This window comes from Pyrus communis, chromosome 9, assembly GCF_041283825.1.
Source record: "Pyrus communis isolate YQ-2024b chromosome 9, ASM4128382v1, whole genome shotgun sequence".
Classification (NCBI taxonomy): Eukaryota; Viridiplantae; Streptophyta; class Magnoliopsida; order Rosales; family Rosaceae; genus Pyrus; species Pyrus communis.
Window position 1 is genome coordinate 12,395,580 of NC_142573.1, and position 126,452 is coordinate 12,522,031.

At 37.6% G+C, this 126,452-nt stretch overlaps 8 protein-coding genes, 1 long non-coding RNA gene and 3 pseudogenes across 9 annotated transcripts; 8 read left to right on the plus strand and 4 right to left on the minus strand.

Moving 5' to 3' along the window:
* Positions 1-18,626: 18,626 nt before the first annotated feature.
* Positions 18,627-22,405, minus strand: LOC148694271 (uncharacterized; annotated as a pseudogene).
* A 393-nt stretch (positions 22,406-22,798) lies between these two features.
* LOC137741012 (putative 2-oxoglutarate-dependent dioxygenase AOP1) lies at positions 22,799-24,384 on the plus strand. Its single transcript, XM_068480820.2, has 3 exons — positions 22,799-23,307; positions 23,417-23,741; positions 23,846-24,384. The coding sequence occupies exons 1-3, from the start codon at positions 22,937-22,939 to the stop codon at positions 24,080-24,082; spliced, it is 933 nt and encodes a 310-aa protein (XP_068336921.1). The 5' UTR covers positions 22,799-22,936; the 3' UTR covers positions 24,083-24,384.
* A 3,743-nt stretch (positions 24,385-28,127) lies between these two features.
* Positions 28,128-29,199, plus strand: LOC137740014 (mitochondrial import inner membrane translocase subunit TIM23-1). The gene has a single exon (XM_068479799.2). It carries the CDS (start codon positions 28,331-28,333, stop codon positions 28,898-28,900), a length of 570 nt encoding a protein of 189 aa, XP_068335900.1. The 5' UTR covers positions 28,128-28,330; the 3' UTR covers positions 28,901-29,199.
* Positions 29,200-45,308: 16,109 nt separating this feature from the next.
* On the plus strand, positions 45,309-47,043 carry LOC137738805 (putative 2-oxoglutarate-dependent dioxygenase AOP1). Its single transcript, XM_068478280.2, has 3 exons — positions 45,309-45,986; positions 46,094-46,418; positions 46,526-47,043. Exons 1-3 carry the CDS (start codon positions 45,616-45,618, stop codon positions 46,760-46,762), a joined length of 933 nt encoding a protein of 310 aa, XP_068334381.2. The 5' UTR covers positions 45,309-45,615; the 3' UTR covers positions 46,763-47,043.
* A 4,600-nt stretch (positions 47,044-51,643) lies between these two features.
* On the minus strand, positions 51,644-57,677 carry LOC137739143 (dihydrolipoyllysine-residue acetyltransferase component 3 of pyruvate dehydrogenase complex, mitochondrial). Its single transcript, XM_068478650.2, has 19 exons — positions 57,185-57,677; positions 56,404-56,485; positions 55,962-56,038; positions 55,668-55,762; positions 55,533-55,573; positions 54,891-54,946; positions 54,731-54,805; positions 54,505-54,597; positions 54,076-54,330; positions 53,914-53,986; positions 53,631-53,719; positions 53,333-53,418; positions 53,174-53,249; positions 52,794-52,861; positions 52,646-52,712; positions 52,471-52,566; positions 52,281-52,383; positions 52,113-52,208; positions 51,644-52,001 (listed from the first exon to the last, which is right to left on the minus strand). The coding sequence occupies exons 1-19, from the start codon at positions 57,221-57,223 to the stop codon at positions 51,931-51,933; spliced, it is 1,638 nt and encodes a 545-aa protein (XP_068334751.2). The 5' UTR covers positions 57,224-57,677; the 3' UTR covers positions 51,644-51,930.
* Positions 57,678-61,638: 3,961 nt separating this feature from the next.
* LOC137714093 (uncharacterized) lies at positions 61,639-62,709 on the minus strand. Its single transcript, XR_015967058.1, has 4 exons — positions 62,612-62,709; positions 62,445-62,531; positions 62,288-62,362; positions 61,639-62,107 (listed from the first exon to the last, which is right to left on the minus strand). It is a non-coding gene; the product is annotated as an uncharacterized LOC137714093 (long non-coding RNA).
* An 879-nt stretch (positions 62,710-63,588) lies between these two features.
* Positions 63,589-66,930, plus strand: LOC137740020 (telomere repeat-binding factor 4). The gene is made up of 6 exons (XM_068479805.2): positions 63,589-63,762; positions 64,265-64,470; positions 65,234-65,318; positions 65,928-66,017; positions 66,343-66,628; positions 66,725-66,930. Exons 1-6 carry the CDS (start codon positions 63,613-63,615, stop codon positions 66,754-66,756), a joined length of 849 nt encoding a protein of 282 aa, XP_068335906.2. The 5' UTR covers positions 63,589-63,612; the 3' UTR covers positions 66,757-66,930.
* Positions 66,931-68,618: 1,688 nt separating this feature from the next.
* On the minus strand, positions 68,619-70,231 carry LOC137738676 (putative 2-oxoglutarate-dependent dioxygenase AOP1). The gene is made up of 3 exons (XM_068478149.2): positions 69,675-70,231; positions 69,242-69,566; positions 68,619-69,134 (listed from the first exon to the last, which is right to left on the minus strand). The coding sequence occupies exons 1-3, from the start codon at positions 70,043-70,045 to the stop codon at positions 68,898-68,900; spliced, it is 933 nt and encodes a 310-aa protein (XP_068334250.2). The 5' UTR covers positions 70,046-70,231; the 3' UTR covers positions 68,619-68,897.
* Positions 70,232-81,983: 11,752 nt separating this feature from the next.
* LOC137738671 (eukaryotic initiation factor 4A-8) lies at positions 81,984-85,366 on the plus strand. Its single transcript, XM_068478145.2, has 5 exons — positions 81,984-82,254; positions 83,509-83,578; positions 83,693-83,799; positions 84,007-84,437; positions 84,536-85,366. The coding sequence occupies exons 2-5, from the start codon at positions 83,511-83,513 to the stop codon at positions 85,169-85,171; spliced, it is 1,242 nt and encodes a 413-aa protein (XP_068334246.1). The 5' UTR covers positions 81,984-82,254; positions 83,509-83,510; the 3' UTR covers positions 85,172-85,366.
* A 563-nt stretch (positions 85,367-85,929) lies between these two features.
* On the plus strand, positions 85,930-88,134 carry LOC137740570 (eukaryotic initiation factor 4A-14-like; annotated as a pseudogene).
* Positions 88,135-99,287: 11,153 nt separating this feature from the next.
* On the plus strand, positions 99,288-100,899 carry LOC137740573 (eukaryotic initiation factor 4A-13-like; annotated as a pseudogene).
* Positions 100,900-107,271: 6,372 nt separating this feature from the next.
* Positions 107,272-107,907, plus strand: LOC137740574 (uncharacterized). Its single transcript, XM_068480413.2, has one exon. It carries the CDS (start codon positions 107,358-107,360, stop codon positions 107,733-107,735), a length of 378 nt encoding a protein of 125 aa, XP_068336514.2. The 5' UTR covers positions 107,272-107,357; the 3' UTR covers positions 107,736-107,907.
* The last annotated feature ends 18,545 nt before the right edge of the window (positions 107,908-126,452 follow it).

Below are 126,452 nucleotides of genomic sequence, written 5' to 3' on the forward strand. Positions count from 1 at the left end.
TAAAGAGGAAGAGAAGAGGGCCTAAACGTTCATACAATTCAAGTTTGAGTTGTTGGAATGTTTAGGTGTTTCTTTGATTTCAATGTTTAATTTTAATTCTCTTTGTTTTGTATGAGGAACTAAATCCCCCCTTAGCTAGGGGGTGATTCGAAATATATGTTTATGCTTGCATTTTGATTTGATTACTTCTAATTGCATTTCATAAGTTGTTGATTCAATTTGTTTAACCGTTTGATTGATAACTTATTTATGTATGTTTATTAAGAATGCGCGCTTAATTTTCATGCATGAATATGACGCTAGAATATAAGTGATTTTCACCTAATCGTTATGAACTTATATTCACAAGTAGTGGAGGTTGCTTATAAACAATCGCGTTAAATGAATTCTTGGCACGAGTTTCATGCTCATCATAGTAACGAATGCCTCGTCAACACTTATAGTTTTCATAATGTTTAATGATCTTTGATTGTATCTTTATTGTGCTGTTCACGTAAAGGACTTTTGGAGAATGTTGTGAATTGCGTTGCGCTAACCCATCCAATTCATTAACTTAAGGAAAACTTGACGGTTAATTTAAGCGGACCTAATTAACCCGGGGTGATGAGTTTCATAATTTATTGAAATGTAATTGGAAATCTTTTTATTATGTAAGTGTAACATGTGTGGAGAAGAACCCCTTAGCTATTCTATCATCCATTCATTCCATTTCATCAATTTCGTTTTTATAATCTGTTTTAATTAGAATCTGTCCATTTAGTTTATTTTCGTCCAAACCTCAATCCCCATTTATTTTAAAGTGTTAGATTAGTTAGAAATACTTTTAGTTTGTGTTTATAAGTGTTTTGATTCAATTTGTTAAACAAATTCGTCCAAATTTGTGTTTGTGCTCAAATCTGCCCAGAAAGTGGTTTTTAGGCAGATTTAAGTGTGTTTGTGTTGTTTTGAGTCTTTTGGTTTGTTTGAGTGTTTTAAAGTTTAGTTTTGCATTCTTTGAGTCTAGTATAGTGTTTCATATTGTTATTTTAAGTTTTTGAGTCAAATCCAAGTGATTAACAATCCCTCCTAATCCCCGGTCTAGAACGATCCCTACTTATACATATACTACAATTTGACGAAAAGAGGGTTTAATTTGTGCGCGTATAAAACTCGCATCAGTCTACAAGGAAGGATTGGAGTTTGCGCTTAAACGATGCATTGTGGGCGTATCGCACTGCCTACAAAACCCCCATTGGGATGTCACCTTTTCGGCTCATCTATGGGAAGCCATGCCATTTTCCCGTCGAACTAGAGCATCGTGCACATTGGGCCGTCAAAACGTTCAATATGGACCTTGATGCTGCAGGTTTACATAGGAAGCTTCAATTGTGTGAGCTTGATGAAATCCGAAATGAAGTATATGAGAATGCCCGGATTTACAAGGAGAAAACGAAGGCATTCCATGACAAGATGATTCGTGCCAAGACGTTCTCTATTGGGCAGAAAGTGTTGTTGTTCAATTCTCGCCTTCGGTTGTTTCCGGGTAAGTTGCATTCCAAATGGGTTGGTCCTTTTATTGTCACTAATGTTTTCCCTCATGGTGCAGTGCAAATCAAAAGTTCAAGGACGCATGTCGTGGATTGGTCCTTTTATTCAAAGTGAATGGGCATCGATTGAAGCCCTATTACGAGACATTTGAGGAGCATGTCATGGAGGAGGTACCCCTCCTTGCCGTGGAACCTAGTCAAGCTTAAACGGAGGTACCGTCCGGCTGGAAGACGTTAAAGCAAGCGCTTCTTGGGAGGCAACCCATGTGTTGAAACATGAGAAGAAGGAACTTTCACTCCAAACCCAGATTTGCGTCCCTAACCTTTCTCTTTATTGCTATTACTTTGCCATTTGTGTTATGTTTGCTAGTTGTGTTAGTTGATTGTTTTTGTGTTAATCTAAGTTTGAAACATTGAGGACAATGTTTGGTTTAAGTGTGGGGGGGGGGGGGGGTAAACAAGCTGTTTTTGCATGAAATTCGTGGGATTTTATCACCTATCACTTCACATGTTGTTTCTCACCGTTTTAAAGTGTTTTTAGTGTGTTTTGATGTGTTTTAGTGTCATATAACAGAAAACCTTAGAAAAATTCGAAAAAGTTTGAAAAATACCAAAAAAGAGTCGTTTTTGAGTCATTTTTGTGTTTTAGGGTACCTTCCAACACAATGATGAGGATTTGGTTTTAAATTACATGACTATTATAGAATGTTGTAAACATGGCTAGAAGTTGATTTATGCTTTGGTTTATGCTTGGTTATGGTTATAGCTTATGAATTCACATGTAATTACAAAGAGAAAATCTGTTTTTGTAACATGCTTGAACGAAGGAACTTAAACTAAAGCTACATCCTTGTGAGACTTGAGCCTATAACGTTCTTTGGAGAGTATAAATCTGTGATTTCTTGTTTTCTAAAGTCGTTGCATGATCTCATCATTCTTTGCTTGGTTGCTACTTGGAATGCATTTCATTATAGTTCCAAATACTAGAACTCATGCCCAATTCATTCAAAGCATGATATTGATTGCATAACATACAATAAGATGAAGTTGTTAGTCAAGCCAAAGCCAAAAAGCCTATCCCTTTTCACATGTATTGTAAGATTACCCCTTTTGAGCCTTTTCAAGCTTATTTTCTTTGTTAACCACATTATCCTCACCTAGCTTAGATTAGGACTTTCCATACCCTTGTTCTTAAAGGATAGTGAAGCATGACTTAGAATGAACTCCTTTTCATCAATATATTGCAGAAAATAAGTGTGGGGGAAGATAATAGGGCACGGCCAAAGAATGAAATGAAGAAAAAAGAAAAAATTCGTGGAAAAATAAAAAGAAATTAGAAAAGTGTTGAGAAGAAAGAAAAAGAGTTGAAAAATAAGTGAGAATGATCTCACAAGTATTGGTTATTGAAGGAAGGGTCCAAAAGAGTGAATTTGACCCTAATTGTGCATGAATCTTCCCTTGTGTTTAAAAGTTGATTTATGCCATTAAAAGTGAGTTTAGGTGTCAATTTCATTACTTTGCTTCCTATTGCTTTAAGAACCTTTGTTTGTCCTTTGCTTTTCCTTGTTAGCCATTACCCTTAGCCCCGTTACAACCCCCAACTTCTATCTTGATGTTATGTATTCAATATGTGGAGTTTGAATTTGGTATGAGCATATGGAATCACTGGTTCTCATTCTAAGTAGTAGCATTCCATTCATGAGATCATATTCATGTCATTGTCGTAAATCCAGAAAATGCTTTCTTTGATATAACATATGTGAGTGTTAGAATTCATATTTACATCAATCTTCTCACATATACCTAGTGTAGGGTGTGAAGTTAGAAAATCTGTGAGAAAATAGAGTGCATTCTAGTGAGGAATTGAGGAAATTCTCTAAGGCATGTTACTACATTCCAAATGTGTTTTAATTGATTAAATCCGAACTAGTGAATGGTAACTATGATTAAGTGTTTGTTGAAGTGTAAAGAAAGCTAAATGTTGTGGGAATGATGTTCTATATTGTGTCATGTTCGTTTGAAATCCCTGAGATACATGTTGGAAGGTTTAGATTGTGTTTTGTTTTGTTATTGGTTTCTTTTGTTTTGTTTTGCTCGAGGACTAGCAAAGGCTAAGTGTGGGGGAATTTGATAGGAGCATATTTATGCGCCTTAGTTTGCTTGTTTTCTTGCATTTATGTTGCTAGTACTTAGTAATTTTAGTACTTTAAGCTATTTTCGTATGTTTGTAGGTCCAAAGGGCTAAAGGAGCAATAAAGTGCATTTTGGAGTAGTTTGGGGCATTAATTGGATTGCATATGCTTAAAGCCAAGTAGATGGACGAAATTGAAGACCAAAGGAGGCTAGGAATAAATAAAGGGATGAAGAAATGAAAATGAAGAACAAAGAGTTCACACCCATCACCTAACACTCCCCTTTGCCGTGCACATGCACCACTAATTCAGCCACATTCCACATGCATAACCAACCTAGTGTCACTCACATTCTTTCCCAACAAATAATTCAATCACATGCACCCATCATCATGCACTCCCCAAGCCGTGACACTCATCATCATCCAACCTAAATCAAATGCATTCCCACATGCATTTCCCATTTCATAATCATTAACACCTTGCAGCCACATGCATTTCCAACCTAATCACTCACCCACACAATCTGCCATCATTCACACAAACACCATCATTGTCGTGCATCCCATTCCATCTCCCATTTGAGATTGCATTCTATTCATTCCAGCCAAGCCACAGAAAGTGTTTTTAAGGCAGTTTTGAGTGTTTTGGGTGATGTTTGAGTCTTTTGGTTTGTTTTAGTGTTTTAAGCGTTTAGTTTCGCATTCTTTGAGTCTAGCTTAGTGTTTTAAACTTTATTTTACGTTTTTGAGTCAATTTCACATTGATTAGCATCCCTAGTTAATCCCCGGTCTAGAACGATCCCTATTTGCTCATATACTACAATTGTCATCCATAGGGTTTAATTTGTGTGTCAAGTTAATTTTCACATCATTTATCCTAATCTCTTTTCCTGTTTGTGAGAGCGTGCTCTGTTTTCAGCCTTGAATTTTCTCCAAAATCCTTCTTTAACAAAAGCCATACCTTGTTTCTTTGAGCGGCCCCAGAAAGATGGAAGACCAAGATACTTGCCTAGATCCTCCACAGTAGATATATGCATCTCATGACAAAGCTCGGCAGAGAGACAACTAGGGACATTCGCTACAAAGAAAATACAGGATTTCTGAACATTGACCTGCTGACTAGACGCCAAGCAATAAGTATCAATAAGCTTATTTAGAGTACAACAACTTTGTTTATTTGCCTTGAGAAAAAGCAGGGTATCATCCGCAAAAAACAAATGGGATATGACCGGGCACTCGGGATTCAGAGATACGCCAATGAGTTGCTGCATGTCAACCGCCATTTGAATGAGTTTTGAAAAACGTCACTAATGAGGATGAAAAGGTACAGAGATAAAGGATCTCCTTGACGGATACCCCTAGATGGGAAAAACTTCCTCCCCGGATGTCCGTTAAGGATCACAGCAAAGTCAACAGTCTTCACACACCCCAACACTAAATTCCTCCATTGATGACAAAAGCCCATCATCTCCATGATCGTCTCCAGAAAATCTCATTCAATCCGATCATAAGCTTTATGCATATCAAGCTTAACTCTCATCTCATACTTACTCTTCGCCTTCTTGATTTTCAAAAAACGGAACATCTCATGTGCAATGCCAATGTTGTCCTGAATTAGTCTCCCAGACATGAAGGCATTTTGCATGGGAGAAATCAGCTTCGGAAGGAAAGGTTTGAGATGATTAGCAAAATTTTTGAAACTATCTTGTAGGAGTAATTACATAAACTGATAGGTCTAAACTGCCCCACAGAAACAAGGTTCTTGACTTTCAGAACTAGCATAATATGAGTAGAATTGAGGTGTTGTAGTGAGCTGACCCTATTCATACAATCATGTACAACGTAGTTAACATCATCAATAAGAATAGTCCAAAATGTGTGGTAGAAAACACCCTGGAAATCGTCAGGTCCTGGGGCCTTCATGCCTCCTATTTGGAAGGCAGTATCTTTAATTTCCTCCACTTTAATCGGCCTCGTCAGAGCCTCATTCATCTACTCGGTCACTATATTTTGGATGCAGTTCAAAGACTGTCCTTAATCTCTTTGACCTGAGGAGGTGAAGAGATTTACATAATGGCCTTCAATGGTATTTCGAATAACATCCTGGTTCTCCACCTAACCATGTCTGTTATTCTTGATTTTAACCACATAGTTTCTTTTCCTGCATTGCAGTGTGGATTAATGAAAGAAAATAGTATTCGCATCACTTTCCCGGAGCCACTTCACCCTGGACCGTTGCTGCCAAAAGTTTTCCTTAATCGCCCCTAAAATTTCAATGCGTAAGGATAACTCTTTTATTTTCTCAAGGTTTAAACTCCAATCATACTGTAGTTCCCCCAATTGATGTAGGAGACATTCAAGCTCGATACCTCTCGACTTGAAAGCATTTTTACTCCAACAATACAGTTGGGACATGCAGTGATTCAGTTTCCTCTGCCATCTCGTAATACTGCCCCTTTTACATTGGCGTCTCCAACACCTTTCCACAATTTCCTTACATCTCTCCTCTTTAGCCTAAAACGCTTTAAAACGAAAGACTTTTTTCGGTCTTATACCTCGAGGCTGACACTGAATGATAAGGGGGCAATGGTCCGACCCAATAACAGCCTCATGAATGACCAAGGAATTAGGCCAACACTCATGCCACAGTTTGTTGGATAGACCCCGATCAAGCCTCTCTTCTACTAGCTGCCCATTTCTCATCCCTCGCCAAGTAAAATTAGGCCCATTAAAATCCAAATACATTAGCTCTGAAGAGTTCAGGAACTCCTCCAAAAATCTCGGCCTATTATAGTTCAAATCCTTTCCCCCCGACTTCTCATAGTCCCATAGAATTTCATTGAAGTCACCACCACAAAGCCAAGGAATATTGGATGGCATAAACCAATTTTTCATCCACCCCGAGAAAGCATCCCTCTCATCTCGATAAGATGTGCTATACACACACGTTACCCGCGCCCACCTATTTGACCCCACGACCTTAATCCGAGCATCAATAATATGCTTAGAAGAGAACCCAACCTGCACCTCTAAAGTATCATCCCGCCACATACTTAAGCCCCAAGCTTTCCCAATTGGCGAGATATTAAACCCCCTCGAATATCCTAATCTTCGACGAACACCATCAACTCTATGTTCCTTCATTTTGGTTTCAGAAAGAAAGATCATAGCAGGTTTGTATTTTCGGATTAGCCCATAAAGGGCCTAACTACCGTGTCCGACCCTAGACCACGGTAGTTCCAGATTAGATGTATCATGGTTCCCTTGCGGTTGTTAAGGGCCAGCCGCCACCACCCAGAGAACCCTTTCCCTTCCATCATGCGAGCATCGCAATTTCCTCCTGCTCCGAGATGTCTTCTAGATATTCCTGGTGATTTAAAGGAACTTCTTGTGACTCATTTTCTACAGAACTTGCTCTTCCCAACTCCAAGCATTTTTCCCTCACAGTCCAAATATCTCCTGACTTAGTCTTTTTATAAGAATAAGGGTCAGTTTCCATGAACACCCTATTTGACCCTCTTTTGTTACTGTTCTCTTCATTCACTTTGGTATAAACCAAATTAGAATTATAAATTGCAAGCTGGAATCCCGTCCTGGGCCTGAAAGGCTAGGCCCATTATTCCTATGAATCTCTTGAATCCTCGCAGCCTGGGTAAACATCTTTGAGCTTGGGATATGGAATAAATAGGTTGGCTGAGGGCCCAATGATAGGAGCATATTTATGTGACTTAGTTTGCTTGTTTTCGTGCATTTATGTTATTAATTCTTAGTTATTTTAATTCTTCAAGCTTCTTTTGTGTGTTTTCAGGATTATAGGACGTATTTGACGAAAGGATGCATTGTGGAGCCTTTTGGGGCCTTTTGGAGCACTTTTGGGCTAAGGATGGATAGCTTATGCTTGAAGCCAAAGTGTTGGACGAAATTGAAGGCCTTGTATGCACTTTAGGACATAAAACAAAGGGCCTAGCCCATTCTCTTCCCAAAAACCATATTAACCCATGCATAACCTACAAATTTCAGCCACATGCACACAAAACACACCCATTGTCGTGGCATTCCATCCCATTTCCAGCCATCCCACTTCATCATTACAGCCACCATTCACCCTAGTTGTCACTCACATGCTTTCCCATTCTATAATTCACCCACATGCACTCTTAATCATTCATCCATTTTCTCCCATCACAAGAACTCCCCTTTGCCGTGCAAAACACCTTCATTTCCAGCATCTTCCCCTTAGAATTCCATAGGATTCATTAGCCATTCATACCATCAAATCCCTTTGTGTCGTGCCCTATTAATTCCCATTCACCACAAAACAATCACACAACAAACCATCACAAAACATCTCCTTGCCGTGCCTCCACTCCAGTTTTCCAGCATTTTCTTCTCCATTGCCGTGCCCTCCAACCACTTCCCATCCCTCCAAAACACAACTCCAACCACTCCCCATTCCATTCCACATACAAACACCACCCCAAAACCTATCCTTAGACCTTGTGCCGCAACAAAGAGGAAGAGAAGAGGGCCTAAACGTTCATACAATTCAAGTTTGAGTTGTTGGAATGTTTAGGTGTTTTTTTTATTTCAATGTTTAATTTCAATTCTCTTTGTCTTGTACGTATGAGGAACTAAACCCCTTTAGCTAGGGGGTGATTCGAAACCATGTTTATGCTTGCAATATGAATTGATTACCTTTGGTTGGAATTTCATAAGTTGTGGATTCAATTTGTTTAACTGTTTGATTAATAACTTATTTATGTATGTTTATTGAGAGTGCACGCTTAATTTTCATGCATGAATATGACGCTAGAATATAAGTGAGTTTCACCTAATAGTTATGAACTTATATTCACAAGTAGTGGAGGTTGCTTATAAACAATCGCGTTAAATGAATTCTTGACACTAGTTTCATGCTCATCATAGTAACGAAGGCCTTGTCAACACTTATAGTTTTCATGATGCTTAATGATCTTTGATTGTATCTTTATTGTGCTTTTCACGTAAAGGACTTTTAGAGAATGTGGTGAATTGCGTTGCGCTAACCCATCCAATTCATTAACTTAAGGAGAACTTGACGGTTAATTTAAGCGGATCTAATTAACCCGGGGTGTTGAGTTTCATAATTTATCGAAAGACCAACTGAAAATCATCTTGTATGCAAGTGTAACATGTGTGGAGAAGAACCCCTTGGCTATTCCATCATCCATTGATTCATCACAATTTGTTTTACAATCTGTTTTAATTATCATCTGTCCATTTAATTTAATCTCATCCAAACACAATCCCCCCATATTTTGTTGAGTCTTAGTCATTCAAATCTGTTTATTTAGTGTCTTTAAGCATTTGGAGTCATAAACACTTTCAAATTCGTCTAAATCAAGTTCTAGTTTCTGTTTGAGTCAATTTGATTGTTTTAGGCAGTTTGAGTGTTTCAAAGCTGTTCTGAATCATAGTAGTCTTGTTAAGAGTCTTTACGTTTAGTTTTTATGTTTTTGAGTCAATTCAAATTAGATTAGCACCCCTAGTTAATCCCCTGTTAGAACGATCCCTACTTACATCATTACTACAATTGTCACAAATAGGGTTTAATTTGTGTGTCACATAAGTTTCGCATCAAATTTTGGCGCCGTTGCCGGGGATTAGTAAAGTTGCTAATCCCTTGTCTTGAGTCTTGTTTAAATTGTTTAGTTTTTGTTTTGTTTTAATTTTTGCACCGTGTGTGGCAACTTGTTTTCTTACTTGTGCCGAGTCTATTAAGTTGGTTACTTATCTTGTTTACTCTTGTGTGTAGATACTAGTTTATGACCCGTAGCTCACAACCTGTTTGTGAGCATATCTCCGACTTTGACGGTGATTTCGAGAGGACTTTGAGAAGGAACAAGAAATTGCAAGAGTCTAATCCTCCTAGTCCCGAACCTGAAGTTGAAGAGGAAGCCACGGATTGGGTTAAAGAGGAAGTACCAACTATGGCAGTGGACAATCGAACCATCAAAGAGCTTTCTGCCTCGGGTTTGGCCAATGCAGCCCCTCTTTGCATCCAATACCCCAATGCAGCGCCTGAGAAGACCGATGAGTTTGAGTTGAAGTCCAGTTTGCTACATCATATACCCAAGTTCCATGGGTTATCAATGGATGACCCCAATAAGCATTTAAAGGAGTTCGAAGTTGTATGCTCAAGTATGACACCGGTGAACGTGGACAGCAACATATTAAAGATGAAGGCGTTTCCTTTTTCTTTGTTGGAGAAGGCCAAGGATTGGTTGTATGAGTTGGCTCCCGGAACTGTCACATCTTGGGAGAGTACGAAGCGAGCCTTCTTGGAGAAGTTCTTTCCGACATCACGAGTCATTCTTCTTAGCAAAAAGATTAGTGGAATTCAGCAAAGCCAAGGTGAATCTTTTCCAACTTATTATGAACGTTTTAAAACTCTTGTTGCTTCATGTCCACAGCACCAAATGAAGGAGGAGCTACTTCTTCAATATTTTTACGAAGGTCTTCTACCACTTGAACGGCAAATGTTGGATGCATCCGCGGGAGAAGCTCTAGTGGACAAGACACCTAGGGATGCCAAAACTCTCATTGCTAATCGAGCACTCAATGCACAACAATATGAAGGTGTTGGGCAGAGAGACACCCCACGGCCACATCATGTAAATGAGGTAAGTTCTATTTCTGAGTTACAATCCCAAATGGCTAACCTTACATCTATGTTGTCGCAGTTTGTGGAGGGCCCCAAAGCGCAAGGAGCTACAATTTGTGGTGTATGCTCCATTCAAGGACACCAATCTGATCAATGCCCTCAATTAATTGAGAACGGAGGGTGGGAATCTGCCAATGCCATAAGCTATGGAAATCAAAACCAACCGAGGAACGATCCATATTCTAACACATATAATCCAGGTTGGAGAGACCACCCAAATTTCAGATGGAGAGATGCACAACAACCTGCCCAACAAAGTGGATTCCGACAACCCCCGGGTTTCTTTCCAAGGCCAATGGCACCACAACCACCTCCTCAGGCACAATCATCCTAAACCAACTTAGGTACGTCTATGAATGACGATAAAACATATCAGTTACTAACCACAATGGCGCAGGGAATGCAGAACCAAGCAAAGGAGGTTAATGAGCTAAAGAAACAAATGGGACAAATGGCCGAATTTTTGGGACAATTTCGTGAAAATGGTAAGTTACCAAGCACTACGGTGGTCAATCCAAAGGGTGGTTTCGAATCTGCAAAAGCTATCACCCTAAGAAGTGGAAAAGAAGTGGGAAGCAAAGCACATGAATCTGCCCAAAACAAGGAAGATGAGCAATCCTACCCCACGACAAGTGTAGCACCACCCAAGCCGCAACCATCTAAGCCTTTCCATCCGTCCATCTCAGGTAATGTTGTCCCAAATGTTGTGATTTCGAACACTAATCTGCCCAATGTTCTTTTCCCTCGCAGATTTGCACAATCGAAGAAGGAAGAAAGCGAAAGGGACATTTTGGATACCTTTCGAAAAGTCTAAGTAAACATTCCTTTACTTGATGCCATTAAGCAAGTGCCCAGGTATGCAAAGTTTTTAAAAGAGTTATGCACAACTAGGAAAAGAATTTCAAACAAAGAAGTTGTGAAAGTAAGTGAAAATGTATCCGCAGTTTTGCAACGAAAGTTACCTCCAAAGTGTAAGGATCCAGGGAACTTTACTATTCCATGCACAATTGGAAACACTAGATTTGAACAATGCATGTTAGATTTAGGTGCTTCTATTAATGTCATGCCATATTCCATTTATGCATCTATGAACCTTGGTGAGTTAAAACAAGATGGCGTTATAATTCAATTGGCCGATCGTTCTAACGCTTATCCCAAGGGAGTCCTTGAGGATGTTTTAGTACAAGTCAATCATCTTATCTTTCCAGCAGATTTTTATGTTTTAGAAATGGAGGATTCGAGCCATGCTCCATCATTGCCGATCTTGCTAGGCCGTCCATTCATGAAAACAGCGAGAACAAAGATAGATGTGTATACGGGAACATTAACCATGGAATTTGATGGGGACATTATTCGTTTTAATCTTTCTGAAACCATTAAATATCCAATTGAGGACCATTCTTGTTTTGCTATTGACATTGTTGATTCTTTGGCACAGATGCATTTGGATTGAATGAACGAAGATGCACTTGAGGTAACCTTAGTGCACAGCGTAGGAGCAACAAATGAAGGTGGGGGAATCCTTGCAAGCCACGGCATGGAATCTGACCATATTGCCGTGCCCCCTTGTAGTGAAGTGCTTGAAATGATCGCGGCCCTTGAGTCATTGCCCTCACACTCTGGTAAGTCTCCACTCTCAATTTTAGATTCGGTTTTGACTAACAAGTTACTTCCATCAATTGTGCAGCCACCAACACTTGAGTTAAAGCCATTACCTAGTCACTTGAAGTATGTTTTCTTGGGAGAAGATCATACACTACCTGTCATCATTACTAGCTCACTCACGGCCCAAGAAGAAGACAAGTTGATAAAGGTGTTAAAGGAGCACAAATCTGCCATTGGATGGACCTTGGCGGATATCAAAGGCATTAGTCCCACCACATGCATGCATCGCATTCTTTTGGAGGAGGGAACCAAGCCATCTCGTGAAGCTCAACGTCGCCTTAATCCACCCATGTTGGAAGTAGTAAAAAAGGAAATTATAAAATTGCTTGATTGTGGTGTTATATATCCTATTTCTGATAGTCGTTGGGTGTCACCCGTGCAGGTTGTTCCAAAGAAGTCCGGAGTCACGGTGGTGAAGAATGAAGAACAAGAGCTTGTACCCACTCGTGTTGTGACAGGTTGGCGTGTTTGTATTGATTACAGGAAGTTAAATGCCATGACAAGGAAGGATCACTTTCCATTGCCATTCCTGGACCAAATGCTAGAAAGGTTAGCCGGTTATAAATTTTATTGCTTTCTTGATGGATATTCCGGATATAACCAAATTGTGATAGCTCCAGAGGACCAGGAAAAGACAACTTTCACGTGCTCCCTTGGCACCTTTACATACAGGCGTATGCCATTTGGGTTGTGCAATGCCCCTGCGGCATTTCAACGATGCATGGTGAGTATATTTTCTGATTATGTGGAGAAGATTATTGAGATATTCATGGATGATTTTAGCGTGTTTGGTAATTCATTCGATCATTGCTTGAATAATCTGACCTTAATTTTGAAACGTTGTGTTGAAACGAATCTTGTGCTTAATTGGGAAAAATGTCACTTCATGGTTAAGAAAGGTATTGTTCTAGGACATATTATTTCTGAAAAAGGCATTGAAGTGGATAAATCTAAGGTGGACGTTGTTCGTCACTTACCCTCTCCAACTTCGGTTAGAGAGGTTCGTTCGTTTCTTGGTCACGCAGGTTTTTATAGGCGTTTCATAAAGGATTTCTCCAAGATTGCGCAACCACTATGCCGATTGCTTCAATAAGAGGTGGTTTTCGAGTTTGATGATGCATGCTCCACGGCATTCAAGCACTTAAAAGAGGCTCTCACTTCGGCTCCCATTATCACACTTCCAGATTGGAGCCTTCCATTTGAGTTGATGTGCGATGCTTCGGACTATGCGATTGGTGCTGTTTTGGGGCAGCGAAAGAACAAACATCCTCATGTTATTTATTATGCATCTAGGACACTAAATGATGCTCAATTGAATTACTCAACCACTGAAAAAGAATTACTTGCTGTGGTATTTGCATTAGATAAGTTCCGATCCTACTTACTTGGTACTAAAGTTATTATTTTTACGGATCATGCAGCTCTCAAGTATTTGCTCACGAAAAAGGAGGCCAAGCCTAGACTAATTCGTTTGATATTGCTTCTACAAGAGTTTGACATTGAGATTCGGGATAAGAAGGGTGTGGAGAACGTGGTGGCTGACCACCTAAGTCGAATGGTGCATGAGGAAGCATTGCCAATTTCTGAAACCTTCCCCGATGAGCAATTAATGTCTATCCAGGTAAGTGAGCCTTGGTATGCAGATTTGGTGAACTTTTTGGTGTCTAAAGATATCCCTAGCACACTTAATAGGAATCAACGTGATAAGTTTAAAAAAGATGCTAGGTTTTATGTTTGGGATGACCCATACCTCTGGAAATTTTATCCCGATCAGATTGTACGACGTTGTGTGAATGAATCTGAGTTTCAATCTATTTTAACATTCTGTCATTCATATGCATGTGGGGGACATTTTGGCACCCAACGCACTGCCCTGAAAGTCTTAGAATGTGGGTTTTATTGGCCAACCATTTTTAGGGATGCTAGGACATTTTGCCTTACATGTGATCGTTGTCAACGAATGGGTAATATAAGTGTTAAGGATCAAATGCCACAAAACCCTATACTTTCTGTTGAAATATTTGATGTGTGGGGCATTGATTTTATGGGTCATTTTCCTTCCTCACATGGTTTTCTCTATATCTTGTTGGCGGTGGATTATGTTTCCAAATGGGTGGAAGCAAAAGCCACCCGTACTAACGATTCAAAAGTGGTTGCAGATTTTGTGAAGTCTAACATTTTTGCTAGGTTTGGAATGCCTCGAGTCTTTATAAGTGATGGAGGTTCACATTTTTGTAATCGCACAATCGAGGCACTGCTCAAGAAGTACAAAGTTACGCATAGGGTTTCGACACCCTATCATCCTCAAACAAGCGGGCAAGCTGAGATGTCGAATTGTGAGATAAAACAGATTCTTGAGAAGACGGTTGACCCATCAAGAAAAGATTGGAGCTTGAGGTTAGAAGATGCATTGTGGGCTTATAGGACCGCCTACAAAACACCCATACGAATGTCCCCCTTTCGGCTTGTTTATGGCAAATCATGTCACTTACCTGTGGAGTTGGAGCACAAGGCTCATTGGGTCGTGAGGAAGTTCAACATGGATGTAGATGAGGCAGGAATTCATCGTAAGCTTCAATTGAATGAACTTGAGGAGATACGGAATGAAGCTTACGAGAATGCCCGAATTTACAAGGAAAAGACAAAGGCCTTTCATGACAAGATGATTCGCACCAAGTCCTTCTCTGTTGGACAGAAAGTGTTGTTATTTAATTCTCGTCTTCGTCTATTTCCGGGTAAGTTACGTTCACGTTGGATTGGACCCTTTGTTATTACTAATGTTTTTCCTCATGGTGCAGTCCAAGTTCGTAGTTTCAAAACAGGTCAAGAGTTCAAGGTGAATGGGCATCGATTGAAGCCTTACTACGAGAGCTTTGTAGAACATGATGTGGAGGAGACTACCCACTATGCCGTGGGTTCCCATAAAGGTTGATCAATGTGGCATCGTCCGGCTGCAAGACGTAAAAGAAAGCGCTACTTGGGAGGCAACCCATGCAATCAACAAAGGAAGAACTTGGGAATCGCTCCACACTCAGATTTGCGTCCCTAAACCCTTTCCTTTGTTGCTTACTTTATGTTATGTGTAATGTGTTCAATTGTGTCTAAAACATTGAGGACAATGTTTAGTTTAAGTGTGGGGGGGTAACATTCTGTTTTGAGATATTTTTGCATGAAATTCGTAGGGTATTACCACCTAACATGTCTAAACTTGTTTCCCACTGTTTTTAAAGTGTATTTAAGCTATTTTAGAGTGTTTTAGTGTGTGTTGACTTAAAACTCCGAAAATCACATAAAAATTTGAAAAACATGTTTTGAAAAGCCTAAAAAGAGTGTTTTGAGTCGTTTTTGTGTGTTTGTGTCTTAGGGTACCTTCCAACACTATGATGAGGATTTGGTTTGTAATTGCATGACTGTTAAAAAGAGTTATAAACATGGACAAAAGTTTGATTTACTCTTGGTATATGCTTGGTTATGGTTATAATGTATGACTTCACATGCAATCATAAAAGAAAAATTCGTTTTTGTAACATGCTTGAAGGAAGGAACTCAAACAAACGCTACAACCTTGTGAGACTTGAGCCTAAACGTTATTTGGAGAGTTCTGTGCATTATTGTTTTCTAAAGTCGTTGCATGGTCTCATTATTCTTTGCTTGGTTACTACTTAGAAGGCGTTTCATCATATAGTTCCAAATGCTAGAACTCATGCCCATTTCATTCAAAGCATGTTAATTGATTTACATAACACATATTCAAGAAGAAGTTGTGTAGTGACCACCACCTAAGCCAAATTGACCTACTTCATTATATGTTTAAGTTAACCCCGTTGAGCCTTGTTTAGCCTTTATTCTTTGTTAACCCACATCATCCTCACCTAGCCTAGATTAGGACCATCCGTGCCCTTGTTCTTGAAGCATAGTAAGCATGACGGAAAATGAATTCCTTTTGATTAATATGTTGCAGAAAATAAGTGTGGGGGAAGGATTATTGATGAGAGTTGTTGTGCCATAGGCACGGCTAGAAAAGAAGGAAAAAAAAAAAGTCATGAAAAAGAAAAGAAAAATAAGAGTTGAAAAGTATTGTTTGTTGAAGTAAGGGCCCAAAACAATGAATTAGGCCCTAAGAGTTGTTTGAATCTCCCCTATTTGTCTAAAAGTTGTTTTCTGCGTTCTAAAGGAAATTCTAAGTGCCTAATTCATTACTTTGCTCACTATTGCTTTAAGAATGTTTGTTTCCTTTACCTTTCGTTGTTAGCCAATAACCCAAGCCCCGTTACAACCCTTGACTTCTATCTTGAGTGTTGTGTATTTCAATTGTGGAGTTTGAATTTGGTATGAGCATATGGTGTCACTGGTTCTCGCATCTAAGTAATAGCATTCCATTCATGAGATCATATCTAAACACGTTTAATTACTCCAGAAATTGCGTTCCTTGTTATAACATATGTGAGTACTAGTCTTTCATGTTTACATCAATCTTCTCACATATAACTAGTTTAGGGTGTGTAGTCAGAAAATCTGAGTGAAAATTGAGTGCATAACTAGTGAGGAATTGAGGGAATTCTCTAAGGCATGTTACTACATTCAAAACATGGTTTTAAATGCTTAATTGTGAACTAATATGTGGTGACTATGATTAAGTATGTACTTAAGTGTAAGGATGATTAAAATCTATGTGAGTAATGTTCTTGAACATGTCATGTGCATTAAGAACCCCTGAGACCATTGTTGGAAGGTTTAGGTTTTGTTTTGTTTTTCTGTTTTGCTCGAGGACTAGCAAAAGCTAAGTGTGGGGGAATTTGATAGGAGCATATTTATGCGACTTAGTTTGCTTGTTTTCGTGCATTTATGTTATTAATTCTTAGTTATTTTAATTCTTCAAGCTTCTTTTGTGTGTTTTCAGGATCATAAGACGTATTTGACGAAAGGATGCATTGTGGAGCCTTTTGGGGCCTTTTGGAGCACTTTTGGGCTAAGGATGGATAGCTTATGCTTGGAGCCAAAGTGTTGGATGAAATTGAAGGCCTTGTATGCACTTTAGGACATAAAACAAAGGGCCTAGCCCATTCTCTTCCCAAAAACCATATTAACCCATGCATAACCTACCAATTTCAGCCACATGCACACAAAACACACCCATTGCCGTGGCATTCCATCCCATTTCCAGCCATCCCACTTCATCATTGCAGCCACCATTCACCCTAGTTGTCACTCACATGCTTTCCCATTCTATAATTCACCCACATGCACTCTTAATCATTCATCCATTTTCTCCCATCACAAGAACTCCCCTTTGCCGTGCAAAACACCTTCATTTCCAGCATCTTCCCCTTAGAATTCCTTAGGATTCATTAGCCATTCATACCATCAAATCCCTTTGTGCCGTGCCCTATTAATTCCCATTCACCACAAAATAATCACATAACACACCATCACAAAACATCTCCTTGCCGTGCCTTCACTCCAATTTTCCAGCATTTTCTTCTCCATTGCCGTGCCCTCCAACCACTTCCCATCCCTCCAAAACACAACTCCAACCACTCCCCATTCCATTCCACATACAAACACCACCCCAAAACCTATCCTTAGACCTTGTGCCGCAACAAAGAGGAAGAGAAGAGGGCCTAAACGTTCATACAATTCAAGTTTGAGTTGTTGGAATGTTTAGGTGTTTCTTTGATTTCAATGTTTAATTTCAATTCTCTTTGTCTTGTACGTATGAGGAACTAAACCCCCTTTAGCTAGGGGGTGATTCGAAACCATGTTTATGCTTGCAATATGAATTGATTACCTTTGGTTGGAATTTCATAAGTTGTGGATTCAATTTGTTTAACTGTTTGATTAATAACTTATTTATGTATGTTTATTGAGAGTGCACGCTTAATTTTCATGCATGAATATGACGCTAGAATATAAGTGAGTTTCACCTAATAGTTATGAACTTATATTCACAAGTAGTGGAGGTTGCTTATAAACAATCGCGTTAAATGAATTCTTGGCACTAGTTTCATGCTCATCATAGTAACGAAGGCCTCGTCAACACTTATAGTTTTCATGATGCTTAATGATCTTTGATTGTATCTTTATTGTGCTTTTCACGTAAAGGACTTTTGGAGAATGTGGTGAATTGCGTTGCGCTAACCCATCCAACTCATTAACTTAAGGAGAACTTGACGGTTAATTTAAGCAGACCTAATTAACCCGATGTGTTGAGTTTCATAATTTATCGAAAGACCAACTGAAAATCATCTTGTATGCAAGTGTAACATGTGTGGAGAAGAACCCCTTGGCTATTCCATCATCCATTGATTCATCACAATTTGTTTTGCAATCTGTTTTAATTATAATCTGTCCATTTAATTTAATCTCATCCAAACACAATCCCCCCATATTTTGTTGAGTCTTAGTCATTCAAATCTGTTTATTTTGTGTCTTTAAGCATTTGGAGTCATAAACACTTTCAAATTCGTCTAAATCAAGTTCTAGTTTCTGTTTGAGTCAATTTGATTGTTTTAGGCAGTTTGAGTGTTTCAAAGCTGTTCTAAGTCATAGTAGTCTTGTTAAGAGTCTTTACGTTTAGTTTTTATGTTTTTGAGTCAATTCAAATTAGATTAGCACCCCTAGTTAATCCCCGGTTAGAACGATCCCTACTTACATCATTACTACAATTATCACAAATAGGATTTAATTTGTGTGTCACATAAGTTTCGCATCACCCAATTGTCTTAAACCCATGATAACATAGTGGGTCACGTGGGGGGTATGTCCTTCCACGAGCCATAGCTGAAAATCCCTGTCCTGCTCCTCTATCCTATTTCTCACCCTATGCCACATTTTCAGCCCTTTCCTTGGAATGTGTGCCTCCTCATGGTGTGCAGGCCCCATCGAAGATCCAGTTGCCTCCGCATTACTAGTAATCTTCGTGTTCCCGACGCGCCACCCTCCTCGAAGTGCTCCAGCCAGTCTCCTCTCTCCTATATTGACGGCCAAGGGTCTTGTGTTTTAACCTTGTCTCAAATTGGACCAATTTTTGTCCAGTCGCCATAACCAGCAACATCACCCCTCCCAATCTCACACGAACATTCATTATCACATGCCCTATCCTCCCATATCTATAGCAGAAATCCTGGAGCTTCTCGTACCAAAATTCGATCCATGAATCCTTATTCTTTTAAAGTGGAATCCAACATCATCTAGCTAGATGATTCCTAGTATTGACTACCACCCTCACTCGGAGAAAACCCTTAGCTTTTGGTGAATCTTCCAGTTTCACCAACTCCCCTATCTCTTTAGCTAGGCATCTCACATTTGGTTCGGTGCTGAGATACAGTGGTACCCCTCTTATTTGGACCCAGAAAGAAACCAGTTCCATTTGGATTTCCTCAATCGCTAGATTTGGTGGCCACCTTTTAACAGAGAAGTTCTGTTTCATGATAGCCCCACGGCACCTGCTTCAAAATCCTGACAGCCATGCTTTCATCTTGCGATGTGATGATAAAAGTGTTACCAAAGACCCATTTGACTTCTACCTCACCCATATCGTTCCATGACGACCTTAGGATATTCCTGACCCCTTATTTATTCAGAGTTTTGTTTGTGAGAGCAGTCTCTACAAGCTTTACTCCACATTCCATTGTTAATAAATCCATTGATTTTTCAAGATGGACCACCAACTCCTCCACCTCCAAATTCGCCATGTGTCTTCTTTTGCCACGTGCTCCTTGTTCATTTCGAACAGATTTAGTGATGGTGTACCTAGTAGATTCGATTCCCAGAAAACATTGGCTACTGTAATCGGTCCACTTGCTTTCTGCGGTGTTCTAAACTGGTGAAAGAGGAAACCAACTACAAAAAGGAAGTTTAGTTTTGAGTACATGTTCTCCCCAGAAGGATAATTGCTTTTTGTACTGACATCAGATCTAAGAGTAGGTGGTCTTCCTTTAATTTCATTAACTATTTGAGGTTGTTGTCTGTAATAAATTTCCCCACCTCTAACCATAATGGAAGGTAAGGGAAATAAAATCTCCAAAAACCCCCCTCCAAGGACAGTATCCCCAACGCAACTAAAAGAAATAAATGATGGCCCCACAACAAGAGATCGAGTGAAACCTGAGCTTCAAAGCTAAGTAAAAGGAAGAAAATTTAAAACTACCACAAGGGAAGAAGGAAACACTCACGATTGAGGTATCTCACATAGGAGAGAAAATATTCTGGTTTTGAGTCATGACTGAGATTTTTCTGTACACTACGTCAATGGTGTATTTTACATATAACAAATTGGTATATTTAAGAATGAGTACATTATAAGATTAAAAATTTGAAAAAGTACTTGAATGGGTACATATAATTAGCATGGGTGCATTTAGCAAAATTAAAAATGAGTACAAATAAGTAAAAAAATATGGGTACAAATACAAATAAAACTTTTTAAAATATGGGCACAAAAAGAAATTAATATATGGGTACAAATTAAAATTGAAAAGAAAATTAGTACAAATTAAAAAAAGGGTTGCAAATTAAAAATGGGTACAAATTAAAAATAAAAATATATGATAAAAAATTTAGCCATAAATATAAATACACTAATTGTAACATAACACTAAATGAATATATTTAGAAATAAAAAATATTTTAATATTGAAATAATTAATGATGTTATTAATATCCAAGGACCTTGATCAAAAATTGAAAAAAAAAAAAAAAGTTTTAATAAATGAAGTAGCAAAAAGAGGGATGAGAACCTAATTTCTCATTAGATAAATCAGATTCAACTGATTGAGCAAGCCATGACAAAATCATACTGTTGCATTGATTTCAGGGAGCATATCCTTTTGGTTGGTCTGTTGCTGAGGGGGGCTGAATGGAGCCAACGATGAAGCCAATTTTGTTCTTGGCTGTGAGAGCATGTATCATGGATTTACTCCAAAATGGATAATTGGGTCCATTCAATTTTTCTGAAACAATCATATGTTCGGGTTTATCTAAATGGTGAACATAGTATGGACTTGATGAATCCATGCCAACATTGCTATTATTGTGATTTTTCTGTGGTGGTGGTTGAGCAAGTGTGCGTGACATGATGTTTGGGAAATAGGGTGAGAGTTGCAAACGTGGGCAATCAAGCACCATAACTTTATGCTTTGATACCATGTTAAAATGATTGAACATTGTAAATATGAGAATGGCAGATATCTCTCATTGTTGTACAATATATACACCACAACTCAAATTTAGTGGGACTTGACTCAAATAATTGAGTGCTTTGATGAAGCTAGAACATACGAACTTATAGATCTTAATAATTTATTCGAGTGGTGAAGGCAATGTGAATGAAGGGCAAAGAAGAAAAGAAAGTTCTGGCTTCATCAAGTATTTCAAACTCTATTGACTGCAACTTCAAAGTGATTACAAGATATTTTATGTATATTAGTATATATGCATGCATGTAATACATATTATTATATAATTATATTAACTTCCATTGGATGAAAGTATACAAAATTACAGTATTTATAACTCTCTTGGTGTCATTATGTAGCATCTACAAGTACAACTCTTGGCATTGACATTTGATAGAGCCACCCCAACTTCCTTAATCTTTTCACTGACTTGCAAAATCTCTTTCTAGATCAATTTAATTTCTAGAGGTATGTATTAGGTAGGGTTTGGCATTGAGGTGCTTTGAAAAAAAGTTGCTTATTTTCAAAGTTTTTATGTTGAAGGCATTTGGTAAACTAAAAAACAAGGGATTATTTTGGAAGTTGCTGTGAAAATAAGCTGAAATCATCAAAAAAACCGAAGTAGCTAAATGCTGCTTTAGAAAATTGGCTTTTTTTCAAAGCACGCGTAGCTACAGTGCTCCCTTAATGAAACTTTCTAAAGTCCAATAGCACCTTCAAACCAGAAATGGTGCTCCTTTGCCGATCTCCACAAAACCCATAAACCCACCAGAAACAGCTTTGCCGATCTGCACAAGAAATGGAAACACAGAAACCCACCAGACTACCACAGCCAAAACCGATAATCACAAAAAGAACAACAACAATTCAATTTCTCCTTCTTCAAAGTTTACAACTTTGAATTTGTTTCAAATCAGAAAAAAAGAAAACGAGGAGGAGGTGGAAGAGATAACCTTGAGTCGCTGCTTGCGAAAGGAAGAGAGGCTGGACTGGAGACAGCGGGAAGAAGATGACTGAGTTGCTGCCTCCGTTATCCATCTTCAAAGTTTACAACTTGGAGACAGTGAGAGGAAGAGAGGCTGGACTAGAGACAGCGAGAAGCGAAGCGAGGATGGACTTGAGTCGATGCCTTAGTTATCCGTCGCCCGCAGAGGATTGGTGGGGCGAAGCGAAGCGGTCTTGCTCCGATGGTAGTTGCCATGTCGGCTAGAGGAAGAAGGAGGAGGAAAACAAAAAAGATGAAGAGAGAAAAAAAAAAGTTAAAGACAGAAAAGAAGATGAATAAAAGAAACGACTCAAGGTTATCTCTTCCAAACACTATCATACTGCTTTACATAAAAGTTAAACACAGTCACAACTGTTTTACATAAAAGTTTACCAAACACTATCATACTGCTTTTTTTTTCTTTCCAAAAGCACTTTTATGAAAAAGTTTACCAAACACTTTGCTGCTTTATTTCACAACTGCTTGTTCTCACAGCATAGTAGAAGTAGTTTTTTTTCAAAGTACAACAATACCAAACCAGCCCTTATTATTGTCCGTTGCCATTGCAAATCTACAAAATTGAACATGAAACCCCTATAAATTTAATCCCCCTTGTGCAAGAAACCCCTTTAAATTCCATTTCTTGCCATAGGCAGGTACAACAGTACTGAACGTAGTGAGAAGAATAATCCATTAGATCCCTCAAAACCTTGAAGCCAATCAGAAGAAAAGGTAAAAAAGGGTTGCATGGGTACCAGGGATGGATTTCTTCCGGTGATAGATTTCTCCAAAGAGGACTGCTTGAAGCCAGGGACAAGTTCTTGGCTCTCCGTCCGCCGGGAGGTTTGCCGTGCACTGGAAGAGCTCGGTGGTTTCATGGCAATAATGCCCGACAAAGTTTCTGCTGAGCTCCACCAAACCATCTTTGGTGCACTGAAGGACTTGTTTGAGTTCCCTGCCGAACTCAAAGCCGAAAACCGATACGAAGAGAATCCATTTTGTGGCCATTTCATATATAATTCTGTTCATGAGAGCTTGGGGATTCAGAATCCCACACACTCAGAAGAAACTCAGAAATTCACAAATCTTTTCTGGCCTAACCAAAATGATCAATTCCGGTATGTATTGTATGAGTTTTTTCGTTTCATGAATTACAGTTCTTGTTACTCTTAATCATTTTCTTAATTAATACTTATTTACTAACAATTATTTTGTTTTTTTGGCCAGTGATAGTGTAGATTCATATGCAAAGGTGATGATGGAGCTTGATCATGTTGTAACAAGAATGGTATTCGAAAACTACGGTGTGGAGAAGTACCACGATGAACACATTCGATCTACTTCTCACTTTATCCAGTTTGCTAAATACAAGGAACCCACAAAAGCTGGCAGCGATGTGGGTTTAGAAAGTCACACTGACAAGAACTTCAACACAATTCTTCATCAAAATCATGTCAATGGTCTGGAGATAAACACGGACAATGACGAGTGGATAATGTTCGATCCACATCTACCTTCATCCGTCCTGTTCATAGCTGGTGATATGTTTAAGGTATGTACGTGACAACTTTTGAATTGACGAACACAATTAATATTGCAAACATGCATTAGAGGAAGTTTCCATGGTCTAATTAATATTTTCTTTGGTTAATATAGGTATGGAGCAACGGCAGAATACGGGCTTGTAGACACAGAGTCAACGTAAGAGAAAATGATGAGGCAAGATACTCGGTTGGATTTTTCTCACTAAAGATAGGAGTAACAACCGTACCCAAGGAGCTTGTGGACGAAGAACACCCCTTACGTTACAAGTCACTAGACCAAGTGGAGTATATCGAAGTACAAAGGAAAAATGGAATTGAGTGCACACCGGAGGCATTCTGCGGAGTTTGATTATTTTTAGTTTACTTTTTGTAATATTACTTCCCTTTAAACTGAAATGTATTTACCTTTTTTTTTTTCCTTGTCTTGGGATATGCTGATGTCTCATTACTTCATTTCTCAATGTTTTTGAGCATCAAAATCGTTATTGTTGCCCTATGTGTGTTGGACCAAGTCATAACTTGGTTTCAGTTGTAACGGCGTCAGGTGTTGGAAAATATTATATTCAGGTGTTGGAAAAAGTCATTCAAGATGTAGCCATTCGGTTGTAGCCCTCTCGACAATCTTGTTTAATAAAATAATATTTATAGTTATATTCTGTTTCTTCTTCCGTTTACTTTCAACCGTTTGTGATTCATCTAAACTCTCATCCACAAAGAGTTAGCTATGTTTCAAACTCTATCCTGGAATTCCTTCCATGAACCCCTTCTCATCCATGACTACTGTCATCAACATAAAGCTGGATCGAACCAACTATCCTTCATAGTTGGCTTAGATTCTCCCAATCCTCAAAAGCCGTGACTTGATGGGGTACGTTGATGGGTCCATTGAATGCCCTCCTAAACGGACTTAGATCCTCTCTGAATCATTTCCGTGGGGATCATCCTGATTGATTAACCTCATCCGTTAACACAAATACAATGGCCAAATGAGTTTCGTGTCTTTTCTCTCTTTCCGCTACTCTCTTTTCCCCTTGCTCTCTTCCCCTTAACTCCTATTTCTCCCTCAATTTGAAGCACCCGACCCGCCTCTACCATGTTACGAACTGAATTTGAACTAGCAAATCAGACTTCCCTAGAAAACTTCCATTTTTATTCTGATCGTGACTATGGTCTACCACCGAGTGTTGGATCCTTCTACAAGCCCTTAAAGAAATAGCCATTTTAGCCAATTCTAAAGTTAATCTCCAATAGATGTATAAATACTTCAAAATCTTTTTCCGGACATCCACCCTCCCACTGTAGTTCCACATCTTAAACAACCCAGCAAGACCCTTTCTGGCTCTCTCCCACCCCAACCAGGGATGAAGTTAGAGATTTGTATGAATTGGGGGGGGGGGGGGGGGGGGGGATCCTCAAACAACGAAGTTACAATTAAAAATCTAAAAAATTTACTAAACAAACACTTATATATTAATCTATAAAGTTTTTCATACAAAATACTTAGAATCATTGTTGGCGAAATCAGTAATTGGTACTAAGAGAAATGCTAAAGAGACTCTCTCAAAGTGGGACTCTCCATAGACTCTTCGCCACCTCATGTTTTTGGTACAATGTTTAATAATGTTGGTACGGGGATTGTGCTAAAAACATGAAGTGACAGAAAGTTCATGGAGAGGTCTACTTTTGGAAGAGTCTCCTTAGCATTTCCCTTGATACCAATTAACATATAGGTTTAATTTTTATTTTAATTAGGGTTGGTCATTGAGATGCAAAATTGTACAATTTTGCTGCACCCAAAAAATATTTGAGCGGGGGCATCTGTCCCCTCTAGGCCTATAGTGGCTCCGTCCCTGACCCCAACCTCCCATGTTGCAAATTCTTCCTCTTCGTGTTAAACAAAGTCCCAATTCAAAGGACCTACGAAAATATCACTAACATACAACAAAAATTAAAGATTTTAAGATAAGAAATACAAAATAAACAAGGAATTTAATTAGGGTGGGTTGAGCTTGAAGAAGATTGAGAAGATGCAGGTGTGGCGGTGGTGGGTGCTTCCAAGTGAGGGAGAAAGACAAGAGTTGAGCGGGAAGAGAGAGACAAAGACGTGAAAATAATTTGGCCGTTGGATTTGTATCAACGGTTGATATCAATCAGTCAGGAGGATCCCCACAGAAATGATCCGAAGAGGATCTGAGTCCCTCCTAAACAACTTCCTGGCAATGCTACTGTCTAGTTGTCAACCCAACGTACGGCATATAGCGTGGATGCAACATGATAAAAAATCTCATTGTGTGCCATTCAGTATTACGGTCTAATGATGTTTCTCTTCATTTGTAAGTGAGAGGTCTTATATTCCATTCTCGTTAAATGCGAATTTGAATAATATTATTACTAACTCATTGTAAGGATAAACTTGTCATTTCCCCTTAATGTATACAATATCGTTTCTACAAACAAACAAAAAATCTCATATGCACTCCAAGATTTATATATTAGAAAGAAACTCCATTTATGAGGTAGCAATGCGAAAGAAACAAAAAAAGTTTGGAGCAAAGTTGAACAACGACTAAAATAATGGGAAAATGTGTAATAAACTCTATTTATGCGAAACAAATAAAGAGGTTTTAACCCCCCAATAATTAGGTCCCCGATAAAAAACGAATTTAAGAATAAGGAAATTTTATTTAAATTTATGTTTTTTTTTCTACATCCAACTTAAATTTAAATATTAATTGTTTTTTTTTTCTTATTACACAATTACAATTAAGTACAAATGAAATTAATAATAAAACTCAAATTTATAAATAAACCCAAACTATAATTAGACCCTACCATCATTTATTGTTTATTTTACTTTCATTCCGGCTGAAACCCTAATCGTTATTATAGAGAAAAATAATTTTTTTTTATTGATAGATGGTGATTTTGAAGTTTTAAATCCTCTAACTAAAGTATGACTCGATTTATGGATTTTTTGTTTGTTTGATTTCAATTTTTTTAGAGTTTAGAAGATGAATATTTGAGTTTCAATTTTTTTTTCCCATCAATCCCACGTAGTTTATTAAACTTTCTGCAACATCAAATTGTTGCAAGTACTCTCCCGGTCTCTCTCTACAACTCAAAATACTAAAAGGACTTGCAGACATTGCAAGGACTTTCGATTCCATTTCCTTCTTTTTGGGTCAAATTCAATGTTCTAAAAAAACGGCTTAGGCGTTGGGCGGTGGCGAGCTGAGGCGTTTTCTTGCAAATCGGTTGGAAAAATCGGATGGGCTCTAGGCGGGCTAGGCGGGGCTTGGTGGAGCTAGGCTGTTTTTTATATCGGATGGGCTCTAGGCGATTTTTTATTTTTTTAATGAAATTAAAAAATAAAATAAAAAATTCTATCTAGGTCTAATTGGTTTTAAATTGTGAACTTGTTGTACATGTGTCATCCTACAATATTCCTTACTATGGCTATATGACATTTATGTTTAAGTGTTTCTAAATTTTGGACTTGTTGGATACTTTTTTTGCATTTTATCATTCTTTTCTTATCTTATCCATGGATTTCATACAAGTATAATTTTTTGTAAGTGACAATATGCACTTACTTACAAGATATACAAGAATTTTACCTAAATCCTCCTAGGTTGCCTAGACGCCTGCCTAGACCCCGCCGCCCAACAACCGCCTAGCGTTTTTAAGAACCTTGGTCAAATTTCATGCATTTTATATTTTTATTGTTTTTCTCTGCTACTGCCATCACTTCCCTCCTCCCTCCTGCCTCCTCCCAAATTTATGGGCAATTTCATTATCAGGATGTGACAATGGGTGAGATGGTAGGTAGTTACAGGACAAGCATAGGCTGTACTGATGTGCAATGCAGGTGAACCCCTATAATGGGGTTGTTGCTTTGAACGGTCACAGTCTAGAATTTAGGCCACGTTAATATCTTATATTAATTTTTTATAAAAAGAGAAAGACAAAATAATGAATGTAAGAGTATGAGAGAGAATTCTAGTCCTTGAGCCAATCACTTGATACAGTTTTCATATGGAAGCCTATAAGCTCTGCTCCTCTACTTTGTGTCACAAGAGACATGTCTCTGCAATCGCATTCCACGGTAATGGCCGTCTCATGGCAAACTTTGGAAAAGAGAAGAAAATTAAGCTTTGAGACTTGAGGAAACTTGAGGATGAACCACTCTAATACGAATTACTATCATTAATAGAGTTAAAAATCAAATGAATGTAAAGATAAATTTACATATTGAATTGAGTTTATAAGAACATTTTAGGTAGTAAATTTGAATTTAAAGAGATAGTAATAGTTTAATTAAAAATCAAATAAATGAAAAGAATAAATTGAATTTGGAAATAGATTAGTTGGATTTAAATAAAATTTCCCAATATCGTTAATATTTTCCGAGAATCATCTTCTTTTTTCTCGCATTCCAATTTCCACCACGACGCCACCACACAACACAACTGACCTCGTCTCTCTCTCTCTCTCCCCCTCTCTCTCTCTCTGTCTGTGAAGCCACTACCAAACCCTAACCGCCCCCGAAGCCTAAATTCTCCTCCTCTTCTCAATCTCTCTATCCTCTCTCTCCACGATGGCGCATCAAATGTCCCCTTCCGATCACGACCCCAACTCCGACTCGTCCAAGGCCCGCCTCTACAACCCCTACCAGGATCTCCAGGTTCCCATGCGAAACCTCTACCAGCTACCTACCTCCCCGGAGTTCCTCTTCGTCGAAGAGGCTAAACGTCAGCGTCGCTCCTGGGGCGAGAATCTCACCTTCTACACCGGCTGCTCCTACCTCGCCGGCGCAGTTGGAGGCGGCGCCGCGGGTCTCTTTTCCGGCGTTCGATCGTTCGAGTCTGGAGACACCACCAAGCTCAGGATCAATAGGGTTCTCAACTCCTCTGGCCACACGGGTCGGGTTTGGGGGAACCGGCTGGGCGTTATCGGGTTGATCTATGCGGGTATGGAGAGTGGGATTCAGGCGGTCAGAGACACTGACGATGTTTGGAATAGCGTTGCGGCTGGACTGGGAACTGGCGCGATTTACCGAGCTGCGAGGGGCGTGAGGTCGGCTGCGGTGGCTGGAGCTATTGGAGGAGTCCTGGTTGGCGTGGCGGTCACGGCGAAGCAGGCGGCCAAGCGATATGTGCCAATATAATCAGGGAGGCCTGGTTGCGATGTGAGTGGTGGTATTGTTGGTTTTTTTGTCTATTTGGTTAGTTTCCGGCAATTTTGATAGTCCCATTAGGAATCGGAGACGATGATAAAGTGAAAATATATGGGCAATGCATGATGAAGATGGTGTTGCTGTGTTTCGTAATTTTAAATGGAATTGATTATTGATAAACAAGTAGTTGAGCACGGGAGTTTCCGTGCTTTCATACGAGTTTTCGTGTTAAGAATTCTATTGTAATTTGTCGACTTGTCCTGATAATGAATAATTGGGATGCATTTAGACTTCTGGCTATTCATTGTATATCAATAATTCTTCAAATTTGCAGTCTTTAATATTATAAACATGTGATTTGCAATGTTTGTTGGTGATCCTTTATTCTGTGGTTGTTGGTGTCATGGAATTGTTTTCATTTGATGTTATTATCTTTTGTATCAAGAGTTAGTTAGTTCGTTCTCTGCTTCATTGTAAGCGTGTGAACTTCTGCCTTTAACATTGTCTAGGGACATATGTGAGTTGAGATTACATTACTAATGGGGTTTTTTAGAGGTTGGTTATCTTTTGTTTGATGATTGTTCGATACTTCTTTACTTCATGTGGAAATTGATGCTAAGTTGAGAGAGGGTGTGTGCTATGATTGCTTTCATTGGCATTTTTGCATTGTAGAATGTTTCGTTAGAGGTTGCAGACGCATGAAGGTTGGGTGTTAGGCACCTTAATGGTAGAAATTTGAGTAATACTTGATGAGTGATGCAGGGGAATCTATATTTTGAGGATGTTTAGGAAATTAATATAATTTGATTGGGAATATAATGTTTTGTTTGGTTTTATGTTGATGGTAGATTACATACTTGTAGAAATTGAAACAGAAACAGAAATTGGGTTTGGTCTAGAAATTATGAAAATGCATGCAAGTCTTTACCAAGTTGCTTCAAAACAACAGTTTCTTATGAACTACTTTGATAAACTCTAGCACAATGGCGAAAGTGATGATGCTAGAATTGTGTGCTACGGAATTGTCATATGCTTTTGACGTTCTCTTTGTGTAGTCTTGTATCGTGCTTCTGCATTGTATTTGGATCCGGTTGAGCAAAAAAAGCATTAACTTTTATGAGATAAACACCCATGTAACATTTTTGTAAACCCTTCTCTATCTCTCTCATCACGTGATTTGGGAGAGATGAGCATACATGGGATTTGCAAGTTTTTTCCCAACTTTTTGTCACTTGGAATCCTGTCATTACTTCCCAGGAGACCCGTGATTGTTCTACGAGCTTCTAGGTGGGGTTAGTAGTTATGAATGTGATAGAAAGGTTAAAACGTCAAGGGGCACTAAAAATGGAGTTCCAATTTGAATGTCTTGGAGCCTTAATGATGCTTTATTCTTATGTATTGGTTTCAAGGGTTCTTGTGAACACAATATTGATGACTAATAGATTTCCTTATTGGTGAATTTCTTGAAGTTACACCTTTCACATTCTAAACATAACAATCATGGCGGCCGTCGACGTAATGGACATGGCAGGGCACGGCACGAAGGCAAGGTGCCGTCCATTTTGGTTCTCCTGTTTGAGGTACAGAACAATGCACAACGGGGAGGTGATCCCCAAAGTTGTCATCCTTAAAGCACATTTGCGAGTTGCTTCATTAGATAATTTCCAATCTTTGGCATAAAACCTAAAATTTTTAGCCCAAAAACGGTTTTTCTGCACCAACCTTTCTGGTTTAGAATTTTAATCTCACATTATTAAAGAAAGAATTTAGGCTATTTTTTTTTAAATTAACTTTTTAAAAATAAAAAAAAAATTATGTAGACTATCATGAATTAATTTATGAACATTTTAACCTAAAAATATTTAAATTCCGATAAATTTTGAAAAATTACTAAATCAATACATGAACTCATGAAACATAAAATTTTAGCCTAGAAATTTAGATTTTAAATTTCAACCCTTAAATCTTTTTTTTCTACCGTTAGATTTGATTATATTTAATCTCATCCGTTGGATTCAATGTATTATAAAATTACATTTTTTTTATAAAACAAAATTTGAATATGGATTGTTGGATCAACCAACGGTCCAAATATATCTGTCGTAGGATGAAAAAAAGAGTCGTTGGGCTCTTGATGGTGGCCGATAGCTACCCTGACAGTGGCCCCCTTGTCGGGCGCTGAAGGCTTCAGCTCGCGTGGGGAGATTGGGGCGTGTGTTTGGGCCGAGACTGGGTTGGGTTTGGGCGAGTCCACATGCATCTGGGCTAAATCCTGGGTGGTATTTAGCTTTCTTTTGAGTTTTAGCTTTTAACCCACACATTTAGCTTGGGTTGGGTTTGGGGGTGAGGGAATAAAACCTTAAAAATAGCATTTAGCCCATGGTTGGGTTTTGGTCTTATATATGGTCCCTACTAACTATCCTCATCTCCATTAACCAAGAGGTGATATATACTTCACAGTCCACGTGTCATTATACAAGTTGGAGGAAATGGAAAGGGATCTATTCCAGATCCATTCCTTCTAATCCACCAAATCAAAGAATTCATGCCATTGAAATATGATCAAACGGCTACAAATAGGGGCCCACTTTAAATGTTATAATAACTTCAGCCGTTGAATCAAATTTTAATGGCATAAATTCCTTACTTTGGTGGATTAAGAGGAAGGGATTCGGTAAGGATCCCTTTCCTGAGGAAATGATACATTTTTCAGTATCTATCCTCTTTTTCTATGACACGTTAGGTACTCGCTTGAGTACCGAGCATTTGAAACATTTTCTCTAATTTTCATGCCATCAATAAGAACCATTCATATAAACTATCCTTCCTGATCAAATATCATTTAGTACTGCAGTCTATTGTCCCTAGTATTGTGATGATCTAGTATTCAATCTTAGTACAGAATGATAAAGTGTCATACAAAAGCACACCTAAAATTTGCAAATATTCACAATAATCTGAGGAAAAAAAAACAAATGGGTTGAACTCAAATTTCTTATTACATACAGCTGGCAATTACTGCTCTAGATGGGCAAAATTTCGTCCAAAATCTGATGCCTGAATCATTGAAACCCTTTTATTTCGAAAAAAGCTATGCCAAATCTGAATTAAAGAACACTACAAAATGATTTCCTCAGTTATTCAAATACAATCATCCGACGACCAGCTCAAAAGATTGGGAACAACACTTGGGATATCATCATTCAAGCCAAGCCCCCTTGTCTTGACTAATCACACAAGGGAAAACGATGAAAAAATCTGTCTACTTAGAGCAGCATTGACTCGGGGTTCTCAATGTAGCCTTTGAACGCCTTCAGCCATTCCGCACCAATTGCTCCTATATAAGGGAAAGTCGCGTTATTAAGTTGTTATAATGTTTCAGATACTTATACAGGTACTTTTAATGATTTCAGATTCAGTTCCGAAAAGAAATTAGAGATAGACATACCATCGATAACACGATGATCACAGCTTAATGTTACAGACATGTAGGAAGCAAACTTGTATATGTTGGGCCCGGAATTAGGTACAACCTGTTTAGGTTAATATTTGAACATTGGATTTGAATGAAAGAAAGCCCAAGGAGGCCAACTAAAAAGGGCCTTGCTCGAAGCCCAGCACCGAGCCCAAAGGAAAATTGAAGCCTTCTCAGCCAAATACAAGCCACGTGCTTACCATTGAAGAGACAAGTGATGGAGACTAACCTACTACCAGCCAAAGAATACTTTCTAGTGGCATTCCAAGTAAAAAGCTGATGACTTATTACCCTCCAAGTGCTTTCGGGTAAGAACAAAGTTACAACAGTCGAGCTAAATTGCCTATAAAATGAGGAAGAGGCCCCAGAGACAAGGGCACTCAACCAATCAAACAAACGAACATACAAACTCTGCTCTTAAGCCAGATTTGCATCCAACAACTGAAATCAATCCAGATTCAGTCATTTTTAGCGACAAGCTATCTATTGTCCAATTTAAAGCTTTGCTATCTCCCTCACTGGCGTAGTATCAATTCCCTTGTGTAAAATTGTTTACCATCCATCCCTTTTTAGCACATAAACCCCTGTTAATTCAAAGAGAAGCGATTGTAAGAGGTTCAACCTTGCCAGACAATGTGAAATCTTACCCGAGACTCTTTGTTTGTTTTCTAAATTTGTAGATCTATTACTTAATGCATTCTCCAGTATGTATTCAAGTTATTTCCATCAGTTTTCCTATCTCAAGAGTTCCATTTGCATCTGGATCTGGTTAGTTTAATGGATATGTTATCATTAAAATCAATCAAGAACCGCGTAAATGGCTTAAAGGGGTCTGGACTCCCTTCATTTGAACATACAAGACTATGAACTAGAAGTCCTTATTTACAAGGCAAGAAAAAGAACTTAATGTGGACTTAACTCATCCACGACAATCCTTTGATAACAAGAAGTCTGAGTAACTTAGGGAGCAAGTAATCGACTAAAAACATACTTGTTCTACATCTGCTATACTAAGATAACAGTGGCACGCCTAGTACTTAGTTAGTTTTGATTGCGAGCCTCAAGGCCTACACCTAAGGCCCCATAAAAGCACCTTTTAGAACTAACTATGTCATTTTCTTGTAGCATATCAACAAGCAAGAGCCCGACTACATATTCAAAGTGTCAATCCCTTGGGGAGCTGTGATGAGGTCCGAAGATCCTTTTCCAGAGAAATCTTTGCCCGAACATAGTTTTGGCATGCTTAGTGGGACCTTTATAGTCTTGTATGCCAAGGAAAAGAAGGAAGGAGAAAACCTTCAGGTGGAACACAGATTACGGGTCATCCCAATGTCTACCAAGATCGAGCATGACAAATCATCTAGAGGATTTTCCTTCCCTGCAAGGACCAACTATTCTAGAAAGCCCGACTTCATCCAAGAAGTCAGGAGGGAAGGTAACCAATGAAGATTTGCAAGCCACCATGGTACAAGTGCTGAAAGTATGGAGAATATCACTTTGGAAACCAGAGGAGAAGTAAGCAGACTTTGTTCCTTAACAAGGCGTTTGCAAACAAGATTAGATTTGGAGTACTCTACTCTAAAGAATGGTTATGTTAGGGACATGATGAGGGAAGAGAGCCCTGAGAAAGAACTAGTTATCCCCCTATTTCGTGTGCTTAAGGAAAATAGGGATAAAGGAAAAAACAAGGAAGGATCTGGAGCTAGTCAGCCAGTATTGGAAGAGATCTTGGAAACATAGTTGGCCGACCCCTTATTATTTTCACTAGGTAGTAGGGGGCAGAGCGGGCAAGAAAGAAAGAAGTATGGGATGTCCCAGTTAATCGGAGTATCTAGTGGAAAAGGTAAGCCTACCAAGGCAGACAAGTCTCATCCATATAGGCCCTTACCATTGGCCAGTAAGGGAGGGGATGCCAAGTGGAAACAGCTCGACCCAAAGAAGGATGAGTTAAGAATGATGGTGGCCTCACATACCCCATATAACAGTATAGCTAACCAGCATCTTAAAGATAAGTTAGTTGAGTTAAGAATGATGGTGGCCCAGAATGCTCAACCTCAAGCTCGTCCGCTATTCAAGATCACTTACCAGAAGCCATACATAGAGTATATTGATGAGCATAATCCTTTTCCACTCAACTTCAAGATGCCCGCGTTTCCCACTTTTAGTGGGGAGGATGGCAGTGTATCCTCTAGAGATCACATCTTCAAGTTCTCCAATCATTGGTGGCATTTGAAGACAATTCTAATTATAAGTTAAGATTGTTTGGGAACTCGTTGGTTGGCCTCATATCCATTGCTTAAAAGGCTTTGAGGCTGCCTTTGAGGAAAAATTTTTATGATGTACAGCTCAATGAGTTATAAGAGTTGGTAATTGTCACATCCCGGCCCAGGCCCCTACCACATCCTAGGCTCGACTCCACCGTAGCACGATATTGTTCGCTTTGGACCTCTACCGCACCCTCACGGTTTGTTTCTGGGAACTCGCACGAGAACTTCCTAGTGGGTCACCCATCCTGGGAATGCTCTTGCCCAAACTCGCTTAACTTCGGAGTTCCGATGGAATCTGGAGCCAGTGAGTTCCCAAAAGGCCTCGTGCTAGGTAGAGATGAGAATATACATATAAGGCTTACAGTATCTACTCCCCTAGACGATGTGGGATGTCACAGTAATTGCTGCCACAAAGTACGAAAAGTTGTTGCTTGAGGAACAACAAGTGAAACACTCATCTAAGGCTCATCTTTTTTACAAAAATAAAGCTGCAATTCACTAAGTGGAGTTTGAAGGATCTGAGCCAGAACAAAATGATGGCCATGGAAGAGAAGGGATAGACATGTGTGCGGCATAGATGACTACCCCCTTTAAACCTTTAATAGTGAAGGGTTTAGTTCAACCAGTCAATGATAGAAAGTGGTGATGAATGATGGTGAATTTGTCCCTATGAAGCCCATTAAATACCAGAGTTATTCTTTTGATCTAACCAAGGCCTCAGAGATCTATGAAGAGTTGGCGCGGGTAAGAGTGATTGTGCCCCGATAGCACAAAAAGATGCCTAAACCAGAAGACCTAAGAGGAAAAAAAGTATTGCAAGCTGCACTATACCTTCAAGCACTTCATAACCAACTGTGTCCAGTTCAGGGATTGGATATAAGACCTAATAGTGAAGGGAAAGTTGCTGTTAGAAAAACCACAAGCCAATATGATGATTGACACAGATCCTTTCCCAGAAACCCCAATAAACATGATCAACCTAACTTGGGCGAAAAAAAAGGAAAGGAAAAGCCACTTGGGAAGTGAAAGCAGAAAAAAGGCAAGTTGACAAACCAACAGAATGAATTATCAAGCTGCTCGAGAAACCCAAAGCAGCCATAGTTAAAGGGTTAGTGTTGTGTAGCAAGGGCCAGTGTAAATGTGAGTTAGAAGTACCAGCATCAGGAGCCATTATTGATCAGAAGAAAGGAGAAAGAGGAACAAGATGCCTACATAAGTATCATGCAGGCAGTTGAGAAAGAGACCTCTAGAAATGTTTTCCAAAGGTTGGGAAGAGATTCTTAAACGAATGGCTTATTAGAGGTATTCAGAAATTATGAAGCCTTTAAAGAGGTGGAGGATAGAGAAGCCAAAATACCAAAATGGGTGGATGTAAGGCCTCCCCAACCAAGTTACAATGATGTCAGGGGGAAAACAAGAACAAAGAGCATTATATCCCCATTCACCAAGAAAGATTATGCCCGACTCGGGCGGAAATGGTACGTAGTAGGAAAAGATGGGAGGCCTGTCAAAGAAATAGGAGTCTCTATGATCAGGAGATTTCAGAGACAGCACGAAGCTCACATGAACTCATTAAAAGTCCCCACTGCCTCAAAAACCTCTAAAAATGTGAAGTTTGAGAAAGTACCTCGTAGGGGAAGAAATCAACTTCATTGGAGAAGCAAAAAGGAGGTAGAAAAGGCAAATAGCACGACTGAGGGGGAAAGAGATCATGTGCCATAGAGCCCTCATCCTGGGAAGTATAGAATCCGAAGGAAAGCTCAAGAGGACATGGTAATGATACCAACACCAAGATAGAGCTTGAAACTAATAGGTTTTGGAACTATCTCGCCTGAAAGATGAATGCCTTCACCGTTGCTAGTTGATACTCTCTGTGAAAACCTAGTGCAAGAACATAACTTTGGCATAACTCGGGAAGAAAGGTTGCCCGAGCTGATGTTGCCAAAAGAAGCACATGCCTGGTTAAATGAATTCATGGACCACATTGAGGGCAAGAAGGAGGATCTACTTGGACCTAGCAACTTTCATGTAAATGTGACAGTTGTTCTATCTGCCATGTTTTGTCCCAAGCATGATCAACCTGCCACAATGGAGGGTGATTACTTGGAAACAAAACCCATGATGGCACATATTAGTGTTGAAGAAGCAAGAAAAGAAGAGTTGGATAGAATAAGTTTGCCCGAGCTCACAAGAAAGAGCCCAAGAGAGTATACTCAAACAAAATGGTATTTAGTTGCCTGAGTTTGGCTCTAGCTAACCATCTCAAGCCTATATATGTAACTGCTCATCTGGATGGAGTACCCTTCAAGAGGGTTTTGATTGATGGAAAAGCTACGGTCAATGTGTTACCATATAAGCATATGAAAAAGGTGTGTAGAAGTGAGGAAGATCTCATCCCCACATATCTAACAGTTTCCGGTTTCTCTGGAGCCATCACTAGAACTCATGGGATATTGCCCCTGGAAGTTGACTTGGGCTCCAAGCAAATCATGTTAGCCTTCTTTGTTGTGGATAATACTTCCACCTATGGAGCTTTACTAGGCTGAGATTGGATTCATCAGAGTCTCTTTGTGCCTTCCACCCTACATCAACAAGTAGCATTTTACCACGAGTAAGGAGCCATGAGACCAGGATTTTGGTAGCTGATGGAGGTCGAGTCACGACCATTCCTCACCACTGCCAATGTGGTAGAAACCAGCTTTTATAATCCTAGTATTGGGATTCTTCAGTGCTTAGGAGCTGATGAGAACGGCCGCCCGACTAAGGTGACGACCCAAAAGCTTTTGGAGCAAGGATTGTTCCTCACCAGGGAAGAATGGGATAGACCTCATATTGTCCCAACTCCCCAACACCAGTAATGTCAGAATAAAGAAGAAATGACTAAGTAGTTGCAGTCAGGTTCTTAATCAAAAGACTGTTGGTGTATGGAAGAGAGAGGAAGCAAGAAAGAGAGAGTTGTTGCCCGAGCATACAACAAGAAGGTAAAGTTAAAGACCTTCAAGGAAGGAGAGTTAGTATGGAAAGCAATTTTGCCTTTTGGAGCTCAAGTTATAGGCTTTGGGAAATGGAGTCCTACTTGGGAATAGACCTTTTGTTATTCACCGAGCACTGGATAAGGGAGGATATTACTTGACAAATTTGAGGAAAACTTGCAAAACATCTAGTTAATACTAAGTTTTTAAAGAAATATCATCCAACTCTCTGGGATGTTAGAGGTTGTTATATTGAAGAGAGTTAGTGATTTCAAATAGAGGTAAAGTTAGATGGTGCAATAAAAACTTCAATATAATGCAAGAAGTGAAACAAGTAAAGGCAAAGAATAATTTTATTTCATAAAAAGAAAGTTACAATGGCCCTAGCCTAACAGATTTACATCTTCACACAGAGTGATTATTCTGGAGTAGTAAGTCTGCATAGTTGTAAAAATTCTAGTAGGCTCGGCCAAAATAGTGTTACTATTAACAAGTTGAGACTCAGCATGTTCCAGTTCCAGATTTGCCTTTTTCACTTCTTCGATCTGTTGTTTGAGTGCCAAGGAGAGTCGCCTGCTCAGCCTTTAGCACAGCAAGTTGCCATTTTAACTTCTGGATTTCAGAAGTCACCACTTTGATCTTCTCCTCTGTCATTGAACCTTCATCCATCAGCTGTTGAATATGATTGGAAGTACCGGATTGTTTCTCTTTAAAGCACCTCACTCGATTGGCTTACCTCTCAGCCATCTAATGCTGATCCCTAAGAGCCATCAAGTTCTCAAAATATGAAAGATATGACTCATGCTGAACTCTTGATAGTTGATGAGCCTTGAACAGATCTGTTATGGCCTTCTCTTCATCGTGAAGAACCTTGAGGCTGAAGGAAGCTAGGAAGTCCCTCTTCACCCACTCTTGAAAGACTCGGCGTTGCTCTTGAAAGTCAGAAGATTCAGAGGGATGCCTTGAGGATTTCAACTTTATCTTGAGTTGCCCGAACTCTTTAAAAAGCTCGGGCAAAGCTGCAGTTGTGGAAATAGGTGAAGGAGAAGATGGCAGTGCTCTAGCTTTTTCAGAGGGTGCAGTAATAGAGGAGGTCTCAACAGAGGGAGAAGCCCGAGAAGTGGGAGTAGTGATGATTGTAGGAGCAGTGGTGGTCTTAATCTTCTTCTTAAGCCTAGGGATAGGAATCCTTGTGACCCCAGAAGCTAAAGGAGGTTGAGGAAGTTTCATCTTGCACACCAGACGTGGAGGAAAATTGCATGAGTCATCTCCAGGGCCCTGTTGCAAAATCAAGAAAAACAAAGTTAGGAGAAAGACTACAATTCAGAATGAAGAAAGGTAAGATGAGAGAAGTCAATATACCTGAATGGAGCATGAGGCCTTGGAATGAAGGGTAATGACTTTTGGTTGTGGAGGGGGATCACTCCCACTAAATGGAGAAGGAGGAATTGTGCCTGAACCCTCACCAAAGGCCTATAAGAGCATCTCCAAATGAGATGTCAAATTTTAAACATCAAAATGATAGTTGATAGCTTATGTGGCAATTTGACATTTTGTACAATATTTTGCTCCACCCGATATGTTAAATAATAATGTTATATAATAATAAATTTTTTATCTTTTTGTGGAGTTCAATGATTAAGGCAACCAATCAAATATTTAAAAAATATAACGACATTTATTATATATTATATTAATCAATTAAAATATCATTTAATAAATTTGACATCTGCTGTCAAATTTGACATCAAAAGGCTTTGCCTTCAAATGACTCAGTGCCACCTAAGAAATTGAAGGCTCGGTTGGAGAGAGTTTGCTGCCATTTTTTAATGTTTTATGCCTACGTGGCAATTTTGACATCTCCTTTGGAGATGCTCTAAATATCAAAAAGAAAGAACAAACGTCAGTAACTAAGTTATGGAAAAGAAGATAGAAGTGAAGGTACTTCTATACCTGAGCAGGGTCTTGAGTAAAAGGATGAAGCTCCTCTGTAATGGTTGCTGGATGAGGAGAAGCCCATGGGCTAATTACCTCTAAGACCACGTGGATCTCAGGGACTATAGGCTCCCTCATTCCCCTCGTGCTCCAACGCCTTGTCTCTTTGCCTCAGCTGAGGCTTCTAGAAGGACAAAGGCATCCCCAACCTCTTCATCCTGCCCGATGTCTATTTCTGCGGAGTTGCCTTGGGCTGCAAGTGTAAGAAAACCAAGAAATGTGTTAGAAGAAAGCAGATTCATGAAATTTCATGAAATTACAAGTTAAAAAAGGTAAAAGGTACCTATCAGAAGGAGTTGATTCTTCTGATGATTCATTTCCTTCCAATTTACAACCTCATTTGGCTTTGGATAGGATTTGATTAAGAGTTGCTTGAAGAAACGGTCATGAGCTTCGCGTAAGTCTCTTCCATACTTCTTAGTCCATTTTGCTTCCCACCAAGAAGAAGAGCTTGAAGTGCATTCGAAGTTCAAGGCCATGGGCTTTCAGGCAACCTTGCTCAGTACCTCAAGACTTCGTCGAGCAGCTTGGAATGTGACTTCTTGTGGAAAGTGAAGACGATAGGAGGTGCTGCAATGAACGGAGTCGAAAAATGGCACCGGGATAGCTTGTCTAAACCTCAACTGTCTAGCACAGAAGTTGGGGTGGTAAACCTCCAGCCCGAGCTCATATCGGTCTCGCCTTACTCCCCAAGCTAGGTCTCTTGGTTGTATGTAGCTGATAAATCTCTATCTACAAAAGGGGCTAGTGTCTTCTCCAAAAACATTTTGGAAAGCTTGATCAGAGAACCAAGGATATCTCATCAGCAAGGACGCTCCCCATTCCAGGTCTGCCCGAGTCTTGCAGACTCCAAAGAAGTAGAGGCAGTAGAAGGTGGAATGATTGGTAGGAAAGGCCTCAACGAGGATTCGGACAAGGGCCACTCCTTCTGGAAATTCAAGGTTGGGAACCTGAAGCTTGGGGAAATAACATTGAAGCCAAAGCTGGATCATCTAAGTTAGACCATTAAGGTTGGTTTCGAATGGTTCACCCTTGGTAATCTCATACAGGAGATGATAGAGATAAGCAAGGAGGAAGGGGCCCGTGGTTACATCGTCAAAGTTATGAAGAGCTTTTACTAATGGAATCCATTCCACTTTCACTCCTTTAGATTTATTAGGGAAGATGTGTTTGTTAAGCCAGGAGAGGAGAAAATACATATGCTCCTAATCTCTATTGGCATTGGAGAAAGAGGGGCCAAATTCCTTCTTGGTAAACAGGATAAAGCCTGTAAATGAGGTTGGTAAACAGGATAAAGCCTGTAAATGAGGTCTCGTAGCTCTTGAAGGTTGAGGGTTTATACTCCATTTAAAGAAATAGAGTAGAGCTACCCAAAATGGAGCAGAGCTACCCGTGCTTTCAGCGGTCGGGCGAGAAGGGGGAGCCCAATCATGGGTAACATCTATAACCCTGCCTGAGGGCCTTAGCTCAAAGACCTACGCCATATCGAAGATGGTCGGGGACATGGGGCCTATCCTAAAGTCAAAGGTATTGGTGCCTGAGTTCCAAAAGAGAAGAGCCATAGTGAGAAGCTCGGGCTTAGCAATCACAATCGACTTGGACAACATTACCGGCTCATAAATTCCATTGTTCATCCATTTCCTTTTAAAGATGGGCTCAAGCTCGTTTATCCATTGTGTCCATGCCTCATCCTTCATAAGTGGGAAGCCACGACGGTGGTTTAACCATTTAGAAGACGAAAAGCCCGACTTAGCTTGAAATGGGTCCCAATTCTCCTTGGGCATATTGTTTTTTACAACTACAGGGACTTGAGAAGTCCATGCAAGCCCCAAGAAATGTACTCATCCCTCCTCGAAGAAAAGTTCAGTATGCAGGCTTGCCCGAGGTCGATAAAGGTCGTTGAGCAAGCAGCGCATAGTGGAAATCTCCTCACCAGTCTCACAAAAAGATTGAGTTCAAGCAACTTTGGGTGCCATTGGATGATTTTGAGGAGAAGATAGGAAGAAAATCGGAATTATGGGGCAAGAACTGAAGAACGAGAGAAGTTTCTGGAAAGTCTGAAGGCTCTGAGAATTCTGGGAAGTTCTGGGAATTCGAAGGTTTGAAGTTGCTAAGGTATTTAGCCGAAGGGTTTAAGTGAAAATTATATAGTAAGTGGTTACTTAACGATGGAATTCGTGGGTTAGTGCAAAGGTTTAGTTAACAACGACTGTTTTAAATGGTGTAAGTCCCGAGTGAAGTCGTGTGACGGCTATTTAATATTTGAACATTGGATTTGAATGAATGAAAGCCCAAGGATGCCAACTAAAAGGGGACTTGCTCGAAGCCCAGCACTGAGCCCAAAGGCAAATTGAAACCTTCTCAACCAAATACAAGCCACGTGCTTACCATTGAAGAGACAAGTGATGGAGACTAACCTACTACCAGCCAAAGAATACTTTCTAGTGGAATTCCAAGTAAAAAGCTAATGACTTACTACCCTCCAAGTGCTGTCGGGTAAGAACAAAGTTACAGTAGTCGGGTTAAATTGCCTATAAAAGGGGGAAGAGGCCCTAGAGACAAGGACACTCAACCAATCAAACAAACAAACATACAAACTCTGCTCTCAAGCCAGATTTGCATCCAAAAGCTGAAATCAACCCAGATTCAGTCCTTTTTAGCAACAAGCTATCTCTTGTCCAATTTAAAGCTTTGCTATCTCCCTCAGTGGTGTAGTATCAATTCCCTTGTGTAAACTTGTTTACCATCCATCCCTTTTTAGCATTTAAACCCCTGCTAATTCAAAGAGAAGCGATTGCAAGAGGTTCAACCTTGCCAGACAAGGTGAAATCTTGCCCGAGGCTCTTTGTTTGTTTTCTTAATTTGTAGATATATTACTTAATGCATTCTCTAGTATGTATTCAAGTTATTTCCATCAGTTTTCCTATCTTAAGAGTTCCATTTGCATCTAGATCTGGTTAGTTTAATGGATATGTTATCATTAAAATCAATCTAGAACCACGTAAATGGCTTAAAGGGGTATGGACTCCCTTCATTTGAACATACAAGACTATGAACTAAATGTCATTGTTTACAAGGCAAGAAAAAGAACTTGATGTGGACTTAACCCATCCATGACAATTCTTTGATAACAAGAAGTCCAAGTAACTTAGGGCGCAAGTAATCAACTAAAAACACACTTGTTCTACATCTGTTATACTGAGATAGCAGTGGCACGCCTAGCACTTAGTTAGTTTTGATTGCGACTAACACTTAGTTAGTGGCACGCCTTTCAGAACTAACTTTTTCCTCTTCTTATAGCACATCAACAAGTAATAACCCGACTACACATTCAAAGATCCTTCTCCAGAGAAATCTTTGCTTGAACATAACCTTCTTCTTAGCTGCTCAAAAAAAAAAAAAAAAACACAGAATAAACATAAAGACAACTTTTGTCCAAAGAAGACATGATTATGTCCCGATATTACCTGATCCAACTTCAAGAATGCCTGATTGATGAGGGTTAATAATGGCACATAATTGTTTGATGCCGAATGGACCTCCCAAATTGGTCACGGTAAATATGCCTCCCTGCTTAGAGAACCAAAGCTCGATCTAAACCACAAGGCTATCATATACCTGCAATGTAGACAATATAGGACAATTTTATCAACCTCGTAATCTTCTGGCTTTAAGCGGTTTTCTTTGGCCTTTTAGGCCAGTTGCCTGACCTCCTCATATATGCTGGATAGTCCCTTCTTGTTCGCATCTTACAAATTTAACAATGTAAACTCAGGCAAACTGCTGTTATAACTAATTCAACAATACAAGACCAAGCTAATCACTCACCCTAATGACAGGTACAAAGAGTCCATTTTCTGTCTGCACCGCAACATTAATGTTCACGTTGTGAAACCTAAGAATAGAAACCATAAAGTAAGTATTACTTCCAGTGGAATATGGAAACTTAATTAGTAATGTTTGTATCTAAACTCACCAGCAGATGTAATCATTGTGGAGCTAAAAATAATCACAAGGCGACACGTGGATTTTTGGTAAAAAGGACAAAGTTACCCCTGAGACACACCAGTTGTCCTACGCACGAGCAGTGGACAATCATTCTTTAATCAAGCCAAGAGTGTCCAAAATAGGTAACAAATTCCAAATTATCTCATCCATCCTCATCTTAGGTAATTACTTCATAACCTACAAATGATTTCATATAAATGGAGATTAATTGGCTAATTAATGGATTAATTCCTAATTAATCCATTAATCAGCAATTAAATCACCCATTTTCACACAAAAAACCTCTAAGGGCCGGCCACCTCCATTCCCTATATATATAACCCTATTTTCTCTAAAAAGCTAAGTCCACACTCTTGTAAAACTCCAAAAACTCTCCAAACACTTTTTCTCTCTAAATTCTAACTTTGGCATCGAAGGTTCTTCTGCCAAAGTCCCCCCATTCATCATGGGCACGTGAGGCTCTTGGCCTTAACCTAAGGTGTTAATTGTTTTGTAGGTGCAATTTTGTCCAAGATCAAGAAGGCGGAAATTTGCATCCACAATCATCTATCCATGAACTATTGCATTGAGGAACCTTTTGAAGAGCCAAAGCAGCAGCCTGCAATAATAGTTACATTTGAGTGAATCCACAGTCGAAAAGGTACCATATACCTCTAGTATACTTGATTTTTATTTTCTCTTACAAGAACTCATAACCTAACTGGGTTCTAGTTATCTCTAGAACTCAGTCCCCCCTTGAGACACCTTTTTGATAAACTAAAGTTATTGAAACCAGACAAATCTGTTCCAATGAAAATCTGGCAGACCTATTCACCAAATCTCTACCAAAGTGCACGTTTCAGAAACTAATACAAAGTATCGGATTACATCAGCTTACCAATTAGCTAAATTTGAAGAATGCAGAATCAGGGGGCGATACATATCAAGGGGAGCATCCATGATACATGCATGTTGTACTCTTTTTCCTTCGACTAGGATTTTTCCCATTGGGTTTTTCTATCAAGGTTTTAATGAGACAACATAAGCATACTTAACACTATATCAACAATCCAGATAAATTTGTACTCTTTTTCCTTCGCTATGGTTTATTCCCACTGGGTTTTTCTGAGTAAGGTTTTAACGAGACAACTGATGTTGTATGTGGGCATCCAAGGGGGGGGAGTGGTAAAATCAGTGGGATGAATGGCCACATTCATTTGGCATAAGATGAGAAGACTTTAGAATAGTGTAGTGGAGGTGTGATATTGTCAAAAGGAGCAATGATTTCCCTCATTTGTATATCACGGCTGTGACTCTATAAATAGAGCACTCTGTGTCATCAAAATACACATCGCGAAATAAAGAACTAAAAAAATAATATAAGTATCTCTCCCTCCCTCTCTTTATCTACCATTCTTTTGTATTATAGCTACTAAATTTGTAGTAAAATATTTTGCACATGATTCGCTCATGTCCCTAACAAAGGTTATTTCTCTAACTTTTGCCTATTTATAACACGTTATCAGCACGACTCTCTAACCTTAACTAGTTCCCATCTTCCTTCACCAAAAAAATAAAATGCTTCCTCCAAGTATTTTCCTGTTCTTAGCAAAGAATATTATATAATTATATTCACTTCCATTGGATGAAAGTATACAAAATTACGGTATCTATAACTCTCTTGGTGTCATTATGTAGCACCTACAACTCTTGGCATTTACACTTGACAGAGCCACCCCAACTTCCTCAATCTTTTCACTGATTTGCAAAATCTCTTTCTAGATCGATTTAATTTCTAGAGGTATGTATTATTATTGTCCGTTGCCATTGCAAATCTACAAAATTGAACGTGAAACCCCTATAAATTAATCCCCCTTGAGCAAGAAACCCCTATAAATTCCATTTCTTGCCATAGCCAGATGCAACAGTACTGAACGTAGTGAGAAGAATAATCCATTAGATCCCTCAAAACCTTGCAGCCAATCAGAAGAAAAGGTACAAAAGGGTTGCATGGGTACCGGGCATGGATTTCTTCCGGTGATAGATTTCTCCAAAGAGGACTGCTTGAAGCCAGGGACAAGTTCTTGGCTCTCCGTCCGCCGGCAGGTTTGCCGTGCACTGGAAGAGCTCGGTGGTTTCATGGCAATAATGCCCGATAAAGTTTCTGCTGAGCTCCACCAAACCGTCTTTGGTGCACTGAAGGACTTGTTTGACTTCCCTGCCGAACTCAAAGCCAAAAACCGATACGAAGAGAATCCATTCTGTGGCCATTTCATATATAATTCTGCTCATGAGAGCTTGGGGATTCAGAATCCCACACACTCAGAAGAAACTCAGAAATTTACACATCTTTTCTGGCCTAACCAAAATGATCAATTCCGGTATGTATTGTACCATTTTTTCATTTCATGAATTATAGCTCTTGTTACTCTTAATCATTTTCTTAATTAATACTTATTTACTAACAATTATTTATTTTTTTGGCCAGTGATAGTGTAGATTCATATGCAAAGGTGATGATGGAGCTTGATCATGTTGTAACAAGAATGGTATTCGAAAACTACGGTATGGAGAAGTACCACGACGAACACATTCGATCTACTTGTCACTTTATCCAGTTTGCTAAATACAAAGAACCCAGAAAAGCTGGAAGCGATGTGGGTTTAGCGAGTCACACTGACAAGAACTTCAACACAATTCTTCATCAAAATCATGTCAACGGTCTGGAGATAAACACGGACGATGACAAGTGGATAATGTTCGATCCACATCTACCTTCATCCTTCCTTTTCATAGCTAGTGATGTGTTTAAGGTATGTACGTGACAACTTTTGAATTGACGAACACAATTAATATTGCCACATGCATTACTTAGAGGAAGTTTCCATGGTCTAATTAATATTTTCTTTGGTTAATATAGGTATGGAGTAACGGCAGAATACGGGCTTGTAGACATAGAGTCAACGTAAGAGAAAATGATGAGGCAAGATACTCGGTTGGATTTTTCTCTCTAAAGATAGGGGTAACAACTATACCCAAGGAGCTTGTGGACGAAGAACACCCCTTACGTTACAAGTCACTAGACCAAGTGGAGTATATCGAAGCACAAAGGAAAAATGGAATTGAGTGCACACCGGAGGCATTCTGCGGAGTTTGATTATTTTTAGTTTACTTTTCGTAATATTACTTCCCCTTTAAACTGAATTGTATTTACGTTTTTTCCCCCTGTCTTAGGATAGGCTGATGTCTCATTACTTGATTTCTCAATGTTTTTGAGCATCAAAATCGTTATTGTTGCCCTATGTGTGTTGGACCAAGTCATAACTTGGTTTCTATTGTAACGGCGTCAGGTATTGGAAAAAGTCATTCAAGATGTGGTCATTCGGTTGTATCCGTCTTGACAATCTTGTTTAATAAAATAATATTTATAGTTATATTCTATTTCTTCTTCCGTTTACTTTCAACCGTTTGTAATTCATCTAAACTCTCATCCACGAAGAGTTAGCTATGTTTCAAACTCTATCCTACAATTCCTTCCATGAACCCCGTCTCATCCATGACTACTGTCGTCAACATAAAGCTGGATCGAACCAACTATCCTTTATAGTTGGCTCAGATTCTTCCAATCCTCAAAAGCCGTGACTTGATGGGGTACATTGATGGGTCCATTGAATGGAAAGGGTTCATTTCCAGATCTCTTCCACCAAATCCTCATGAGCCACCAATCTGGGCCATTGAAATTTGATCCAACGGCTAAAGTTATTTGTCATCCTTAAAGCACATTTGTGAGTTGCTCCATTATATGGTCCCTACTAACTATCCTCATCTCCATTAACCTAGAGGTGATATATACTTCACAGTCCACGTGTCATTACATAAGTTGAAGGAAATGATACATTTTTCAATATCTATACTTTTTTTCTATGACACGTTAGGTACTTGCTTGAATACCAGGCATTTGAAACATTTTCTCTAATTTTCATGCAAAATCAATAAGAACCATTCATATAAACTACGCGTGGCAATTCCTGACACGACCCGATAACCTGACACGACACGACACGAAATTAACAGATGTTCAGGTCGACACGATAACGAATTAGGTCGATATTGGGTAACCCGATAAGCACCTGTTAAGATAATGGGTTGGTTCGGGTATACACGTGGGTAACACGATACACGATAAGCAAAATAATAATAATTATACCCCCAAAATATTAACTATAATAATTATATATATATATATTAAATTTTAAATTAAATTTTATACCCCTAAAAACTATAATAATTAATATGCATCATGCCGCCCTTTGAAGAAAAAGGAAGGGAAAAATGAAAATTATAAAAAAAGCTGAAAAGGAAACAAAAAAGTGAGGGAAAGATGGGACCTAGTGGTATATTCAATTTTGCTTGCTACTAGTGGGGTGGGTTTTTCCACCGTGATCTCTCAAGTGTGCACTTGTTATTGTTAGGATAAGATTCGACAACTGTGTTCCTGACACGTGTACGTCATTTACCTTTCTCTCTCTCCTTTTTTTCTTGAGAAATTTTTCATTGTAAGGGGAACACAAATAGTACATCGTGTGTTTTAATAGAAGTGGTGAGAATTTTTACTTTTTTAAGTTATTAACTTTTTATCACACATATCACACTATTTTTATACTGACACGTGATGTACTACTCCATGTACCGGTCAATTATACGTACAAAATAAATAGATTTAAATCTACTTAATAAATATATATATACACACACACCCCATTGAACTTGATGAGATATGCATTCTACGAAATTAGTTTCAATGATCCAACCGTTAAACATGTTTGTATATACTTCGAGATCGCATACGCCAAAAATTGAAAAAAACAAACATTCTGAGATCAAGTAATGGGACAAAACTTTTTGACGCTTATAAAAAAAATCACGATTTAACGGTTATTTTAACTTCGATTTTGATGATTTTTTTATAGGTACACTCCTTGACCATATATGAAAACAATGATTGAATTCGATCTTCAATTTAAAATATTTACACTAGTGAATACCACAAAATCGTATGTTATACTTAATGAAAGTATAAATAAACTCTTAAGTGTTAGTGAATCTATTGTTTTGATAGGATACACATTCTACGAAACTAGTTTCAATGATCCAACCGTCAAATATGTTTGTATATACTTCGAGATCGCGTACACCAAAAATTGCAAAAAACAAACATTCTGAGATCAAGTAACGGGACAAAACTTTTCGATAGTTATAAAAAGAAAAATCACGATTTAACGGTTCTTTTAACTCCGATTTTGATGATTTTTTACAGCTACACTCCTTGACCCTATATGAATACAATGAATAAACTCGATCTTCAATTTAACATATTTACACTAGTGGATACCACAAAATCTTATGTTATACTTAATGAAAATATAAACAAACTCTTAAGTGTTAGTGAATCAATTGTTTTGATGGGATACACATTCTACGAAACTACTTTCAATGATTCAGCTGTCAAACATGTTTGTATATACTTCGATATCTCATATGCCAAAAATTGCAAAAAACAAAAGAGATCAAGTAACGGGACAAAACTTTTCGACGGTTATAAATGAAAATTCACAATTTAATGGTTATTTTAACTCCGATTTTGATGATTTTTTACAGCTACACTCCTTGACCTTATAAGAATACATTGAATCAACTCGATCTTCAATTTAAAATATTTACACTAGTGGATACTACAAAATCTTATGTTATACTTAATGAAAGTATGAATAAACTCTTAAGTGTTAGTGAATCTATTATTTTGATAGGACACGCATTCTACGAAACTAATTTCAATGATCCAACCGTCAAACATGTTTGTATATAATTCAAGATCGTATACGCCAAAAATTGCAAAAACCAAGCATTGTAAGATCAAGTAACGGGAGAAAACTTTTCGACGGTTATCAACGAAAAATCATGATTTAACGGTTATTTTAACTCCGATTTTAATGATTTTTAACAGGTACACTCCTTGACCCTATATGAATACAATAAATGAACTCGATCATCAATTTAAAATATTTACACTAGTGGATACTACAAAATCTTATGTTATACTTAATGAAAGTATGAATAAACTCTAAGTGTTAGTGAATCTATCGTTTTGATGGGATACGCATTCTACGAAATTAATTTCAATGATCCAACCATCAAACATGTTTGTATATACTTCGAGATCGAATACACAAAAAATTACAAAAAACAAACATTTAGAGATCAAGTAATGAGAGAAAAGTTTTCGACGGTTATCATTGAAAAATCATGATTTAACGGTTATTTTAACTCCGATTTTGATGATTTTTTACAACCACACTCCTTGACCCTATGTGAATACAATGAATGAACTCGATCTTTAATTTAAAATATTTACACTAGTGGATGCTATAAAATCTTATGTTATACTTAATAAAAGTATGAATAAACTCTTAAGTGTTAGTGAATCTATCGTTTTGATGGGATATGCATCCTACAAAATTAATTTTAATGATCCAACCTTCAAAATTGTTTGTATATGCTTCGAGATCGCATACACTAAAAATCACAAAAAACAAACATTCAGAGATCAAGTAAAGGGACAAAACGTTTCGACGGTTATCAATGAAAAATCACGATTTTAACGGTTATTTTAACTCCGATTTTGATGATTTTTTACGGCTCCACTCCTTGATCCTATATGAATACAATGAATGAACTTTATCTTCAATTAAAATATTTACACTGGTGGATACTGCAAAATCTACCTAATGAAAGTATGAATAAACTCTGAAGTATTAGTGAATCTATTGTTTTGATGGGATATACATTCTACGAAACTAGTTTCAACGATCCAACCGTCAAACATGTTTGTATATACTTCAAGATCGCATACGCCAAAAATTGCAAAAAACAAACATTCAGAGATCAAGTAATGGGACAAAACTTTTCGACGATTATCAACGAAAAATCATGATTTAACGGTTATTTTAACTCTAATTTTGATGATTTTTTACAGTTACACTCATTGACCCTATATGAATACAATGAATGAATTTGATCTTCAATTTAAAATATTTACCCTAGTGGATACCACAAAATCTTATGTTATACTTAATGAAAGTATAAATAAACTCTAAGTGTTAGTGAATCTATCATTTTGATGGGATACGCATTCTACGAAAATAATTTCAACGATCCAACCATCAAACTTGTTTGTATATGCTTCAAGATCGCATACGCCAAAAATCGCAAAAAACAAACATTCAGAGATCAAGTAATAAGACAAAACTTTTCGACGGTTATCAACAAAAAATCACGTTTTAACGGTTATTTTAACTCCGATTTTAATGATTTTTTTACAGGTACACTCCTTGACCCTATATGAATACAATGAATGAATTCAATCTTCAATTTAAAATATTTACACTAGTGGATACCACAAAATCTTATGTCATGATGATCGATGAAAATTGAGGATTTTGTAAAAGGAATAATATGCAAGCTTTGAGTTCCATTGGCAAGGTTTAAACTTTTGAGAAAGGCTTCACAACCTTGAAAAGAAAAACTCTTTCATTTTGTATATCCTTGCACATTTAATATTTTGTAATAGACTAGTAGTGTATGAATGTTTGTTTATTAGGCTCTTATTTTCAAGTGTAGATGTAGCACTTAAACGACAAATGTGTTTTAATGTTTTGAAGTAATATTTATGTGGCAATGTGTGGTATGTGAAAATTTAAGAAAAAAAATACATTTTTCTTAACGGGTCATAGCAAGTCATAACGGGTCGGGTCACTTTACCCATTAAGATAATAGGTGTTACACGAAAACGACACGAACATGATAGATACGACCCGTTTACCAGGCCTATAAACTATCCTTACCGATTAAATATCATTTAGTACTGCGGTCTATTGTCGCTAGTATTGTGATGATCTAGTATTCAATCTTAGTACAGAATGATAAGGTACTTTGAATGAATGAAAAGTATTCACAATAATCTGAGGAAAAACAAAACAAATGGGTTAAACTCAAATTTCTTATTACATACAGCGGGCAATTACCGCTCTATATGGGCAAAATTTCGTCCAAAATCTGATGCCTGAATCATCGAAACCCTTTTATTTCAAAAGCTATGCCAAATCTGAATTAATGAACACTACAAAATGATTTCCTCAGTTATACAAATACGATCATCAGAAGCCCAGCTCAAAAGAATGGGAACAACACCTGGGATATCATCATTCAAGCCAAGCCCCCATTGTCTTGACTAATCACACAAGGGAAAACGATGAAAAATCCATCTACTTAGAGCAGCATTGACTCGGGCTTCTCAATGTAGCCTTTGAACGCCTTCAGCCATTCCGCACCAATTGCACCTATACAAGGGAAAATGGCGTTATTAAGTTGTTATAATGTTTCAGATATGCATACAAGTAGTTTTAATGATTTCATATTCAGTTCCGAAAAGAAATTAGAGATGGACATACCATCGATAACACGATGGTCACAGCTTAGTGTTACAGACATGTAGGAAGCAAACTTGTATAGCTCGGGCCCGGAACTAGGTTCAACCCTCTTCTCAGCTGCTCAGAAACAAACACAGAATAAATATAAAGATATGGTCCAAAGAAGACATGATTATGTCCCGATATTACCTGATCCAACTGCAAGAATGCCTGACTGAGGAGGGTTAATAATGGCACAGAATTGTTTGATGCCGAATGGACCTCCCAAATTGGTCACAGTAAATGTGCCTCCCTGCACAGAGAATAAACCAAAGTTCGATCAAAACCACAAGGCTATCATATACCTGCAGTGCAGACAATATAGAACAATTTTATCAACCTCGTAATCTTCTGGCTTTAAGCTGTTTTCTTTGGCCTTTTGGGCCAGCTGCCTGACCTCCTCAGCTATGCTGGATAGTCCCTTCTTGTTCGCATCCTACAAATTTAACAATATAGACTCAGGCAAACTGCTGTTATAACTAATTCAACAGTATAGGACCAAGCTAATCACTCACCCTAATGACGGGTACAAAGAGTCCATTTTCTGTCTGCACCGCAACATTAATGTTAACATTGTGAAACCTGAGAATAGAAACCGTAAAGTAAGTATTACTTCAAGTGGAATATGGAAACTTAATTAGTAATGTTTGTATCTAAACTCACTGGCGGATGTAATCATCTGTCCATGAACTATTGCATTGAGGAACCTTTTGAAGAGCCAAAGCAGCAGCCTGCAATAATAGTTACACTGGAGTGAATCCACAGTCCAAAAGGTACCATATACCTCCAGTATACTTGATTTTTATTTTCTCTTACAAGAACTCCTAACTAACTGGGTTCTCAGTCTCCCCCTTGAGACACCTTTTTGATAGACTAGAGGTCATTTTGATAATAGTTAGATTTCATTTCATAACTCTAGAGATCACAAGAACCCGTTATCTCATTCTGCACTTAAGCACCTCACAAATTCCATTGGTCTTACCATGGGGGGAAACTTGTAACATAATTGGCTGATAAAAAGATTCAGTGAAGAAATCTTGTACCTTAATTACGAGATCATTAACAGATATCCGCTTCCCACCTGATGCCTCTTGTAATGCATTGAGTTGGCCTCTCAAACTGCAGATAAAACAAGAGTTAAACATATCCAAGAGTTATGCAGTTAGTTCAATTTTTAAAATGTTCAAGAAACTTATACTCACTCCATGAGTCTATCAACACATGTATCTACTGTCAAATAATAATGAGGAATTGTTTGCTTTGAAAATAATAATCTCGAAGCTGTGATCTGCAAAAATCATACCAGATATAGCTTTAGAAAGAATAAAGTTACATGCAGAACAGAGATTAAACAATTAATAGATGAAAAGTACTTGAAAAGTGTAAGTGAAGCAAACCAAGGAAACGTCTTCAAATTTTTCAAAGACAGTACTTCAGGTGCACCAAAAATACGAATAGTTGTGAGGACTGAATTGCTACAATTATTACTTCCAATATTACCTTCCGTATCTGAGAATGGGGGATATCGGTGTAATCCAACGGTGCAGGTGCTGCACCCTTAGCTTTAGGGGCTTCCTTCCCACGAGAAGCTACATAATCATGAGAAAACAAAAGCAAAAGATCAAACACAGTTTATAATCATCAGGTGGATTACCCTTTCTTATTTTTTTTCAACCAGAAGAAAATTATGGTAGACAAAGGTTCAAGATGAAATGAACAAAAAGTAAACAATAAAATAGCAAAGAGTAACAAAAGAAAATAGCAAAGAGTAACAAAAGTATACCCAAATACTCTTCAACATCAGCCTTCACAATGCTTCCATCAGGACCTGTTCCTTTGATACTTGAGAGGGGAACCTAGAAAACACAGAAGTCAGAAATGGCGCATGATTTGCTTCCTACCATCAAATGATAATAATTCAGCCACAGAATTCTGCATTGCATACCTTGTGCTCTTCGGCCAAACTTCTTGCCAGAGGACTTGCAAATATGCGATCTCCAGAAGGGGAAGCAACAGGAGCTGCACTGGGCTTTGATACTTTTGGCTCTGGGGAAGTAACTGGTTCTGCAACCACCTCTTTTTTGGGCGGAGTAGGCTCAGATGACTCTTTAGCTGCAGAAGCACTGGCACCAGATGCCGATGGTGTGTAATCTTTAAATTTTGCAATATCATCCTCCTCTTCAACGGTAATTGCAATCACCTATGTGCCAACACCATCAACCATTAGAAAGTGCTCATATCATGCCAAGATGTTTCTTTCTATTCATTCTAATTTATCCCCATAATTAATCAGTTGAACACCACCAAGCACAAGCAAAAGAAAGATGAAATATACATCTACCCAGGCCCTATAAAACTTAACTACAATCAATACCTCTCCAACTTTGATCCCTTGGGTCCCATCTGGTCGTACAATCTTGGCAAGATAACCATCTTCCATGCATTCCATCTCCACTGTAGCTTTATCCTTAACAGGTAATTGGATATGAGGTACACGTCAGGCTTCCATCATAAAAAGAAGCACATAAAACTAACAATATGTACATTTTACTCAATCAACAAAGCCACAGGTAAGTGGATTTAAAGTACAGAAAACTTACAGTTTCAACTTCACAAAGAACTTCACCAGGAGAAACTTTGTCACCCTCTTTCTTCAGCCACCTAGCAATATTACCCTACACATCATAAAACAATGACTTAGAAAGGAGCAGTAAAATTTCAAAGGTATGATAATCCAATAAGCCTCAAAACAGTACGTACCTCAGACATAGTGGGTGAAAGAGAAGGCATTCCAATTTCTTGGTGTGGAGGCAGGCCTGAAGGGCAGCACATGATTCTTGATAAGTTAGATGATCATATAACTCAAGGTAACATTTTTGAGGATTGCCAAACCAACAAAAGAGTGCAAAATGAAAGAATATCACACTTCGCAAGGGGATGCAAAGCACTTCAATGCCCAAAACTAGTGAAATAAAACATTCACAATATATCATAGTTTCACATTAAGTTAACTATCTCTCTATGAATTAAAGTAGCAGAGATCAAGAAAATGTAATACATAAAATCAGTATTCGAAGCGTAATGGCCAGTGACCACCCTCAATCTTAAAAATATCCAAATAGAGTTATGAAATGAAAAAAAGAACCGAAAATAACAAAGCCACAGTCATTGATGACAATACTACACTTTCAATTTCCAGCAAGGACGAGCCTGAGAAATCTATGAACAAATAGTTAAGTTCTTATAGCTCTATGCTAGAAACTTGTATCTTGAAGCAGCTCTTATAGCGACATTTAGTCCATCATCATACTAACCTACTAGAAGATGCAAAAGGCAATGTGCACTCAAGGACACAAAAATACATAAAGAAATTTGAGAGATGCAAAATAGCAAGAGGTGTACCAGCATCAGATGAAAAGCCTCTGCTCAATTGCACCTGCACACTGATAGAGGGAAAAATATATGTATCAAAACGGATTTTTCCACACACACGCACGCGCAAGCACACACAGAGTAACAAAATCTAGCACAGCATACCATGAAAGCAGTTTGTTGAATCCCGATTCAGAAACTGAAGTTCCTAGTTTCCTTGTCATTGAGATATCCCTGGTAAATGTACCAGACACTGATTTCTGCAAAAGATGATACGTCATAGTGTTATAACTGATACAAAGTTCACTTGTAAAAATTTATTTCTAAGTGTGTGTGACTAGATTAAAAAAAAAAAAAAAAAAAAAAAAGAAGGCCAGAAGAAAAGATAGACCACTTAAAACTTTGAACAGAAATACTCCAAAGATGGCACATTTTTAATATTTAACTAGTTTAACTTACAGTGCTACTGCTGAAAGACCTAGAACCTCTTGCTCTTTCTGAAGGCACATAACTGGGGTGACGAGCCTTCAGGATATCTGAGATAAAAATTGAACTCACTTAAAGTCGGCAAAACAAAATTTCAGACGCATTTATGTGCATAATTAAAAATCCAAGTGGCTAGTTGCATTCAAATGATGCCACACACATTGTACAACAAGAAAACTTTAACATGTGATTCATGGTTAAATCATCAAATTTCTTAATTCATATGGTATCTGTTAATGTATGAAGAATGATAAGGAAAGCACAAATAGTTGTCAAACAAATACACATTCATCCACACCTACACACTCATTCTTGATAGAACTATATGCAATTAAGTCATCAGGTCAGCAAGTTTTCAATTTTACATTAAAAAAACCAACGTAAATAAATAACAAAAAAGACCAGCTTTATTTACCAGTTGAGGGTTGAGCATCATGTGAAAACCAACGAACCAAGAGTGCTTGCTCTTGCCGTACTAAGTTGGGGGCATTCTGTAACTGCAGTGAACACGAAATGTAGTACAAAATTAAGTTTTAAAAGAAACTTCGTGATAACAGAGAGTCATCAGCTTCGTAGATTAATGCTTGAAATACATCTAAATCAATGAAATAAATCTTCTCAAAAAAAAGGATATAAAGCACCCAAAAATAAAAAGGAAACAAAACAAAGCACGAGCAATACTTTAATTCCCTATCTCAAATGGACCATGTAAGCTTCTAATCACCATTTGGTCATGGGATCATGGTAACTTTAAACCGAATTCAAAAACTTATGTCAAAATATGCACCGAAAAACTATATTCCATAAAGCATGAGGCCTACAATTTTGATACTAGAGAAATTCAAAGTAAAAACACCCTGGACATAGTATTCCTAAATTACCCAATTGAGGATTAAGTCTGAAATTTACACTACCTCCATTTATATGCTCACACACCTACTTGCTACCAAACTTGGAGTAACCCGAAAAAGAATGAAATGCTAATGTGAAGTATAAACCCAGTTATAGAATATAAATCTTCAAGTGAATACTAAATCCAATACAAAACAAGACCAAGATTCAAGCTTTGTAGAATTCAAACAGTAAAACAAGTGCTTGGAAACAAACCCATTAACCAAACAAGCTACAAACCCAGAAAATCAATGCCTAAACAAAATTCACGAGAGATAGGAAAAATGGTGAAAACCGAGGCGCACCCTTTTCGAATGGTGGATGATACGAGATGCGTAAGTCATATTTCTCCGGTATCAAACCGATCAAACAAACAGTACCCAAGAAACCAGCGAACCCAAAAAACTCGAAAAAAAATTGGAAATTTATGGGATTGCGACGGAAGAGGAACCCAATGAGTTCAGGGGTCGCACTGACTTTGCAAATTGTGTGTATATAAATCTAAATATTTGTGTAATGAGTGAAATACGATTGTGCGATCGAGGGAGAGGGTGAAAGAAAATGAAGCAGGAGGAGAGGTAAAGGGGAAGAGTTTGGGCTGGGCTTTTTGGATTTGTTTGGTTGAGAGAGGTGGGTGGGCGCCCGCCTTTCTGGAATTACCTAACCCTTTAAGCTCAAGTCAGTAGACTCAATGCAGAAGTAGTGCCTCGGATCTGAGTAGGTGCGTCTTTGTCAGCTGTCTGCTGCATAGTATATTGTGCCCAAATGATACTATTTTAGTGCGGCCGAAATTACAATAAGGAAAGGAATAAACGTGGAGCTTTCATTGTTATGTATAAATTATAAGAAGCGAATCTGTTTATGGATATCTATGAGACAAGTCACAGGACATATTAATTTACGTATTATAATAAGAGTGAATGATATAATTGATGTGTCTTATATCTAAGGTATAATAGTTAAAATAAATGTGTTATAATTTGAGAGAAATAGTAAATTTATGTGACTGGTTTTTAGATACAATGAAAAATCAATCATAACAAAGAAGTTTTAAGTTCAATTGCAACGAATAATAAGTTTGATACCTAATAGTTTGGTCGTTCTATTAGATACATGTTGTAAACATTGATAGCTGACCATTAAATGATGTAATGGATGACTATATCAACCACTTTAGAACATTGTAGCATAGCTGACAGCAAGGCAGCAAGCACTATCATATGTGCCTATAAAAAGGAATGTTGAGGATGAGAGCAAAAACATAGAAGCCACAAGGCTCACGGAAGAGGAAGAGAGAAAAGAGAGGAAGAGGAGAGGAGATAATAGAGAGAGTTATTTTGTACTCTTATTATTCTAAATTGTAAAGAAAGCACCGTTGCTGCTCTGAGGATGTACTCCAGTCACACTGACTGTAGAGGAACCTCGTAAATTTTGTGTCTTCTTTTATTTATTCCACTGCACACACCATCGATTTTACAACATGTTATCAGCACGAGAAGCTCTCGTGTCAGTGGAAAGCACAAAGCCACAAATCTTGTTCACCTATGTTGCCTGGGATCTCACAGATAAGAAAATCTTTTCATTTCATCATAAAATCTTTGTATTACTGATTTCCTTGAAGCAAATATATATATGTTGTTGTATGACTATATATCATCCTTTGCAGAAACAAAAGAGTACAAACTCAAAATTCGTAGAAAATCTAACAGCCATGTAAACGGCCTCGGAACTCGAACTTACAAACCTCGGATTGAAATACTTTCTCCTTCAAAGTTGTTCGTCTGCCCAGTACCTACAACATATCAAATTTTCAGAAAATTCCAACAGTGCGATCATCGCAGATGCCTAAAATACCAAACCAGTTTCCAATTTCAGCAGAAAATTGGACAGGCACCTTATGAGTACCAAAACTCCATTTCAGTAGCTCATATCGAAATTGTTTATTCACGAAAGTTGTTCGGTATCATCTTATCCATATCATACTAAAATGTGAACTAAATATATTACAGTTTGATCTTCTCATAAGTTATAGACACTCTTGACTCCAAAACTTATGGGAACCCGTTTCGACTTTTTCAAAATTCACCAGAGGAGGAACACCAATTGGGACTTATTGTTACTATTATTTCCTGGATAACTAAAATGACTTGGAACTGTGAAATAATAATAAAAGTAAAAGGGATGAAATAAAAGAAAATGGTAGACCAAGAAAAAAAAAGAAGCAAAAGATGAGGACTTAATCATTGCATTTTCTATTTTGACATATTTATGTGCATGGTGTTGGTTTAAAACCCTATCACAAGTTCTATTTATTTATAGTGGGTAGAATTATTACCCTTTGCTTTAAAGCTTTGATGTTTATGTGAATGGTGCTAAATCAAAGCCCTTGTCACAAGTTTTATTTACTTAAAATCAATTTATTTACCATGACTGGAATTACCGCATATTGCTTTAATTTATTTATTGTACTTCTTTTTGTTACGATGAGTGCATATTGAACCCAAAGTTCCTTAATCAGATAAGAACCTGAAGTTTCTTGATCCTCATCACATAAAATGATTGGACCTGAAGTTTTATCATGCAAAAAGATCAAACATGAAGTCCCTAGATCCTCAAGATCAGACATGAAGTTTCTTGATAAGTACCTTAAGTTTGAAGAGCCGAAGTGCCACAACTTAATTGTAATAAAGGTCATGAGAGTCCCAATTCATAGGCTATTAAATAAGAACCAGAAGTTCCTTGATGTATGTAAATGATGATATAATGCATATTTGCTAAAGAGTTTACATCTCAAAGTCTTGATGATTATTGCATATCATTGGGCATTGATGTTGAACGCCATGTTCCTCATCTTCATACCCAGAAACGCTTTAGTAGAAACATTTATTAAGCAGATGAAATTGATTACCCGCGCTCTGCTCATGAAAAAGAAATTGCAAGATGGGCACATACCATTTTACATAATTCATTATTAAGTTCGGTTGAGACCAGTTGCCAACCATCAATATTTCTCAGTACTACCCGTGTTTGGGCACCAGCCAAACATTACACATTTACGAGTTTTTGGTTATGTTATCAATGTGCCTGTTGTATTGCAACAACGTATTAAAATAAAGCATCAATACAAACTGGGAATTTATGTTGGATTTGATTCACCATTTATCATTCAATATTTGAAACCCTTGACTAGGGATATATTTACCGCATAATTTACGGACTATGATTTTGATAAGATAGTTTTCCCGCCGTTAAGGGGAGAAAATAACATCGTTCCAGAAGAACGATGAGAAAATATCATTCCAGAAGAATGATGAGAAAAGACCGTTCCAGAAAAACCAAGAGAATTTGTTTTATTTTGACTCACGAAGCAATCAATGAGAAAATGAAGTAAGAATAATTGAATAATGCAACGAAAGTGATAAAATCAATATACTTGCTACAAATGTGCCTACAAGAATTGATATCTTCGTTGGACAAAATAATGTGATAGCAAATGATTTATCTATTACACGCTTGAAGCGTGGCAGGCCTTTAGATTCAGAAGGTTCAGTTATTTGAAAGAAAAAGAATATGACATTACTGAACTATTGCATTCCCAAAGCATAAATGTTGCATGCCGGAAGCATGACAGTCACTGTATAGATACATGTCCCAAAAGGGACAATCCGCAGACATGGGAATTTTGATATCTCATGCATGAAACATGATAGACATATAAGTTCCAATGACTCAACTCCCAAAAGTGGAGATTATAATCCAAGCTCTATAACACTCCAAAGAAGGTTAAGATCCACATTCTCTTAATTATGACTATCCTGGAAGAAATAGTGTAATGTCCTTGAAGATGCAATGGATATCCAAAGAAATGAAAAGCTTTTATGCATGTGCATGCACATAAGAATATGGGATCAATGATTGATGACAACCAATGGTAATTTTGGTTTTTACAAGTAGCTACTAAATTCATCAATGAGCTGTATTGATATTGAGTCACGTTCTTTTGTTCGTCAACGAAAGGAAATATTATTTGCCAAAAAATGGAGAAAGGCAATTCCAGCACAATCTTGTAAGAATGTGGAAAAATGAACCTATATATATGTGTATATAATACAAATAGCTAAAGGATGTTGAACCAAATGAGGTTACATATGGGCATTTGTAATACAGTGAATTACACTCACATGATATGACACAAGTTTACTAATTGAAACCTGAAATTATGCTCTTATAAACAAGGTCATATGAATGGAGAATTATATATGAAGGGTTATGAGTCACCCACATCATATCTCCATAAGTAAATCCCTCAAATATACATGGAAGCAAGTTGCCCTGTATAAATTCCAAAGGAAAATGTGTCATGAAGTGTGGAAAATCCCTGAAGGATTCAGATTGCTTGAAGAAAACCCTGGAAGGGTAAAACATGAAATATGTACTTAAATACCAATGGATTTACTAAAATCTCTTACAAAAGTTGATAATATTAGATTTAGATTCCTGAAGAGTCTAGAAAGTTTATAAAGTGTTGAGAGAGATATTGTCTCGAACTGCATAATCGAACAATATGCCAACACGAATCTTATCCATGATGTTTATAAAGAATCATATGGATTGAAGATTATGAGTTGAATACTCAAATTATTTAGACACTAAGAATGATCATTTATCTTCATGAAGGTAAAGATAAATTGATATTTGGTCCAGAAGTACCATATCTTAGTGAAGTATATGTTTTATTGTATTTACACAATACATTGAATGAAATAAAGCTTATCTATTAAATCTCCGAGAAATTACAGACATGTACATACACATGAGTTAAAATAAACAAACAGAAGGGAACCTTCACAAAGGTTGCTTATGTGAAGCCCTAGTACTCGGAAGTACCCCAGAAGTGGAAGGCACCAGAGGTTGATTATTTGGAGCCTCAATACTTGGTGAAACTCCAGACGGCTGAGACAATGGGTGTCTTTAGAATAAAGACTCGAACCCCTAATTGTCATTTTGAGTCTGACCTTCAGATTCTAGTAGCTGACCGAGCTTTCTTTTCATGCTCGTCGAGTAATTATTTGCAAGCATATATAACACTCTATTCTCGTGTTTGAGCCTTCTAATATCCTGTTTAAGACTTACCACCTCAGCCATCAATGATTCAACTTGGTGAGTTCGAGCACACCAAAGCCTAAAAACAAACAGCAAGGTCTCCTGATCATACACCCAAGTTGGATCTGACAATATAAACAAACTCTCAAAATCACAGAATCAAAATTGAAACAGAAAAGCCATCTGTAAATTCAAAACAACATGCAAAATCACAAATACAAAATTCAAACAAGAAACCCATGTGGACATTGAAAACCACATAAACAAAATTCGAAACAGCCACACGGAGAAGTCACGAAACTCACCAGAACACGCTAGATTTCGTGGGTAAAAAATCAATCCTCATCTAATCGAAAAATTGATGAAATAGCCGATGAAATCTGTAGCCACCGAGAGGTTTTAAAATCACAAAAATTTGAACAAATAAAAGAGAACTCAAAAACAATAAGCTGGAGAACTCACAAGGAAACCCAAGGTTTTTGCAGGGTTGACGATTTCTTGAAAACCAAGCTTTTCTAGGTTTAAACTTTCTTCTCGAAGGCAACGAACCTAACATTATTTGGAAAGAAAATTCAATCACGAATTGAAAAAAAAAATTGAGAGAGAGAGAGAAAGAGAGAGAGACGAACCTTCATGCGGAGGCTAGCAATCCGGAGCTCGAGAGAGATTGAGAAATCCGTGGAAGCAAATGGAAGATCCCTGAAGTTCCATCTTTCTTCCATTCTAGGATGAGCAACACGTGTATAGCAAGAAGAAAATCCAACGAAATGGCACACAGATGAAGACACGTGGGCAATGCTGTGCATAGAGAAACAAAAAGCAGAAAAGCGAACGAAGAAGGCGGAGCAATGAGGGACGCATAGGCAGATGAGGGCAAAACCGCCTTTTTACTATGAAAAAAAGCACAAAAAATGGCACAAAAAGAAGCATTTGGAGGGCGTTTTCGTCCGCGCACTGTTAGTGAACAGTGCACTGGCTTTTGGATTTTAGTATAGAAATAATATAAATAGGTTTCGTGTAAAATTGCTCTTTTAAACAACACTTCTACTAATAAACGCTTGTATTATAATTGTTTTCATTAAAAATATGCTGACATTTAAGTTCCTCTTGAAAATATACTTTTAGAAGGATTTCTTGAAACAACATTTGGCACGTTATGAAACATATATGATCCATACAAATTTCAAACTATTTATAGAATATTTATCACTCATGATATGTTTTGTCAACTCATCAGTTTGTCCTTTATATTTCAAACTCATCACTTTCGTTCCTCATTTCTTGCATTAGTCATCAATGTTGTCCCTCCAACTCCGTAAAAAAATCCGTTGGTGTGTTGACTTGGCATTCATGTTATTTTACCAGTCGTTGGACCTTTTGGGCCGTGGAACATGATAATGTCTGGGGCCGATACGAGACATAGATATTGTGGGATGGGCTTTTATCCAAACCACGAAGGGGCAGCGGAAAACGGGACAGAGACACACAGATGTCGTCCTTCCCTCGAAAGCTAAAATATGTTTAAGATAGAAACAGACACACAGAGTTTTAGACTAAGAAGTCAAGAGAGAAGGAGACTAAGAGAGAGAAAGCTTTGGAGGAGAGAGAGAGAGAGAGGGAGAGGGGTAGAATGGGAAACCAAAAGCAAAAGTGGACGGCGGCGGAGGAAGAAGCCCTACTCGCCGGAGTAGCGAAGCACGGACCCGGCAAGTGGAAGAACATCATCAAAGATCCTGAATGCGCCCCTTTCCTTATTCACCGCTCCAATATCGACCTCAAGGTTCCCTCCTATTTACATCTATTGCCACTTGTTCATCTTACTAAAAAGAAAAGTTCACTCTTTCCTCAGTTTTCTTATTATTATTTTTTTTAGCTAAATTTTAAAGTTAAAAAAAAATGAAACTGTAAAAAGTAAAGTGCCATTTTTTTTTCAAAAAAAAAAAAAAAAAAAGCCTAAGTTGATGGTGGTTGAACTGTTAGCCGGTTATATTATTCATTGAATTTCTGAGAAATATGCAATTTCCTGCTTAGAAAACCCTAGCTCTCCCAATTTCTGCTTGAAATTGACCAAAAATAATCAGCAATTGATACAGACAAATATGCATGCATGTATTTTTTGTATATATATACATATATAATTGTATATGAAGAAACCCTAGTTTTGGTTTTGTCTAATCTGCATTTGCTATGGGTGTATTGGCTGCTTCAGTAAATGAATTAATGATTTTGGTCCTTTCTTTTGCAATGTTATTTCCTTGTCTCGATTTTTGCTTGCGAATCAGGATAAGTGGAGGAACTTGGGTGTTAATTCTTGTGGACATGGTTCTAAGGAAAGACCAAGGGCTACAAAGATTAGAAAGGTTATGGGTACCCAGCATGACATTGTTCAGAGCCCTGCTTCTGCTGCTTCGGTTCGACCCAATGCATCTCCCGTTGCTGTCACAAACGATGCTTTGAGTACAGCATCTGATGGGAAAAATGCTCCAAGGTGTGTGCTTTTGTGATCCTGATGTTGTCAGGCCTTAGACGATGTGCTTCATATTTCTTTTTGATATCGCTTCTTTAGAACAAAATTCCGGTTGAAATGAACATGATGTTGGGACCGTTTGAATTGAAGTAGAAAGGGTGTTTGCAAATGTATGGTATGTCATGTCAACCGATGTTTAGAATATAGGATTCAAAGATGGAGAGAAAACACTCCTGAATCCCGACATGCTATCAAGAGCTCTTTCAGTTTTTCCTCTTTTCAGACAACTGGAATTAAGAATTGAAATACGTTGTTTTTCCTAGAGACCGGTTGAAACAAAGTTCCAGGGACATAGAAATCTTTGGAAAATGCCAAACGTACCAAAATTTCTCAAACTAGAGCCATTGTTGACCTTTTGTGTGATCTGATACAGTATGGTAGGAGGACATAGTAAAGCACAAAGTAGATAGTGAGGTATTTACTGCGGGTGCAGTACGTTTGTATAGAATAGATGCTGCCTCTGTTGTGATAGACATTAAAGTTCAGTTTGTTCTAGCTAGTGTAATTTTTCTGTACTATTTACAACGATTCAAAATTTTTCCGTTTAGGTGTTCACTCGTTCAACCATTCACTAATTTATTCTGTTTTCACAGTTGGTATCCACGGTTATTAATGTCTTTCTTCTACATTATGGATAAACTTTGTAGAGCTTTTTGTTTAAGTCATCTGCAGGGTACTTGATCTGTTCCTTTATTTTCTCTTCTTTTTAAACAATTTTCGACAGGTATGATGCAATGATTTTTGAGGCACTTTTCACGATGAAAGATAAGGATGGATCTACTATAGGTGCCATTCTTAACTATATTGAGGTCAGATGGAGGTCTTTTGTTATGTATTATTAAAAATATCTGATTAGTTTGATTTATTATGAAATATCTGTATTAGATTGTTGAATGTTCGTAGCTTAGTTGGGAAACCTGCTGCAGAATTATGAAAAAAAATCTTGCATAGCGTAAATCCTTTCACTACATATATTCAGACATTCAAAGTTAAAATTTTGTTGCACAAACCAAAGACAAGCCGCGTAAGGTTGAGAACATATTAATATATTATATGTTAGTTTCATTAACCTTCCATCGGATTACCAGTTGACTTTCTGAAGGAGAAAAACCCTTGGACCCAACTATTAGCAGCATGAGTGAGGGGTTTGTTTTCTATGGTTTCATCTTGAAGTGTTTCTCACTAACATTATCAATTATTATGCGTATTAAACTATTTAAGTATATCATTATCAATTATTATGCGTATTAAACTATTTAAGTATATTTATTTATCTGACCAGCAAGGCACAATTGCTGAATCCTCGCCTCTCACTCATACTTTTGAGTTTGCAATTAATCTCTAGCTGCCTTTTTTTAAATTTCATATTCGTACAAGAAAGATGGTGACTGTCTTGAATCTTGATACACCTACTGCAGCAAAGGCATGAGGTGCCTGTACCAGCAAATTTCAGAAGGGTTTTGGGTACAAGGTTAAGACAGCTTGCTATGCAAGGAAAACTGGACAAGGTATATTTAGCATGATGACATTTTACAAATTTTTCTTTAATAATTTTTTTATGTGGTGTATTTGCATGTAGCCTGTCAGAACTCAGAAGGCTTGAACACAACCTGGTTGTATTTCTCAATTGTTGAGTAATAGCTAATACTCATATTCATATTCTAACTATCTAGTTGGCACTTGCACGGTATTATTAGATCTTGTACTTCTTATATCTTTCGAACATTTCTCTTTGATGCTTTGTTGTGTACTTCTGTCACGTCAAATCTTGTTCCTAATTATACCACACTCGTTGATACTTGAAACATTCTAAAGTGTTCCCTTCAAATGTAGGCACAAAATGGTTACAAGATCAAAAAGGATGTAACTTTGGTAGCAGAAACACCTATTTCTACTCCAGATCAAAAGGAAGTGAGGCCCCGGAAGTTGCAGAATTATGTACCAATAATCTCTACCGAAACAGTGAAGGATGCAGCTGATAATGCTGCTTACAAACTCGTGGATGCTGATAACAAAAGCTTTCTGGCTATTCAAGCAATGAAGGAAGCAGAAAGAGTTTCAATGATGGCAGAAGATACCGACTCAATGCTACTGTTAATGGAAGAGATTTATGAACAATGTAAGTATGAAACTTGTATGTGTACTTTAGTCGTTGTAAGTCTTTCCATTATCATGATGTGTATTACCTTCATAATTTTTGTTTCAATCATTACAGGTTTGCGTGGTGAAGTCGTTGCCTTGGCTTAGGTCTTCAATTGTAAGTCTGACTAGTGTGTACCTTGTAACTTATAGAACGGTGTATGTAAATTCACTGATCCAATTGAACATTTTAAGCTTTCTTTTGTCATGAAAATGCATTCGAATTCTGTTATACCAGAAGTCAATTCCATTTGGGTGCGCGAGTGTGCCTGGATTCAGCTAGTGTTCTCCAGGTGTTGTTCTTCTTTTTCTTTTTTTTTTTTTTTTTTTTTTTTCTGTTTGTCGTATGTCGTATGTCGTATGCTGCTTCAAGTTCAGTGGTGGTTCGATACTACAGGCCCGTTAGGAACATGGTTTGATTAGGCTTGTTAACAATCCGCTTGGATCTAGTTTACAAGATCAAAAGAAATGTTCTGGGAACTAAAGTCAGAAGCTGCTTCCCCTGATCATTCTATCACTTTGACATGTGTAGTCAACTGGTGACAATATTTTGTCAAATGATACGGCTGTGTCGGGTCTGGTGGTCGCCACTTTAGGTTTGGTGGCCACCATTTCTGGGCTGAGACTCGGATGCCTACACATTGAAATAGGGTAATTGAACTGTCCACCGCCACCTGGGAATGGGTATAAGCCCTTCTCACATCTCCCGTGGAAAAGCATCTTCTGGGTCTGGAGGTTCTGTACAAGAAAAAAGTGAGGAAAAATAAGCAAATAACAGTTATAGTCTAAATTAAACCTGAGATGTTGAAAGACCATTATCATTACCTACACCATTAACGTTTATATTCTTTCGCATTCACCAAATTCTGAATATCCGTGACATGAGCATTTGCACCAGTGTCCAGAGCCATTGTCCATTGTTCTACCTGTTAAGAGTGATAGGTGACGTGGCCATGACAGTGAGGCGTTTGGCTGGAATCCTTCCCTCATATGCTGCATTCATTCTTTGGTAAGAGTCTAGGGCAGGATGCCCTAGTTTTCCACATATTTGGCAGGTAATCCGTTCTCCTGCCGTGTTGAGCCTTTCACCATTACAAGCAGAGTTGAGCCGTTAGTTGTTGTTGAAGTTGTTGCGACGAATAAAGCCTCGCTGGTTGGCAGCAGCACCACCACGAGCGGACGGAAACACACGACGTCTACTTCCACGAGATCGTCCACCACGACCTCTAGTAGCCACAAAGGCATTCGCAGGAGCAGCCTCCACAAAGAGGCGCAGTTTGCTTTGTCATTCATCTCTCCGTAGTCAGCAGGAGAGCTTCAAGAGTAGGATACATGATTCATTGCGATATCAGTGTATCATGTGCCTGAACAGCGTTCAGTCATTTCATTGGACAAGCTCATCATCATTCACAGGTTTGCCAGCTACGGCAAGGTTATCAGAAATTGAGTCCATTCGGTCAAGATAGTCGGCAATAGACATATCACCTTTCTTGGTTAGCAGCAGTTCATTTCAGAGAAACAAGATGCGATTTTGGGACGAAGAGGCATACCTTTGCTCGTGAGCCTCCTAGGCAGCACGAGAGGTCCTCTTGCTGGCCACAACGGACAACACAGATGGCGTGAGGGAGCCATTGATCCAACTGAGGATCATTTGATCTTGTTGCATCCACGTACTGTACGTTGGGTTGACAACTTGACAGTAGCATTGCCAGGAAGTTGTTTAGTAGCGCATTCAATGGACCCATCAACGTACCCCATTAAGTCACGACTTTCGAGGATTGGGAGAATCTGAGCCAACTATAAATAATAGTTGGTTCGATCCAGCTTTATATTGACGACAAAAGTCATGGATGAGAAGGGGTTCATGGAAGGAATTGCGGGATAGAGTTTGAAACATAGCTAACTCTTCGTGGTTGAGAGTTTAGATGAATCACAAATGGTTGAAAGTAAACGGACAAACAAACAGAATATAACAATAAACATTATTTTATTAAACGAGATTGTCGAGACAGCTACAACTGAATGACTACATCTTGGTTGACTTTTTCCAACACTTGAATACAAATATTTTCCAACACCTGACGCCGTTACAACTGAAACCAAGTTATGACTTGGTCCAACACACATAGGGCAATAATAACGATTTTGATGCTCAAAAACATTGAGAAATCAAGTAATGAGACATCAATAAACATAAATACATTTCAATTTAAAGGGAAGTAATATTACGAAAAGTAAACTAAAAATAATCAAACTCCGCAGTATGCCTCAGGTGTGCACTCAATTCCATTTTTCCTTTGTGCTTGAATATACTCCACTTGGTCTAGTGACTTGTAACGTAAGGGGTGTTCTTCGTCCACAAGCTCCTTGGGTACGGTTGTTACTCCTATCTTTAGAGAGAAAAATCCAACCGAGTATCTTGCCTCATCATTTTCTCTTACGTTGACTCTGTGTCTACAAGCTCGTATTCTGCCGTTACTCCATACCTATATTAACGAAAGAAAATATTAATTAGACCATGGAAACTTCCGCTAAGTAATGCATGTTGCAATATTAATTGTGTTCGTCAATTCAAAAGTTGTCACGTACATACCTTAAACACATCACTAGCTATGAAAAGGAAGGATGAAGGTAGATGTGGATTGAACATTATCCACTCGTCATCGTCCGTGTTTATCTCCAGACCGTTGACATGATTTTGATGAAGAATTGTGTTGAAGTTCTTGTCAGTGTGACTCACTAAACCCACATCGCTTCCAGCTTTTGTGGGTTCTTTGTATTTAGCAAACTGGATAAAGTGAGAAGTAGATCGAATGTGTTCGTCATGGTACTTCTCCATACCGTAGTTTTCGAATACCATTCTTGTTACAACATGATCAAGCTCCATCATCACCTTTGCATATGAATCTACACTATCACTGGCCAAAAAAATAAATAATTGTTAGTAAATAAGTATTAATTAAGAAAATGATTAAGAGTAACAAGAACTGTAATTCATGAAACGAAAAAACTCGTACAATACATACCGGAATTGATCATTTTGGTTAGGCCAGAAAAGATGTGTGAATTTCTGAGTTTCTTCCGAGTGTGTGGGATTCTGAATCCCCAAGCTCTCATGGACAGAATTATATATGAAATGGCCACAAAATGGATTCTCTTCGTATCGGTTTTTGGATTTGAGTTCGGCAGGGAACTCAAACAAGTCCTTCAGTGCACCAAAGATGGTTTGGTGGAGCTCAGCAGAAACTTTGTCGGGCATTATCGCCATGAAACCGCCGAGCTCTTCCAGTGCACGGCAAACCTCCCTGCGGACGGAGAGCCAAGAACTTGTCCCTGGCTTCAAGCAGTCCTCTTTGGAGAAATCTATCACCGGAAGAAATCCATCCCTGGTATCCATGCAACCCTTTTTTACCTTTTCTTCTGATTGGCTACAAGGTTTTGAGGGATCTAATGGATTATTCTCTCACTACGTTGAATACTGTTGTATCTGCCTATGGCAAGAAATGAAATTTATAGGGGTTTCTTGTACAAGGGGGGTTAAATTATAATCCACGACTGAAATGCAATGTCACGTGTACTGAGGACTTCCCTGCGTTGTTTTCGATTTAACTAGCAGGAATGCTTGCGCTTTTCTGCAATCGACAACCTACATGAATAATATCCACAGAAAAATTAATTGAAATTGTTGTAGCAATACAATCGCATTCTTAAATGTAGCAATTTAGACAATGCATGTTTTACCTAAGTAACTGTTTGGACCCAAAATTACACCATCGGCCCGTGCAATCGAGGCCGTTGAGTAAGCATGATTCTAGACCGTTGGATAAGAAAGTTAAGATAATTTTGTTTTGAGATAATGTTATGGTTTTTAATCATAATAATTATCTTTTAATAAGTTATCTCAAATTTTCTTATACAAAATAAATGAGATAAAAATCATAGTCCCAATGTAGAAGCAAGTAGAATAGTCCGATTTAATTTGGATTTGTTAGCAGTGTACCATGTGGATTAAAGCAACTCGGCTTGGGATCTTATCACATGGCATAGCATGGATCTGCAAATTTTGGATAATGGTGAATAGAAAGCCTAAGTAGGTTAGGTTGATTGACAAGTAATCAGAAATGAATTTTAAATGGTTTGAAATTCATTAAATGGGATCAAGATGTATGGATGAGTGATAGAATTATGACAAGAAAAGAAAGCCTAGCTAGGCTAGGTTTTTAATTACAATGGGATAAGTCAAGATGGGCTTTTATCTTGTTTGGAAAGCCAACCATTTGGATGAAAGGTTTTAGACTTTAGAGGAACATGGAAATAGTGACGTGATGCAGCAGGAGGTTTACCATGCATGAAGAGATAAAAGATTATGATGGTGGGACCGAATATCCTTGGCAGGATGCTAAGAGTTTTAGTCAGATGACAACACTTGCAAGACTTGGAGATAAAATCACAGTATATCATGTTGCTGCAAATGAACACGTGGCTTCAGTTTGCGTGAGATGGTATGACTAAAGCATGGGCTTTGGCCTGCGTAATGTAAATTGCTTTATGAGTTTGAAAATAATTGGATTCTGTAACAGGTATCCAACAAGTGTCAGCCGCCAAAGCCAGTATAGCAGTACCATAAATAAAAGGCAACGTGCATCATTCAAGGGACCTTCAATTTAACATACAATTACCCTGCGCAAAGCCTCTCAAATACCTTGAGATTTTTTCCTTTTCTTTTTCTGCCGACACACCTTCAGTTTGGATAAACAGCACTGTGGAGGCACCCGGCGAACACCTTCAGTTTGGATAAACAGCATTGTTGCCGCAGAATCAGCCGACCGAGAAGCACCTTCAATTTGGATAAACAGCACTGCGTCGAGGCCGACTGGTTACCTATCTAAGTCTCGGCCGAGAAGGGTTTTCGAACCCTTGTTGGTAGAGGTCACCTTGCTAGCCCTCTCGGCGTAGTAAGGTGTTACGAATTGCGTTATCCGGCGTATTGGACACCGAGTGATTTTATGATTGGATACTCATAAGTGAGTTTCAGAGTTCGGCATTCCGACGGTCGAACTACATTCACCATCAAGACATACATCACATTTGAGTACCTGTGTCCATATAGTTTGATGTCGATTCGACGTGCCTATACTCTTACGAATATAATCACAGTGACCGAATCGGGCGCCGACGATTTGTGAACTTCGCAAAATTAGTAGCCTTGTCTTCAGGCTCTAGAACCCAAAGACCGAAAGTGTTCCTTCCTCGGTCGCAGTCGCAAGATAAAGAAGTCAACAACGCGCTCAACGCGACATCAATGAATTTTACTCCTCGGCCGATGAGTTGGCACGCCCCGCATTCAATCGAAGGACGTAGTTAGCTTATTAGTTACTCGGCCTGCGCGCCACGTAGGTTTTGTAATTTTTAGAGTCAACATTTTGGCACGCCCAGTGGGACCCAGTGCTAGAACTACGAAGTTCATATGATATATCAAGATTCCAATTCGGCTCCACGTAGCCAATTGTACGAGCTCCTAAAGGAATTGAAAAAACGCAATGAGGAACGAAAAAGGTCTTTGGAAGTGGAAAAAATTCTTCATGGCCATACAGAGATGGAAAAGTCATTCGTTTACATGTTGAGAATAAAAGCTCTTGTTACCCTGCAAGAGCAATGGGTAAATGAAGACAGGGCTCGATTTAATACCTGGCTAGATGGAAAATATTTTCCTTATGTTTTCGACTATAAATCGATTCCATTTGAGGATTGGTTGGTTGAAAAAACCGGGAGGCAATTTTCCGTTCCGGCTGTAATCAAAATTCGGCCTAAGAAGATTGTCGAGATGGCCGAAGAAGAACCTAGGCCACTTATTTGTTCAGTCGAGACTGAAAGTGTAGTAGGCCAAGAAGAAAATGTTCAATTTTCTGAGCCAAAAATTGACTCAAAAAATGATTCGTCAGAGGAATGTTCCAATGACGAACAAGATCGATACACGGCTTCAAACCATAAAACCACATCGATTGATATGGTAATTGGAGATATGGTCTTGGACGCCGAAACCATGACAGTCGATATGGTATTTGGCGATAAAGCCGATATGGAGCAATCCCGTTTGGCTCAGTTGTTCGGGTTAAAAACTGAAATTGGCGAAATTATCATGCCTGGGGGGCATAATAATTGTCCAACACATTCAGCGCCCGAAAATGAAAAATATTTCGCTGAGTCAAAAATATTTGGAGAAAATTCTTTATTCAGCCAAGAGCAAAATCAATTTGAAAATTTTGTTATTACACGATCTCGACTTGGAATAAAGCATCGTTGGCCTCCTCCTTTTCATGGATCAGCCACTTTTATTCCTATACATTAGATTTCAATTTTTTACGTATTTTCTTATCCATCTGGCTATTTGAGCCGATGCATAAGAAAATAGGGGGCAACGAGCACTGAGCCTATATATATATATAGTTTCTTCAGGATGCCCCTACTGAGAAGAATGGTAGTAGGCTTCAGCCTATGGACGTGGTAAGACACTGTTTGGTGGTCATTTGGCACCATGATGTCCACTTTTGCCGCATCCTTTCTTGGGGCAGGTAAGCAGAGAATTTTGATGCGACTCAAATATGATGATATTAGTGACCTATTTGGTGGAATAGTCTCGGCCGAGAAAAATCGCAGTGATGTGTTTGTCGAGCTCAACAATGTTCACTTGGTTTCTGCTTGCCTTCGTTTCGAGCTTCTCGACCTCGGCTCACTATATATATATATATATATATATATATATATATATATGCAAGCCGAGCTGCTAAGAAAAATTCTGCTCGACCTTGGCTCAGATTTTCTCGGCCTTGGCCGTGACCATTTTTTTTTTTTTTGGGTCAAAAAAAAAAAAAAGCCATGACCATGTCTCTTCGGCAAGTTACTAACAATTAAAATTCACCACGGCAAAGTTATTGTTATATGCTGCTTAGCATGGCCGAGGAGATTTGGTCGAATAAAATTTTAAAGCTTCGGAGTTCGTGTCGTGTCCAAGTTTGAAATGAAAGTGACTCAATATCATGCTTGTTGTCATTCGGTTGATTTCTGCATGGCCATTATGTGAGTCAAAGTTGGCTTTTCAAGGATGCCATTGTAGCAGGGATTTTGGTTATAAAAAACTGAAGTGGAAAAGAGGGTTTTAGCAGCAAAAAGGAGGAGAGATATATTCGGCGATCCATAAATTATCTTTGTGTTTCTCGGCCCACCAAGCGCATATAGCTAATGTTCCTCGGCCACTTTTATTAGTTATATATAATTAGTTATGTATATATAGGCAGGCCGAGCTCCAAGAACAATTTTTCTCGACCCTCCCAAATTTTTTCTCGACCTTGGCAGTCGAGAGTTGTGGTAGCTGTCTCCTTTTCTACTCTCCATTGCAGCTTCTCTACCATCACAAATGGGCTACTGAAAACAAATAGTACCCATCAAGTGTTAATAAATATAGTGCATGCATGTATGCATGTGCATGGAAGGGACGGTTGGTGAATTAGCAGAGGAAGATCAAGGTACTGGTAGTACAGAGGTGATTTTAATGCCGCTAAGCAAAATTTGTTTCGGCAATACAATGAAATGTTGTTGGTTACGGACAATTAATTTCCTTAACCATTCGGTTTACGAGCCAAAGCTCAAGGAAATTGGGGGGCAATGTTTGGACCCAAAATTACACCATCGGCCCGTGCAATCGAGGCCGTTGAGTAAGCATGATTCTAGACCGTTGGATAAGAAAGTTAACATAATTTTGTTTTGAGATAATGTTATGGTTTTTAATCATAATAATTATCTTTTAATAAGTTATCTCAAATTTTCTTATACAAAATAAATGGGATAAAAATCACAGTCCCAATGTAGAAGCAAGTAGAACAGTCCGATTTAATTTGGATTTGTTAGCAGTGTACCATGTGGATTAGAGCAACTCGGCTTGGGATCTTATCACATGGCATAGCATAGATCTGCAAATTTTGGATAATGGTGAATAGAAAGCCTAAGTAGGTTAGGTTGATTGACAAGTAATCAGAAATGAATTTTAAATGGTTTGAAATTCATTAAATGGGATCAAGATGTATGGATGAGTGATATAATTATGACAAGAAAAGAAATCCTAGCTAGGCTAGGTTTTTAATTACGATGGGATAAGTCAAGATGGGCTTTTATCTTGTTTGGAAAGCCAACCATTTGGATGAAAGGTTTCGGACTTTAGAGGAACATGGAAATAGTGACGTGATGCAGCAGGAGGTTTACCATGCATGAAGAGATAAAAGATTATGATGGTGGGATCGAATATCCTTGGCAGGATGCTAAGAGTTTTAGTCAGATGACAACACTTGCAAGACTTGGAGATAAAATCACAGTATATCAGGTTGCTGCAAATGAACACGTGGCTTCAGTTTGCATGAGATGGTATGACTAAAGCATGGGCTTTGGCCTGTGTAACGTAAATTGCTTTATGAGTTTGAAAACGATTGGATTCTGTAACAGGTATCCAACTAGTGTCAGCCGCTAAAGCCAGTATAGCAGTACCATAAATAAAAGGCAACGTGCATCATTCAAGGGACCTTCAATTCAACATACAATTACCCTACGCAAAGCCTTTCAAATACCTTGAGATTTTTTCTTTTTTCTGCCGAGACACCTTCAGTTTGGATAAACAGCACTGTGGAGGCACCCGGCGAACACCTTCAGTTTGGATAAACAGCACTGTTGCTGCAGAATCAGCGGACCGAGAAGCACCTTCAGTTTGGATAAACAGCACTGCGTCGAGGTTGACTGGTTACCTATCTAAGTCTCGGCCGAGAAGGGTTTTCGAACCCTTGTTGGTAGAGGTCACCTTGCTAGCCCTTTCGGCGTAGTAAGGTGTTACGAATTGCGTTATCCGGCGTACTGGACGCCGAGTGATTTTATGATTGGATACTCACAAGTGAGTTTCAGAGTTCGGCATTCCAACGGCCGAACTACATTCACCATCAAGACATACATCATATTTGAGTACCTGTGTCCATATAGTTTGGTGTCGATTCGACGTGCCTATACTCTTACGAATATAATCACAGTGACCGAATCGGGCGCCGACAATTTTTGAACTTAGCAGAATTAGTAGCCTTGTCTTCAGGCTCTAGAACCCAAAGACTGAGAGTGTTCCTTCCTCGGTCGCAGTCGCAAGATAAAGAAGTCAACAACGCGATCAACGCGACATCAACGAATTTTACTCCTCGGCCGAGCTCGGCTGACGAGTTGGCACGCCCCGCATTCAACCGAATGACGTAGTTAGCTTATTAGTTACTCGGCCTGCGCGCCACATAGGTTTTGTAATTTTTAGAGTCAACAGTAACGCTCACAAAACCACAAATAATCCAAAAAAAGACACTAACTTAGAATCAATTCAAGTATATTAGGAGCACGTTTGCACTCAATAGAGGGGAACCAAACGAAAGCAAATCTGTAGCTCTTCTAACTTTATTGTTTGGCCTAAAGAGAATTTGTGGGCAATAACCCTAAAAGCTGTCGAACAAAAAATAAAACAAAATTTTACAAATTATCAAAATAAAATTCAGCAACAAATTGCAAATTAAAAGCACACAGTTCATAAACAATCAAAATTAAAAGCAGGAAAGAGTGAGAGTAGTGTACCAGGACAATGTTCGACTCGTCATGGAGAGCTTCAATCATTGATTCTGGCAACTCAGTTGAAAGAGCTTTGAGAGAAAAATAGGTGTTATCGCATCTATCTTGAGAAGTGAATTTCACATCCACAACTGAAATTTCAAAACCCATCACAGAAGCAGCATATTATAACAACAAAGAAGAAATTTAGTCAAGGTTATTTTCTGATCATTAATATCCTAACCAAAGCAATTTCCAACTTCAGCATTCAAAACGAAAACGTACAGAGTTTATATTAATCACTCAAAGTGATGTTTACATTTTGTGCTACTACAACACTACCGATTAACCTTTTCGAGGTCCTAATTAACAGTTGAAAACTCTTGGACACATAAAGCTGAAAAATACAAATAAGTAAATTACTTCGAAAAATATATTAGGATGGTGTTAACCTCCCAATCACAACACATTTGCTTCTTGCCAAAACTATCGGACTCGTATTTAAATTTTTCGACATTGCATTGCCAGGAGGACCCAATTGGCCTGATTAAAAAGCGCTTCCTTCCCAAAACCTTTGAACTGATCAGAGTCCAAATTCCAGAGAACAAATGCTAATCAATAACCAATTAATACTGGGTAATCATTGAAATTAAGGCCCAGAATTTACCATTGTCAAATTTACAGCCAAAGGAGCAATCAATTTACTGAACTCCAAAAAAATATCTTTACAGAAAAATATCTAATTTCACAAAATAAATGAAACCATATCAAATGTCTTGATATAAACGAACTGGAAAGCTTAAGCAAAACCCACGAGTTCCTGATTATAATCCACGACTCCCTGCGTTGTTTTCGTTTTAAGATTGAACAGTCTGCCACAATTCCATCATTTACTTAATCACGGAAGCCCGGAAGTTGGCTAGAGCTGTCAATAAATGTAAACACATGAGGAACAGCAGAAACATGGAGTGCCGGCCTTCAATCAGGACGTATAACATTACAGACTACCTTGTATTATATAAACCTTAGAGTTGACTTCCTAGAACAGGCTTCCAGTGCACGGCAAACCTCCCCGCCGACCAAGAGCCAAGAACTTGTCCCTGGCTTCAAGCAGTCTTCTTTGAGTACCCATGCAAACTTTTTTTTTGGGGTGTGCCGTGTGCGGATAACACATCCATTTTTACTTCTCACACATCTCTTGTTAATTTCTATCATTTGAACTTCTTCAATTCATTCGATCCGAAAATTAAAAGGATGTGTGGATATCACACTTTTTTTTCCCTTTCTTCTAATCGGCTACAAGGTTTGAGGGATCTAATGGGGATTAAATTATGCGAAATATGAGAGATTTTCTGTTGCAATCAATACGGAATTTTAGGTGGCATACGTTCAATTGATGTTTGTTATGTGTTGACAAGCGAATCACTCGTTTAATAAACACTTGTCACGTGACAATAGAGCATCTCTTGTAAAGTTGAGCATTTGTCCCTGTTATGCTATTTTGCTAGTTGAGCATGTTATTTCATTTATGTGGTATTCCTCTTCACTTGTAAAAGTGAAATATCTAAGGTTCGATTATCGCTAAGATAAATTTGAATCACATTATTGTTAACCATTATGAGGCTAAATCCACTCTATTTTCATCACGTAATATTATTGCTTCAATCTCATTCCGACAACCCACTACTAACTTTTGGATTTATGAAAGATGAATAACTTTCAATAGTGGATGATTAACGGTGACATGAGTCAAGTCTTGTTGATTGTTATTGATCGTTGCCCGTTTGAAATAAAGTTTCAAGTTCTGTTATGGTAACAGGTGACATAAGTTGGGCCGTGCCATCGGTTATTGTAACAGTTTTTGTGAGTTAATTATGGGGAGATTTTTAGAAATGAATTAAGGTGTGCACTTTACGTAATTTAAATTAATTTGTTTAGAAAAGAAAAAACGCCTGACATGATAATTCAATGCTATAATTTTTTATTTATTCATTCATTTGCATGATTAACAACACCTGGTTAAGTAAGATTTGTCTTTCTTCTTAGTGATAGTTCAAAGTTTCATCCCTAATAATAACATAACTTTTCATGACACAAATTAATTATAAGTTGTAGTACCATTGAGAACTTGAGACAAGAGGATTGACAAGAAAAATCCTTAATCCATTGAGATTCCTCAAAGCAATGATTTTGATTAGGTACGGGTGTGAGCCGAAACTGATCTTGTAGAACTGTCAGACTCAACCGCTTGACCAACAACTACAGAGCAAGAACAAAGTGATGAGAACGAAAAACACAGAGTTTTATGGCTCGTTTAGAAGTACTTTTAAAATTGTTGAAAACACTTGTTGGTGAAAATGTTTTCAGAATTAATATTTTGTAAAACTGAAAGTAAATTATGGAAAAGCACTTAAAGCGTGCTTTTTGCAGAAAGCATTTTAAGTGTTTTTAGAATCCAAAAACATTTTCTCTAAAATCTCTTATAGTCATTTTAAAAACATTTACAAATAAGCAGTTGTTAGGTTTTTAGCATAAAACGTTATGGATTGTTGGGCCGGGTTTCTTGGAAGCCCAATAAAACAGCAAACTTAGTGGAGAAGGAAATTCAGACTTGAGAGTGGAAATTGACATGGGAGTTGAGATGGTATGATGCTGGCATGACACCAGAATTTTGGCTGGACATGTAAAGAAGTTGGGCTGCAGCCAGCTGTGGCAGTCAAAAAGGCACCAAAACGCCACCGGCTTTTCATATTTCCACTTACTTTTTGCTAACAAAAAGGCTACCTTCCACGTTGGATAATTGTTTTCAAACTCCACTTGTGGTGTGATGCATATTTGGCTTTTCATCTTGTATTTTGGTCATTTGCATTTTCGAGTTATAAAGAGGTGCACTTGAATGGTATATTAGAGCATTTTTAAAGGAGAAGTTCAAATTAGGTTGCCAAATGTATGATTTAGCTGAATTCCTTCTCCATCTAGTGTAAAAATATAGATGTGCTAAAAAAAAAAAGAGGAGTCTAAAAATCCACGTCAGTAATAACAATTACAAAAAGACAATTTTCAGTGTTTTTCAACAGAAATACCTATTCCTACATGGCATTTCGAGGGATCTAAAGTGTGTCATTATGCATAAATGCTAACATATACATGGGGATTTTGAGAATGATTGTGACAGCCCGTCCCGAATTATTAGTACCGTATGTGTGAAATGACGATTTTGCCCTTGGTGGGTATTTGTCATTTTGTTTTGTGGTTTTGTTGGTTGCATCTGGACCACACACTCACCCACAGCCACATCATCTCCTTCCCCCGTGTATCTCTCTCTGTCTCTCTCTTTCTCTTTCTCTCTCTCTCTCTCTCCCATTCTCACTTGTACGGACGGGGCTCAAAACCCTTACAAACGTGACGACTAGCACGCCTTGATTCCGGTCGGGGTGTGTCAGTTTGGTATTAGACCATTATAGGTGGTTCCGACTCGTCGGTGACCCACGATTATTCACCCAGTATTCACATGATCGTAGCACTTGAGCGTATTTATTTACACCTAGTCCTGTCGTACAGACCACTTTAGGTGGTTCCGACTCGTGTGCAGGTATAGTTAGTGAGTTGGGGATTTGAGCTCTAGATTTAGTCGTACAGGTCACGTTAGGTGACTCCGGCTGACATGTTGCTTGCATTGATTGACATTACTTGGGTTACTTACATTTCATGTGGAGGCATTCGACATGGCATATTTCTGAACATGTTTTCGATATATGTGTATATTCTATTTTCTGGGAAACTATACAGGTTTTATGGCGAGGGGTTAGAACTTTTGATAATGACATGATTTTGAAAAGCTTTGTTTTTGCCCACTCACACTTTCTATTTTGCGCCCCTTCAGGTTCTAGTTAAAAGTAGTTTTGGTGGTTCACGAGGACTTGACGATGGTTCTGACAGAACATCACAAATGTAGGATTACCTTTGGGTGTTGTGTAATTAGTATTCGTTCTTCTGGACTGCCTAAGTTTGACGGAATATTCCAAAGCAGTCACTCAAGGCAAGGGGGTTACGACCCTTCCACATATCAGTGAGTGGGCTTTTGGTTTTCCGTATATACCTATATACTTGTGATTTTTTCCCAGAAAATGAAATGGAATGTTTATATGTTTTAAATGCCATGCATAGTGTTTGCCTATTTATTTATGCATGAGTAGTTGCATATATGTATGTTTAGTGTTGCGGACACACAAGTAAGTGTTAGGTAAGTTAAGTCCCAGGTATATCGGACCATATTTGATCACTGAGTGAGTTGGTGAAGTGGCTTACAGGCTTGAGTTGCCTTCTGAGCTGGCTAAAGTGCATAATGTTTTTCATGTGTCCATACTTCGTTATTACGTTGCGGATCCGTCGCATGTGATACCTCCTCAACCATTGGAAATAAATCCGGATTTGACATATGATGAGGAACCAGTAACGATTCTGGATTGGAAGGAAAGGGTTCTGAGGAACAAGACTGTGAGTTTAGTGAAAGTTTTGTAGAGGAATCACTTAGCGGAGGAGGCTACTTGGGAGACAGAAGACCGAATGAGAGATTTGTATCCTCGTTTGTTCTATGATTACTGGTTGTTTGTTTGAGTTGTTGTTATGAATTTTGGGATGAAATTTTCTTAAGGGGGGTAGGTTGTGACAGCCCATCCCGAATTATTCGTACCGTAAGTGTGACATGACGATTTTGCCCTTAGTGGGTATTTGTCATTTTGGGGTGATTGTTTTGTGGTTTTGTTGGTTGCATCTGGACCACACACTCACCCACATCCACATCATCTCCTTCCCCCGTGTATATCTCTCTGTCTCGAACTCTCTCTCGCTCTCTCTCTCTCTCTCTCTCTCTCTCTCTCTCCTTCTCACTTGTATGGACGTGGCTCAAAACCCTTACAAACGTGACGGCCAGCACGCCTTGATTTCGGTTGAGGTGTGTCAATGATGGCTTGATATTATACATTAAAGGGTGTATTCAACTGACATTTTGAGAGATTTTAATGGATTTATGAATCCATTGATTTTGATGATTGATTTATAGAGATTTCATGTAAAATTTTGATTCAATTCCCTCAAAATCTCAGGAGGAGAGGTGAGATTTGTGAATACTTAAAATACCCTACGAAATCTCTCAAATTCATCATTTTTTTTTTTAAAATTCTTTAAAGAAATTTCTAATTGAATACGTTTGCAATGTTATAAACTTGTTTAAGATCCTAATTGAAAACATCTTGATTTTTAAGGATTTTAATAAACTATTTTAAAATCCTAATTGGATACCCATTAAATTTTAGAAAATCACTTAAATTCTTGATTGAATATCTTTAGATTTATTAAAAGAATTAAAAATCTTCCATAATCCCAATTGAATACACCGTACATAATATTAATGATATGTGTTTATCTCTCTTGTCAATCAAGCCTTCTCCAGGAGTGTGAGGTGTGCAACCATCCCAACAAAATTCATCCCTTACAATATATCATATACGAAAAACACATTATCAATTCATTTGTTATAACACGTGTTAATGAATGGTAAGTACTTACATTTTAGGGTATACTATTATTAGGTAAAACAAACACGCGTTACAAAATAAATGAATTGTACTAATTTCTAATGGAACAATAATTTCGTGATTAAAAAAAAAATAGAAAAAAGAATTTAAGTGGTAAACTAGTTGCAATGTTTTCTTTTACTTGTTGGACACAAATTTTCTCAAGGGACGAAACCGTCCCCCGGGAGTTGGTGATAAGAGGAGAAGCCCAAGGGCATATCTGGAATTTTAAAGTGGGAAACAACAAAACCTAAAGCCTATAACACAGTGAGAGAGTAAACTCAGCCTCTTTTCAACACTCGCCTACTTTCAAACTCCACGGCGCAGATCCGAGGAGTTTGGGAAACCCTAGCTCTCTTTTAGCAACCTCCAATTGTCCTCTGCTTCTCTCTCTAGCGTTCATCAACATCATCAGGTCTCTCTCTCTACATCTTTCTTTCTCTCTTTATCTCTCTCATATGTTTATACATATTGTTGTGTATCTATATATCTGATTGCAAAGTTGTTAATTTGATTGATTGATTTTATTGGTGAAAGTATTTGTTTTGGTGATCGATTTGTGGGTTTTAATCGTGTTTTGGATCTGGATCCATCTGCTTGATTTGTTTGCAAGTTGTGTTTTTTGTTACGGGTGGATTTCAACGGCTGTCTGTTTGTTTTCCGAGAAAGTAGTGGGAAATATGATGTAAGGATAGTAACTTTTTAACGTTTTATATGATTTTTTACGTGTTTGGAGCCAATTCGAACATGTAAGTTGGGATTCATCTGTTTTCTTAGCAACCCATCATCGAGTGATTAGTTTTTGTTACGCTAGTTAGTGTAATTACAGTTTATCCTTTTTATTGATGTATCTATGGTTACTTTTTGTGTTTCTCTGGTGAAAATTATGTTGTCTATGAGTTTGGGGTGAAAAGTTTTTAACTTTTATGTTTTTTCTGTTCTGACATCTAAATTGTTGTATTGTAATATCAAATTTGTTTGTGAAAGTTGATTTACTTGCTACTCTAATTCTGAATTTTATCTGGTTACTCTTAGATGAAGTGTTGTGTTATGTGTTACCTTTTGTCAAAGTAAATGTTTGGTATGGAAGTTATATGCCCTTTTTGGGGAGATGGGCAAAGAGGTGTCTGTTTTCTTGTGGGTTCATTCTCTGGATAGAAAATGGACATCCGCCCTTTTTAAAACGCTTCTCCGAAAACTAAAACAGGAGTTAATGCTTGTTCGCCTTTTTGTTTGGTTAACAAGTTTGGCTCTTCTGTTATATTATTTTGTATAAGTGTTCTTTCAAGTCATCTTTGACCTTTTGGGGAGTTGGGCAAAGAGGTGTCTGTTTTCTTGTGGGTTCATTCTTTGGATAGCAAGTGGACATCCACCCTTTTTAAAACGCTTCTCCAAAAACTAAAACAGGAGTTAATGCTTGTTCATCTTTTTGTTTGGTTAACAAGTTTGCCTCTTCTGTTATATTTTTTGTATAAACTTCCCTTCAAGCCAGCTTTGGCAAGCCTTTGAATTTCATATATATATATATATATATATATTGTGGAGAGATTTATGTGCGTATGAACTGTCTCATGTTTTTTTAATATGCTCCGGAATCCCGTGTCAAAAACACTGTATTTATTTTGGGTTTTATGATCCTTAAAGTTTTTAAATGAAATTCTTTCTGCAGTCATGGCAGGTGTTGCACCCGAGGGATCACAGTTTGATGCAAAACAGTATGATACTAAGATGAGTGAGCTGTGAGTGTCTTGCTTGGTATTTATTTTCATAGTTATTGGTTAAGTTTGTTCGGGGAAGATAATTTATCATCTTATGATTTGATGTCACCATTAATGTTTTAACAACTTTTATAGGCTCTCAACTGATGGGCAAGATTTCTTCACATCGTATGATGAAGTTTTTGAAAGTTTTGATTCCATGGGATTGCAGGAAAATCTGCTGAGAGGCATTTATGCTTATGGTAGGTACAACTGTATTTATTATTTAGTTGTCTTTTGTTTGGTAGGATGCTTCTCTTTTGTTTAGTTGTCCTAACTTATTCTACCGCTGCAGGAATGCATGTTCAATTTCTTAATTTTGATTTCTCCTTTTGCAATGTTGTTAAAGAATGTTATACTTATATTCATCTTTAAAGGCCTCTGTGTATAATTTTGTTTTTATTCCGAAGGTTTTGAGAAGCCTTCTGCAATTCAGCAAAGGGGAATTGTTCCATTCTGCAAAGGCCTTGATGTGATTCAACAGGCTCAGTCTGGAACCGGGAAAACAGCAACCTTTTGCTCAGGGATTTTGCAGCAACTTGATTATGGTGTTGTCCAGTGCCAGGCCTTGGTTTTGGCTCCTACCAGGGAGTTGGCACAGCAGATTGAGAAGGTTATGCGAGCACTTGGTGACTACCTTGGCGTTAAGGTTCACGCTTGTGTCGGTGGGACTAGTGTTCGTGAGGATCAGCGCATTCTTCAAGCTGGTGTTCATGTTGTTGTTGGAACCCCTGGTCGTGTGTTTGACATGTTGAGGAGGCAGTCACTTCGCCCAGATTACATTAAGATGTTTGTATTGGATGAGGCTGATGAAATGCTTTCTCGTGGTTTTAAGGATCAGGTTTGTTATTTGTATTAAGGTGTTGTGTTTCTTCGGGCCCACTATTAATGTTTTGTTTTCAATATATTCCTAATTATGTTTGATGTTTTGGTGGTCAGATCTACGATATTTTCCAGCTCTTGCCATCAAAGGTTCAGGTTGGGGTGTTCTCTGCTACCATGCCACCTGAAGCCCTTGAAATCACAAGAAAGTTTATGAACAAACCTGTGAGGATTTTGGTGAAGCGTGATGAGCTCACCCTTGAGGGTATCAAGCAATTCTATGTCAATGTCGATAAAGAAGAATGGAAGCTCGAGACCCTTTGTGATCTGTATGAGACTCTGGCCATCACCCAGAGTGTCATTTTTGTTAACACCAGGCGCAAGGTGGACTGGCTTACCGACAAGATGAGAAGCCGTGACCACACTGTCTCTGCCACCCATGGTGACATGGACCAGAACACTCGTGATATCATCATGCGTGAATTCCGATCAGGCTCATCCCGTGTTCTCATCACCACTGATCTCTTGGCTCGTGGTATTGATGTGCAGCAGGTATCTCTCGTAATAAACTATGATTTGCCGACTCAACCCGAAAACTACCTTCATCGTATTGGACGAAGTGGTAGATTTGGAAGGAAGGGTGTTGCTATTAACTTTGTGACAAAAGACGACGAGAGAATGCTCTATGACATCCAGAGGTTTTACAACGTGGTGATTGAGGAGCTCCCATCGAATGTGGCCGATCTTCTCTGAAGAGCTCGCGCATTTTGTTCCCCCGCTCATCTTTTTGAGGCAGATTTTTATTATCCTGTTTTGAAAGTACTGTTTAATGCTGTTGCTTTTCATTTTGTATTGTCCTCAATTTATGCTGTCGAACATATCTAACTGTTTAATGGTATGCGCCTTCTTGCTCGGTTTCGATATATCAAGAAAGACTTTTACTGTCAAGAGTTCGTGCAAGTTTTTCTTCTTGTCATGTTGCTATTTTCTTATGTTTTTGTTGTTGAAAGGGATTTTACTCCAGACCTTTATTGTATTTTTACAAACCCCTCAGGATTTACAAATTACATTAAGCACTCCATGCTGTTTCAATTAAGAACTAAATGATATAAAAGTTGATGATTGGATTATCATTTAACGTGCTTATTTTTTATCAATGACATATCATTTAGTTAGTAAATTTTATCTACAAATTTAGTTTACCTAGCATTACTTCTTCCGTTATAACTTGTCCAAATTTTGCTGATGTCATAAGGCATTTTTTTATTTATCAAATGACAAACAATTTTTTATCATAAAAATTTGGAAAACTTGAGTCGGTTTTCCGATTCCAAACTTACCATTACTTGTTTATCAAGTAACCAGAAGGCTCAATCCTCCCAAATGAAATACCGTAGTTTTTACTGAAAAGAAAAAAACAAGAAGCATACAAGGTTCTATCTGAAATCTCCCAGTTTACTTTCTAATTAGCGACGGCAAGGAGATTAGAGTACACCACACAGCAGTAATCAATGGACGGTTCCGAATCTACTCGTCTAGAACAGGAGGTTCTGTCACTTGTGGGCGTGATGCGATTCATCTTCTTGGCCTGGGTGACACTAGTTTCACTGAGTGCCAAATATCGCCCGGCTTGTTTTCACTGGCCTTGTGTTTGTGGGAGCAGTAGCTGGGTTTGGTTTGGCCCTTCCCTCAGCGGCACTCCTTTTTCTGACCGTCATCCCCCTTGCTACTTTTTGCTGGCTTTGTGTTTGTTGCAGCAATTGCTGGGTTTGCTTCGGCTGTGGCCTTGGCTGTCACTTGCATGGTATCAGTTTTTCAAGAGCATGGTGGCGCATGCCTTTTTTTGGTTGACAGTGGTGGTGTCACTGGTGTGGCCGAGTCTCGGTCTCGGTATCGGTGGGGGTAGTGGTGGTCTAAGACTCAGACCCAGATTGACACTAAGGAAGAGACTCATACTGAGATCCAGTCTGAGATTGAGACTCCGATAAGACTCAGACTGGGACGGAGATAGTGAACAATGAACAAGGGAGTGTCCTAAGTCCCATCTAGCGAGTGCTTAGCAAAGTCATTTAATGTGCTTGCATATTGTTCATGGTTAATAAGTTTAACTATGATAAACTCTAAATCAATTTGGATTTTGTTTCCGCGTCCTGGAAGCGATTTGAAACAGAAATAAAATCAAGTTTCCTTAGTTTTCTTAGCAACCAATTAGCGGCCGGTTTATTTTGTTTTTGTTTTTCTTCATGCTAGTTATTAGCATGCCTCTTTGGTGGACTACAATGCTTTTACATTTGAAATTATGTCGAATTTCCCATTCAGGGTAGCCTTTTGAATGCCGATCAATCATTACTCATGGTTTCCTGCTTGCTCCACAAGGACACGAGTCCTATCCATCATTTGATGAGGTCTATGATAATTTTTGAAAGCATCGGATTGCAAGACAATCTTAAGACGACCATTTATGCTTATGGTAGGTTTGTTTGCTGTATTTAATACAAAGACTAAGCCATTAATGTGTTTGTATGGTAATTTTGTTTTGTTTTTGTTCAAAAGGTTTTGGGAAGCCGTCTGCAATTCAGCAAAGGGGCATTGTTCCTTTCTGCGAAGGCCTTGATGTGATTCAACAGGCTCCACCTGGAACCGGGAAAACAATAACTTTCAGCTGTGGAAGTGTGCAGCAACTTGATCTTGATAGTTTGGTCGAGGGTCAGGCTTTGGTTCTGCACCTACCCTGGGAGACTGAGAATGTTATGAGAGCAACTTTCTGAGATCTAGTTGCGAAGGTTTACGCTGGTGTAAGTGGCAGAACTTACCATGAGGGTAAATACATTCTCGAAGCCGGTGTTCATGCTGTTGTTGTTGACCTATATTGACTAAAAATATGAAGTGCCATGTCATCATAAAGGTTGTTACAATCTGTTGAATGGTTAGGATCTGTTGGGATAAGATTGGTTAGCTAATCCTAGTCAGCTAAGATTGTAAGAAGGACGGTTACTCTTGTATAAAAGAAGAGAATGTGAGACTGTAAGAAAGTATCAAATAATCAAAAGAATATTCAGATTTTCTCTTGGTTTTCTCTGTGTCATTCTTCTTCCTTCTTCTTCCTTCCTTTTCTTCTTTGTTTTCTCTTCGTTATTGTGATACAACTGATACTGTTAATAGTTGTTGGCACTCCTGATCGCGTATTTGACATGTTGCAAAGGGAGACACTTGATCCCAAAGATATTAAGATGATTGTACTGAATCAGGCTGATGAAATGCTTACCGGAACTTTTACTCACAAGGTTCGTTTCTAGGATACCTTTTTGCCGAGTAGTCTAACATGATGCCAGAAAGTGAAAAAGTATATTGCTCACCATATGTGAAACTTCCAAGCTATCTCTGCTATCCATTCTGGCATGAACCAGAAAACTCGCGATACTGTTATGCACGAATTTCGGAGACGCTCTTGCCGCTTCCTCATCACCACCGATCAATATGCTCGTCATCTTGAGGTCCAGCAAGCGTTTGTTGTAGTAGAACATGATTTTCCAGCCGATCAACCAGAAAATTACCTACATCGTATAGGACAAAGCGAAAATTTTGGAAATAGAGGTGCTGCCATCAACTTCGTGGCTGGAGATAGAGAGAAAATGCTTTTTGACATTCAGAGGAGCTGCCAGCAAATTTTGATGATCTCCTCTGAGCATTTGGTATTCAATTTCCTACCCGAGTAAATGAATATTCATCTTGATAGCAGAAGGATTCGAAACAATTAATTGTTCTAGGGTATCTTGTGTTGTGTGACTCTACCAGCCAATTTATCATAAGTTGGTTTATGTTAATTAATTTGTCTATTCCTTGAGAATATTATAGTTGTTGTAAAAATACACGGTAAATATGGATGTCCATTATGAAATTCAAGTGTAGATGCTACATATGAATGAATTAAGTGTGATATCCATTAAGTGAGTGTGGCAGGTTTTGATTTAACATCTTGCCTATTCATTTGCTTATATAAGGAAGTCCAAAGTGTAAGAAGAGAAGACAACATAAAACAGAGGAAGAAGAGATAAGAGAATAGAGAGAGTTATCTTTGTACTCCTATTTTTCCAGATTATAAATAAAAGCACTACTGCTGCCCCGATGACGTACTTCAGTCACACTGACAAGAGAGGAATCTCGTAAATATTGTGTTGTATTTCACTTATTCCATTGCACACATATAGCCGATTTTACAACACGTTATCAACATGAGAAGCTTTCGTGTTAATGGAAAGCACAATGCCACTAATCTGGTGAAGCACTACCCAGCGGTAGATTCAAGAAATAATATTAGGAGAGTCAATATGAATAGCGGGCAGCGCGCAAATTTTTTTTAGCATGCATATCGCAATTTCATCGAGCTTTGGTAGGCCTAAAGTCATTTGAAAAGCCATACTGCACACCTGTTAATGTCTCATTTGCGAGGGAAACTAACATGTTCCAAGGCTACTCCCATATGAATGCTTAACAAAGAAACACACTCAACTTGAACACATTAACAATGTTTGATATCATTGCATTCCATTAATATGTTTGTCCAAGAATGATGATGCTTTGTTATTCACTGAGATCACCAAATAGTTGGAAGGCATGTATGAGGCCAACTCTAATCTTCAAAAGGGCAGCACCCAAAGTATACATGGACCGTTCACTGAAATTTGGAGGATTAGCACTAAGCCCCTACTCAACAGGACTTTTCTCCCAAGAGAGAAGCCCATTTTCGAAAGTAGGGACTGAAAAAAATCCATTGAGCCGAGTTTAGACGTTCACCAAAGTTCGGGGGGTCAACTGAGCCCTGCCCCTCAATGCATCCGCCACTGGCACTACCTACCTCTCACCTCTGTCAGCTGGAAACTCACAGATAAGAAAATCTTTTCATTTCATCTTGTACTATTGATTTTCTTGAAGCAGCTATATATCTTGTTGTATGACTGTATATCATCATTTGCAGAAGCAAAAGGGTACAAACTCAAAATCGGTAGAAAATCTGACAGCCATGTAAATTGTCTCTGAATTCTAACTTGTTGACCTCGGATTGAAGTACTTTCTTCTTGAAAGTTGTTTGTTAGCCCAGTATCTATAACATATCAAATTTTCAGAAAATTCCAACGGTTCGATCGTCGCAGATGTCTGAAACACGAACCTAGTTTTCAATTTCCGTAGAAAACTGGACAGCCATCTTATGAGTACCAAAACTTTATTTTCAGTAGCTCAGATCGAAACAGTTGCTTCACAAAAGTTGTTCGGTATCCTCTTATCCATATCATACTAAAATTTGAGCTAAATATAATAGTTTGATCTTCTCGTAAGTTGCAGGTACTACTCTTGACTCCAAAACTTATGGGAACCATTTCGACTCTTTCAAAACTCACTGGAGGAGGAACACAAATTGAGACTTATTGTTACTATCACTTATTAACCAAAAAGACATAAGAGTTGTAAAAATAAAATAAGACAAAAGGGACGAAACAAAAGGAAGTGGCATACAAAGAAAAATAAAATAAAAAAAGGGTGTGCTATCCACACACCCCATTTTACTTTTCACACACCCTTTGTTAATTTCTGTCCGTTGATCTTTTTCAATTCATCCAATCAGACGGCCAAAAATTAGAAGGGTGTGTGAGAAGTAAAAAAGGGTGTGTAGATATCACATCCTTAAAAAAATGATGGAAACTTAATCATCATCCTTTTCTATTATTGCTTTATTTATGTGAATGATGCTGGTTTAAAGCCATTTCACAAGATTTGTTTATTTACAGGTAATTTATTTACTATGGCTGGAATTACCACCTAATGCTTTAAGTTTTGGTATTTATGTGAATGGTGCTAAATTAAAGCCCTTTGTCACAAGCTTTATTTACTTAAAGACGATTTATTTACCATGGCTGGAATTACCACTTATTGCTTTAATTTATGTACTTCTTTTTTGTTATGATGAGTATATATTGGACCCGAAGTTCCTTAATTAGATCAGAACCTGCAGTTTTTGATCATCATCATATAAAATAATTGGACCTTAAGTTTTATCATGTAAAAAAGATTGTACATAAATTTCCTTGATCATCATCATATAAAAAGATCGGGCATGAAGTCCCTTGATCCTTAAGATCGAACATAAAGTTCCTTGATGAGTACCATAAGTTTGAAGTGCTGCAGTGCCACAACTTAAATTGTAATAAAAGCCATAAGAGTCTCAGTCCACATACTATTAAATAAGGACTATAAGTTCCTTGATTCATGTAAACGATTATATAATCCATGTATATTTGTTGGAGAGTTTACAACTCAAAGTTTTGATAATTATTGCATGTCACTGGGCATTAATGTTGAACACCATGTACCTTATGTCCATACTCAAAATGGTTTAACAGAAGCGTTTATTAAGCGGATGAAATTGATTATACGTGCTCTGCTCATGAAAACGAAATTGCTAGTTTCTACAAGGACATGTCATTTTACATGATGCATTATTAGTTAGGCTGAGACTTGTTGCCAACCATCAATACTTCTTAGTGCAACTCGTGTTTGGGCACCAACCAAACATTACACATTTACAAGTTTTTGGTTGTGCTATCTATGTGCCTATTGCATTGTCATAACGTACTAAAATGAGGCATCAACGCAAACTGGGAATTTATGTTGGATTGATAAGATTGTTTTCCCCCCGTTAGGGAGAGAAAAGACCGTTTCAGAAGAACGACGAGAATTGCCGTGGGATGTACCCACTTTGTCTTATTTTGATTCATGAAGCAATCAATGTGAAAATGAAGTAAGAATAATTGTTCATCTTCAAAGTATTCAATCAAATGCCAAATGCATTTCATGATGCAACGAAAGTGATAAAATCACATTTACTAGCTGCAAATGTGCCAGCAAGAATTAATGTCTTTATTAGACAAAATAATGTGTCAGCAAATGATTTATCTGTTGCACGCTTGCAACATGGCAAACCCTTGCACTCAAAAGATTCAGTCATTCGAAAAAAGAAGAATATGACACTAATAAACTATTGCATTCCCGAAGCATAACTGTTGCATGCCGGAAGCATGACAGTTGCCGCATGGATACACATCTTAGAAGGACAATCGGCGGACATTCCTGAAGCATAAATGTTGCGTGCCGGAAGCATGACTGTCGTCGCACGAATACACACCCCAGAAGGACAATCCGTAAACATGGGAATTTTGATGTCTCATGCATGAAGCATGATAGACGTATAGGTTCCAATTACTCAACTCTCGTAAGTAGAGATTAAAATCCAAGATCTATAACACTCAAGGAGAGGTTATGATCCGTATTCTCTAAACTATGATTGTCTTGGAAGAGATAGTGTAATGCCCTTGAAGAGGCAATGGATACCTAAAGAAATAAAAAGTTTTTATGCATGCACATGCACATGAGAATATGGGATGATTGATGATAACCCATGGTAATTTTAGTTTTTACAAGTAGCTACTAAATTCATCAATGAGCTGTGTTGATATTGAGTCATGTTCTTTTTTTTTCGGTCGACGAAAGGAAAAATTATTGGCCAAAAATGGAGAAGGGCAATTCCATTATAATTTTGTGAGAACGTGAAAAAAAAAAATATGGACCTATATATATGTATATAATACAAATAGCCAAAAGATGTTGAACCAAGGACGTTACATATAGGCATTTGTAATATAGTGAAATACACTCACATGATATGTCACAAGGTTACTAATTGAAACCTGAAATTATACTCCTGTAAACGAGTTCATATGAATGGAGAATTATATACGAATGGTCGTGAGATGCCCACATCATATCTCCATAAGTAAATCCCTCAAGCATATATGGGAGCAAATTGCTCCGTATAAATTCCAAAGGAGAATGTGTCATAAAGTGTAGAAAATCCTTGAAGGATTCAAACTGCTTGAAGTAAGCCCTGGTAGGGTAAAGCATAAATTATGTACTCAATACCAATAGATGATATAAATTGCCTTAGTGAGTACTTTCATTATGATATTGTTGCAACATACTAAAATCTCTTGCAAGAGTTGATGATATTAGATTGGAACTCTTGAAGAGTCTAGAAAGATTATAAAGTGTTGAAAGGAATATTGCACAAGTTGCAGATTGAACAATATGCCAACACGAATTTTATCCATGATGTTTATGATATTAAAGGACTATATGGATTGAACGTTATGAGTTGACTACTCAAATGATTAACCAATATTTTGACACTAAGAAGGATCATTTGTCTTCGTGAGGGAAAAATAAATTGATATTTGGTCTAGAAGTACCACATCTTAATGAAGTATATGCTTTATTGTATTTAGCACAATATATAGGAATTAAATGAAGCTTATTTATTGAGATCTCCGAGAAATTACATACATATGCATACATATGAGTTACAACTACAAAAACAAACAAACAAGATGAAGCATTCACAAAGGTTGCCCATGTAAAGCCTCAAGTAATTGGTAGAACCCCAGAAGGGGGAGGCACTAGAGATTGATCATGTGATGCCTCAGTACTTAGCAGAACTCTAGAAAGAAGAGGCACCGAACGTTGATTATTTGGAGCCTCAATTTTTAGTAAAACTCCAGACGACGAAGGCAATTGGTGCTTTTGGAATAAAGCCACAAACCTCTGATGGTCACTTTGAATCCGACTTTTGGATTCCTGCCGCTAGTCAAGCTTTCTTTTCATGTTTGTTGACTAATTATTTGCAAGCATGTGCAACTTTCTATTTTTGTGCTTGAGCCATCTGATCTCTTGTCTAAGACTTGGCACCTCAACCATTAATGATCCGACTTGGTGAGTTCAAGCAAGTAGACGTTGACCCATATTGGATATAGAGCTCTCACATTGAACACTAAAATCTAGAGAGTCTTGAACAGAAAATTCATCGGACGATTTTGAAAGTATCCTGTTATCCTTGGGAGTGAGAAAATTTCCAACTACCACTGTAACTGTTATATCATTCTTCATCACAGAGTCCCCAATTGTAAGAAGACTATTAGAGGATAAGAAGGATGTGTGCTATATATTGTCTTGAGGAGACATGTTTGCATCTTCCACAACATTCAAATTGAAATGACGGTCAGATGGGCTAGCCATTTTCAAAAATGAAGGAAAATGATGTCAGATAAATTGAAATCTCAGAAGTGCAAAAAAAAAAAAAAAAAAAAATTCTACAAGCAACAACTTTCTAAGCGTGATTTTTAACACAATTGATGCCTCTATAAAAGAAGAGGCAACATGGCCACTTGTTCAAAAATCGAAGAGGCACCGCTTTCTGAATTTCAAAAGCCAGATTTTCCTGAATAAAGTTTGTTGACACTTTTCAGACGCAATATCAGCTTTTTAGATATTACGGGCAACTTTGCCAAAGATCTCTGACAAAGTTAAAATGCTTGAATTTTAAAGTTCGAATTACACCACTGTTGCTGACAAGCATAAAGGAACAACACCACTACTTGCTTAAATCCCTATATATGTCGACCTCTGTCCTCCATGGCAAGGCAAACTTGTAAGAATGCCTAACTCTTTCTCCTCTCCAAGAGTGCATTTTCAACGAAATATCTCGAAATACTCAGTTTTCTTCATCTCCGATAATACATCTTTAATCAAGTCACTTAAAATGCTCTCAACTCATTTCTTTAGCAAGAAAATAGTTTTGATCGAGAAGTTTTGCATCAGTATCAAAACATTCTACTATTTTCTTCAAGAGCAAAAGTATCTTATATCATTAGGGTCGAAAGCAAAAGTATCTCATATCATGTTTTTCCCTTGTCATTTTATTTGTCCTTGTTCTTACTTGCTAGACAAGGAGAAAGAGAGCAATCAGTCGAAACCTGAAATCAAACTTCTGATCTGGAACTGATTACCTGAAACCCCTTCCCTGATTGCTTATCCTGCATTACTCTCGAGTAGTTATCTTCAATTGTTGTTAGGTCTCAGATTTCCTCATCAAATACCTCAGAACAGTTAATATGATGTTTGCTCTTTACACTGAAGATACCAAGCATGGATGAGTCAGTGAGAAGTGATGTTTTGAAGGATCATTCAAAGGCAAAGGTTGCGTACAACTTCTGCTATGCAAGGGACTGAAGCAGAAAAATCAATGATGAGCCCACAGAAGCACCACTTCTATTATGAAAGAAACTAAAGCAGAAAGATCAATGATGAACCCACAGAAGTTCAAGTATGGCATTGACACGCATTAGCCTAAAGAATTTGAAATTAGAGGAGAAACTCATCAGGGGGAGCATCTAAAACAAATTAAGATTTTAATGAGGCAGCCAATATTGACATATGGCCATCCAAGGGGGAGTGTTGTAAAAATGCATGGTAAATACGAATGTCGATTATGAAATTCAAGTGTGGATGTTACATATGAATGCATTAAGTAAGTGTGGTATCCATTAAGTGAGTGGTAGGTTTTGATTTAACATCTTGCCTATTCATTTGCCTATATAAGGAAGGCCAAAGTGTAAGAAGAGAAGACAATACAAAACATAGGAAGAAGAGTAAGAAAATATGAGAGACTAAAAAGAGTTATCTTTGTACTCTCATTTTTTCAGATTACAAATGAAAGCACCACTGCTGCCCCAATGACATACTCCAGTCACATAGATTATAGATAAACTTCGTAAATATTGTCACTACTAGAAATTTGGCTATAAGCCACCCTTTTCATTGGTGGCTATTGTCAAGTGTTGCCACTCACATTGGTGGCAAACTTGTATGGCCACCAAGCACCCACTAAACTAGAGAGTGTGGCCTATGTAGAGGACTCTATTGTAACAATGGCTACTAATATTGCATTGGTGCCTTTCCTGCTGTGCCACTCTAATTCACATCGGTGGCAAAGTTGCAATATAATATTAAAAAAAAGGATGCCCTGTGTGGGCACCCAAATTAGAGTATCATATTTCTTCTTCTATTTTGGTGAGAAAACAAATTGTTATATCATTAAAATATAAGAATACAACTATAAATTTGCATAACTGATATTTTATAGAATTTTGTACAAATGTTGGAACCAAACTTTAAAAAGTCTTCGAACCCTTTGTTTCCAAGAACTTAATCATCTCAATAACTTGAATTTGATCATCAGCTGCAGCCCGCACCCAAAATCAAACCCACAAATTTCGTAAGAATAACGTCAACTTAAGTCCAATTGAAAGTGATTAGAGTTGAGGACAACACTGAGATATGATCATATAAATACCAGGGAAAAGTAGATTTTCAAGGGGTTTGCAGTCATAATTTACCATACAAAAATCTCCACAAATTCACTGCAACCCTTCTGCAACTTCAACTAAGAACATATTAAATTGACAAGTTCATGAATATGCAAACCACCTTCAACCTTGAAACAACAAATGATCTCCCAATCAGCGTGGGTATTCAAGAACAAGATAAAGAAAGCATAGATACTATATTTATGACCAATGGACAGAGGACAAGATACAACAAAGCATTTACATATGAATGAGGGAGAACAGAAATGAGAATGGAGCATCAGTGAAGAGCGTGGCGCATACTCCCACATATAAATGCATTAACATTTTCACTTTTTTTTTTTCAGAAATTCAAAAAACCAGAAAATTCCAATACAAGAGATCACCAACTAATGACCAAGGCAGCTACAAAACAGAAAACAAAAAAGTGAGTTCTAATTGAATTCATTTACATATACCCTACACCATTAAGACTTAGTAATAAATTTATATTCCTGTATTCCATAAAGAAAAGAAACTCGTCGTATAGAACAATTATAGGTACATAATGATTTGATAAGATAACACTTACAACTGTGCAAGACCTTGCTATTGCACCAGCATGGTAGCAAAGCGTAAATTATTTTAATCAGGTACATACCAATCGGTTGTGAATTTTCTGACTGCAGGTTGTTGAAATACCAGCCTCAACAATCTTAGCATCAACCTCATCCTGCAAGGAAATGAAATTAAACTTAAAACAAATCAATATGGGAACACATGTAACCTAAAAAATGTTATGCATTAAACTTGTGCTTCCAAACATATTTTATATATGACTTGTCCTGGATGTTCTTCTTATATTAAAGAAACCATGATTATTGTTACGTATACCTTAAGCTCTGATAGTACCATAGATACAGCCCGATAAGCAGGGTTTTTTGTGTTTTCCATGATAAACAAAAACTCTAAGGGACCACCATAGAGAAAAGTGACCTATTTTCGTTAATTAAACAAAATAGTTCAGACCATATTGGAAGGAATCCTTGGATACAGATTCAACCTACTAAATCAGTTAGCAGAAGGATTTTGAACACTTCACCAAATAAGACATCTCTACAACGCAAATACAGAAATTTAGACATGCCCACCAAAAGAAAATATAGTTTAACTATGTTAATCTAATATCACAAAGATATTGAGTTTCCAAGTCTCAGACCCAATAGAAAATAAAAATTGCCACCATAAATCAAAATTGAAGAATTCAAACTTGGAATCGAAGAATTTCACAATCCAAGAAGCCAAATTCAACAAAAAAAAAAAATAGAGATATAAGTAAAAAATAACCTGGATAAGGGGTTGAAAGGGAAGCTTTGATGAGGGTTGAAGGCTATGACTTTACCCAGATTGACTTGAATCTGCCATCGAGGGGTCTTCATTGTTGCGACCCTGTCCATGAATTTGCTTCAGTTGCTTTTCGTCTTCTCCTCCCTCCCTCCCTTCCTCTTCTCTGCAAGCCGCATGCCTTCCCTTCACCGAATCTCTATATCTCTCTCTCTCTCTCCCCTCCTATCTATAAGCCACATGCCTTCCCCTCACCAAATCCCACACCGAGCCATCGATCCCATCGAAAAGGTTAGGGAGGAGGCGAGGAGTTGAGCTCAGAGAGGAGAGAGAGAGAGAGAGGAAGAATGGCTGGGTTGATAATTAGGGTTGTCTAACTTTGTATTTATTTGGGGGTGAAACTACTGTAGAATAGGATTATTAAATGAAAAAACAATTATTTTTTATAGATAAAAATGAGAAGATTGAAAAAGAAATTAAAAAAAAAGGTCCCAAAGTCGAAAAAACATGTAAAAAGTCTTTGGTGTAATTTTAAGAAATAAAGTTAGTTAGCAGACACCAATCATTGGTGGCTGATTTCTTAAGGCCACTGATATCAATGGCATCCCACTGTAAAGCCACAAAAAAATAGTAAGAGGAGCAGCTTTATATCTATGACCACCAATTGCAAAGGGTGTGCAATGAGCATAATTCTAGTAGTGTGTCTTATTTCATTTATTTATCTATGAAACCCATTCATAGTCCAGTGGGGTCATTCATCCACTCAAGATTTGTCACGTATTTAGAAAGTGAACTATATCTGTTTCACATAAGCTTAACATATGGTAAATTGGTGACAAAAAAGTATCTCTCATCAATTAAAGCATATTGATTTAGACCAAAACATGGAAACTAAAGCTGCACTCAACCCCACATTAGGTTGTACGTTGGTTTTAACCAATATGTTCTAGATTGTATGCGAAACAATTAACTATTGACAAGAGATAATGAAAACAAATCGATAACCCAAAATATGCAGTTTGTTTGCTCTGATATTCGATAAGGCTGTTTGACTAGGGTAAGAGCATACAAAATTGGATGTGATCAAAATACATAAGATTAAGAGGTACAAATAATGTGATCGGAACACCCTACACAAACTCTAATCGTGTTTGAAAAGCCAACGAAAGGCATGGCCAAAAATAACCCATTATATGCTTATGTGACGAGGCCTTATCAGAGCCACAATAAAGTCACATGGCTACAAATTTAAGCCAAAAGAGTCCGCATTCTGAAAGAACTTTCAAAACTCATTAAGTCGGTCTTTTTTCGTACCCAAAAGGCAAAAACGACGCATGTCCTTCCTTCATTACTTGGTTATCAAGTAACCAAAAGGGTTCATTTGATGTATAAGAAGGAAAAGGTTCAATCCATCCATAAAAAATAAGGAAGTGATGAAATTGGAATTTCACCATAAAACCAATTGGCAATATGGGGAGTAGTCCAAAACCACATAAGCCTATAGCAAACTTTGTCCCTCACCTATGTGGGACAATTTTTCTCTCAAATTTCAACTTTCAACACGCCCTCGCACGTGTGGCCGATTTTCAAGCCTACACGTAGACAACAACTGGGTGACGCATGAGCACATGTGGCCTTTGGGCTTTCACACGAGGGACAATCTACTCTGATACCATGATGAAATTGGGGTTCCACCATAAAACCAATTGGCAATATGGGGAGTAGCCCAAAATCATATAAGCCCATAGCAAACTTTGTCCCTTACCGATGTGGACAATTTGTCTCCCACAGTTCAACTTTCAACAGAAAGTAAACCAGAAAGTAGTCCATGGAGGGTCGTGCTAAGCGAATGCTGATGGCATTCTTCACTGGCTTAGGAAGTCGGAGGGTCACTTGTGGGCATGGCTCTGCTCGTGTGGATATTTATGGAGCATGGAGACACGAAGCTCTTGGCGTTGCAGTGGTGTGGCTAAGGAAGTAAACGAAAGGGAACCCGGTACAAGACTATCATAAATGTTAATTTTCTACTATTTTTTTTTTTAGGGTTTTATTGAGCAATGAAGGAAGTTGAAGTTCAATTCGAAAAGCAAATACTAAATGGGGGAGCGGTCTAAGTTTCTTATAATTAGGTTCATGTCAGCTTTCTTAACTTTCCGAAATGGGACATTCATCACATCCTCACAATTAAGCAATTCGAACATGAAAATAAATGACCTCAATAGTTTCTCAAAAACCCAGTACTAGTTTGTTTTTGGCTACTTTAACAGATAAGTCGTTGTACAGATACGCCTACAGATATGGCAGGTCTTGGTCCTGAAGAACAAGAGGTATCCTATGGTGAGGTTGATGACAATTTTTTCACACCATATGATGAGGTTCATGAAAATTTCGATTATATGGGGTTGCAAGAAAATCTTCTAAAGGGCATTTATGCTTATGGTAGGAATTTAATTTCTGTTTGTCAAGTTTAGATTATCGGTTTTCCCAGTAGGCAACATCACCACATATTTGCTTTCAAAATTTTAAGGTCCATCTGATAACCATTTCGTTTTTAGTTTTTAGTTCTCACTTGTCCTCGCCATTTCCTTTTTCAAGACGTTTCAAGTGTAATTTCTTTTATTTTTATTTTTTGGTGTGTGAAGGTTTTAAGAAGCCTTTACAATTCAGAAAAGGGGTATTGTTCCATTCTGCAGAGGTCTTGATGTTATCGAACAGGCTCATCCTGGAACTGGGACAACAGCAGCTTGCTGCACTGGAATTTTGCAGCGACTTGATTATGGTCTAAACCAGTGCCAGGCATTGGTGTTGACACCTAGGAACGATGTGGCGCTGCAGATGGAGAAGCTTATGCGAGCACTTGGCAAATATCTCGGCATGAGGGTTCTTGCTTGTGTAGGCGGAGCAAGTGTTCGTGAAGATAAACAAATTCTTCAAGCTGGTGTTCATGTTGTTGTTGCCACTCCCGGCTCTGTATTTGACACGTTTCACTGGGATCAGGCACTTTGCAGGGATCATATTAAGATTTTCGTACTGGACGAGGCTGATGAATTGCTTACTGGTGGTTTGAAGACCAGGTATGTTGTTAAGAATATTTTCTTGTCAAACTGGCTGACATGTTAGACTGCCAATTTAGACCGACTGCGAGGTGAAATAAGATTTCACTGCATGGTTGCCCTTTTTCTCCCACTAATTTTGTGGTTTCGATTTTTGTTTGACTTGCAATTTAAATGTCCTAGCAATATTGATGTTTTGATGGTCAGATCCGTGACATTTTCGTGCCGCTGCCATCAGTTCAGGCTGGCTTGTTCTCTGCTACAATGTCCCCTAAATGCCTTGTACTCACAAGGAAGTTTATGAACAAACCCCCAAGGATCTTCCAAAAGCCGCCTGATGAGCTCAACCTCGAGGGTTTCAACCAATTTTATGTCACTGTTGATCAAGATAGATGGAAGCTTGAGAAAATTTCTGAGCTCTAACTCCTCTATCACTCAAACTGTCATTTTTGTTAACACAACTGACGGGGTGGAGTGGCTTGCTGACAAGATGCGAAACCGCAGCCACGCTGTCTCGGTCATTCATGCTGACATGGACTGGGACACTTGTGATGCAATTGTATGTGAATTCCATGCCGGCTCTTGCTGTGTTCTCATCACCGACGATGTCAAGGTGGATTGTATAGATGCGCCGCATCAGCCGCAGCAGCAAGAATCTGTTACAGTAGTAAACCATGATTTGCCGGATGATTTGGAAGATTATGTTCATCGATTGGGACCGAGCTTAAGGTTTAGATGAAAAGGTCATGTCATTTGCTTTGTGGCGAGGGAGGAGGAGAGAAAGCTGCATGACATTCAAAGACTTTACAATGTGGACATCAAGGAGCTGCTAAAATTGTACCCTCATTTCATCTGAGGAGCTCTTTTTGTTTTTTTTTTTTTTTTACAATTCCTTTTCATTTTTGGGGCAAATTTTGTAATTGAGGATGAGGTGACATGGAAAATAGGTCCGTACAGGTTTTTTTTTTAATTTTTTATTATTTTTTTATGCAATGATATATTTACATTAAAGGTAAGTCTTTGAAGTTTTAGACACTATTTAATGTGTATATATTTATTAACTAGCTTGAGTCATTCCATTACAATTATGTCAAAATTCTATTATGTGTTGGTATAACACATAATTAGGTCTCACAAGTCTAATTAAATATTGTCACATGGATTAAAAATATTTAAATAATGAAAAAACAACTTTTGCGTATGTATATTTAAAAACTATTTCTTTTGTTTTTTTTGTTTTTTTTTTGTTTTGAACAAAGGTGGTGGGCTTAACCGCATAATGAACTAACAATATTGTGATTCGTATTCGTCTTTGACGAGAATCGAACTAAGAGCTCTCACTTACAAATGAAGAAGAATACTAATACTACTAGAATGTAGTATTATAAGTAGCATATAATTAAAAACTTAAAATAAAATTTAAAAAAAAAAAAAAAAAAAAGAAAAGAAAAGATGATGATGATCTGTTCATCTTCTTCCCCTCGCACCCGAGCATAACCATGCCCGGACGACCACACCCAAACCCCTCATCTTCTACTTCTTATTCTTTCCTTTTTTATTTTTCAAGTTTTTACTTGTATAAAAATAAAAACAGTTTTTTATAATTAGACTTGTGAGACTCAGTCAACATAATTGTAAAGGAATGACTCATTAATTTGCGACACCGATTTTCAGATACTGATCGATTTTCAATTTCAATGACCATCCTAATTGGGTGGGTCAATTTGAGAGATCATTTTTCATAAAAACCCTACAAGTATGAATAAAACTTAAGCACACTTATTGTAGAATAAGCATTTCATATAACAATGAATAAGTCATGAACCCAACTAATTACTCTCGGTAATGCGTTACATATAACATGCAAAATGTATGTTATATAATGCGGGAAGAAAGTAATCTACTTGTAGTTGACGGCTAATCTTGGGGTTTGGTTCTTTCTTTCCGCATTGTGAGGGTTTAGAGAGTAAGGTTTCTACTATTGTAGTCCAACGACCAAACCTTATGCGTAGCTTAACTCGCCTAATCCATTATCTTTCTTATTAAAAAAAAATATATATATATATATATATATGTTATATATGTTATATATGTTTATATATAATGGAGGAAGGAAAAGAAACTCACAAAGGGAGCGCCACAAGTACTCGCTGCATACCAAGTGATGCTGGAGTAAAGATGGTCATATAGAAAGCTTGAAGTGGTGCAATGAATTGAATGAGTTGTGGAATTGAAGAGCTTCGATAAGATATTGAAGGAAATTAATTGGAATACAATTGGAGAAGGGCTTTGATTCTAATTGATGGTCGAATTGAAGATATTCGATAAGGTATTTATATATTACATCAGTAATAAATGAAATTGAGAAATATAATAGATTAGAACTAAACTAATCTATAATAGAATTGAACAAATCTCCAATAATAAAGGTAATCTACTAACTGATTGCAATTAATCATGAGTTGTTTTAGTGCTCAGTTAAAGCTTATTTGACTTAATTGTAAAGGCTGATAGATAATGTAATGATAGTTTAGCTATGTAACATTCTATTCATTACAAGCAATCAATATAAAATTGTATTTGTCCTATATTCTCTTCCTTCCTCCTCTGTATCTATATCTTCAATCTTTCCTCAGTGTAGTTTGCAAGCAGTTCAACCAGAATAGACTAATTGATAAAAAAAACAATATCCTGATTGCACAAAAGTTCAAATCCCAACCCAGGCATAATACAGTCGATTGTCAAGGGTAGCATTGTGAACCAATTCAGCTATTATTCCATGTTGTGGAGCCGATATTGGCGTGACCAAATCTAGTTGCACGGCTGGCTTCTTCCATTGTGGTCGTGGTGTTTGTCAAGATGATCCATTATCTCATCTTCATTTTTGTCTTGCGGAGGAGGTTCTAACGGAGGTCTACTATATTTATTCGAAACTGGAAAGGTCAAAGCTATTTCTTTCCCTCAACCAGCTAAGATACCCTCTCTTATTCTTTATGCGGATGATATCATTTCCATAACAAGGCCAGTTTTGTGCAACTTACAAGCTTCCAACTTTCTTTGATAAGTTTGGCTTAAATTCTGGACAATTTGTGCCTAAAGCAAAGTCTCATGTTTATTTGGGTTGGTAAGATGTTCCTTGTCGATCTCTAATTTACTCTTGTTTGAGCATCCCAGGTTGGACTTTGTTTATCTTGGGGTTTCAATTTTTGTTAGATGACCTAAAAGAGCCTATTTTCAAGTTTTGGCAAACAAGATTCGTAACTATGTATCTACTTGGCGTGGCTATTCTCTCTCTATGGTTGGGAAGGTGATTCTTTATTAATTAATTCTATAGTTGTTAGCATGGTAAGGTGACTCGTTATTAATTCTATAGTTGTTAGCATGTTATCTCACAATTTTTCTATTTATGCTTGGCCTAAGACCATATTATTACAAGTTCGCAATTTTATTTGGACATAAGAGTACAAATTCTCGGGCCTATCTCCCTGTTTCTTGGAAGAAATGTTGTGCTCCTTTAAAGAGAGGGGGTCTACGTGTCACGCTCCGATCTCAAGATATGTCCAGGATTGACACGTGATGTTAGCACGTATCACGACAACCAGATAAAAATCAAGCTATATTAGTACTTCAATAAAATAGATGCACAAAACACCTATAAATAAAGCCAGTAGTCTCACAAAGTGAAGTACCGACAACAAACCATTAATTCAACAGTGTTTTATCCTTTCATGTTATTTTATGGCCGCACCTAAGTTAGACTGCCTACGTACCCTAAGACGGGATCAAGTCAATCGTAACTCACCTTTTTCTTAAGCTAAAAAAAACTTGTATTTGCAATGACTTCACACTCATGGCATTCTCTAGCAAGAAAAACATAGAGCTCTATAACCCCTCAATGGAACTCGACGAGCACGATTCATTAGATTCCATACTACTGAACGAACCATCTAACAAGCAGGATTCTAGACCAACTCATCGGATACAAGGTTTTGGACCAACTCGAATGAACCATAAAGAAAGTAGGATTCTAGACTGACTCAATGGAATCCATCAGATATAGAGTTCTGGACCAACTCAACGAGACCACCCATATCATGTGTATGGTCCCCTAATGCGGATTAACGAAGCAGGGCCATGGGCATGCATCTAATAGTGTGGTCATATAATAAGGATTACCCAAACATGATCACTCCTGAGAACATTAAAATCAAGAGGGTAATGATCACCCAATGTGTATAAACCCAGTACAGTCACCCCTAGAATGTGTATAGTCCCCTAATACGGATCAACCATGTAGGACCATATACATACAGATTTAAGAATGATTAAGGACTTCTCTCGGTCAACGATATGTAATCTAAATCTACATGTCGGATATCCGATCCATAAATTCCTAACAGCATCACATTACTCATATAACAACATACTTGAATTACATGATGATCCAATGGTCGGATCTTTGCCTACCAAAAGGCCAAGTGGCGGACAATTACGAAACTAAGCTCAAACAGTGGAATCACGTCAAATGAATATAGGAAACAGATTTAGGGCATTAATATCAATCACATCAAATGAATAATAGCTGAAAAATAAAGTAGTTGAGCCTTTGTTTTTTTTTTTTTTTTTTTTTGGCAGAAATGCTTCTAACAAAAAGACAGTGTTTGACTGTTTGTAAAACTGTTGTAACAATGGTAAATGATTAAAAAGAGTATGATGTTGGATGCAGTATAACCTATTAATTTATTTTATTATTTATAATTTTTTTGCAATCTCTCTTTGAAGAAGCAGACTATTTTTTCGTCTAACCTCTTAACTCCCTCATTTTCTCCGTTCCCTATTCCCTAATTTTTTTTTTTTTTTTTTTTTTTTAAGTCTGATTCTTTTTCATATGAGTGCATGGGACGATTCTTCATCTTCTGAAACTTCATCGCTTGATGGATGAGCATGAAGATTTGAAGGACGAAAACGGTCTTCGCAGGGAGAGGGAGCAGATCGGCATGATTGGTGCGATCTGAATGGGTGGTTGGGTTCTGTGTTTTTCTTGTTGGGCTTGGTGGTGGTGGCGAGATTTGATCGGAATAGGGATCAAAATAGGGCTGGTTCCCAGGTCGAATCGAAATAGGCTGTTTTTCTGCAGGCATGGTACGATCTGAAGGGCTGGTTCCGAGGTCGGACACGATTTTTAACTAGTTTTCTATGATATTGTTGACTTTTACTCTCTAGCCAAATTTGAGCTCAAATCCATTAGTTAAATCTAAATATAAATTCATATAATATGATCACACCAACTTCAACCTTGTCAAAGACTAGCTTTATTTTCTCTTATGTAATATTAGAGAGACTAAATTTAAAGATTAAATTTACAATCTAAATAATGTGTCATTAATAAGAATAAGTACGTTTATCAACGTTTAAATAATAAATCAATTATCAACTCATGTGTTTTAGTTTTCAAAATTTTGTCTTCAGATTTAGTTTTCTTAGCATTATCATTTCTCATAGCCAAAGAGTAACCTTTTTTCAACTGAAGACGACTATCTCTAAACTGTATTATTAAGTAGAATTACCAACTATTCTGAAACATCAGTTTTCACCATTGAAAAGTTATTATTTGTTCAAATTATGGGATCCCTCAAAATATAGAGCAAAGAGGTTTTGCGAACTATGTTGAAAGAGTAATGCTAAGGAGATTAAATTTGTAGACAAAATTTACAAACTAAATGATGTATCACCAATAGAAAATGAGCACGTTTATCAACACCTAAGTAATAATCCAATCATTAATTTTTTGTGTCATTTGGTTTATAAAAGAGTAATGTTATTCGTACCATATTTTTATACCACATTTTCATATCACCTTATGTGACATATGATGTGGACTGCCACATGATTTGAAATAATCAAATTTTTAAATTTAGTTCATTATTTGATAAACTAATAATTAAGAAAAACTAGTTAATTAAATGATGATTGTGGTATACGAAGAATATTTTTCTTTCATTTCCTTTTGCAAATTTTTCAAATGACGTGGCTGTCTATATCAGATGCCACCTAAAGTAGTATAGAAATGTGCTATAAAAACATGGTATAAATAACATTACTCTTTATAAAATTTGTCTAAAAATTTAGTCTCTCTATCATTACTCATGCTGGAATAGACCCAATCAAAATTTTTGATAAATTAGGGAGACTAACATAAAGGAGGGGAAAGAGAAAGGGAGGGGGGTATTAAACTGTGCATCTTAGGATGTGTACTGAATTTGAATTTTTCAACGTCCCTAAAGTTGTAAAAATGAAAATTAAAATTAAAATATCTCAAAAGTTTTTTAGCAATCCATCATATGCAATTTGCAAAGTCAAGTCTTTGAAGGCACGCATTATTATAACAATCTCCCAAATCCAAAACTTTTATTCAACTTTGCCGGTTTCTTTCATGTGTGTCGAAACTCGGTCAAACTTGGCAGCTACTTTCTCATACAATATAACTCTCCACACCATATGATGAATCAAATCTGAATTTCAAAAATTTTTAAAATGATTTCATAATTAATTACCACCATGATTTAATGATAGTTGTTGGCAATCTACGTTAAATCATATAAAACATCACATTGATCTTCTTAAATTTTGATATCAATAAAATATGCACACACACACACACACATACACATCCTTGATGATGTCAAATTGGGGTATACATGAATTGGTTGTATGTTAATGTTATACAATAAATAACTGAAAATAACCCTGCAACAAAGTTTGAAATCAATATCTTGAACTGGAGAGATTTTTCAATGTAACTGGTACAAGGGGTAGTACATCACGTGTTACTATACAAATGATAAGATATGTGCGCTAAAAAGTTAATAACTTAAAAAATAAAAATTTCCACCACTTCTATTAGAACACGTGGTGTATCACTTGTGTTCCCGTCACAATGAAAAATTCTCTAACAGTTCCAAAACTAGGAGAATTAACAAAAAATATTAAAATGCATATGCCGGTCATAGTTTAGTTATAACCCGCGTGGGTAAAAAAAGTTAACTAGGATAGTATATCTCAATATTACACTTAAAAGTTTGAATCTTTCTTCTATAAATTTGAACAGTTTAAAATATCGGAATATTAGAACATAAAAAAATAAATATTTTACTAATTCTCACGTTCACACAAACACATGACGCACCAACAAAGAAAAGCAAACCCAATAAAAGAAAAGTCTTTGCCTCCCCTTCCCTCCTCATTGTCTTATTGTCATCCTTGCGTAGAAACCTTCGAACTCTGTCTGCTTTGTCTCCTCTTCTTCTTCTTCCCATGGAGGATTTCAGATCCAAATCATGCAGAGATGGGAGAGATGGGAGGATGCAGATGGACGTTTACTATGGAGGCAAACCAGGTGCTCCTCCAACAAGCATGCAGGATCTCAGAAGTTACAGCTCAAATTATGCAGGCTCTTCTGTTTCCCAGCCAAACAGCCATCAGATGGTGGTGAAGGATGGGAAGCTGAAGAAAGGGAAGGGCAGCCTATCCGCCTCGAAAAGCTGGAGCTTGAGTGATCCAGAGTTGCAGAGGAAGAAGAGGGTTGCTGGGTACAAAGTTTACACTGCAGAGGAGAAGATGAAAGGGTCTCTGAGGAAGAGCTTCAAGTGGATCAAGAACACCTACACCCAAGTAGTCTACGGATGGCGATGATTCGATTAATGGGTACTTTGAGAGAAAAGAAGAAGAAGAATAATAAATACTTTATTGGTTTTTTCTTTTGTATTCAGGAGTTTTTGTTGTTCTGTGCATTTGTGAAGTTTATTATGCATCTGTCTACCAAATTAATTATAAAAAGTAATGGAATTCAATACTTTGGTTTTAACTTCTTCAGCTAAGCAAGAAAACCTTGGTCTATGATGAATGTTTTCGGGCTTCACTTCGAATTGTTGAAGGTGTGTTGTGGAGATTTGTGTGCTTCTGTTTTTTTAGACAATGAGATGTTTTGTTTGCTCTAATATACGACGAGTAGGGGTATTTGAACTTAGGTGCAATGGGGCGGGCATACTGCCCTGACCAACTGCCCTAACCCGCTTTGTATGCTTCGGGTTGATGGTCTGGTTCTGATCTGGTCATGACTTAGATTAAACTCCATAACTTGTCAGGGCTCCTTTCTACTTTTGCATTTCTTTCAATGATTGCAGGTTTTTAGGTGTACTTGATTCTGCAGTTTGTTTGGAATGTAAACGGAAAAGAGCATTCGCCTGCTGCGGATTCCATTCAGAAAGATTAAAATCCCTGTATTCGATCTTCGATGTTGCAATCACAAGCAAGAAAACCGCAGAGACTTGTAGCGAAACAAAAAATGGCTCCATTACGGTCTTTGGCACCCTCTAAGTAACTGTCATTCAGGCTACACTGGTGAGTAACTATACTTCTCAATCTTTGTTCTTTTTGAGCTTTTCATGATTCCAGAGAGATGTTTTTGCTGGGAGCGGATGGTGAAGTGTGAATTCAGATGGTTATTTCATTCAATTCGTCATTTGAGATTGTGGATAAGAGTGGATGGATCGAAAAGGCGCGATGAGGTATAGATTCAGTCGATATTTGATCTAAATGTGTCTTGATGGAGTCAAAATACAGTTTAGATGGTCTAATTATGTTTCAATGAGATTTATATACTGCATTCTGATGCGATCTAGATATGTTGTTCTAGTCTGTAGACACATCCAAAACAAATCAAGACACAACTCAATATCCAAACTTATCTAAACCACATCTAAGCACATTTAGATCATATCGAATTGCATCTGGACCCTATTATTGGTGTTTCGATCAGGTTATCAAAACTCCAAATCAACTTCATCCCATCTTCGTCCCAGATAGATTAAGACCACGCCACATTATCTTTCATCACAGACTTTCCAAAGAAATCACTCACCTGAAACAAACAGAATCGATAAGGGCAACTTTTACTTTTCAATGGCAGAACTCTAATAACTGAACACCTTGGAATTCATTTCAAGTTCATGATGGCAGAAACAAAAGATAAAACTGTGACTACAGAACATAAACAAGTATTTGATAGGATGTAGACCCAGAAATTGTAAGAAGAAACTACCATATAATTCTGAATAAACTGAGTTCAAATTGCAGATATAATTTGTTTGGAATCCAATCTGAGTGCCAATTTACAGCGCCACACAAGTCTATCTTTCGTTTAAGTATGAATCTCTTGGAACGGCGACGTTTGAATACATATAAAACCTCAGGGTATAATGTGAAAGCCATAAGAAATTAACTTCTGTGTCACCTTCAAACTACATGTTTGTGTGCATAGCCGTTCACAAATCACAATTTACAAGACCGAACAAAGTAAAAGAGATGACGGTTGTACTGTTCAAAGTAGAGCAGGATTTAACTATTTTGTGCAGCAGAACTTACAATGAAAGTGATTTTTACGATCCGCTTAATCATCAAATGAAGAAAACTTAAGAAACTTCATCCTTCAATTGTTTAACTCCCCCTCTTTGCTCATAATCTAAGCCGAGTTCTGCAAGATCCATTTTCCCGTCAAACTTCCTCAACTACTCCGGTACTTGGTCTTGATATCTAATTAAAAACCTAATAGAGGAAGTACTCCTTACTGTTCGTAAAGAAAATTTTCCTTTATTAATAACTGAGCACCTAGGAATGATCCATTTCTATTAAGTATGAGATCGATCACCTGAATTTCCAGCTATTTCTGCAGCTGCAGGTTTCCAACCCATTTTGTTCACAAGAAAATTCATTTCACTCGCAAAGTTCTTCTCCGAGACTGCATGAACAAGGGATCCATTCCAAACGCCGAGAAGAAATCATCTTCAGTCCAACTGCACTTCCTATAAAATTCCACCCATTTTCCCCATTTTGATGCATCCATCATCAACATCACATGTAGCGCTTTCATGAATGGCGCAGACAAAGGTCTAAACCCCATGCTCAAGGCCTTGTCAACATTTTCTAAAACTTCTTAGCTTCAAGAATCACTACAAGGATTTGTCAACCTTTAGATAATAGGACTGAGAACAGAACACCAAGGATTGACCCCTTTTCAAATCATAACAAAAAACTTGGCATTGAATACATCATATGTTGTGGCGTCGTGTGAGTATTTCCGTGTCTATATCTATATATATAGACAGATACATATATAGATAAAAGTTCAAATGTAATGTTCAAAGTGGGGAAAGATTTGATCCTGCTAATCATCAATCACATTAAGAACAAAATTAAGATCATTAGTCTTACAATTGGTTCACTCTGCCGCTTTCCTCGAACCCTAATCCCAGTTCCGCAAGACCATATTCCCTTGATAGAGGATCATTAATTCAGGTATTTTCTCTTGGTACTTGATTCCAAACCAATCCAAGAAAAAGTTGTCAGTTCTAATCACCACGAAGGGCAAACTCCCACACTCATGACCTTCTTTACAAAGAGATTGAGGCTTCTGGCACTTGAAGAGCTCTCAGAACTGAAACATTGGGAGCAATATTGCTTAGCGCTTTGGACGGCGTTACCCACTGAAAGCTCCTAAAGAAACGAGCAACCTTTTTGCTCTTGATGATATCATAACAAGGTATGATACGTCTCTCTAAGTTTCATTGCAATATTAAATCCCGGTTGCACCAGAAGACTCGAGCATGGTCAGTGCCTGAAAATGTTGGTTTCGTTTAACCCATGGGCTTTGAGAAGATTGCAAATGGGTCACTGAACCGCCAACAACTCTACAAATTGGAAGCACTTGCAATCTTTACATCAAGAATTAAGCATAATTGGATTGACCGAATACAATTAGGCAGAAAACAAATGCAGTAGTTGTTCTTCTAGCGAACGAGACAAGGGACTCACCGAATACAAATTCGACAAGTTGAGAATGTAAACATTTTTCCCATGCAGCAAAAAAATTTCAGTGGGGCATTTGATCCTGCATTTTGTGTGCTTATTGAGGATGTAAACGTTTCCAGAGTAGTGTTGAGAATCTCTGATGATTTCTATCGAGTACAATTGCTAACTACCCACTATGGAATGGTGTTGACACATATTGTCAAGGGATGTCTATGTGTCCTGTCAAGATATGCCAAATAGGTATTTTATCAAACATTTGGTGAACACAAAAATTATGGTACTAAATTCAGAGAGTACCTGGAGGACCTTTACCTACGTTATTTAAATACAGCAACAACCAATGGATACTTGCATGCATGCCCTTCAAGTACATTGCCACCACATACCAGTTGTGATCCTTTGACACATAACTTTCTTATGTGTTTCTATATCTCCCTTGTCTAGTGCTAACATCTAGTCACAATGTAGCATTCTCTTCACTTATAAAGGACTTCAAAATTGGCCAACAAATTTTGAGTTTAATTTCTATAAATTGAAACAAACCGATGTAAGTGGTAAGACAAAAGGTTTAAGTGCAACAAGAGTGATTTTAATTGTTAAGTGTCATATATGGGTCTCATGAGTCAGATTCTTATAAAATACACTTACACCGCCATAACATAAGAACCAAACTCAGGTAACCATTGTTTGCTCCCTGAATTCGTCATGGGCCTCGCGGGCATGCCGGGAATTTACTCAAACATGAAACTGGGGGATGCGAGCGTGCCACTACTAGATGCTGCTAGTAGATGAGATCTGAATGATTGAGGTTGCGCTTGAGTTCGACGTCAAACCAAGAGATTGTGCCATTGAGTAACTCAAATCAAGATTCTTTGTTTGCCTTAAAGATAAGGACTTTACTTATATGGAGAAATGTAGTAACAAGTAAATGACAAGGTTGCTAGATGAGTGAATGACTGAGGAAAGTAAATGATTGGTGTTGTAGATTGCTTGTAATTTAAACGACTGAAAAGGAGTTGTACATAAACTACAAATAAGATCGATACTACTAGTGAGCAGTAGAGCTAATAAACAAGGAAAGCATGGATGCTTGGCTAAAGCTAAATGTCTACAAGGAGCTTGAGAAGCTGATTTGAGTAGAGTTGATTGATTGTTTGTTTGAGTGTCCATAATCCTTGTGCTTCTGCTCCTTTATATAGAGATTTGAGAAAGACCATTGTTGAGAACATTGCACTTGCCTGAAAGAAACTTCACTACCAGCTTGAATGTGAAATGATATTAAAAAGGGCAACTTGTACTTTCAGCACATGTCTCCATCACTTGCAATAAACTAATAATTAAAAGAAGTAGGCTGGCTTCTTTCACATGTCCTCTGCAGGAATGTCTGTGTGGTGTCTTCCCATCCACTTGCAATGAAAAAACATGCATTTATCTTGATTAAACAAATCTCTTGGCAAATGTCCACCACCCAAAACAAAAGGGAAAAGCAATATTATAATGTTTAAGCTAGCTCACTTGCAGCCAAATATCTCTCCAAGTTCAATGCTTTGCCTCATCATCCTCCAAATGCCATATTTGCCATATTTAGCCCGAATGGCACATTTTAGGTGTAAACAACTGTATCCTTTAAATTGAATTCAAACTCAAATAACAATTGCGAAAGGGCTACGTAGAAGGTCCGACTCGCATAGATGGGAGTTCAAAACCTAAATATAATTGTCTATTGTGCGACTTAAGCCAAACCCTCTTGCCCCAATATTGTTGTGGAAAATTAGAAAAACACACCCATAATGCAATAAACATAAGAAAAAAAAAACTGAGATGGTGATAACACCATGGCCATCTCTGATCGCCAATAGTACTATCTCCACATATAACGAATATATGAAAACAAAAAACAAATTGTATCTCCGAAGGCATAAATGGTTGCAATTTCATTCCATCAATGCCTGTCATTTAGCTCTTTATGCACGCATTTCTCCGAACAAGAAGGTTTGAGGACAATCATGGAATGCAAGCTGTCCCATTGGCTAACAAAGAAGAGAACAGAACATCATGGAATAATGATTCTTTTGCAATCACAGATATAGAACTTCGAATTCTGGATACCGGACCATTCACAAGAAAATAGAGCACAAGAGGATGGTGGCAAAAAACAGAGTTCAAGAGAGACCAAAACCAGCTAGCGTTGAAAGGGAATCCAGAACAAAGAATTAACAAACATTAGTAACGATGTACTGAGTAAGTGAAGAGTTCATTGCAGATATAAATATGAGAATCAAAATCTAACAGTAAGAAATGCATCTCTAATTAGAACAAGGAGGTTTCAAATGGAATACATAGTATCTGTTGAAGTCGTATACACGAAGCCTCAGGGGATAATGAAGTTGTCATAAGAATTTAACACCGTATATATAAGCAAACATTCTTCAAGTCAGTCTTCCCAGGACTACTGTAATGTTCAAGGTAGAGGCAGCAGCAGCAGCAGATGATCTTATAAGGAATAAGTACTTCGTATGATCCTGTTAATCAGCCAAGTCAATAACAAAACTAAGGACCTTCACTTTACAATTGTCTTACCCCGTCCTTTTTTTTTGGTCCAAAAGATCCATGTTTCCTTCCAAGATGCTGAGTAATTCAAGCACTTGCTCTTGATATTTGATCACCAACCTATCCAAGAATAACTGCTTTCTGCCCCAGAGAACTGTAGTTAAAGAAAATTCTATATTTGCTATCAAGCCCTTGAACATGAATGTGAGAACATGATTTTTCAGGGTCAGAGTAAGGCTAATCCGAATACTACTACCTCAGAAGTCTGGTCATGGACTCACCAGTTCTGAGAGGAGCTGTATCAGATGAGTAGGGAGCCACCATCTCTATACTCCAGGGCAATAGGTGGAGTCCTAGCGACTCCGCAGGATAACCATGCTTGTTCCACAAGACATGCGATCTGATCCGAATATGGACACAATCACATCCTGTAAGTCTTGGAGTCCTTACAATCTAGGATTGGCGTGCGCTGCAAGTAATCACACTATTAAGAGGGTGCAATATCTATTTACTTGATATACTTTAGAATTCTCCCGACTTTGAACGAGGATGCTATCCTAAAAAGGTCTCTCTTCCACGTTATAAATATACCCATCTAAGGTTTATCTATGGTAATGCAATATATACACTTTAATTCTCTTACCCACTACTTGAGTCTTAAAACCATTTACTAACTTAACCGTCAGAGAGCCCTTGGCCGACACAACCCCCCTGGCCTAAGGTTTGCTTACGGTTGTCTTATTGTTTTGCAAATTGCTAAGGATTACTCAGATTTGTGCTCAACCACCACTTACGGAGGTGCGTAGATTTGGTTCTAACAATTGGTGCTTTCATTGAGAGAACATATTCCTCTCACTTCACCCTCTACGACAATCTCCAAAGGAGATGCCAAATTCTAAGTGGAATGTCATGTAATAAAATTTGAAAGCAAATAAAAACTCCAACTGATATGCCAATCCTTTTGTAGATTAACATATCTATTGTATGCTGCCAATTTTGACATATGAGAAAACTTGATGTCAAATTATTTTTTTAAATGTTTTGTTGTGCGGGTCCTAATAATGCACCAATCATAAATCATAGAAATTAATTTTTATTTATTTGTTTTGAAGTGGGTCCTATAAATATTAAATAAATAAGAAAACCATATGGGTTGGAGCAAAAGAAAATTTGACATTGACACATAAACCTTCAAATTTACATTTGAAATTTTATTTTTGACTTTCCATTGGAGATCCTCTAATATGTCAAAAAGTTCATTCAACAACAAAAGCCCAATAGTCTCTCTATATAACGTCTACCGCGGGCACAATGGTGTCACTGCCATTGACGAGATGTGGGAAGACGTCATGGGTATTGGCCTATCCTTGGAGATCATTTGATACAATCCATGGGCTAAAGAACCCGACTAACGCGTTGATATAAGGGCTCCCATCAAAGACCTCCAGGAAGTAGTTTCTCGCTTTGAGAAATTAGCTACTCGAAGGACAGAGGTAACGATTTGACGTCTAAAGAGTCATCCCAACGTTCCTTCCAAAAAAAAACTCCGTAAGAAATCCAAGAGGCTTCTGAGGCTTTACCCAGTCCAAAGCTCGGAGACAACACCATCCTCTGGGGTTAACTGCATATATGGAGAGCCAGTATGGTCCTTAGGAATCGTGAAGCTAGTAGTCCAGGCCGAACCTACCACCTGGTGACCTTCCATGTGATAGATTGCCCGACCCTCAAATGTAGGATAATATAAATGATTATGATCATATTACACATGTAAATTTAATCAATTAGATAATACCCAAATGCATCAAACACATAAATCAATAAATAAAGCAATAAAAAGGAAAAGTTAAAGAATGATCTAGCCTGTGATATCAAGAGAGGCGTGTTGTCATTGTCCTAAAGTCGTAGATGCCTCCCTACGTGTTGGTTATAACAGCTATCTACAACTCCAAGATACAACCCTTAAATCTCACAAAGTGTCTAATCCATAAGCACGATTACGGTAGACGGGGTGCCAAGTAGTGATCAATTGCCCATTGATGATCAAGATAAGTAAGAAGATAGTAAGGATTATATATGAGTACTGTAGTAGGAAGAGAAGGAAGGCATTTTAATCTTTTATTAACGTTTGAGGAGTTCCCCATTTATAAAACTCTATATAACCTTTTGGTAAAAGACATGACTTCTCTAATTGATATGACTCTTCATATTTATTATTTAAAATAATAAAAAATAAAATAAATAATCAACAATTCCCCACAAGATTCAAGACTCCACAAAAGTGTAAAAGACGTAATATATATATATATATATATATATATGAATGGAAGAAATTGGGCAACTTGTTTACCATGCAATGGATGTAGGTGTCCTTTAGACTTGAACCTACACTTAGTGTTAACAAGTTTCATCTAAAGGAATCATAGTGAACTATGTCTTGAACTAGATCCCTTTTGACCAGAGTACTAAATGTAACACACGTGATATTGATCAAAAACTTGGTGCGGGTTAGCGCTATTTATGGCCATGTGCTTAATCTTAATTCTCATGAGAGTTATTAGAGAACAGCCCAATCCTCACAGTCGCGGCCTCATAACTACTCTCACTTAAGTGAGTTCTCCAAGAGTACATGTGACCTGTACCCTGCGGGAGATTGCCCGCCTCGAAACTCATTCAGGATTAATACCCTTCCTAACGTCACATAAAATAGCATTAATGCCATAAGATGAGCATAAGAATATTTCATGGATATCGTCAATATAATGAGTGCTATTATGAATCACGCAATATGGATTGTTTCTACCACATTAAACTTCTTTCATGGAATCTCCAATCACAAAAGTTGGGATTTTTCCCTAGGTGACTCCCTTATGGGCTTAAACATATTCCCCTCGACAATTTTGCATTTAGCCTCCCCAAGGCATGCAAATAAATGACTAACAAGTCATTTTATTAATTAATATTGTCTTCACAAGGCATATATAAGTTTTCTGGTCATATATTTGCTCGACAATGCTCTTAAACCTGCATGTTATAACCAATTGCAAGCTAAAAAACATTTTAATCATAATTTCACGTATAAATTGTTTAAGGTGCATAATCATTCATAGCTTCACTAGAATAAACATGGGTACGAGCAATGAAACATGCCCCCACATTACAGTGCATATCAGAAAATTCATTTCATGAGAATCTCAAATTAATTTCATTATATATAAGATATCAAAAGTAAGAGTAATTATATGCACATTAAAGAAAATTCAATATTATTTGTTTGTTCTAGTGAGCAATGACATAAAAGAATTAGGAAATATTGTTAGATAACCAAGAGAGCTTCAAACAGTAATCTATATTTCCATGGTATGCTTCAACATTAAGTATAGAATAGTATACACACATAACTATTTTATAATTGACAACAGATTCAATCTCACGATAAAACTCACAGCCGTATATATAAATATGAACATCAACCGTAAAGTAACTACACGTACCTGCATAGAAATTTAACATGTTCTCCATTTTGTCTCATGCTATAAATCTCAATAATTTCACATGTGTAATCTCTAAGATGAAACAAAAAAATTATAAAAATAAAAAATAAAAAATAAAAAAATCCCCCACAAGATTCATTTACGTGCCGATTATAACGGCTATCTACAACTCCAAGATACAACCCTTGAATCTCATAAAGTGTCTAATCCATAAGCATGATTACGGTAGACAGGGTGCTAATTAGTTATCAATTGCTCATTGATGATCAAGATGAGCAGGAAGATAATAAGGATTATATATAAGTACTGTAGTAGGGAGAGAAGGAAAACATTTTAATATTTTATTAACTTTTGAGGAGTTCCCCATTTATAAAACTCTATATAAACTTTGGTAAAAGACATGACTTCTCTAATTGATATGACTCTTCATATTTATTATTTAAAATAATAATAAATAAAGTTTTGAATCTTTAAGAAAATAAAATAAATAACCAACATCAAATGCCATCCTTGGTCGAAACTAGTTATGCAAGATGAAAGTCGGTCCTTCTAGTTATCACTAATTACTGTGCTACCTAACATTCGATGGAGTAAAAGAAATAAAAGGAGATCAGTTGGCGGCACGCTGTTGTGCCATCGAAACTATGAACATGATATGAAAAGGAGAATGCAATTCTAGCACGTGCATGGACAAATCAACATAGGAATCACAACCAGAGTGTCTACAGACAAGTTAAAAAGAATTTGACTTAGATCATAATCCCCTTGACGACATCACCCCAGAATATAAGGCGGATGAAGACGTTGTTTACATCAACCTTGACCCCAACATGCCAGAGCGGAAAGCTCAAATCGGCTCAAAGCTAACCAATCGAGAAAAAGAACTATTTACCAAATGTGAGCAAACAAAGATGTATTCTCATGGTCAGCAAATGATATGCCTGGAATTGATCCCTACGTGATTTGTCACCGTCTCCACCTGGATCCAATTGCCAGACCCATTATCCAACATAAACAGAACCATGAGACAGAACGCAACAAGATCATAGAGGCAGAAATAGACAAACTCAAAGATGCCCAATTCATCATCGAAGTGCACCACCCCGATTGGTTGGTGAACGTCTTGTTAATCCAAAAGAAGAACGGCAAGTGGAGAGTATGCGTAGACTTTCTAGACCCAAACAAGGATTGCCCCAAAGATCCATATCCTCTTCCACGAATCGACTCACTGGTAGATTCAATGGTTGGACACGAACTCCTAAGCTTTATGGATGCCTATTTCGGGTATAACCAAATAAAGATGTACGGACCAGACATGGAAGCAACGTCATTTGTCATCAATTGAGGTACCTACTGTTACCAAGTTATGCCATTCAGACTGAAAAATGCTAAGGCAATGTACCAATGACTTGTCAATCGAATCTTTGGAGAAAAAATTGGAGACACAATGGAAGTTACATAGATGATATGGTTGTCAAGAGTAAGGGAAAAAAGGACCTTATAACACATATCCAATAATCATTTGACCTACTCCGAAATTATAACATGAAGCTAAATTTGAAAAAATGCACCTTCGCTTTAGCATCAGGCAAATTCCCGAGACACATGGTGATTAAGAAAGGAATTAAAACCAACCCAAATTAGATCAAAGCCATCATAGAAATGAAGTCATCTCGAACTATGAAGGAAATACAAAGCTGGACCAGACGAGCGGTAGCCCTCAACAAATTCCTTTGAAGATCCACGACAAATGCAAACCATTTTTTACGGAAGAAAGAAGAGCAAAGGCCTCATTTGGACAAACGAATGCGATGAAGCTTTCACTAATCTTAAAGAGTACCTTTCCAAGCCTCCGATGTTCAAACCATACATTTTTCCACCACAACACTTCCAAGGGCACCCTTTTGCATACTTTGCTATGACTTTCAATTTCTCATTCCTAGGAAAATCGATTTCTCCATATCCATTCACTAGGGAGTACATAATGACAGTTCACTTGAATTGGATCATGAAAACAAGCCCGAGTGTAAGAGTGGGATTCTTCATGTCTGTTTTCTCATAGAACTCTGGAAATCGCTCATGTGTTTTGCCTCATTCATTATTCGAAGAGTGTACACTCTCAAGAGTATCAGAGTTATAGTCTGGATCATCAACCACATTTGCAGTATCAAATTCTTCTTCCCTTTGCTCTTCTTCTCTTTCCCGACTTTGCTTAGATTGCCTTGCACTGCTTTGCTCAGAATCTCTTTCATCAAACTTGGAAAACACTGGGTTATCAGCATCACTCCCATATTCACTCTCTTCAAAGTCACTATCATCTTCTTCAGTAGCTTCTTCATTCTCTTCTTCAACATTCCCCTCCAAACTAATAGGTACATCAAAGAATACTTCAGTATCCCCCTCTCTTGCATCCCCCTCAGTATCCTCTTCTCCAACCTCAGCTATAGATTTCCCCTTACTCTTCTCTGGCCCTTCACAATTTTTCTCTTTCTGACCATTCCCTTCTTCAGCATTTATCTCTCATACCTCAGTCAAACATGTTTGCACTACTTGAGATGTGCAACGATCATCCACTTCTAGACCTTCAATAGCTAGCAAGCCCTTATATCTTATTGGTTTAAGTGATGTTGGCCCAACATCCTCCTCTGAACTACTTATCTCCTCAATAACCACTTTACTTGGACTTGTCATTTCCATGGACTTTAGAAACTCTTGGGTTATGGCTTCTTCTGTCATCAATTCTTCAATGTACATCTCAATCACTTTATCTTTTGGAACAAAATTGCACATTGACTGAATATCGGAATCACTTTGAATCTGCTTTAAACCATTAGAAAGGTCCATGTTGGAAATCTTGAAATAATAGTTCATGAACCACTCAATGTATCTAACTGCCTCCACCATATCATCTATCACCAACAGTGACATGAGGTCTTGATCATAGTTATCTATATATGTCAACTTTCCCCTAACATACATGTCATAACTTATCTCCCCACCATGATGCAATTCAATAGAGAATAGTTCTGGAAAAACTGAAATTCACAAAAACAAACCCTAATTAAAAGCCAACAACAAATATAAGCAATTGCATTTTAACCTAACAAACCATTATATATGCAACTAACGCACGACATTCTATATGCAACTAATTGCATTTTAAAAGCCAACAACAAAAACCAATGCACAACATTCTATATGCAACTATATGCAATTGCAACAAACCATAACTATATGCAAACAACCAAAGCACATTAACCATTTCTCAACAACAACAAACCAAGCAACAAACCACCTTATCTTCACAAGGATAAACAAAGCAACAAACCCACTATCCAACGACCTTATCTTCACAACAATAAACAAAGCAACAAAGCAACCAACCCATTATCCAACAACTTAGTAACCATTTCGAATTAAGAAAGCATAAACCACCTTTTCAAACAAGAATAAACAATGCTACAAGAATAAACAAAACTCACATTCAACTCATTCCAACACCTAAGGAACCATTTCGAATTAACAAAGTATAAATCCATATTTTCAAACAAGAATAAACAATGCTAAAAGAATAAACAAAACCCACATTCAACCCATTCCAACACCTCAGGTACCATTTTGAATTCACAAAGCATGAACCCACATTTTCAAACAAGAATAAACAAAAAATAAGTCCATTATACATTTGGAATCATCAAAAGCACAAAAAACTTACAATAGGTAGGCATCGTTTCGTAGGGATCATCGCGCACGTACAACCCCATGGCGAATCCTTCGATTTTCCTTCGAAGCCAATGAAACCCAAATGAAAGCCCCTTCCAACACCAACAAAGTCAAGGAAGCGAGTCGACAAGATGATTTGGGTTTTTCGCTGAATTTTTGATCTGATTGATCGAGATTTGGAGCCGCGAGAACTAGGGTTAGGGTTCTTGATTTTATGGAATTGGGAATGGGGAATTAGATCGACATGATTTGGGTTTCAGGGGGAGGGAAACCAATTCGATAGGCACATTTACAACATTCCCTTACTTTTTAAAATTTTTAAAATTTTAATTTAAATAAAATTTTAATTTTAATGGAATATCCACGTGTCGTCTTGTAAAAAGGCCACGTGTATTAGGAATCTAGCTGGATGCCATTTGGCAGGAAAACATTGGGTGTGGTGCCACGTGGAATCCATCTAGGCGAGGAACTGAGTCCCGGATCAAGCCATGTCAGCATTTAATTGACCAATTCACAGACAAGCTAACGGAGGTATGACATTGGACCAAATTCTAAAGATGAGGTATGACATTGTCAATTTTAAAAGATGAGGTATGAAAGTGTCGTGACGCCAATAGTTGAAATAGTTTTTTGTACTTTACCCTAATATTTAATATAAAATCTCTTAATCATACCTCGCAAATCGTGTAGCACAATACAATACAGGTGCATGGATTATTTTCACGATGGCATAATATATAAATACTTCTTGTAACTCCACTGGAGTCCAAAGCCACCACCAGTTTGTTTTATAGCCACTCATGGTCCAACAATCTTTCTCATAAGTCCTGTGCCATAATACAGGTGCATGTGTATCGAACATGTATTCTTTATAAATCCTCCTCATAATAACCTCTGTAACATAATACAGGTACATATTTACCAAACATGTATGTCTTCATAATTCTGGTAACACAATGCAAGTACATGTATGTTGAACATGTATTTTCTCACAAATCCTGTAACACAATACAGGTACATGTATACTGAACATGTATTCTCTCACAAATCCTTTAACACAATACAAGTACATATATACCGAACATGTTAAACAACAACACGTTGGAGTCCATGGGACTCTAACATGTATACTTGAAGGTTTCGACTTTTCAAAACCTAATAAGTATAATGGTGTTCTAACTTCCAAAACTTCCCAAATACATACTTAAAGGTTTGATCTCTCAAAACCTAAAAAGTATTGTACACTATCTGCAGGGACTTGGGCCATGCTTACTCCCCAAACTTCCCAAATATATGTCCTATACACAATCATACTTTCAATTTATGCACAGAATGATAGCATAATCTTGGCTCCATAATTCCCCATAGTAAAATCATTGTCATGGATAATATTACTCAAATATATAGCACTCGTGAGAAGTACTTTAATTCAACATCATTCACGTTAAAGCAATCATGTAAGTAACACATTGGGTGGTATATGATTAGGAGGGCCAAGCATCGCTTTCGCTTACACAGCTAATACTCGACCGGTTATCCATCATAAGAAAGTTCATCCCAAAATATCAATATACAAAAAAAATAAAAAATAAAAAATAAAGGGTGATAATCCGCCGCCATCACCTCAATTGGAATTACTTAAATAAAGGTAGAGAGTAAAACTTACATTTATGTTGTCTCCTTAATCTGACATGTAATTCGTTATACGGTCATCCTTTACTCTGCAACCCATTATAAAGAAAACTAATGAAAAGACTTGAAAACTTTGAGTTTTAATAGTAAAGACAAAATAAAGGGTAAAGTAAATAGTACCAATATTGACTTTTTAGTGTAAAAATGTAGTTTTTCTTTAAAGTAAACAGTACCGTGGACTTTTCGTTAAAACTCTTTATATTCTATGGACCTGGATTATTTGCCCTCTCCATCCCATACTATTTTCATCCCTTTCTATATTTTGTGGTCACATTTAAGTTAAGTCAATATTTTATATTGATTTTTTTTATAGAAATAATAAGACAAAAATAAATGGAAATATAAAATGTTGATATGGTTTAACCGTGACCATAGAAATAAAAAAAGGATAGAAAGGGTATGGGGCGGGAAGGCAGACAACCCAGATCCATATTTTATTTGGGTTTTCAATCATTCTTTCCCTATTAAGGGCTGGTTTGGTATTGCTGTGCTTTGAAAAAAAGCTGCTTCTGCTGTGCTATGAGAATAAGCAGCTGTGAAATAAAGCAGCAGAGTGTTTGGTAAACTTTTTTGTAAAAGTGCTTTTGAAAAAAAAAAACAGTATTAGAGTGTTTGGTAAACTTTTATGTAAAACAGATGTGAAAAAAAGCCAGTTTTTCAAAGCTAGGTTTTGCAGCTTCTTGTTTTTGGCTTTTTTTCATCCAAAACTGTGAAAAAAAGCTGAAGCTGAGTGTTTACCAAACATAAAAACAGCTCCCAGCTTTTTTTGATAGCAGCTTTTTTCAGAAGCACCTCAGTACCAAACCAGGTCTAAAACTCTTCTTTTGCATGATCTTTAAGCCAAACAAAACTATTCTCATTTTCTTTTATTTGCTTCCCAGTCTTTCCACTTCACATCTTTTCTCTCTTCTTCTTTCTCTTCTTCTTTCTCATCCGTTTCCTTTCTCCCTTATTAATTCTTTTTCTTATGCCAAACCACAAACCACAAAACACAAAACACAACACTCATAACTCTCTTTCTTTCTCTCCTTTGCAGCTGCCCAACTTACACAAAACAATATTCTTTTATCTTCTTTCTCTTACTTCCTCTTCCGTTTCCCTTCTTCCATCTAATTTCTTCAACCCTTTCTCTTCTCCAATGGAGCTGATATTTGGATATCTTGTAGTTATCGATCAGATGAACAATTTTTGTGAAGGAACCATCTCGATCTGAGCCACGGAAGATGGGGTTTTGGAACTCATAACATGGCTATCCAGTTTTCTGGGGAAATGGAGGCTGGGTTGGTCTTTCAAACATATGGAACGATCTCACGGTTAGATCTTTCTGAAATTTGGATATGTTATAGGTACTGGGAAGATGCACAACTTTCAAGAAGGAACTATTTCTGTTTAAGCGCAGGAAGTTGGAGGTTTGAAGCTCCAAACATGACAGTCGGATTTCCTGCGGATTTCAAGGCTGTAATAGCGTTTCAAATATCTGGAAAGAATTAACCGTTGGTTCGTTCTGGGTTTTTGATATGTTATGGAAGAGACAATGGGGAACAACTTCTATGAGGAAAGTATATCGATCTGAGAGAGGGAAAATGGAGTTTCGAAGCTCACAACAGACCTGAATGGTTGACGGATAAGTGATGAACAGTCACTGATCATACCCGATTTTCTGAAGTTATACTGCTCCGATGGACCTCAAATTTGGATATGTTTTAGTTCACGAGTTAATGAACAACCCTCATGAAGATGGATTTTCGATTTGAGCTACAGAAGATGGTGTTTTGGTCTGCTAAACAGGTATGACGAATTTCTGTTTTCTGGAAAATCTTTCTTTAAAGGAGGAGGAAATGATGGTGATTTTGGTTGTGATATTATTGGCTGAGCTTGAACATATTTTCTGGATTGTTTCTTTCACAAGTTCTCACGGGAGAGAAGAGATTCACAAATGGATTTTGCTGCTTTCCGTGGCGTAGGTGGTGATCTCCAAATGTAAAGGCATAAACAACACAAGAATTTAAGTGGTTTCAACATGATATGTAAATTAACATTCATAAACAAAAAGTAGTAAATACATTATATTTGTAAAAATTATATTGTAGATACGTCATTTTGTTGAAAAAAAGAAAAAACAAAGAAAAAGAAAGAAAAGATAAATTAAAATTCAATAAACGAAGCGTAGTGGATACATTATTTTTAATCAAATTACATTCCTTTATTTTACGGATGACATATTTTATTACTAATACATATGTGCACATATTTTACCTATATTGTGATTTAAAATATAAGTGAATCTTGAATCAAATAGCATTTCTTTAGATATTTTGCATGTCTTATTACATAAACTGAGCAAATTTTATGATAATACATATGTTTATATAAAATATTTTTGTAGTGCCATTTTCATTTGGTAAGTAAAACGAGTCTTAAGAAAAGTATAGCATTAATGTTTCTTTTATTTTTATTTTTGACATAAGCATCAATCTCTAATTTGATACTACGTAATAAATCTAAACATTAATGCATTTTTTAGAATCGTTAATCCTTCCATTCAAATATGAGCAATTAAAGTTAAAAATTGTAATTACGGGTGTTCTAGTCATCCGACCAAAAAAACAAAAACAAAATGTACGAAGACAAATCTAATTAATGAATTTGTTATGTAAAGCCTAATCACTGAATTTTATTCAGATAAAAATATTATATTAAATTTTATATAAAGAAACTTAAGTTTTAAGGATTAAATTAATGTTTTCAGATATATCTTTCATTCTCAGCCATATGAACTTCTTCGACCAACATTTAGTCTACGCAATAATGATTGCACGCGCACCGGTACTCTGGCCCGCACTCATGTTCAACGATGGCCCATTTAATCAATTAAAACGAAGTAATAAAAGCTTGGGTTTTGACTTTTTGGCATCAAAGTTGATACATATATTTTGAAATATACATACTATATAGCTGACGTGCCACTGATTTTTCACCACTAAAAATATTTATAGTGAAGAATGGCATTCTTATTTCTGCCTTTGCAAAACTGATTTTTTTTTTTTTTTTTCAATTAAACAAGCTAGTGCAGAGAACCAAGAACAAAAGAATGAGATTTTCACAGCCTACCGAATAGAATCACAAGCAATTTTTCAGTGTGCAGAGAACCAAGAACAAAAGGATGAGATTTTCACAGCCTACTGAATAGAATCACAAGGAAAAAAGGATGAGATTTTCACAGCCTACCGAATAGAATCACAAGCAATTTTCCAGTGTGCAGAGAACCAAGAACAAAAGGATGAGATTTTCACAGCCTACCGAATAGAACCACAAGCAATTTTCCAGACCATTAAGTGATTTTTTGCAATCCTTGCAAAGAACACATGCATAACCATATAAATGTCTAATAAAATCTTTAAAACTTATATAAATTAACCAAGAAAGAATTGAAATTAAAAAAATAAATATTTTAACAACTATTGAATGATTCAAATACTACTTATCCATACAAACAGATGAGACCCTTCACAATCACAAATAATCCTGAGCATTCCCTAAATACACTACGTCTTTTTCAAACTAAAGCAGATAACACCCTTCACAATCACAAGGTCGGTGACGAAAACTAAAACCAATTAACAGTAAATTTAAGCTTTTTTTTTTTTGTCAAACAATAGATTTTGTTAGATAAAATATTAAATTAGACATCTACGAAATTCAAACTCACACTATCATCCAATACTTAACTCATTTTTCTTACTGCAGTAAAGAACCACTTCCAACCAAAAGATTTATTGAGTCATCAAACTCCTCCGATGTGTCAATGATTTCTTAAAAAGATGCAACTTTAGTAAAGTTGAGAATCCTGTCAATTTTATAAACATTTCAAATATAAAACTTTCAAATATGATCAAAATCAGACTTCAATAGATTTTAATACCCTCCAACTTAAAAACAATACAACCTTAAAAGTCCAAACCTTAAATTATTTCACATGCATAGAAAGAGATCATAACACAAACATGTATTTATTGAAAAGAAAACTAATGAAAATGGTTTGAAAACTTTGAGTTTTAACGATAAGAACAAAATAAAGGGTAAAGTG

Coding starts and splice junctions, on each gene's coding strand:
- LOC137738805 (XM_068478280.2), top strand. CDS start 45,616: ATGGGTACCGGGCATGGATTTCTTCCGGTGATAGATTTCTCCAAAGAG. Junction 45,987..46,093: donor AACCAAAATGATCAATTCCG/GTATGTATTGTA, acceptor TTTTTTGGCCAG/TGATAGTGTAGATTCATATG. Junction 46,419..46,525: donor TAGCTAGTGATGTGTTTAAG/GTATGTACGTGA, acceptor TGGTTAATATAG/GTATGGAGTAACGGCAGAAT.
- LOC137739143 (XM_068478650.2), bottom strand. CDS start 57,223: ATGACTTACGCATCTCGTATCATCCACCATTCGAAAAGG. Junction 54,947..55,532: donor AGGCTTTTCATCTGATGCTG/GTACACCTCTTG, acceptor GCTGCCCTTCAG/GCCTGCCTCCACACCAAGAA. Junction 54,598..54,730: donor TTCTTTGTGAAGTTGAAACT/GTAAGTTTTCTG, acceptor TTACCTGTTAAG/GATAAAGCTACAGTGGAGAT.
- LOC137740574 (XM_068480413.2), top strand. CDS start 107,358: ATGGAGGATTTCAGATCCAAATCATGCAGAGATGGGAGAGATGGGAGG.
- LOC137738671 (XM_068478145.2), top strand. CDS start 83,511: ATGGCAGGTGTTGCACCCGAGGGATCACAGTTTGATGCAAAACAGTAT. Junction 83,800..84,006: donor GAGAGGCATTTATGCTTATG/GTAGGTACAACT, acceptor TTTATTCCGAAG/GTTTTGAGAAGCCTTCTGCA. Junction 84,438..84,535: donor CTCGTGGTTTTAAGGATCAG/GTTTGTTATTTG, acceptor TTTGGTGGTCAG/ATCTACGATATTTTCCAGCT.
- LOC137741012 (XM_068480820.2), top strand. CDS start 22,937: ATGGGTACCAGGGATGGATTTCTTCCGGTGATAGATTTCTCCAAAGAG. Junction 23,308..23,416: donor AACCAAAATGATCAATTCCG/GTATGTATTGTA, acceptor TTTTTTGGCCAG/TGATAGTGTAGATTCATATG. Junction 23,742..23,845: donor TAGCTGGTGATATGTTTAAG/GTATGTACGTGA, acceptor TGGTTAATATAG/GTATGGAGCAACGGCAGAAT.
- LOC137738676 (XM_068478149.2), bottom strand. CDS start 70,045: ATGGATACCAGGGATGGATTTCTTCCGGTGATAGATTTCTCCAAAGAG. Junction 69,567..69,674: donor AACCAAAATGATCAATTCCG/GTATGTATTGTA, acceptor TTTTTTGGCCAG/TGATAGTGTAGATTCATATG. Junction 69,135..69,241: donor TAGCTAGTGATGTGTTTAAG/GTATGTACGTGA, acceptor TCGTTAATATAG/GTATGGAGTAACGGCAGAAT.
- LOC137740020 (XM_068479805.2), top strand. CDS start 63,613: ATGGGAAACCAAAAGCAAAAGTGGACGGCGGCGGAGGAAGAAGCCCTA. Junction 63,763..64,264: donor GCTCCAATATCGACCTCAAG/GTTCCCTCCTAT, acceptor CTTGCGAATCAG/GATAAGTGGAGGAACTTGGG. Junction 65,319..65,927: donor CCATTCTTAACTATATTGAG/GTCAGATGGAGG, acceptor CACCTACTGCAG/CAAAGGCATGAGGTGCCTGT.
- LOC137740014 (XM_068479799.2), top strand. CDS start 28,331: ATGGCGCATCAAATGTCCCCTTCCGATCACGACCCCAACTCCGACTCG.